The sequence below is a fragment of the Oryctolagus cuniculus genome, chromosome 12 (assembly GCF_964237555.1).
Source record: "Oryctolagus cuniculus chromosome 12, mOryCun1.1, whole genome shotgun sequence".
In the NCBI taxonomy this organism is placed as follows: domain Eukaryota; kingdom Metazoa; phylum Chordata; class Mammalia; order Lagomorpha; family Leporidae; genus Oryctolagus; species Oryctolagus cuniculus.
In genome coordinates, this window is record NC_091443.1 from 36,534,093 (window position 1) to 36,678,271 (window position 144,179).

At 41.1% G+C, this 144,179-nt stretch overlaps 1 protein-coding gene, 1 long non-coding RNA gene and 1 other non-coding gene across 4 annotated transcripts; 1 reads left to right on the forward strand and 2 right to left on the reverse strand.

The window, feature by feature from the left end:
* Positions 1-7,677: 7,677 nt before the first annotated feature.
* Positions 7,678-12,119, reverse strand: LOC108178360 (uncharacterized). Its single transcript, XR_011380746.1, has 4 exons — positions 11,710-12,119; positions 11,054-11,228; positions 9,040-9,229; positions 7,678-7,916 (listed from the first exon to the last, which is right to left on the reverse strand). It is a non-coding gene; the product is annotated as an uncharacterized lncRNA (long non-coding RNA).
* On the forward strand, positions 11,543-77,533 carry SEC23A (SEC23 homolog A, COPII coat complex component). 2 transcript variants are annotated; one of them, XM_008269515.4, is made up of 20 exons: positions 11,543-11,681; positions 18,191-18,432; positions 19,871-19,928; positions 20,139-20,225; positions 21,793-22,029; positions 23,804-23,883; positions 24,936-25,080; positions 27,818-27,976; positions 30,559-30,674; positions 33,719-33,842; positions 35,574-35,654; positions 37,801-37,890; positions 40,687-40,793; positions 54,206-54,359; positions 60,489-60,566; positions 62,617-62,778; positions 65,994-66,080; positions 67,788-67,943; positions 70,822-70,887; positions 76,129-77,533. In XM_008269515.4, exons 2-20 carry the CDS (start codon positions 18,212-18,214, stop codon positions 76,216-76,218), a joined length of 2,298 nt encoding a protein of 765 aa, XP_008267737.1. In that variant the 5' UTR covers positions 11,543-11,681; positions 18,191-18,211; the 3' UTR covers positions 76,219-77,533. The 2 variants fall into 2 exon arrangements, with proteins under 2 accessions (XP_008267737.1, XP_051678140.1); XM_051822180.2 differs by lacking the exon at positions 11,543-11,681 and adding an exon at positions 11,987-12,125.
* Positions 77,534-133,990: 56,457 nt separating this feature from the next.
* LOC127484053 (small nucleolar RNA SNORA26) lies at positions 133,991-134,111 on the reverse strand. The gene has a single exon (XR_007910834.1). It is a non-coding gene; the product is annotated as a small nucleolar RNA SNORA26 (small nucleolar RNA).
* Between the last annotated feature and the right edge of the window lie 10,068 nt (positions 134,112-144,179).

The window sequence follows — 144,179 nt, forward strand, 5'->3', positions numbered from 1 at the left end:
GGAGCTCAGAAACACATTTTAAGAAAGATCCCAAGTGAAAAACATAGTTTAGCCTATTTATCCTTTCACTTTGTATTCTTCAAGATTTACTGCAGTAGAATTTCTGCTGTTTTCTGCTTCTTCTTAGTTCTTTGCTCTTGGCCACAGCCTAAGCTTCACTTGAATTAAGCTATTTTTTTAAAAGATTTATTTATTTATTTGAGACAGAATTACAGAGAGGAGAGACAGAGACTATCTGTTGGTTCACTCCCCAGATGGCCGCAATGGCTGGGGTTGGGCCAGGAGCCAGGAGCTTCATCCGGGTCTCTGATGTGGTTGCAGAGCCCAAGAATTTGGCTATTTTCTGCTGCTTTTCCAGGCCATTAGCAGGGAGCTGGACTGGAAATGGAGCAGCTGCGACTGGAACCAGTACCCATATGGGATGCTGGTGTTCCAGGCAGCAGCTTAACCCACTGTGCCACAACGCCAACCCCACTTGCTTTTGAAATTTTTTTTAAATATTTATTTATTTGAGAGGTAGCGTTATAGACAGTGAGAGGGAGAGACAGAGAGAAAGGTCTGCCTTCAGTTGGTTCACTCCCCAAATGGCTGCAATGGCCAGAGCTGCGCCAATCCGAAACCAGGAGCCAGGTGATTCTTCCTGGTCTCCCATGTAGGTGCAGAGGCCCAAACACTTGGGCCATCTTCTACTGGTTTCCTAGGTCACAGCAGAGAGCTGGATTGGAAGTGGAGCAGCTGGGAAGCAACCGAGACTGCAACCAGTGCCCATATGTGATGCCAGTGCCGCTGGATTGACCTACTGCGCCCTGACTCTGGCCCCAAGATTTGTTTTTGAATTTAGTATCCAGTTAATATCTACCAGTTTGCTACTGTGTGTCAGGCACTATGGTAGGCATTGGGAGTTACATTGGTGAGCTGCTTCTATTATGTTGCTCACAGTCTAGAGGACAGAGAAATATTATAAATGTTCACTAGGATAAGTAAATACTATTAAGGAGAGGTTCAAGGTGGGTGTGGGTGCAAGAACTTTTTAGTGTGAATAAATATAGATCAACAGAATGAGAGGAAGCAAAGCCCACTTAAATCAGAGCTGGCTGTAAGAAGAGAGTCAGCCACCACTACTAACATATTGGCAGAGATCAAAGGGTTAAGCTGGTATGCTATATGGGAGTGCCAGTTGGAGTCCCCGCTGCGCTGGCTCTGATCCATCTTCCTGATTATGTGCCTGAGAAAGCAGCAGAAGATAGCCCAGGTACTTGGTCTCCTGTGGGAGACCCAGATAGAGTTTGGGGCTCTTGGCTTTGACCTGGACTGACCTCGCCATTGTGGCCATTTGCAAGGTGAATCAGAGGATGGAAGATCTCCAGCTCTCTCTCTGTCACTCTTCTTTTCGAATAAACAACATAAATCTTAAAAAAGAAAAAAAGGCAGGGAGACACTATGCTGTTACAGAAGGCTGTTGGCATAGAGAAGCTGAATGCAGCTGCTATGATTTGAATGTGTCTTCCCTAAAGTTCATGTATCAGAAACTTAATGCCCAAATTCCCATGTTAGTGGTATTTGGTGATGGTGCCTTTTGGAGGTAATTAGGGTTAAATAAGGTCATCAGTGTGGGGCATCCATGATGACATTAGGGAGCTTATAAGACCAGGAGGAGACATCTGAGCTAGCACGCTAGCATTATTTTGCCACCTGATTCCCCTCCACCATCTTACAGTGCGGCAGATGCCAAACAGTTGCTAGCACCATGCTCATGGACCTCTCAGCTTCCAGAATCATGAGCCAAATAAACTTGTATTCTTTATAAATTACTCAGATTGATGTTTTACTATAGTAACAGAAAATTGCCTAAGGATACATATTTGGCTTTCTATGGTTGGTCCTAAGTGAGAAGTGGGGACAAAAATCTGGAAAATTTTCAGTTATTAATCGGTTTCTGGGCATTTTGTGACAATCATTACAAAGGCTATTGTTTGGCTTCCTGGACTGTTACTAGCAAAAGCAATCTGCCTTCCAATATAGTATGAGTTAGAGCAGGCTGATTTCTCACACTGGTTACTGTAAGACAATGGGTTGGTTTCCTAGGCTGGTTGCTGTTGATTGTAGGAAACCATATATATGTGATTTGACCATTGTCTCTTTGTATCTTTAATCTCCAGGCAGGTAGAGGAAAGAGTTTGTGCAATGCCTTATTGCTAGAGGAAGTTGGTTATGTTGGAAAACTTGAAGGTCAATATGGCTGATGCACAGAGTTGGGAGTGAGTGGTTCTAGACAGGGTTTTGAGAAATGTAGCTATATACAGTAAATATTTATGGAGCATACTCTTGTTTGCCAGGGGCTGTTAATGCCTTCCAACCAAAGACCACTGCAACATTTCTCTGGTCATATGTTAGAGACCTGGGGATGTCTCAGTAGCAGAGTTGAAGAACTAATATATTTGGAACAGATTTTGGGCTTCTTAAGGTGATTTAGGGAAAGTGGTACTTTGTTGTCAGGAAATGGGATTAAATCTGAGGAGTCTAGCTCCTAGTTAAAAACCTGGGGAGGGAGGGCGCCATGGCTCACTTGGTTAATCCTCTGCCTGCGGCGCCGGCATTCCAAAAGGGCGCTGGTTCTAGTCCTGGTTGCCCCTCTTCCAGTCCAGCTCTCTGCTGTGGCCCGGGAGGGCAGTGGAGGATGGCCCAAGTGCTTGGGTCCCTGCACCTGTGTGGGAGACCAGGAAGAAGCACCTGGATCCTGACTTTGGATCGGTGTAGCTCCAGCCTTAGCGGCCATTTGGGGAGTGAACCAAAGGAAGGAAGACCTGTCTCTCTGTCTATAACTCTACCTCTTAAATTAAAAAAAAAAAAATTTAAGCCGGCGCCGTGGCTCAATAGGCTAATCCTCCACCTTGCGGCGCCGGCACACCGGGTTCTAGTCCCGGTCGGGGCACCGGATTCTGTCCCGGTTGCCCCTCTTCCAGGCCAGCTCTCTGCTATGGCCAGGGAGTGCAGTGGAGGATGGCCCAAGTGCTTGGGCCCTGCACCCCATGGGAGACCAGGAAAAGCACCTGGATCCTGGCTCCTGCCATCGGATCAGCGCGGTGCGCCGGCTGCAGCGGCGGCCATTGGAGAGTGAACCAACGGCAAAGGAAGACCTTTCTCTCTGTCTCTCTCTCACTGTCCACTCTGCCTGTCAAAAAAAAAAAAAAAAAAAATTTAAAAAGAAACCTGTGTGTGATTTTTCAGGCCTGACCCTAAACCATACAAAGGTATTACCTGGCAAGCCTCACAGGAGGAAGCTGCCCTCCCCACACCAGACTTGGTTCATAGTGCACTGTAGTCTCTTACAAGAGTTATAGTCAAGGGCTCAGGCCTTGTCTTAGTCTGTTTTTTCTTGTTAACACAATACCAAAGACTTGGCAAGTTACAGAAACAGAGATTTATTTTAGCTCACAGTTCTAGTCCAAGGTTGAAGGACTGCATCTGGTGATGGTCTTCTTGCTGGCAGAGTCCCAAGTTAGTGTAGAGCAACACAGGGCAAGAGATAGGGAGTGCATACATGTATGTGCTCGGGTCTCTTTCTTTTAAAGTCACCCGTATAAAGGGGTCCTACCATGGTGACATTCTCTAATTACCTCCCAAAGGCCGCATCTCTAAACACTGTAGTCAGAGTAAGTTTTCCGTTAATAAATCACAATGGGGATTAGACTACAACATGAATTTTAGAGGGCACATACCATTTTAAACCAACACAGGCCTCCCAGCCAGCCATGCTGTTATGCATAGCTGCATTTCTTGCCCAGGTGCCTCCATTTGGAGAGCTCCTTGTTTGGAAACTTTCCTATTCTTAGCATGAGTACTTTTCTACTCCTAGACTCCCCCTGCTATTCCATGGGGGCTCCTTTAACAGTGAGATGACCTTCATGTTTGTTTTGACCCACTTGACCCTTGATCAGCCCTTCATTCCATGGAAATCAATGGAAGGGGGTGGTGCTAGCAAGCAAGTTTACACTACAATCACAGAAAATAATTAAGAACTTTCACCATTATTAACATTTTGGCGATGCTTTGATTGGTTACTGCTACACCTGACAGTATAGCTTTCAACTGAGCACATCTGCTCACTTGATATATCATTCGATGTCTTAGTAATTCTTATCTAGAAGGGAGAAGGAAGAAGGCGGACTTATGCTGTAATTAGTAACTGAGCAGTGGTCACCCATCCTAGCCAAGATGCAGTCATTTTGTGGCTTGGACAATCTTGTTTTTGTCTGAGTTGGATATGCTTGCAGAGTGGTATTGATTTCCTCCTGAACCTTCACTGTCATTGACTGTTCTTCTCTGATGTTGATATGCTGTAAATTGGTTCACGTTCAGCAGGAGGACAACATGGCCTGGCTGAGAGAGCCTGGCAGCACTAATCAGCAAATGATAGGCTACTTTGCTGCTTTCAGGACTTAATGTTTCTCTTTCTTAGGGCTAAATATTTTGCATAGGTTATTCTTTGATCCTCACATCACATTATATGTGGTTACCCTGAGTGGTAGTTACTTTTTTTGTTGTTGTTTAAAGATTTATTTATTTCTTTGAAAGGCAGAGTTACAGGAAGGCAGAGGCAGAGGCAGAGAGAGAGAGGTCTTCCATCCTCTGGTTCACTCCCCAAATGGCCGCAAGGGGCAGAGCTGGGCCAATCCGAAGCCAAGAGCCTGGAGCTTCTTCTAGGTTTTCTATGTGCGTTTTCTATGTTGGGCCATCTTCTACTGTTTTTCCAGGCCACAGCAGAGAGCTGGATTGGAAGTGGAGCAGCCAGGACTTGAACTGGCACCCATATGGGATGCCGACAGTGCATGCAAGTGGCTTTACCTGCTATGCCATACCGCTGGCCCCAAATAACTTTTGTTATCTACATTTGCAGCTGAAGAAACTGTAGCTCAAGAGAGGTTATGTGACATGCCCAAGTTACATAACTAGGAAGTGAAAGGGTTGAAATTATATCCTGGGTGGTCAGACTTCCAAACTATTGCTCTAAACCACTGTACAAAATACAGTTCAAAAACTAAAAAACAAATGAAAAACAACCCAAAACAACAAACAAATAAACCTCAGGAGGGGTTCTTGCGAGCCTTTATGACCCCTGGTCTTAGAGAGAAGCAATGAAGATGCAGAGGTCCCATTTTCTTCCTAGTCATAGTACCTGCCTGTGGGCAAGGGCAGTTTCCTTATCTCTGTCTGAGAACACTGTCCTCAGGCTCTGAGTACAGATCCACAAGATGGCTAGGAAGCTGACTTGACGTCAGAAGATCAAGTCAAGGTCTAGTTTAATTATGGAACACAAATCAAAAACCTTACTCCTTATTTATTTAAGAGGCAGAGAGAAAGAGACAGGCAGGCAAACAGAGATGAGCTCTCATCCTCTGGTTCACTTCCCAAAATGCCTTCAACTGCCAGGTTGGGCTACACTGAAGCTGGAAACTGGGAGCCAGGAACTCAGTCCAGGGTAGCAGGTACTGAGGTGCTTGAGCTATCACCTGCTGTTTTCCAAGGGGGCATATTAGCAGGAAGCTGGGATTGGGAGTGGAACTGGGACTCAAACCCAGCACCCTGATATGGAATGGAGGCATACTAATTAGTGTCTTAACCACTGTGCCAAACACCCGCCTGTATTCCATCGTTAAAATAAAAATACAAATCTAATTCCTTCCTTTGAGAGTGGGGTCTCCCTGTTATCAGAACAAAATTAGACCCTCCTGCTGGACACTGGACAGCCAATACACCAGAGATGAGTTGCTGCAAGGAGATAGTACGTTTTATTCAAGTGGCCATCCAAAAGAAGGTGGACCCTTTGATCCAAAAAGGACTCTTTTCAACTAGCAAGTCAGCAGGAGGATTTTTTTAAGGAGAAAGGATAGTTGGACAGGTTAGGAAATATAATGGGTCTACTTGGCTGATTTTTAGGTATGTTTCCAAGGTCGCTTCTGAGAGTCATCCTGACGCCAATTAGTTGGAGGCTGGTTTGGTGTGAGGCTTTCCAGTTTGTAGCTGGTGACTAAATTTCTTCCTTATCTGATATCTGCCATTCTAGCCATTTCCTTGCAGGTTAGCTCCTGGAACTCTTAGTCAAGCATTATTTATCTGTTGAGTTGGAAAGATACTCTAATTAGTCACAGGATCAGCAGTTAGCTTTGGTTAGTCAGCATGTGAAAAAGGAGAGGAAGATATATTCATTACAGTTCCACGTATGACATTTACTTCTCTTGTCCTTAGTCACTTACCATGTATGGGGATTAGACTAAATGATAGCTAAAGTCCATTTCAGTTTAGAATTCTGTAATTTTCAAGTGTGGTTTATTTAATTAGCCTTATTTATTTTATCTAACATTATTATAATCTTTATTTTATTTATTTTTAAGTCAGAATTATGTGGGGGGGGGTGTGAGAGAGAGATCTTCCATCCGCTGGTTCACTCCCCAAATGGCCACAACAGCCGGGGTTGGACCAGGCTAAATCCAGGAGCCTGGAACTCCATCCAGGTCTCCCATGTGTGGCAGAGCCCAAGCACTTGGGCTATCCTCCATTGCTTTCTCAGGCACATTAGCAGAGAGCTGGATTGGAAGTAGAGCAGCAAGGATTGGAACAGGTGGTCATATAGGATGCTGGTGTGGCAGGTGGTAGCTTAATCCACTGTGCTGCAATGTGGGCTCCAATAGTAGTCTTTTTTTTTTTTTTTAATCCAGAGTTACAGAGAGGTCTCTGCTGTTTACTCTCCAAATGGCTGCAACAGCCCAGGCTGCACTGATCTGAAGCCAGGAGTCAGGAGCTTCTTTGGGGTCTCCCACACATAGCAGAGAACTGGTTTGGAAGTGGAAGAACTGGGACTCGAACTGACGCCCATATTGGATGCCGGCAGTGCAGCCGGGGGCTTTACTCTCTAAGCCACAGCACCAGCCCCAGTAGTCCTTTTGAATGTGGGTATTATTCTCAAGTTATAGACGAGGCACACTATTGTTGCTGAAAATTCAAATGTGGCAGAAAACAAATATTGCTTTTTCTAGTGAGTACTCCAAAAATAGTTGGTCAGAGACTTCATCTGTTACCATTTGAACAAATGGAAGAAAATTCATGTTGAAAAAACTTCAAGTATTTCATTCATACTAGAAAGTTAACTAAAAAGAAAAAGTAGAGCTGAAAGCGCCACCTTGTGGTTAAATATAAAATTCCAAAACTACATTATGCTTCACCAGATTATGCAGTACCGGAATCTCCAGTTTTGAAATCTTTGTGGGTTATGAAGTGGTAAGGAACCTACTGGCTGTTACGTATTAACTAATATTTAAAACAATTCAGGGTGGAAGATAAAGGCTTTCATAGGGTGTTTAGAATATTTGTCCCTTATAGTACAGAAAAAAAATCCCAAGGTTAAATATCTTTGAAAAATGTACTTAAATCCTACTCTTGAAGATTCAAAGGGAATATTAGCATTTAAAGTCTCCCACAATACACACACACACACATGCACACACATGAGGCCTAATTTACATAATTTAACTTGGTATGTCCCAATTTGATTTGAACATAGAACCTCTTCTTCTTTCTTTAATCTCTGGCATTTTTAGAAATGCCAGTTTGAGGATGCAATGATATTAAGACTCCTTGCTTTTAAAAAAGACCTTTTCAGGGAAAGAGGCTTGCATTAGATTTTGTATATTTTTAAAGAAATATTTGTTTATTTGAAAGACACAGTTACAGAGGGAAAGGGAAAGACAGAGAGACAAGTTTTCCATTTGCTGGTTTGTTCTCTAGATGGCCACACTGGTTACAGCTGGGCTGGTCTGAAGCCAATAATCAGGAGTTTCTTTCAGGTCTTCTACATGGGTGGCAGGGGCCTGAGGACTTGGGCCATCTTCCACTGCTTTCTCAGGCACATTAGCAGGGAGCTGGATCAGAAGTGAAACAGCCAGGACATGAACCAGTGCCCATAGATGGGATGCTGGAATTGCAGGCAGTGGCTTTACCTGCTATATCACAAAGTTGGCCCTCAGGTTTTATATCTTTAAGTCATTTCATGAGTAATTTATGCAATTTAGAATAAAGAGATATCCAGTAAAGCTGTTATTTAAATAAGTAAATAGTAGAAAACAAATTAGAATTTTTTAAAAGCATTTAAACAGAGCAAATCCCAGTTTTTATTCCCTATTTTCCTGATTTTGAAGATAAAATACTCAAAACAGACAGTGTTCCCTGAATGCCATTAAACTGCTCATTACCCGCCATCTGTGAATCTGAAACAGCAATCCCGGAGACAGTAATTCCAGATTTCAAGTACATCACCACTAAATCCTAACTTGTTACTTCTGGTTCTTCTCACTCACATCATCAAAAATAATGATGATTATTGAAAAAGTTTATTATTTTTACTTATTTGAAGACAAAGTGAGAACGAGAGAGAGCGAGAGCGAGTGAGTGAGCGAGCTTCCACTTTTGGTTCACTCCCCAAATATCTGCAATGGCCCTGGGCTGGGCCAGACCAAAGCTGGGAGCTGGGAGCTGGGAGCTGGGAGCTGGGAGCCAGGAACTAAATCCAGGTCTCCTGTATGGGTGGCAGGTACCCAAATTCTTGAGCTATCCACCTGCTGGCCCCTCCCCTCCAAGATGTGCACTTGCAGGAAGCTGGATCTGAAGCAGAGGCGGGGATCATTCCCAGGCATTCCCATTTGGGATGGGGTGTTCCAAACTGCTGTGCCACAATGCCCACCTCTTGAAGAATTCTTTTAAAACTTTGAAATGTAATACTTGTACATTTTTATGAGATAGAGTATATATCAACACTTATACACAGTGTAAACCAATCAAACCAGGCAACTAGCCTTTCCATTTCTCTATCTTTGTATTTGGAGCCTACTCAGCTCTTCTTCACTGATCTTTTTTCACTCCTTAGCTAATCTCCTTCTATCCTCCCCAAACCCTTCAAAGTTCAGATAGACTTTTTTTTTTTAACTTCCACTTATGAGAGGGAGCATGCAGTTATTTGTCTTTCTGTATCTGGATTATTCTGCTTACCATATGATCTTCAGTTCCATCCATTTTGCTGCAAATGTCAAGATTTCTGCCTTGATTTTTGGCTGAGTAATACTCCATTGCATTCATCTTCCAAATTCTCAAGAATGTTCAATGAAAGCCAAAGGCAAATTATAATAAAAGCTAAAAGCATGATACAAAGGTCCTGAAGGATGCTGCTGTACTTTGGGCACTGCAAAAAGAAAACCAAAGGAAAATGAATAATGATGACTTTTCACTATTGTATCCTCTTAGGCAATTCCACCATCCTTCTATTTAAAGCATGGTTTGGAACAGTTGATGAATAATGATGACATGATTCTATAGATGATGAAATGGGATGTATCACAATATAGAAAAATAATGTCACTAAAATCCCTTGCTATATCCTAGATTTATTTGTTTTCTAATTAGTTTTTATTTATTTGAAAGGCAGAGTTACAGAGAGAGAGAAATGGGATGGGGAATCTTCCATCTGCTGGTTCACTCTTCAAATGGCCACAATGGGCTGGGCCAGGGCTGGGCCAGACTGAAGCCAGGAGCCAGGAGCTTCTTCTGGCTGAGTCTTTGAGCATGTGGGTGCTCAGGGCCCAAGCACTTGGATCATCTTCTGCTGCTTTCTTAGGTGCATTAGTAGGGAGCTAGATTGGAGGTGGAGCAACCAGTACTTGAACCAGTGCCCATACAGGATACCAGGGTTGCAGGCTGTGGCTTTAACTTCTATGCCACAACGCTGGCCCCATTTATAAGAGTCCAGTGGATGCATGTGATAATTGCAAATAGAATTCCAAAAAAAAAAAAAAAGGAAAGAAAGAAAAGGAAGGAAGGAAGGAAGAAAAAGAAAAATAAAGAAGGAAGAAAGGAGGGAAGGGAGGGAGGAAGGAAGGAAGGAAGGAAGGCAGGCAGGCAGAAGAAAGAAAACCGGAAAAACTAAAGTTGGATTCGGTACATCTTCTTGGTATATCTAAGGGTTAAACTCATTAATTGTAAAGTACATAGGATAAATACAGATAAATTTGTTACCCATCCTGACCTCTGCAGTCATGCCTTGCTTAATAACAGGGAAACATTCTAAGAAATGCATTGTTAGGGCAATTTCATCATTGTGTGAACATCATAGGGTGGACTTTTACAACCAGATGGTCCTGCATATCTGGGAAATACAGTGTAGCGCATTGCTCCTAGGTTACCAACGGACCTATACATCTTTTTACCATACTGAATATTGTAGGCAACTGTCACACCACAGATTTGTGTATCTAAATATGGAAAGGTAGAGTAAAAATACTAGGTACTATGAAATTTTTAACCTCCTTTGTAATCTTATGGAACCATCATTGTATATGTGATCTGTCATTGACTAAACCATCATTGTGTGCTGCGTGATGGCATTTCATAGGACTAAAAGGCTTGGCTCAGCTGAGAGGAAAGGAATTATGACTTTTTAGGTTTCTTTGAGCTAGTTGGTAAAGATGCCCTTCTGAGAATCATGAAATGAATGAAATTACCAGAGTGTTATACTTTGATTTATTCCTAACTGAATTCCTATATCCCCATGGATCTTCTCATCCATCTGGTTATGGTCTGAATGTTTGGGTCACCCAAGTTCGTATGTTGGAATTCTGACTCCCAAGGTGATCACGTTAGGAAGCAGTGCCTCTGGGAAGTGGCGCCCATGCTGTGCTTTAGGGTGTTAAGCCGCTACCTGCAATGCCAGCATCCCATATGGGAGTGCCACTTTGAGTCCCGGCTGCTCCACTTCTGACCCAGTTCCCTGCTAATGCGCATGGGAAAGCAGTAGAAGATGGTCCAAGTCTCTGGACCCCTGCATCCACGTGGGAGACCCAGGAGAGGCTCCAGGCTTCCACCTGGCCCAGCCCTGGCCATTGCGGCCATTTGGGGAGTGAACCAAAGGATGGAAGATCTCTCTGTGTCTCTCTTCTCTCTGTAACTCTTTCAAAATAAATAAATCTTAAAAAATTCTTCCAGGTGGGGGATTTTGGCCTGTTTTGCTTACATTGTATCACCAGCATCTCAACTGTGTCCGGTAAAGTAGTAAACGTTTGTTGCACTAAGAACCAACTTCCCACGTTGTCCTTGCAGAGATGTGGTTTACGGTTCTCAGCAACACCCAGACTCTCCAGAAGACGATTCCCAGAGGACGGCTCCATTTCTCTCAGCAGCTGAGGAGTCTGCGTGATAATGGAAGAAATGCTCCAGCCCTTTAGCGATCTGCAGGGATTGGGTCCACCGTGGCTCCGGCGAGAGCCGAAGGGCGGTCGTTCAGCGCCGCCCCACTCCCAGGTCCCTGCTTCACTGCCCGGGTCACTCCGCCCCTCCAGCGCCCCGCCCCTTCTCTCCCCGCCTATCCCGCCTGCAGCGTCCGTCGCCACGCCTTCGCCTCCCCTCACGCCCCGCCCTCTCCTCCCTTAGCACCGCCCCTCCTCCCCTCAGCCCCGCCCCGGCCCCCTCCCCTTGACGTGGCAGAGGCGGCACCAGCCATGTTGGCCGGGCCGAGGTCCTCGCGGAGGCCGGGGGCGGGGCGGTGCCGGCCTTGATTGCGGTGCTACCGGTGCTTCGGCTGCGCGGAGAGGGCTGATTTGGTGTGGCTGAGGCTGGCGTCCGGCGCGGATCTGGTGGAACGAGTAAGTAGTGTGGTAAACGCCGACTTACGGGCCGCCTCCTCTCCGCTCCCCGGGGGCGCACGGTGCTCAGCGGGAATCCGGGCGGGCCGCCGCGGGCGGACTGGGGTCTCGGTGGTCCCCCGACTCTGGCTCTCGGTGCTCGGCTGCGGGAGAAGCGCGCGGGCGTCTGCGGACCAGTGCGGCGGGTGAGCGCTGCGCCCCGAGCCTGTCACCCGGTCGCCCACCACGTACTGCTCCGCCCTCCCGGGGCCTGGGGGCCCTGCCCTCTCCCAGCGTCCCTGCATTAGGTGGGAGTCGGGTGAAAATGGCAGTCCGAGCATCTCGCCCCACACCCACCCACCGTCCTGGGCGCCCCGCCTTCCCACCCCAGCCCGTCGTCGCTCCTGGGCACTGGGGCTTCTTCCATTCCGGCGTGATCCGAGGTGTCCTAGACTTTGAACCGAGGTAACTTCGTCACCAGTAACGCGGCCTTGGGAGTTCAAGGGGTTAAGGAGAAAAGTGCCAGGTGCAGTTAATGCCTTGGGCCTTGGTTACAAGCGGAGTTAGGTTTTCAGACGGGACCCGTCTTACCCCGTTGGGTTTCTAGTTTGCCATAATGTTTTCCCTTAGGAAAAGTCAGAGTAAATATACATGGAATCGCGGATTTTGAGGGGTGTTGAATTCACCTTTTCACCTGATCTTCTCAGCCACGAATCATTTGCTGAAAGTTAACTTACTTTAAACAAGTATTGGATTTAAATGTAAATGCATGTCACATCTTCCTTCTCTCGCTTCTCCAGTAGTGTAATTAACGTTGTTTCAGATGTCGACCCACGTTTGAGTCAGAATTTTAGATTTAGATGGGACCTTGTAGTTGTCTATACCAAATCTCTCACTTACTGATGAGAAAAGTGAAAATCAGGAGTGGTTAAACTGTCCAAGATCCCAAAGCTAGCATTCAGAAGTAATTGAAAACACTTCATTGAGAATTTTACAACTGAGAAGTAGGAGAAATACATTTGACTAGTAAATACCTCTGATTGGAAGGGACTCAAATTGTACTGCAATTTTGTGTTTTCCATTTAAATATGTTTGACAGGGCTAAAATTGTAATTCTGAAAAACTATCACTATAAAAACATTTTATAAAATAAAAATACTAGGGCATATATTTGGTATACCATGTTGAGGTGACATAATGCTCTTGATGGCCTTTTGTGTTTTCTATTTTTTCCTTAAAAAAAAAAAGACTAGTATGTTTAATGTATTCTAATATAATATGTGAATAATAGTTGGTTTATATTTTTATGTGAACATATTAATATTAAAGGAGTGCTTGTCAAATAATGCCATTTTAAGAAAAGCTGCTATGCAAAAGAACTTTTGCAGTCAAATCAGTAATTTAAGGCTTTACAATTCTTATGTTTTAAGATTGAGCAATTCCTGCCTTGGAAAGGTGAGGGAAGTCAGGGAAGTGTTTTTCATGGCCCTGTAATTGGATCAATCAGGAAGAAACAGGTAGTACTGTCTTCAAAATACTGCTGAAAAGAGGGAATCTTAGAAATATGGATGTGATTTAGGAAGTAAATATAATCTTGGAGTGGAGAGAGAGAAAACTCGGAGGAAGAGGAGGAGAAAGATGCTCAAATATCACTCAGATGATATTTAAAATATCTTAATAAAAAGTAACCATCCAGCCTGTTAACCTGTTGTAGAAACTTACACCTGGCCTTTGCCTGTATGTTAATGTCTTCCTGCTAAGACTGTTAGAACCTTTCTCAGTGAGGGTCCCTTGGAGTCCTAAAGCTGATTCTAAGGATCCAGTATGCACTTAAGCATTATTGAGAATCCAGAGGAAAAAAGCTGGCTTTATCGAAGATAGTGTAAGCTTCATATAAACTTCTACAATTTATTGCATTTTGTTGTTTAGTTGAATTGTACGAAGGAAATCTGGTAGATATATGGTTGGAAAAATATTTTAATAGTTTTTTCAGATAATTGTGCATATTCTTTTTTGATACTACACTGAAACTCAGTGATTTTAATGAAGAAATTAATGGTTAATTGCAGTGTTGAATCTGAAAACTCAGAATTAAGCTTTTTTACTCTGTTATTTTTTTTTAAAGATTTATTTATTTATTTGAAAGCAGAGTTACACAGAGAGAGGAGAGGCAGAGAGAGAGGTCCTCTGTCCGATGGCTCACTCCCCAGATGGCCGCAATGGTCGGAGCTGTGCCTATCCGAAGCCAGGAGACAGGAGTTTCTTCCGGGTCTCCCACGTGGGTGCAGGGGCCCAAGGTCTTGGGCCATCTTCTCCTGTTTTCCCAGGCCATAGCAGAGAGCCGGATTGGAAGTGGAGCAGCCAGGACTAGAACTGGCGCCCACATGGGATGCTGGCACTTCAGGCCAGGGCGATAACCCACTGGCCCCTTGTACTTCTGTTATATTAAAACCCATTGGTCCATCCTGAACTTTGATAGGTTCATCTGCTCCTGCAAGTTGCTGTAACACTGTGAATCGACCATTGGGGAGATGTTGCTTCACTAAGTAATATGTATCTTCCAAATGGTGACATATTTCTTGATAACAATATAAGTTTTTAAAATCCTATTAAAAACAACACAGGCTGACACCATAGCTCACTTGGCTAATCCTCCGCCTGTGGTGCCGGCACCCCGGGTTCTAGTCCTGGTTGGGGTGGCGGGTACTAGTCCCAGTTGCTCCTCTTCCAGTCCAGCTCTCTGCTGTGGCCCGGGAGGGCAGTGGAGGATGGCCCAAGTGCTTGGGCCCCTGCACCCACATGGGAGGCTAGGAGGAAGCACCTGGCTCCTGGCTTCGGATCGGTGTAGCCTTAGCGGCCATTAGGGGAGTGAACCAACGGAAGGAAGACCTTTCTCTCTGTCTCTCTCTCTCACTGTCTAACTCTGCCTGTGAAAACAAAACAAAACAAAAAAACACAACACTGATCTCATCAGAAAAATTTTTACGCATTTAGGAGGCTGTCAAACTTTTGTTGGTAAAGTTTTCAGAAAATTTTAATATTTGCATGGAAGTTCAAATTTTGTCATTGGTGAAAGATGTCAGTTGTTTTTCCATGAAGTAAAATGATATATTCATTTTGTCCATTTTTGAGAAAAATATCTGACAAATACATAAATACTCTTTATGTACTGCCATTGGGAGATATGAGAAACTAGTCACTCCACGTATTTTTTGTGTTCTGTGTTTCAGATAAGTTATCATGGTTGTTCTAGTGTGTTTTAGTGAATATTTTAATGTTTTATGAAGATGCATTTTAGATGCATCATAGGCTATAGGTACAATTAAGTAATAAACAGAACATTTTATTTCATATGTTCTGTAGAAGAGAGGAATCTCATGGTCTTACATGCAAATGTGCTAAAAACTGGATTTCTTGACCTGGGGAGGTTGATTGTTCTAATTCCCTTCTGTTCTATATTTCTGAAAAATCATTATCATTCAACGACCATTTTTCATTGAAAGCTCATGCCATCCTTTTCAAAGCTATCTCCTTTATAGTTTTTCAGGATAGCCTTTTCCTAAACAAGTTTAGTCTTAGGATTCCTCTTCACCCTTTAAATGCCTTTGAAAAATTTACTCTTTATTAGCATAAAATTAGCTAATTGTCTGCAAGATTCTGGTATGATAGGAGGAAATGTGTTTAATTTTTCCTTCCTTCCTTCCTTCCTTCCTTCCTTCCTTCCTTCCTTCCTTCCTTCCTTCCTTTTTAAGATTTATTTATTTATTTGAAAGGCAGGTGGGGCCGGCTCTGTGACATAGTTGGTAAAGCTGCCACCTTCGATGCCAGCATCCTGTATGGGCACTGGTTGAGTGCTGGCTCCTCCACTTCCAATCCAGCTTCCTGCTAATGGCCTAGGAAAAGCAGTGGAAGGTGGCCCAAGTGCTTGGGCCCCTGCAACCATTTGGGAGACCCGGAAGATTGGAAGATACTCCTGGCTTCTGTTACCATCTGGGAAATGAACCAGCAGATGGAAAATCCGCCCCCCCCCCCCCCCCAGTCTCTTCCTCTCCCTCTATAACTCTGATTTTCAAAATAAATAAATAAATAAATCTTAAAAAAAAAAAAAAAAAAACAGGGCCGGGGCCGCGGCTCACTAGGCTAATCCTCCGCCTTGCGGCGCCAGCACACCGGGTTCTAGTCCCGGTCGGGGCGCTGGATTCTGTCCCGGTTGCCCCTCTTCCAGGCCAGCTCTCTGCTGTGGCCAGGGAGTGCAGTGGAGGATGGCCCAAGTGCTTGGGCCCTGCACCCATGGGAGACCAGGAGAAGTACCTGGCTCCTGCCATTGGATCAGCGTGGTGCGCCGGCTGAGCATGCCAGCCGCGGCGGCCATTGGAGGGTGAACCAACGGCAAAGGAAGACCTTTCTCTTTGTCTCTCTCTCTCTCACTGTCCACTCTGCCTGTCAAAAAAAATAAATAAATAAAAAATACAAAAAAAAAACAAAAAAAACAAAGAAAGGCAGAGGGAAAGAGATCTTTTATCCTCTGGTTCACTTCTCAAATGTTGCAATGGCCAGGACTAGGCCAGTCTGAAGCCAGGAGCTTCATCCAAATCTCCCATGTGGGTACTAGGGGCCCAAGTACTTGGGTCATTTTCTGTTGCTTTCCCAGGTGCATTTTCAGAGAGCAGGATCAGAAGTGGAACAACTGGGACCTGAAGTGGTGCCCATATGGGATGCCAGCGCTGTAGACAGCTACTTTACCTACTACATCACAGTGCCAGCCCCCTGTGTTTTTCAACTACCTCTCTTTCTCTCACTTATTAGAATTAGTTCTTTGCTCCACCATTGTTCTTAGCAATTTGAACATCCATGCTGGTTCTTCTGGCATTGTAGGTTCATAATTCAGTTCTTTTAACTTGAGGGCCTTCATCTTTGCTACATAGCACTTGAAACTATTTTCCACAGCTCTAAATTCTGCAACTTCCTTTAGTGACTAATCACTGTTGGCATTTGAGAGCATGAGGTAGAACTGTTGCCTAGAGAGGAAAGCTGGCATCCCAGGTTGGCAGTTAGAGAGTAACAAGAGAGAGATGTCTCTTGATATTAGGCCCTCCCCAGAGTGGCATCCTCTTCCCGGTAGTAAATTTAAATTATTTTTTGAAATTATATATTCATTCTAGTCCCGGTTGGGGCACCGGATTCTGTCCTGGTTGCTCTGGCTACAGCTCTCTGCTGTAGCCCGGGAAGGCAGTGGAGGATGGCCCAAGTGCTTGGGCCCTGCACCCGCATGGGAGACCAGGAAGAAGCACCTGGATCCTGGCTTCGGATTGGCGCAGCGCCGGCCATAGCGGCCATTTGGGGGGTGAACCAATGGAAGGAAGACCTTTCTCTTTGTCTCTGTCTCTCTCGTTGTCTAACTCTGCCTGTAAAAAAAAAAAAAAAGAAAGAAAGAAAGAAAGAAAGAAAGAAAATTATATATTCAAATGAAAGTTTGATATGTTCTCATAAGTTGTAATGTTAAAAATATTCCAAGAGTCTGGTGTTATGGTTCATCAGGTTAAGCTGCCACTTGCGACACCAGCATCCTATATTGGAATTCAGTTGGAGTCCTGGTTGCTCCACTTGTGATCCGACTTCCTGCTAATGTGCCTGGGCAAAACAGTGGAAGATGGCTCAAGGACTTAGGCTCCTGGGAGACCAGGATAGAGTTACTGGCTCCTGGTTTCTGCCAAGCCCAGCCCTAGCTATTGGGGCTATTTGTGGGAGTGAACCAGTGATGGAGGCTCATTCTCTGTCCTTCTGTCTCTCTCTTATTATCAGTCTTTCATATAAATAAATAAAGGAAAATCTTAAAAAAATTCTGAATTAAATTTCTGAGATTTAAATGATGTCATTTAAATTATGATTATAAATCATGAGAATGATATTAAATGATATGTAAATGATTTATAAATCATGGGAAAACTGATTTATCAAGAATTTTATTTATTGTGTCACAAATATTTTGTGTTGGTACAATACAAGAATTATTTGCCTCTATGGTTTAATATAATTTGGCTCTCAAATTCATGAAGGGCTTTAAACTCCAAAGTCTTAAGTTTGGTAATAAGAGAGTAGAATTGAGTTCTAATGTGTTAATATTGCTGAATATAGGGAAATATACTTAATTTTTAAAAAAGATTTATTTATTTATTTATTTGAAAGACAGAGTTACAGAGAGACAGAGGCAGAGCGAGAGAGGTCTTCCATCTGCTGGTTCACTCCCCGAATGACAATGGCCAGAGCTGGGCTGATCCCAAGTCAGGGAACCAGGAACTTCTAACCGGTCTCCCACATGGGTGCAGGGATTCAAGCACTTGGGTCATCTTCTGCTGCTTTCCCAGGCCATAGCAGAGAGCTGGATCACAAGTGGAGCAGCCAGGTCTTGAACTGGTGCCCAAATGGGATGCCAGCAGTGCAGGTGGCAGCTTTACCTGCTTCGCCACAGCGCTGGCTCCATCTTCTTAAGAGGTTCCTAGATTTTAAAATGTCTTTTAATTTTGTTACAGAAATAAGAATCAAGCTCCACAATGACAACCTATTTGGAATTTATCCAACAAAATGAAGAACGAGATGGAGTCCGATTTAGTTGGAATGTTTGGCCATCAAGTCGACTGGAAGCTACAAGAATGGTTGTTCCAGTGGCAGCCCTGTTTACACCACTGAAAGAGAGACCTGACTTACCGCCTATTCAATATGAACCTGTTCTTTGTAGTAGGACCACTTGCCGTGCAGTTTTGAATCCTTTATGGTAATTAAAATATATGAGAAAAACTAATGTGGCACTATGATTCAAAAATTTACTTTATTTCTTGCTTGTTTATATAAAAATCTCTTTGTTTTGTAGTTATTTTTGAAATTATGATTGGAAAAGTATCCAAAGAGCTGTAGAATTTTAGAATAATTCTGTTTGTACTGATTTGATAAGATAAGGAGACCAAGTGGAAAAGTGTCACTATAAAAACTATAAAAACTGTTATATCTATCAGTATTTTCTGGATACTCGTGCTGGCTGTGTATCACACAGAAAAGTCATATTATGTCAGAAAAGTCATAATTATTAGGTGGCTTGGATTTGAGAAATGCTATTTCTTGTTGCTTAAGCCAAAAATCCCAAGGGCCATCTTTATTCTTCTTTCCTCTCCGTCCAGTCCACTAGCAAATCTCTTCAGTTCTGCCTTCAGAATGGCATGGATTCTGTGTGTTATCCTTGATCTCTGGTAGTATACCCTGTTTCAAGATACCAGCATTTTTTTCTTGAGCCATTTCAACATCCTTCTAACTGGTGTCCTTGTTTCCATTCTTGTCTTTCTAGCTGTCTGTTCTGTGCCAAGATGCCAGGGTTTTATGAATGAGAGTTAGATTAATAAAATCCTCCAATAGCTCCTTATACTTGGAATGAAAAATCCATTCCTTTTATCAAGTCCTGTAAAACACTACTTGATCTAGTTTCTAAGTATTTCTTCTTTTATCTTGTATCATCCATTTTTCTTATTTAATACTTTAACCCTAGTGCTCTCCTCTGATCCTTTGAGCATACCAAATTTATCTCTACCTTGGAATTTGTGCAGTAGTTATGGATTCTGTCTGGATTGCTCTGCTCCCACATTTTCCTATGACTGTAAGTTCCTTTTCATTCAGATCATACTTCAGTTGTCTATTTCAGAAGAATTTTTCTTTGATGTAGCTCTCCCAAACAGATCCTGCCTTATATTCTTTCATCTATATTCCTAAAATGTATTTTTTGTATTTATGCATCCACTTGTCTTTTGTCTCTTTCTCTTCTACAGTGTAAACTCCGTCAGAGCAGAGATCTTTTCTTTCTTGGTTACTATTCTATCACATCCACCTAAAGTAGTTTTTGTACATGTTAGGCCATCAATGAATACATTTTTGACTTGAACAAATGTTTTCTAGGTGGTCTGAATGTAGTGTTACTAAATCCATTTGAAAAAAAAAATAGGATTGTTTTTATTGTTCATGTGGCACATAATTTATTATATATTGTTTTTAATTATGTGTAGGAAGTATGAATGAGATATTGTCACCAACTAAAACTACATAGCTTTTAAAGATCATTTTGACTATCAATTTGAATGTTACTCTTTTAGAAATAAATTATTTTATTGAAATTATGATTCTTATCAAATTGAACTGAAATGTCTACATCTTTTCTTTTCTTAAAATAGTCAAGTGGATTATCGAGCAAAACTCTGGGCTTGCAACTTTTGTTATCAAAGAAATCAGGTATGAAAACCTCCATTGCAGATGTCAGTGCTACAAAAATAGTCATATGAAAAGTGTGTATTTAAAAAGGACTAAATCATTACTTTTCATATAATTAAAATACCCACTTTTAATAACTAAATTGTAAGCAAATATTTGTAGTTTAAAATTTTATCATTCTGGAAAATAATTTGTTAAAATTTTTGGTTCTTTTTTTTTTTCTGTCTGTAGTTTCCACCTACTTATGCTGGTATATCTGAACTGAATCAGCCTGCTGAACTTTTACCTCAGTTTTCTAGCATTGAATATGTAGTTCTGGTAAGAACATAAGAGCAAATATTTAAGAAGGTTTTAAATATCCAGTAGTTTATTTTATACCAAAGCAATTGTTAAGTTGAGATGACTTAAAGCATCCTCACACATTGAACTGATGGCGTATTTTAAAAGTAGAAACTGTTAAGATCAATTGGAGCAAGATGATTTCTCTTAGTTATTTGATGGGTGACCAGATACTGGTTAGGGTGGTGTTATTTGCTATTCTGGGTGGATCAGTAAGCAATTAAGTATCAGTCTTGGTCTGTAGTTGGAAGGTCGGTTTACAAATACTTAGTATGATGCTGGAATCTATTGCTGTGTCTCTAAGTAATGAAAATTTTTTTTTGTTTTTATTTATTTTTAAAGATTTATTTATTTATTTGAAAGGCAGAGTTACAGAGAGGCTGAGGCAGAGATTGGTCTTCCATCTGCTGGTTCACTCTCCAAATGGCTAGAGAGGGGCCAATCTGAAGCCAAGAGCCATGAGCTTTTACCAGTGTGCTCCCACACTGATGCAGGGGGTCCAAGGACTTGGTCCATCTTCTACTGCTTTCCCAGGCCATAGCAGAGAGCTGGATTGGAAATGAATTAGCCAGGACTTGAACTGGCACCAGCATGGGATGCCTGCTCTGCAGGCTGTGGCTTTACCCGCTATGTCACAGCACCTGCCTCTCTTTTTGTTTCTGAAGATTTATTATTATTTATTTGAGAGGCAGAGTTACAGGCAGAGGGAGAGACAAAGAGAAAGGTCTTCCATCCACTGGTTCACTTACCAAATGGCTCCAATGGCCAGAGGTGGACCAATCCAAAGCCAGAAGCCAGGAGCTTCTTCCAAGTCTCCCACGTGGGTGCAGGGTCCCAAGCACTTGAGCCATCTTTGCTGCTTTTCCAGGGACATTAGCAGGAAGCTGGATCAGAAGTGGAGCAACTGGAGCTCCCACATGGGATGCTGGTGCCACAGGTGGAGGCTTAACCTACTATGCCACAGTGTCGGTCCCTATTGCGTTACTTTTTTTTTAGTAAAATACTTTTTCTTCCTTTTCTGACAAGCGTCACATAGTTGTGTATATATTTAAGTGTGGGAGTAATAATATTGTTTATGAATGTTGTAGGGAAAACAGAATTATCATTCCCTTGAGCCAATCAGTAATTTGTCCAGCTTTGCTAGTTTATGGTTCTCTGAAAATTCAATTCGGGTTTAGAAAATTGTTTTATAAAAGTTGCTTCACTTTGTGATTAACTTCATAGGTGTTACTTTATTTAAAAATAAAAAAAATTCACTGTAAGAAATGAAACCTCACGTACTTAAATGAAATGGAGAGTGAAAACTCTCTCTATGTAACTATAACTGTACATAATGTTTTTAAACTTGATTTTTCACTTAGTTATACTATGTCTTGGATTTCTGTCCTTGACAGTGCATACAGTCAATTTCATTTCTGAAATGACTTTATTAGGATTCCATTGTATTCATTACTTAATTAATTACTTCTGTTGACTGTCATATATTGTGCTGAAGTGTTAGTACCTTTTAAATAACTATTTTTCTTATTTAAAAACATTTTAAAAGCGTGGTCCTCAGATGCCTTTGATATTCCTCTATGTGGTTGATACTTGCATGGAAGATGAAGATTTACAAGCCCTGAAAGAGTCCATGCAGATGTCATTAAGTCTTTTACCACCTACAGCTTTGGTTGGACTAATTACTTTTGGGAGAATGGTGCAGGTTCATGAACTTGGATGTGAAGGCATTTCAAAAAGCTATGTCTTCAGAGGAACGAAAGATCTATCTGCTAAGCAGCTGCAGGTAAACAGCAAGAATGCTCTTTTCAACATGTCTGTGAACATCACAGTAGATATGTGTATAGATTCCTTCTGGATATATGTTAATAGAAAATATTTTTATTATGACTGACTAATATAATTGTATTGCAGCAACGACTTTAAGTTGAGCGTTGCCATCAACTTTACTTATGTGCCTTAAATTCCTGTCATATAGATTGAAGATCCTTTACTTTTAACTGTGTCTTTAAAGTTTAAAATAAAACTGAAGGTGATATTGGAAGGACTCATACAACAGTCATGTTGAAGACTAAGAGGGAACAACCACAGAATGTTAGCTTTTGTTTCTTGGCATCTCATATAGGAACTAAATACTTCTAGTCTAGTGGGTAAGGAGATACTTGGAGATGTAAGAGTTATTAATATGTGAACTATAGGTTTGTGAATTTTTTTCCAATGAATGATCTTATCATTGGGGAAAATTGAAGCTTTTTTTCCCCCTTAGGCAAGGGAGTTTTGTGTAGCATACCAGGAACATCTAGGGATATCTTTCAAACATCTTTTATTCCCCAGAGGTTTTCCTCAGTTGAGGTTTGTTGAAAGTAAAGGAGATTGTGTGGGAATCTGAGAGATAATTGAATTAAAAGATACTTATTTTAGGAAGAGAGACACTTGAGTGTGGTTATACAGAGAAGGGAAAGAAAAGATTAAGTGAAAGCAAGAGTGAGATGAGGAGAGTGAAGTTTCAGAAGACATGCATGGATTCCTTCAAGATCACAGCAAATACCTTATATATATGCTGTGATCCCAAACGAATTCATGTATACAAGGATGCTAAGAAAGTTTGTTAAAAATTAAAAGTTTATTTTGGTGCAAAATATTTTTGAAACCCAGGCATAATGTTTTCATGATATGCATTTTTCTTGAACTTTTTGAAATTGCACAAGATATGAGTATCTTATATCTAATAACCTGTATGTTACTCCGATACCTCTCCTTCATAGGACTTAGTAGAATTCCAGATTTACACTTATTTAGCAGATGATTTGATTTATTTCTTTGCATATCCACATTTTCCATAAGGGTAGGGACCATTTATTTTTTCACCATTATATTCTGGCGTATTGAAGGTTCTTGAGACAGAGTTGCTGAAAGGAATGGATGAATGTAAGTTAAGTATGGATGTTTAAGTGATTCAATAACTTATATTGACCATTAATTACAAACATTTTTTTTTAATCTTGAGAAGAAAGAGTAAGTGAGTGAGGGGTTCCATCTGCTGGTTTACTCCGTAAATGCCTGCAATGGTTGGGGCTGGACCAAGCCAGAAGCTAGCAACCAGGAACTCAATCCAAGTCCCCCATGTGAATAGCAGAACACAATTAACTTGAACCATCAATGCTGCCTCGAAGGGTATACATTAGCAGGAAGCTAGAATCAGTAGCCAGAGCTGTATATCAAGCCAGGTACCCTGATTACCCTGATATGAGGTATAGGTATCTTAACTGACATTGTAACCACAAGGCTAAATGCTCACCTCTAGATATAAGGTATATCTGAGCTAGTATCTTGGCTCACATAACACCTTATACTTTGATTTCTTTTGATGATCATTTCACTGTATTGTTACTATTCTTTTGATAGTCTTCCTAGAAGGACTATTTGCATTTTGAGGAAAGATACTTTGTATTCTTTATTTTTGTGCTCCTGATGTCTAGCACAGCACCTTGTACATGTTTAATTGTTGATAAATCTGTAGAAGTAATTAAGTGAAGATCACACAAATATTCTGTTTACAGGAAATGCTGGGGCTTTCTAAAGTGCCAGTTACTCAAGCAACACGTGGTCCTCAGGTACAGCAGCCACCTCCTTCCAACAGGTAATAATTAAATATGGCAAACAGGATTTTACAATTCATGCAGCTATTTTAAACATTTCATACCTTTAACTTAAACATAGTAACACTACCATATTGTTATATATTTTTAGGAATATAATTATATTACTAAGCTTTTTGAAGAATTGCAACAGAGCCATGTCACTGAAATGGTTTTTCATTATTATGTAAGGAGTTACATTAGTTTTGACATATTGATTTTATATTTTTAATTTCAGAAAAAATGTAATTTTTGTGATTTGAGGGAAGCTATGCAAAAATAGAGTTTCAAAAATCATTTCATTTTTTCTTGGCCTTATAGGTAGTGTTTCTGTCCAAATTTACTTTTTTTTTTTTTTTGAGAGGCAGAAAGAGACCTCCATTGGCTGGTTTCCTCCCAAATACCCTCTGTAACTGGGCTGGACTAGGGCAGGAGCCAGGAGCTGGGAATGCAATCCAGGTCTCCCATATAGGTGGCGGGAACCAAATTTCTTGAACTATCACCTTTGCCTCCCAGAATCTGCATTGTCAGGAAACTGGAGTCTGGAGCTGGAACTGGGAATTGAACCCAGGCAATCCACTGTGGGATGTGGGCACCTTAATCGCTAGGCTAGAAGCCTGCTCCCTTCCCTTAAACTTTCTTATCAGAGGTACTATTACTAAAAGCGAGTTATGTATCTTCTCATCATTATTTCAGTAACCCTAAAACCCATTAGATTAGTAAATGAACCATGAAGTCCCAAAGTAATACTTGATTTGAGTGTTTCTTTTATAGCAGTTGTATTCAAAGTGTGGTTCCTGGATCAGTGGCATTGGTGTCACCTGGTAACTTGTTTGAAATTCAAATTCCCAGACTTTTCAAAGCAAACTCTAGAACTGGGACCCAGCAGTTGTTGTTAAACCCTTCAATTAATTCTGAAGCACATGAAAGTTTGAGAACTCTTGGCCTGCTGTATATTCAAAATATTTTTCTCTATTTTTAGGAAAGTAAGCCATTTGTTTCTTATACCCTCACCCACAAACATGTTGTAAGTGACTTTTTATTTAATTCGCAGATTTCTACAGCCAGTACAGAAAATAGACATGAATCTCACAGATCTTCTGGGAGAACTTCAGCGAGACCCTTGGCCTGTACCACAGGGAAAGAGACCTTTGCGCTCCTCTGGGGTGGCCCTTTCCATAGCTGTAGGACTGCTAGAGGTAGTGATGACTTTTTTTTTTTAAAGATTTATTTTATTTATTTGAAAGGCAGAGTGACAAAGAGAAAGGGAGAGACAGAGCTCTTCTGTCTGCCAGTTCACTCCCCAAATGGTTACCATGGCTGGGGTTAGGTTAAACTGAAGCCAGAAGCCTAGAACTCCATGCACGACTCCCGTGTGGGTGGCAGGGGCCCAAGTAGTTGGGCCATCTTTTACTGATTTCCCAGGTGCATTATCAGGGAACTGGATTGGTAGCAAAGCAGCTGGGACTTGAACCAGCGCTCTGAAATGGAATACTGGCTTCACAGGTGGCGGATTAACCTGCTGTGTCACATCACAGTCCCCGAATAATTTTTCTTTATTTTTAGATATTATAATATTGGTAGGATGATTGTTGTAGATTAATGTTATCTAGTAGTTTCTAATATGTATAGGCAGGTCTTTTATTCCCATACAGTTTTCTTGGGTTACTTAAGAGTTTATTCCATTTTTTTGTTTATTCAGAACTCCAGTTATATAAATTGGATCATTTTTGCTTGCTTTCTATTTCATTACTTTTTACTTCTTCCTTTTATTTTTATTCTCTTGGCTATTTTATTGCTTTTCTTCAGTATTCCTTCCTAAATTTTCATTTGAACTTGGTGGTAGTTCTAGGCTGGCTGGAAGTTTCTTTCTCCTCTCTTGCATATCCTTTTTGCAAATTGAACTAATGCTGTGTGAAGGCTTGCAGTGAGAGTGCAGGGAGATAACTCACTTGGATATAGAAGGTTTTATTCTTTCTTTGTTGTTGTTTTGGACTTTAGGTCATTTTAAGTTTGGATGTTATTTGTGTTCTGATTCTGTGAAGTGTGTGTTTACGTATATTTATTTGGTCTTGTTCTTCCCTGCTGTTTCATCTTTACATGGCTAATAGTAACACAGATAACCAGAATGAAAAGAATATTTTTGTGATTAAACTAGTTTAAGAAAGTTATAGAAGTTATAAGCTTACTTTGTAAAAATAATTCAAATGATATGGAAGGATGTATGAAAATGAAAAGTAAAATGGAGTTTTCTTTATTGTCTCCCAAAATTATTACTTATATTATTTTTTAAAGTTACCATCAGATTTTATATCATTTACATTCTGTTGTAAAGTTATAATGTATCTTAAAAATAAATGCTGTATTTTATCTGATAAATGCTTATAGAATTTTGAAATAAAATAGCATTGTTAATATGATTATAAAATATTAATGGTGAATAAGGCAGAGTATATATGTATAGGAGATGTAATCCTTGGTTATTGCAACTTTCCTTCTTGGTGGATTCTATTTCATGTACAGAATTCAAGAGTACCTTTAAAATTTTTTTTCTGTATTCTCTCATTTCCTTTGGATCATGCTTAGTTACCCTTTTGTTTCTTATATATATTTTTTGGGTTTTGCATATCCAAAAATGTTTTAAAATATTGCCCTTTGCTTCATTAATAGTTTAGGTGGCTGTAGAATTCTAGGTTCAAAATGAGCTTCACTCAAAAATTTGAAGCATTCCTTTACTATTCTAAAAGTTTATTGGTGATATTTGATATAGTTTTCCTTTCTTTTTATTAAGGAAACTTATTTTTCCAACTGGACATTTTTAGAACATTCACTTTAATTTTTAAAAAATATTTATTTTATTTATTTGAAAAACAGAGTTAGAGAGAGGTAGAGACAGAGAGGTCTTCCACCCGCTGGTTCACTCCCGAATTGGCTGCAACAGCCAGAGCTGTGCCTATCTAAAGCCAGGAGCCAGGAGCTTCTTCTGGGTCTCCCACATGGGTGCAGGGGCCCAAGCACTTGGGCCATCTTCTACTGCTTTCCCAGGTCATAGCAGAGAGCTGGATCAGAAGAGGAGCAGCCTGGACTAGAACTGGCGCCCATATGGGATGCTGGCACTTCAGGCCAGGGCTTTACCCCGCTGTACCACAGCACCAGCCCCAAACATTCTCTTCAATTTTAAAGTACTGAAATTTCATTGAGCTGTGTTTAGGTTTACTTCTTGTTTCATTAACTATGTTTGATTTTTATTGGGCCTTTTCATCATGAAGACTTTATCATTCTTTATTTATTTATCTTTTTTATTTTGTATTCAATAGCTTTATATCCTTATTGTTTCCTCTTGTGTTTTCCTTCTTTGCTCCTGTTTCTGCTGCTTTACTCAAATTTATTTTCCACATCATTAACTCGATCTTCTGACATGCTTTTTAGTCCATCCATTAATGTTGTTTTATTTTTGCAATGCTTCTAATTCCAGAAACGTGTTTGTGGTTATCCGTGTTTGCTGTGATATGCATTGTAACGCATGCTCTGTTCTGTGTCCTTAGCCCCCAATATCAGTGCTAAAATCCCTCTCCAGGCAGATGGCCTACTTTGCACAGAGGGCATGTCTCAGGAATTGCTGATGTCAGAATTTGTCATCAGCTGCTGTATCTGGAGGTACAGATAAACAGTATCTTCTTTGGTCCATTGCAGTTTTTGTTTTTGATTCCAAATATGGAGCTTTTCAAGTATTCCCTTGGGAAGATGTGGTTTATTTTTGATATCTGGATATCCTTTTTAAAAATTCTCTTGTCAATCCAATACAATCAAAATCATTTTGGAGAGAATATATGCTTTTTTTAGAAATAATATATCAGTAATCATTATAAGAAATGTATAACCATGTGCTTTCCATTTTCCTTTAAACTCTTTTGATGAGTTACTTTTTTCCCATAGTGTACTTTCCCCAACACTGGTGCTCGCATCATGATGTTCATTGGCGGTCCTGCTACTCAGGGACCTGGAATGGTGGTTGGAGATGAATTGAAGACACCCATAAGATCGTGGCATGACATTGAAAAAGACAACGCAAAATATGTTAAAAAGGGAACTAAGGTAATTTTGATCTTTAAGTCTTACTTTGGTAGAAAACAGGTATTCTTTTTTTTTTTTTTTTTTTTTTTAAACAGGCAGAGTTAGACAATGAGAGAGAGAGAAAGAGAGAAAGGTCTTCCTTTTTCCGTTGGTTCACCCCCCAAGTGGCCACTATGGTCGGCGTGTTGTGGCCAGCGTGTTGCACTGATCCGAAGCTAGGAGCCAGGTGCTTCCTCCTGGTCTCCCATGCGGGTGAAGGGCCCAAGCACTTGGGCCATCCTCTGCTGCCTTCCTGGGCCACAGCAGAGAGCTGGACTGGAAGAGGAGCAACCAGGACAGAATCCAGCGCCCCAACCGGGACTAGAACCCGGTGTGCCAGCGCCGCAGGCAGAGGATTAGCCTAGTGAGCTTTGGCGCCGTCCCAGGTATTCATTTGATGGAAGAGGAAGAATACAGATGTTTTTTAATAGAAACCTGGTATTACAAAGTCTGATACTATTTAAGCTACTATTCATAATGGGAGAAATATCCTCTTTTTTTCTTTCTCTCTCTCTCTTTTTTTTTAAGATTTATTTATTTATTTGAAAGGTAGAGTTACAGAGAGAGAGAGCGAGAGAGAGGTCTTCATCCGCTGGTTCACTCCTCAAATGGCCACAACGGCTGGAGCTGGGCCAGTCTGAAGCCAGGAGGCAATAACTTCTTCTGGGTCTCCCACAGGGGTGCAGGGGCCCAAGCACTTGGGCCGTCCTCCACTGCTTTCCCAGGCCATAGCAGAGAGCTGGATCAGAAGAGGAGCAGCTGGGACATGAACCCATGCCCATATAGGATGCTGGCACTGCACATGGCAGCTTTACCTGCTATGCCACAGCACCAGCCCTCCTCTTTTTTCTTGACAAGTTATACCATTTCTGATTTGAAATATTTAGTCTTAATAGTAAGTACAAATAGGTTGGTTTTTAAATACAACTCCTGGGGCCGACGCCGTGGCTCAATAGGCTATCCTCTGCCTGTGGCGCCTGCACACCGGGTTCTAGTCCCGGTCGGGGCACCGGATTCTATCCTGGTTGCTCCTCTTCCAGGCCAGCTCTCTGCTGTGGCCAGGGAGTGCAGTGGAGGATGGCCCAAGTGCTTGGGCCCTGCACCCCATGGGAGACCAGGAGGAGCATCTGGCTCCTGGCTTTGGATCAGCGCAGTGATCTTTCTCTTCAGGAAAAATTTCTTAGATTTTCAAGTTTTTCATTTCCAAGAGACAGTCCCTAATGTTTCCTCTAGATATGTATGTGTGTATGTATATGTTCATAGTTTGAATAGCCCAAAATTTTCTTGTGACTTGTTTTTTGTTCATCTTCATATTTTTCGGGTTTGTGAAAGTGTATTTCACTAATGTTGGTTCTTGACTATCTTAACAGTGGTTCTGCTTGTTAATATCCCTGTTAATTTTTTCTAAGAAATTCTCTAGAGTTCACAGTTTGAATTGTGTTATATTATTTAATGTTTTGGGTAGTTATTATATTTTTTCTAATGTTTGTTTATTTTTATTTATTTGAAATAGTGACAGGGCCAGCATTGTGGTGCAGTGGTTTTCAGCCACCACCTACACCACTGGCATCCCATTTGAGTGTTGGTTTGAATCCCGGCCCAGCTGCTCCATTTTTAATCTAGCTTCCTGCTAATGCACCTGGGAAGACCGTGGAAGATGGCTGATGTGCCTAGGTCCCTGCCACTCAGCTGGGAAACCCAGATGGAGTTCCTAGATCCTGGCTTCAGTCTAGCCCAGCCCTGGCGATTGGGGAAGTGAACCAGCAGATTCTCAGTATCTTTCTCTCTCTAATTCTGCATTTAAAATAAATAAAATCTTTTTAAAAATTTTAAAAAGATAAAATAAAAAAGTTTACATATGTATTTATTTATTTGAGAGAGAGATTGAATCAGAGAGAGATCTCCCCTCTTCTGGTTCTGTTTCCAAATGCTTGCAATGGCCTGAGACCAGAGCTGGAAACTCCATCCAGGTCGACCATGTGGGTGGCAGAGATTCAGCTATTTGAATAATCACCTGCTGCCTCCCAGGGTGTACATTAGCAGGAAGTTGGAATTGGGAGTGGACTGGGACACAAACTCACGCACTCAAGTATAACAGGATACTGGCATCCAAACTGGCATTTTAACTGTTAGGCAAAATGCCTACCTCTATTTTTGGAAGATTTGAGTGTGAGTTTAGACAGGAAGAAGAGTTTTGTGTTGTTTTGCTACCATGTTTATATACGAAGAAGCAAATGTTCAGTATGTGGTGTTTCTGTAGTGGAATGGGATACTGTTATCTTTTTTGAAAAATTGGATTCATTGTTTATTTATATTAACAGTTACATCTGAAAAGTTTGAAAAAAAAACAAGTTTATGGGCACATTTAATGAAAAGGATGTGGAGATGTAGGAGCAATAGAAGATATTATATCATTTTAGGAGACAGAAAATTCAATAAGAATAAATAATTTTAGATTATGATGGACTATTCTTTTAGTCTACTTTAGATTATTTTGATCCAGGTTTTATAGGATGATTCAGTTTATGTATTACTTTGATTGAATTTTAATACATCTTTTGTAGCATTTTGAAGCATTGGCTAATCGAGCTGCTACAACTGGCCATGTCATTGACATCTATGCATGTGCGTTAGATCAGACAGGGCTCCTGGAAATGAAATGCTGCCCCAACCTTACTGGGTATGTATTTGCATTTTTCCAGTCTTTGCAGCTATAGTCTTAGTAATGACAGTTTACAGATAAATGCCAATAATGGCTATTTACAGAAAAAAGTTTCTGTCCTACCACTTCAGGACAACATCTGCTGCAGTTTGGATATTCCTTAAGTAAAGCTCACTTTTCAGTTTTTTCTAAAATACAGGATTATAGAGGTAGAAATTGGTTTATAAAGTTCGTTTTGATATCTTAAAGTGAATATTATTTTAGCAGCTTTTTTGAGACATACTTCATATGACATAAAATGTGTCCATTTAAAGTGTTCAATTTGATGATCTTTAGAATATTTATAGGTTGCACAACTATCTCTATAATATAATTTTACAGCATATGCATTACTCTAGACATTTGCAGTCACTCCCCATTCTTTACTCTTTCCTCTTTTCCTCACCCTAAGTTACCTGTAGGCAATTGCTAATTATAGCTTATGATGGACATTTCTTGTAAATCACATATACCTTTCTTTGTGACTGACTTTTTTTGATTTAGCATTGTGTTTTCAAGGGTTGTCCATATTGTAGGATGTATCAGTATTTCATTTTATTTATTGGTGAATAAAAAGTAAAAAAAGGATCTAATGTTAATAATGTTTCATTGCATGGATATATTACATTTTATCAACCCATCAATTAATGAATGTCTCCTTGTCACTTTTTGGCTATTATGAATACTGCTTTGAGCATTATGTTTAAATTTTTATGAAGACATCATGTTTTTGTTTCTCTTAGTGGCTAATTTACACCCAGGAGTGGATTGGTGGGTCCCATTGCAATTGGTGCTTAATGTTTTAAAGAACTTTCAAACTGTTTTTCTTTTTCTTTTTTGGTTAATTAATTTATTTATTTGAAAGGTGGAGTTACAGAGGTAGTAGCAGAGAGAGAGAGAGGTCTTCCATTTACTGGTTCACTCCCCAAACGACCACAACAGCCAGAGTGGGGCTGATCCAAAGCCAGGAGCTTCTTCTGTGTCTCCCATGCAGGTGCAGGGGCCCAAGCACTTGAACTATCTTATACTGCTTTCCCGGGCCATAGCAGAGACCTAGATCAGAAGTGGAGCAGCCGGGACTCGAACTGGTGCCCATATGGGATGCTGGCACTGCAGGAGGTGGCTTTACCTGCTACACCACAGCTGTCAAACTGTATTTCAAAGTAACTGGCCCAGTTTACATTTTCACTACCATAGTAGTAGAGGATTCTCATTTCTCCACATCCTTGTGAACTCCTGCTAGTGTTTGGTCAGAGTCAGGAGTTTCCACTTGGCTGGAGTGGGGATATGAGCCGGAACAACTGTTACATATGTCCAAAATGGCCTATGCTCTATTGGCTTGTTACAGGACGCTATTGTAAGGTGATCTGGGAGAGAAAAATGTGCCCTCCTTTTTTTTTTTTTTCCCCTCCTCTAGTTTAGCAAGTACACTATCCCCCACTTGGCTCTGGGTTCCCTCTAGGCTCTTCCTGCAGCTTTATTGCCAGTGGCTTGGGCTGCTGCAGTCTGGTTTCACTTCACTCTCCAACACTGGTGTGTAGGCTCTTGGCTGCTGAAGTCCTGAGTTGTGGGTATCCATGCTTTCTACATAGGTCCATGTTGTCCCTCTAATTTGGGTAGAGTTTCCTCTGCTGTTTTCTCTCTGACTCTTCCTGAGACCGCACTCTCTCCACTTTTTAAAAACTGTCTTCTAGACTAGAGCAGTAAGCTCCTTTCCTACTCTGCCATCTTGGAAGCTCTGCCAATATATATATTTATATTTTTAAAGATTTATTTTATTTATTTGAAAGAGTTACAGAGAGAGGTAGAAGCAGAGAGAGAGGTCTTCCATCCGCTGGTTCACTCCGCATATGGCTTAGCTGATCCAAAGCCAGGAGCCAGGAGCCTCCTCTGGGTCTTACATGTGGGTGCAGGGGCCCAAGGACTTGGCCATTTTCTACTGCCTTCCCAGGCCATAGCAGAGAGCTGGATAGGAAGAGGAGTAGCCGCGACTAGAATTGGTGCCCATATGGGATGCTGGCGCTTCAGGCCAGGGCTTTAACCTGCTGTGCCAGGCAAGCACTGTGGTACAGCAGGTTAAAGCCCTGGCCTGAAGCGCTGACATCCTATATGGGCGCCGGTTCTAGTCACGGCTACTCCTTTTCCAATTCAGCTCTCTGGTATGGCCTGGGAAGGCAGTAGAAGATGGCCCAAGTCCTTGGACCCCCTGCACCCACATGTGAGACCCAGAGGAGGCTCCTGGCTCCTGGCTTTGGATCGGCGCAGCTCCGGCTATTGCAGCCGTCTGGAGAGTGAACCAGCAGATGGAAGACCTCTCTCTCTGACTCTGCCTCTCTCAGTAACTACTCTGTCTTTCAAATAAATAAAATAAATCTTTAAAAAAATTAAGATAAGGCCGGCGCCGCGGCTCACTAGGCTAATCCTCCGCCTAGCGGCGCCGGCACACCGGGTTCGAGTCCCGGTCGGGGCGCCGGAGTCTGTCCCGGTTGCCCCTCTTCCAGGCCAGCCCTCTGCTGTGGCCAGGGAGTGCAGTGGAGGATGGCCCAGGTGCTTGGGCCCTGCACCCCATGGGAGACCAGGAGAAGCACCTGGCTCCTGCCTTAGGATCAGCGCGTTGGGCCGGCCGCAGCGCACCTGCCGCGGCGGCCATTGGAGGGTGAACCAACGGCAAAGGAAGACCTTTCTCTCTGTCTCTCTCTCACTGTCCACTCTGCCTGTCAAAAAATAAAAAATAAAAAATAAAAAAAAAATAAAAAAAATATATTAAAAAAAAAATTAAGATAATTGCTGAGGACAAATGCAAGTGTTACAAACCTTCTGATACTCTCAGAATTGAGATTATTTGTGGGGTGAGAATTTTCTCATATATATTTGAGTTTTAAAAGTTAATGGTAACATAGCATATTTTGGAACTTAATTTTAAAATTTATTGGATGTCTTGAGAGGTCATTTTTTTAAAATGTTTTGAATATGTGAAGTCATTAACTGTGTCATACACCTTGTGTCTTATTCTTTCCATGCAGTGGATACATGGTAATGGGGGACTCTTTCAACACTTCCTTATTCAAACAAACTTTTCAGAGAGTCTTTACCAAAGATATGCACGGACAGTTTAAAATGGGCTTTGGTGGTACACTGGAAATAAAGGTAAGAACCAATACTTGATATGTCTGATATGTTGATCAAGAGAGAAACTTGTATAATTCTTAAATATCACTAATCAAGTTCATTATTATGCTTTAAAAATAGTTGTTTTGTGTTGATATCTCAATTTAGAGATTTTGTCAAATGTACAGTGAGACCTCTTTTGAGCATTTCTAAACAACTGTTACAAAAGTAGAATTATGTAGGTCATGTTTCATTTTGCTCTTTTTTTTTTCTTTTTTAGTATTTATTTTTATCCATTTGAAAGGCAGAGTAAGAGAAAGAGAGAGAATTTTTCATCTGCTGGTTTTCTCCACAACCAGGGCTGGGCCAGGCCCAAGCCACAAGCCTGGAACTCCATCAGTTCTCCCATATAGGTGGCCAGGGCCCAAACACTTGAGCCATCATCTGCTGCTTCCCAGGACATGTTAGCAGGAAGTTGGATTGAAGCAGAGCAGCTGGGACTTGAATCAGCACTCTGATATGGGATGTGGGCCTCTCAAACAATGGCTTAAACTGCCGTGCCACAGCACCTGTATCGTAACTCTTCCTTCTAATATTGGGTTTAACTTTTTAAGTATGTTTAACCATTTTTAGTACTGCATTTATTAATTTTAGTAGTAATTTTTAAAATTGTTTTTAAATTTATTTACTAGAGAGAGAGAGAGAGAGAACTCCCATTTGCTGGTTCACTCCCCTAAAATGCTGTCATTCATGGAACTAGGACTGGGCCATGCCAAAGCTGGAGGGAATCAATCCAATCTCCCATTTGGATGTCAGAAAACCAGTTACTTAAGCCATTACTGCTGTCTCCCAGGGTCTGCATTAGCAGGAAGCTGAAGTCAGGAATCAGCTAAATGTTTGCCCTGGTAGTATTTTTTTTTTTTTTAATGGCAGGAATTATATAGCTTAAATGAGAACTGTTCTGTGTCATTTGGATAATCCAATATTTGTTCTGTGGTAAGTCAGTTTATACTACACAATTTTATCATTCACATCAAATTTGTGTATAAAATCCCAAAGCCTTAGGTGTTTGTTACAAGTTTATTACAAGTACATTGATTTTGAGTTTTCCTTAAATATTTCTTCTTTTTAAAAAAGATTTATTTATTTCAGAGAGTGACCTAGAAAGATGGAAACATACACACATACACACATAGAGAAAGTGAGAGCGAGACAGAGAGACGGTGTTATTTTGTGGGTTGATTGCATGTGTAGGCAGAAGTCATTGTAGGTTAATAAATAGTGTTCTGAATAAGATTTATTGGCCAGTGGTATTCAGGATATGTCAGAAAAAAAAACCTCAAGAAAACAAACAGACTTATTAATTTTTTTGGATGGAAGTTAATATAATAACTTTAATTTTGGTGGCTGTAGAGACTGGAAGAGATACCACTTTTGTGAATGATTTTCATTGGGAGCAAAATTAGAAAGTGATGTCTAAAGTTTTGTATTAGGATATGTGAGTTTTGAGTATGATATGAGTTTGAATCCAGAGTGTGGGTCCCAAATGGAGACCTCTTTTGGGTAATAGAAATAGAAGATTAATAGTAGGTTTAGGGGTGGATTTTACATCAGTATGCAGGTGCTCACTGATATATTATTTTTAATGTTAATAAATTTTCATTGGTTTTGTGTTTAAATATAGAAGAATATCATATTTTCATATAATTCTAAGTGGGTGCTTGGGCTCATCTATGAGGAAACCAAATGTACTGTATTTTTATTTTGCAGACCTCAAGGGAAATAAAGATTTCGGGAGCTATTGGGCCCTGTGTTTCGCTTAATTCTAAAGGACCGTGTGTGTCTGAAAATGTAAGTCTCCTTATTCTAAAAAGGAAATAGTTAATTTTCAGGACAGCACCAACAGAGATTTAGTGGGATAGCAGCCTATAGAATTCCTTTCAAAATTCTGGTTTTATATTTATTTGTTTTCTTTTTTTTTTAAAGTTAACTTTCTTTTTTTTTTAAACTTTTATTTAGTAAATATAAATTTCCAAAGTACAGTTTATGGATTACAATGGCTTTTTCCCCCCATAACTTCCTATATTTATTTGTTTTAAATATTTATTTGTAGAGATGGAGGGGAGAGGAGAAAGAGAGATCTTCCATCTGCTGGTTGACTCCCAAAATATTCTCAACAGGGGGCTGGTGCTGTGGCGTAGTGGGTTAAAGTCCTGGCCTGTGGTACCATTATCCCATATTGGTACCAGTCTGAGTCCTGAATCTGAGTCCACTTCTACATACCAGCTCCCTGCTGGTGTGCTTGGAAAAGCAGTGGAGGATGGCCCAAGTCCATGGGCCCCTGCATCCACATGGCAACTGGAGGAAGCTCCTGCCTTCAGATTGGCTCAACTCTGGCTGTTTTGGTCATTTGAGAAGCGAACCAGTAGATGGAAGATCTCTCCACCCCCTCTTTTTACCTCTTTCTGTAACTGTTTTTCAAATAAATAAAGTAAATCTTAAAAAAAAAAAATCTTTTCAATGGCCAGGGCTGGTCTAGGCTAAAGCCAGGAACCAGGAGCGAGGAGCTTCATCAGACTGTCCCTTACAGGTGACAGAGGCCCAAACACTAGGCCATCCTCTGCTGCTTTTCCCAGGCCATTAGCCAGGAGCGAGATTGGATATGGAACAGTAGAACATGAACCAATACTCATATTTCCATATCCTGGAATCCCAGGCGGGGGCTTTAGCAGCTATTCCTCAGTGCCAGTCCCACCTTTCAAAATTCTTGTATGGGATGGTTTACACATTGCTGTGTCTCTATTTGTGGTGGTTCTTTTCGTATATGCTTTCACATCCACCCCTAACTAAACATTTTAGACTTTGACTAGTTTTCTATTTTTTTGTTTCTAAGTTCTTTCTTTCTTTTTTTTTTTTAACGTTTTATTTATTTATTTGAAAGGCAGAATTATAAAGAAGAGAGAGAGGGAGGGAGGGAGAGAGAGAGATAGAGAGGTCTTTCATCTGCTGGTTACTCCCCCAGTGGTTGCAATGAACGACCTGGGCTGGTCCAGGCCCAAGCCAGGAGCTAGGAGCTTTTTCCAGGTTTCAGGCATGGGTGGCAAGGGCTCAAGGACTTGGGACATCCTCTGTTGCTTTCTCAGGAGCATTAGTAGGGAGCTGGATCAGAAGGGGAGAAGCCAGTACTTGAACTGGTCCCCATATGGGATGCTGGCACTGCAGGCTGTGGCTTAACCCGCTATGCCACAGTGGCAACTCAGTGTAGTTAAACAAAAAACTTCATGATTTTGAATTTTGGAGAGTTATGAAAATTAATATTAATTCCAAATGGACTTTTGGTACCAGAATTTCCAGAAAATAACTTCATTGTCTAGATTTAAGTTTCCATTCCTTTTTCTTTATCACATGTAGTAGGAGTTTAATGCACTTTGTAGTGGTAAAATCATATAGCTGTAGAGAAGATGATGGAGCAAATAATCCCAAGTGGGTCATCAGCTTTAAAGATGACAAATAAAAATTAATTCATGATCACGTTTCAAAGGGAAGATCTATATCTAAGAGGATTTCTTGGAAATCACACTGCTTATAGTTCTGATCCAGAGAGTCTGTATCAGTAAGTACATGTATTGTGTGTGAAATCAGTATCTCTTTACACAGGTCAAGTAGTTGGATAGAAAGATAATGTTAGTTGTAGTGATTTTATTAAACAGCACATGCTTCTGAAGGTAACAAATATAAACAATTTGTATTAATACTTTTATACATTCAAAAATTGATATAATTTTATTGTATAACAGTTGCATAATTTTATTTCATGTTATATTTATGATAGGATCTTAACAAAAAAGCCTAGGTTTTTAATATTCACTGAATTAGTTTGAAACCTGAAAAGAATTTTTCATTGGAAATTTATCTCCTCCTCTTTTCTCCTTAACATATGTTATACTAACAAATTGTGTTCTGTAGCTTGTAAATATACTCTATTATATTTTTACAGGAAATAGGAACAGGTGGCACCTGTCAGTGGAAGATATGTGGACTCAGTCCCACTACAACCTTAGCCATATATTTTGAAGTCGTCAATCAGGTATGATTTTCTGTATTGAATACTGAAAGGTAGACAGGTATTTAAGTTAGGCCACGAGTATTTCATATTTTTTCACTAGTAAACATCCAGAGTTTATCATTTTTTTAAAAAGATTTATTTATTTGAAAGTCAGAGTTACACAGAAGAGAGGCAGAGAGAGAGAGAGAGAGGTCTTCTATCCACTGGTTCACTCCCCAATTGGCTGCAACAGCTGGAGCTGTGCCAATCCAAAGCCAGGAGCCAGGAGCTTCTTCCGGATCTCCCATGTGGGTGCAGGGGCCCAAGGACTTGAGCCATCTTGTACTGCTTTCCCAGGCCACAGCAGAGAGCTGGATCGGAAGTGGAGCAGCCAGGACTCGAACCGGCACCCAAATGGGATGCTGGTGCTTCAGGCCAGGGCGTTAACTCGCTTCGCCACAGCGCCGGCCCCCTCATTTTGTTTTATAATTCTTATTTGTCATTTTCTATTTCTGAAAGATAAACTCCTTGGTGAGAGGACAAATGCAAAACTTGGGCAGTCTACCTTTCAGTTTAAGTTTTCTTTTTCTTTTCTTTCTTTTTTTTTTAAGATTTATTTATTTGAAAGGCAGAGTTACAGAGAGGCAGAGAGAGAGAGAGAGACTGAGAGGTCCTCCATCCGCTAATTCATTCCCCAAATGGCCACAACAGCTGGAGCTGGGTTGATCTGAAGTCAGGAGCCTGGAGCTTCTTCCAGGTCTCCCACACAGGTGCAGGGCCCCAAGGACTTGAGCCATCTTCTGCTGCTTTCCCAGGTCATAGCAGAGAGCAGGATTGTAAGTGGTGCCCATATGGAATGCCAGTACTGGAGGCGGCAGCTTTACTCACTGTGCCGCAGCACAGGTTCCCCACTTTCTTTGTTTTTGTATAAAATTGAAGTGTTAATAAAATTATTTAAATTCCCTTCTAGCTATGCAGTTGTTTTTTTAAAGATTTATTTATTTATTTGGAAGTCAGAATAACACAAAGAGAAGGAGAGGCAGAGAGAGAGGTCTTCCATCTACTGGTTCACTCCCCAACTGGCTGCAATGCTGGAGCTACGCTGATCTGAAGCTAGGAGCCAGGAGCTTCTTTTGGGCCTCCCATACAGGTGCAGGGCCCCAAGGACTTGGGGCCATCTTCTACTGCTTTCCTAAGCTATAGCAGAGAGCTGGATCAGAAATAGAGCAGCCAGGACTTGAACCAATGTCCATATGGGATGCTGGCACTGCAGGCGGTGGCTTTACCTGCTACGCCACAGTGCCAGCCCCTAGCTATGCAATTTTGTAACTAGATGTCTATCTCCTGGTTGGCACAGTTTGGCACAGGTGTGTATTGATAACTCCTATAAGAAAGTCCAGTACATTAATATTGATGAAAAAGTTAAGAAGGAACTTGTATTTGTAAAGTTTTTTTTTTCTGCTATAGGAGGAAATGTTCACATAAATAATGATAAAACTTTCTGACTTCTTTTCCAATACTTTTTTTTATTTATTTATTTTTATTTTTAAAATTTTTTTTTTTTTTTGACAGGCAGAGTGGACAGTGAGAGAGAAAGACAGAGAGAAAGGTCTTCCTTTGCCATTGGTTCACCCCCCAATGGCCACTGTGGCCGGCGTACCGCGCTGATCCGAAGCCAGGAGCCAGGTGCTTCTCCTGGTCTCCCATGGGGGTGCAGGGCCCAAGCACTTGGGCCATCGCCCACTGCACTCCCGGGCCACAGCAGAGAGCTGGCCTGGAATAGGGGCAACCGGGACAGAATCCGGCGCCCCGACCAGGACTAGAACCCGGTGTGCTGGTGCCGCAAGGTGGAGGATTAGCCTATTGAGCCATGGCGCCGGCCACCAATACTTTCTTAAAAAATTTTTTTTAGAAAATTTTTTTTTTGACAGACAGAGTGGACAGTGAGAGAGAGAGAGAGAGACAGAGAGAAAGGTCTTCCTTTTTCCATTGGTTCACCCCCACAATGGCTGCTGCGGCCAGCGCGCTGCGGCCGGTGCACTACGCTGATCCAAAGCCAGGAGCCAGGTGCTTCTCCTGGTCTCCCATGTGGGTGCAGGGCCCAAGGACCTGGGCCATCCTCCACTGCACTCCTGGGCCATAGCAGAGAGCTGGCCTGGAAGAGGGGCAACCGGGACAGAATCCGGTGCCCTGACCGGGACTAGAACCCGGTGTGCCGGCGCCGCAAGGTGGAGGATTAGCCTATTGAGCCGCAGCGCCGGCGTAGAGATTTTATTTACTGGGTCAAGTGCTGTGGCCTAGGGGTGAAGCCAAGAAAGTTTCCCCATTGACTACTTGTTATTTCTTTATGATAATCTTATCATTATGTATCATTGTTAGTCTTTTTTTGTTAATAGTTTTCCACTGGTCCTCTCTTGACCATGTGATCATCTTTCTAGGAGTTCTGCTTTCATTTATTATACCCAGGGGAGGACGGCTTAGCTCAATTTTACTAGATCCAATTATGATTGGGCTTCAATATCCTTATGTAGGCCTTTCCTTGTCAATTTTTTTAAACTCTTCCTTTCACCTTATTTTTTATGTCCCTCCGAATTATATATTACTTAAAAATTGATTCCTCAGTAGGATTCACTCAAGTCCTTTCATCCTTTGTCATTTTTCCTCTCTCCCAAATCCATTATTTCTGTTTTATGTGGTAAATCTTGACTGTTTTGTAAGTACTAGAAACAAGCATCCTTCTAAATCAATTTCAGAATGAATTTTATTGGCGCTAGGATATGTGGTCTATGATTTTTATATGTAGTAGATTTTGCTTAGTTTTTACTCCATTTTTCACAGCATAATGCTCCAATTCCTCAAGGAGGGCGTGGTGCAATCCAGTTTGTGACTCAGTATCAGCATTCAAGCGGGCAGAGACGCATCCGAGTGACCACCATTGCTAGGAAGTAAGTTGTAAGAGTTTTAATTTACCAAAACTGTTAACTTGTAGTAGTTTTAATAGCAAAACTACTTTGGATTGTGCTTCTGAGGTGGGTTATAACTAAAGTCAATGTATAATCTTCAATAAAATCATATGAGGAAGAAAATTGCTATGCAGAGCACTTTTAAGACAATTGGAGACATTTGAATATGGTCTCTGTATAGGATGAAAGCATCACTGTTAATTGTCACAAATTTATTAATTGGGGTTATCTGAAGTATCTTTACAAAGTTCATGGCAAAGCATTTTATGAAAAAAATAGGCCGGCGCCGTGGCTCACTAGGCTAATCCTCTGCCTTGTGGCGTCGGCACACCGGGTTCTAGTCCCGGTCGGGGAGCCGGAGTCTGTCCCGGTTGCTCCTCTTCCAGGCCAGCTCTCTGCTGTGGCTAGGGAGTGCAGTGGAGGATGGCCCAAGTGCTTGGGCCCTGCACCCCATGGGAGACCAGGATAAGTACCTGGCTCTTGCCATCGGATCAGCGCGGTGCGTCAGCTGCAGCGCGCCGGCCACGGCGGCCATTGGAGGGTGAACCAACGGCAAAGGAAGACCTTTCTCTCTGTCTCTCTTTCTCACTGTCCACTCTGCCTGTCAAAAAAAAAAAAAAAAATAATGCATGCATTTCAAACTTTGTAAGATTTATATTTTTATTTTAGTGGCAGAGTTACAGAGAGAGGGAGAGACAGAGAGAAAGTCTTTCCTCTGCAGGTTCACTCACCAAATGGCCACAACAGCTGGGACTGGGCCAAGCTAAAGCCAGGAGCCAGGAGCCAGGAGCTTCTTCCGCAGTCTCCCATGAGGGTACAGGGGCCCAAGCAGTTGGGTCATCCTCCACTGCTTTCCATAGCAGAGAGCTGGATCAGAGGTGAAGCAGCCAGGATTCGAACTGGCGCCCATATGGGATGCCAGTGCCTCAGGTGGAGGCTTAGCCTACTATGCCACAGTGTTGGCCCGGATTTCAGATTTTTTTGTACCAAAAAAAGCTTACTATTTTTAAGTCCTGCCTTTCTATCATTTTTTTTTTTTTATTTGAAAGGCAGAGTTACAGAGTGAAGGAGGGAGAGAGAATGAGATACTGCGTCCGCTGGTTCACTCCTCAAATGGCTGTGATGGCTGGGGTTGGATGAAGCCAAAGCCAGGATCCAGGAGCTCCATGTGTGTCTCCCTTGTGGGTGACAGGAGCCCAAACACCTAGCCCTTTCTCTGCTGCTTTCCCAGTAGCACCAGCAGGGAGCTGGAGTGAATGGAATGGTCAAGAATTGAACTGGTGTCCATATGGGATGCTGTCATTGTGAGTGATGGTTTAACCTGTTATGCCACAGCTCTGACCCTTCTATCCACTTGAAGTACCCTATGTGAATGACTTGTTCCTAGGAGATATACACTGAAGTATTTCAGGGAGAGAGTCATAATATCTCCAGCTTAAACTTGGAAAGCTCTGCAAGAGGAAAAGTATGTATGTGTAAAGGGAGACAGAAAATGATAAAGCAAGCATGTTAAAATGTTAATGATTAAAGGTGATGAGTATATAGTTTATTCTTGTAGCTTTTGTGTTTTAACTTTTTAAAATGAATGGTTTTCAAAATTACATCAATCTTTCAAGGTAAATGAAGGGTTTAGCCTTGTGTCTAGCCTAATGGTTATTGATACCCATGTCTCACATCGGAGTACCTGGGTTCATTTCCTGGATCTGGCTCCTTACTCCAGCTTCTTGCTAAGCAGACCTTTGGAGGCATCCACAATGGTTCAGGTGGTTGGATTCCTGCCACCCATGTGGGAGAAACAGGTTGAACTTTTGGCTTCTGGCTTTGACTTGGCCCAGGCCCAGCTGTTGTGGGCATCTGGGGAGTGAAACAGTGAATGAGAACTCTTTGTCTCGGTCTCTAAAATTAACTAATTAATTAATTTATAAAAGAGAAAGGAAGCTTTCTTGTGAGAAACTTCATGGATTTATATATTTTTCAGTTTATTTACAGAATTTCTGTTCCTATTTGAAGAGGTGTTTTATGTGTTAGGATATCATCTATAGCATGTATCCCACCAAAGTATCCATCTTTTCAAATTATCCTGGCCATTTTCGATAATCAAGGTTTACTGCTTTGTTTATTTGCTAAGAATATGACTGTAGGGGCCTGGGCTGGTGTTTTTGTTAAGTGAATAAGCTGTGTGAAAATAAATGACTCACTCTTTGACAATCAAATTATTCTATCTTCTCTGTAGAAAATAAGTTTGATCTAGAAGATTGCCTTGCAATTTTAAGAATCAAAGTGGGGCTGGTGCTGGTTAATAATGGGTTAACGTTCTGGCCTGAAGCGCTGGTTCGAGACCTGGCTGCTCCACTTCCAAACCAGCTCTCTGCTATGGCCTAGGAAAGCAGTAGAAGATGGCCCAAGTCCTTGGGACCCTGCACCCACATGGGAGACTGGGAAGAAGCTCCTGGCTTCTGGTTCCTGGCTTTGAATCAGCGTAGCTCTGGCTGTTGCGGCCATCTGGAGAGTGAATCAGTGGATGGAAAACCTCTCTCTGTCTCTCTCTGTCTCTCTCTGTCTATCTCTCTCGGATCAGTGCAGCTCTGGCATTGCGGCTATCTGGGGAGTGAATCAGCGGATAGAAAACCTCTCTCTCTCTCTCTCTCAGATCAGCGCAGCTCTGGCCGTTGCGGCCATCTGGGGAGTGAACCAGCGGATAGAAAACCTCTCGCTCTCTCACTCGCTCGCTCTCTGTCTCTCCTTTCTCTGTGTAACTCTGACTTCCAAATAAATCTAAAAAAAAAAAAAAAAATCACAGTGAAAAAGTATTAGAAATGTACAAGAGAGATTTTACTATGTCCAGAGGCCCTTAGCTTTAAGAGGGGTGTGAGTGGTTGGCATAGTGGTTAAGATACCACTTGGCACATCCTTGCCCCATACTGTAGTTGGTTTGAATACCAACTCTATTGTCTAGACCAACTTTTTGCTAATGTGCATACTGGGAGGCAGCAGGTAATGGCTTAAGTGCTTGGACCCCTGCCGCCCGTGTAGGAGACCTGGATTGTGTTCTGGGCTTACGCTTGGCCAAGCCCTGGATGTTGTAGGTCTGTTGGGGATGGTAGCGTGGTGGTGGTGGGGGGTGGTAAACCAGTGGATGAAAGATCTCTAAATGTCTTTATCTCTGTCAGTCTCTCACTCCCTGTCTCAAATAAAATGGAAAATGAACATCTTAGCTTTAAGAGCATGAATTCTAAGAAATTTACTTGTATTTATTGCTAATGTATTTCTATTTATTGAACATCATTATATTTTCAGAAGAAAAAAAAATCACCTGTTTATTTTAGTTTAAAGCAACTAAATATCACAGGCATCCAAATTGAAAAAGTTCGGATTTAAATAATTTGTTTGTCATTCTTTGACTTTTTTTTTTTACAAAGATTTTTTGTTTGTTTGTTTATTTATTTGAAAGGCAGAGTTACAGAGAGGCAGAGGCAGAGAGAGAGAGAGGGAGGTCTTCCATCTATTGGTTCACTCCCTAGATGGCCACAATGACCAGAGCTGTACCAATCTGAAGCCAGGAGCCAGAGCCTCTTCCAGGTCTCCCACGCAGGTGCAGGGACCCAAGGAACTGGGCCATCTCCTACTGCTATCCCAGGCCATAGCAGAGAGCTGGATAGGAAGTGGAGCAGCTGGAACTCAAACCGGCGTCCATATGGGATGCTGGCACTGCAGGCGGTGGCTTTACCCGCTACGGCTTTACCCACAGTGCTGGCCTCTCTTTGATTTTTTTAAGATTAAAAATTAATAATTGCTACCCTGTAAATTAGTAAACTTTTTATGCCACTGGTGGGAGGGGACTCGTCTGTGTGACAATAGACCAGGAAAGGTGACGGGAAAGCTTGAGAAAGATGACAAGGTAGTAGTTCCAAAGCTGCATCTCTGGGGGAATTCATAAATCTTAATTTTCATGATGTGAATCTTAAATCTTTACATTAAAATTTCTTGCACCAAAAAATTAATAATTAAACAGTGTAGCCTTTAAATGTTTAAATTACAAGAAAATACAACTTTCGAAATTATTAGTGTCCTCTTTTACTTATTCTTTTCTGCCTCTTAGTATTTTACTAGATTGAGACTTACACTTGTTAACCTCCTGGAAAACAGAAAAATTACTTGTCTATTGAATGAAATTAAAAATTAAGAAGGAACAGAGAACAGTTTTAAGTAGTACCACCTTAATTCCCTTGAGATCCCACTTGCATCAAAAAGCGTTTTAACATTTATTTTCAGGAAGTCTAGAAATATTCCAGTGTTCCTTAAAGTGAAATACTTTATAATATAAGTAGGATACAAAATTTCATCTGTGAAATATTAAGCTAAAATGCAAAAACTGTTGCTGGGTATACCAGTTTGACTTTATTGAAGTTATAGAATGAATTTAATAAACTAGTATTATTTTTGTACATAATACCAAATTAATCCCTTAGACTAAAATATTTTCTTAACTTTTGATTGATTTGGATCAGTGTGTTAACATGGAGAGAAAAGAATACTAAGTAATTTTTTTGAAAAAAAACTTTTTATTTTAAAATTGTTTTAAATTTATGAAACAAAGTTGTGAAGTTGTACCAAGAATACCCCCCATTTACGCAGCTTTCCCTGTTAAGATATTTTAGTATATTGGTCACAGTTAATGAACTACACTTAGCCTCCCCTAATTTTTTAAATACAAACTCCCTTTATATTTCTATACTTCTATCTCCTAGTCAATCATAATCAGCATTCTATGTTCAGATTAGGTTTTTGATTTTAGCTTCCACATATGAGGGAAAACATGTGCTGTTTGTCCTTCTGTCTGGCCTACTTAATTTAACATGATGTCTTCTTGTTCCCTCCAATTTTGCTTCAAATGATAAGATTTCATACTTTTTATTGGTTGATACAAAGTAATTTTAATTATGTGATTTTTATCATTGGAGATTAAACTAAAAACCAACAAGGAGAAATCTGAGCTTTTATTCACTTTCCAACTTAACAAATGAGAAAACTTTTGTTTTTGTTTTTATAGCTATGCTTTCACATAGTTGGATAACTCAAAAAAAGTTTGATGAACATCTGGCTTTATAAATTTTTTTCCATGTATTTATTTGAAGGATAAGGAATGAGGACGAAGAGAGGGAGAGAAAGAAAGGGGGGGAGAGAGAGAGAGAAAAGAGAGATTGTAATCTCCATCTGCTAGTTCACTCTCCAAATGCCTGCAACAGCTTAGACTAGGCCAAATTGTACCTGGGAGTGAGAAACTCAATTTGGGTCTTCCAAGGTTCACACCAGCAGTATTAGAACTGGGAGTCTAGGTGGGCCATGAACCCAGGCATGCCAATACAAGATGTTAGTGTCCCAAGTAGTGTAACTGTTGTGCCAAATGCCCGACCCCAAATTAAATTTTAAAGTCTGACATAGAGACTTGTGTGTCTAAAGGTGCCAGTCTTACACATGTGTACTGTTATTTCCACTTATATTAATTAGTGTTTTAAGGATTGTGGTTGGGAATCTGCTTTTGTAGTTACTTTGTAGGATTTTTTTCCCCAGAAACCTTTTATTTACAGAATACAAACTTTATGGGTTTCATAAATACAACTTTAGGAATATAGTGATTCTTCCCACCATACCTGCCCTCCCACCCTTTTCCTCCTCTTCTATTCCCATTATTTTTTACCAAGATCTATTTTCAACTAACTTTATACAAATACTAAGTAAACAGTTCAACAAACTGTATGAAAAAAGAAAAACTGTTCCTCAAAGTCAAGACAGGGCTGTTCAAAGTCATTGCATCTCAAAGTGTCAAGTTCACTTCTATAGACTACCTTTCAGGTGCTCTATTAGTTATCACAGATCAGGGTTAACATAAGGTATTTGTCCTTTTGGGACTGGCTTATTTCACTAAGTATGATGTTTTCTGGATTCATCCATTTTGTGGCAAACGACAGGGTTTCTTTTTTGTTTCTTTTTTTCCTTTTTTTTTTTTTTTAATTTCTTTATCTAGTCTTCAGTATATGGGCATTTGGGTTGATTCCATATCATAGCTATTGTGAACTGAGCTTCAATAAACATGGGGGTGCAGATAATGCTTTCATATGCTGATTTCATTTCCCTTGGGTAAATTCCCAGGAGTGGGAGGGCTGGGTCATATGGTAGGTCTATATTCAGATTTCTGAGGTATCTCCATACTGTCTTCTGTAGTGGCTTTACCAGTTTACATTCCCACTGTTGGGAATGTAAACTTTTTCCCCACATCCTCACCAGCATTTGTTGTTTGTTGATTTCTGTATGAGAGCCATTCTCCTGAGTGTGAAGTGAAACCTCATTGTGGTTTTGATTTGCATTTCCCTGATGCCTAGTGATCTTGAGCATTTTTTTCATGCGTCTGTTGGCCATTTGGATTCCCTTTTTTGAAAACTTCCTGTTTAAGTCCCTTGCCCATTTCTTTTTTATTTATTTATTTATTTATTTATTGACAGGCAGAGTGGACAGTGAGAGAGAGAGAGACAGAGAGAAAGGTCTTCCTTTTTGCCATTGGTTCACCCTCCAATGGCTGCCGCGGCCGGTGCGCTGCGGCCAGCGCATCGCGCTGATCCGAAGCCAGGAGCCAGGTGCTTTTCCTGGTCTCCCATGCGGGTGCAGGGCCCAAGGACTTGGGCCATCCTCCACTGCACTCCTGGGCCATAGCAGAGAGCTGGCTTGGAAGAGGGGCAACCGGGACAGAATCTGGCGCCCCGACCGGGACTAGAACCCGGTGTGTGGGCGTCACAAGGCGGAGATTTAGCCTATTGAGCCACAACGCCAGCCTTGCCCATTTCTTAACTGGATTGTTTGTTTTGTTGTTGTTGAGTTTCTTGATCTCTTTATATATTCTTATTATTAATCCTTTATCCGTTGCATAGTTTGCAAATAATTTTTCCCATTCTGTCGGTTTCCTCTTCAGTTGCTGAGTGTTTCTTTTGCAGTACAAAAGCTTCTCAATTTGATGTAATCCCATTTGTAACCCCATTTGTCAATTTTGGCTTTGATTTCTTTTCCAAGAACTTTTGCCTATACCAATGTGTTTTAGGGTTTCCCCTGTGTTCTCTAGTAATTTGATTGTATTGAGTCATAGATTTAGGTATTTGATCCATTTTGAGTAGATTTTTGGGTAAGGTGTAAGATAGGGATCTTTGTCTTTTGCATGTGGTGATCCAGTTTTCCCAGCGTCATTTGTTGAAGAGACTGTATTTTCCTCAGTGACTGATTTTAGCTGCTTTGTAAAAGATAGTTGGTTGTGGTTGTGTGGGTTGATTTGTGGTGTTTCTGTTCTGCTCCATTGGTCTATTCATCTGTTTTTGTACCAATACCAGGATGTTTTGATTATAACTGCCTTGTAGTATGTCTTGAAATCTGGTATTGTGATGCCTTCAGCTTTGTTTTTGTTGTATAAGATTGCTTTATTTGGGGTTTCCTGTGTTTCCATATGAATTTCAGCATCATTTTTTTCTATATCTGAGAAGAATGTCCTTGTTGTTTTGATTGATATCACATTGAATCTATAGATTGCTTTTGGTAGTGTGGACATTTTGATGATATTGATTCTTCCAATCCATGAACATGGAAGATTTTTCCATTTTTTTGTGTCTTCTTCTATTTCTTTCTTTAAGATTTTATAATTCTCATCATAGAGATCTTTGACATCTTGGCTAAATTTATTCCAAGGTATTTGATTTTTATTGTAGCTTTTATGAAAGGGATTATCTTAGAAGTTCTTTCAGCTGTGGCATTTTTTTGTGTATACAAAAGCTATTGATTTTTCCCTGTGGATTTTGTATCCTGCCACTTTACAGTTCCAATACTCTCTTTTTTTTATTTTTAATTTTTTTTTATTTTTTGAGAGGCAGAGTGGACAGTGAGAGAGAGACAGAGAGAAAGGTCTTCCTTTGCCGTTGGTTCACCCTCCAATGGCCGCCGCGGTCGGCGTGCTGCGGTTGGCGCACTGCGCTGATCCGAAGGCAGGAGCCAGGTACTTATCCTGGTCTCCCATGGGGTGCAGGGCCCAAGCACTTGGGCCATCCTCCACTGCCTCCCCTGGCCACAGCAGAGAGCTGGCCTGGAAGAGGGGCAACCGGGACAGAATCCGGCGCCCCAAACGGGACTAGAACCCCGTGTGCTGGCGCCGCAAGGCGGAGGATTAGCCTAGTGAGCCGTGGCGCCGGTTCCAATACTCTCTTAGTGGAGTCTTTTGAATTCCATATATATAGAATCATGTCATCTGCAAATAGGGATAGTTTGACTTCCTCCTTCCCAATTTGTATCCCTTTGATTTCTTTTTCTTGCTTAATAGCTCTGGCTAAAACTTCCAGGACTAAATTGAATAGCAGTGAGAGTGGGCATACTTGTCTGGTTCCATATCTTAGTGGGAATGCTTCCAACTTTTCCCTGTTCAATAGGATGCTGGCTGTGGTTTTGTCATAAATTGCGTTGATTGTGTTGGGGAGTGTTTCTTCTATACCCAAGTTGCTTAAAGTTTTCATCATGAAAGGGTGTTGTATTTTATGAAATGCTTTTTCTTCATCTATTGAGATAATCATGATTTTTGTTCTTTAATTTGTTAATGTGACATATCACATTAATTGATTTGCAAATGTTGAACCATTCCTCATACTAGAGATAAATCCCACTTAGTCTGGGTGAATCATTTTTTTGATGTGTTGTTAGAGTCAATTGGCTAGAATTTTGCTGAGGATTTTTGCATCTATATTCGTCAGGGAAATTGGTCTGGAGTTCTCTTTTTCTGTTGTATCTTTTTCAGGTGTAGGAATTAAGGTGATGCTGGCTTCATAGAAGGAATTTGGGAGGATTCCCTCCCTTTCAATTGTTTTGAATAACTTGAGAAGAATTGTAGTTAGTTCTTCTATAAATGTCTGGTAGAATTCAGCAGTGAGGCCACCCAGTCCTGGGCTTTTCTTTGTTGGGAGGGTCTTTATTACTGATTCAATTTATGTCTTGGTTATGGATCTGTTTAAGTTTTCTATGCCTTCTTCATGGCTCAGTTTAGGTAGGTTGTATATGTCCAGGAATCTATCCATTTCTTCTAGGCTTCCTGGTTTGTTAGTATATAGCTCTTTGTAGTAATTCCTGATGATTCTTTTTTTTTTTAAAGATTTATTTTATTTTATTTGAAAGAGAGTTATAGAGAGAGGTAGAGACAGAGAGAGGTCTTCCATCCACTGGTTCCCTCCCCAGATGGCCACAACGGCTGGAGCTGCACTGATCCAAAGCCAGGAGCCAGGAGATTCCTCCAGGTCTCCCACTCAGGAGACCACTCAGGTGCAGGGGCTTCTTCTACTGCTTTCCCAGTCCATAGCCGAGAGCTAGATTGGAAGAGGGGCAGGCGGGACTAGAACCAGCGCCCATATGGGATGCCGGCGCTTCAGGCCAGGGCGTTAACCCACTGAGCCACAGCGCTGGCCCCGATGATTCTTTTTATTTCTGTGGTGTCTGTTGTTACATTCCCTTTTCATCTCTAATTTTATTGATTTGGGTCTTCTCTCTCCTTCTTTTGGTTAGTTGGGCCAATGGTTTGCCAATTTTGTTTCTTTTTTCAAAAAACTAGCTCTTCATTTTACTAAAATTTAGTACTTTTTTGTTTCAATTTTCTTTATTTCTTCTCTAATTTTAATTATTTCTTTCCCTCTACTAGTTCTGGGTTTGGTTTGCTGTTGTTTTTGTAAGTCTTTGAGATGCATTTATTTGGTTCCCTTCCAATTTCTTGACATAGGCACCAAATACTATGAACTTTCCCTTTAACATTACTTTTGCTGTATTCCCTAAGGTTTGATATGTTGTGTTGTCATCTCATTCATTTCCAGAAATTTTTTGATTTCTCTTTGATTTCTTCTATGACCCACTGTTTATTCAGGATCATGTGGCTCAGTCTCCATTTGTTTACATGTATTCTGGTGATTCTTGAGTTGTTGATTTCCAGTTTCATTGCATTTATGGTCAGAGGTGATGCATAGTATGATTTTGATTTTTTTGTATTTGTGTAGACTTGCTTTATGGCCCAACCTGTAGTCAATCCTAGAAAATGTTCCATACACTGTTGAGAAGAATGTGTATTCTGTGGCTATAGGATGAAAAGTTCTGTAAATATCTTTTAGGTCCATTTGGTCTATAGTGTCAATTAACTCTGTTGTTCCTTTATTGATTTTGTGTCTGGCTGAAAGTAGGGTATTGAAGTCCCCCATTACTGTTGCATTGGAGTCTATGTCTCCCTTTAGTTCCATTAGCATTTCTTTTCAATAGCTGGGTGACCTATAATTAGGTCCCTACACATTTACAATAGTCACATCTTCCTGTTGAATTGATCCCTTAATCATTATATAGTGCCCTTCTTTTTCTCTATTAACAGTTTTTGTGTTAGAGTCTATTTTGTCTGATAGTAGGATGGCTACACCAGCTCTTTTTTGGTTTCTGTTAGCATGAAATATCTTTTTCCATCCTTTCACTTTTAGTCTGCCTGTACCTTTGTTGGTGAGATGTGTGTGTTTTTTTTTTTTGTTGTTGTTGTTTTGTTTTTGTTTTTGTTTTTGGCAGCACATAGATGGGTTTTGTTTTTTTAATCCATTCAGCCAGTTTGTATTTTTTAACTGGAGACTTGAGGTCATTTACATTCAAGGAAACTATTGATAAGTAACCATTGGCCTTGCCATTTTCCCATAAACACTTTTATTTTACTTTGGATTTCTTTTGTCTTTTCCTGGGAGATTTTCTGCCTTCAGTTTCCTTCATAGTGATGACCATTTTTCTGTGTTTCTGTGTGCAGCACATCCTTAAGTATCTTTTGTAAGGCTGGAAGAGTGGTGACAAAGTCTTTCAATTTCTGTTTGTTATGCAAGGTCCTTATTTCACCTTCATTCTCAAATGGGAGCTTTGCAGGTTGCAGTATTCTGTGTTGACAGTTTTTTTTCCTCTTAAGACTTGGAATTTTTCACCATTCTCTCCTAGCCTGTAGGATTTCTGATGAGAAGTCAGCTATGAGTTCAATTACAGATCCTCTGATAGTAATCTGGCGTTTCTCTCATTCACATTTAATATTTTTTCTTTATGTTTTTCTGTGGAGAGTTTGACTACAATGTGTTGTGGTGAAGATCTTTTTTGACCATGTCTATTAGGAGTTCTATATGCTTCCTGTACTTGGACGTCCCTTTCTTTCTCCAAATTAGGGAAGTTTTCTGTAATTATTTCACTAAAAAGGCCTTCTAACCCATTCTCTCTTTCCATGTCTTTAGGAACTCCTAAGACCCATATGTTGGGTTGATTGATAGTATCCCATCAATATCCAACAGTGTTTTTTAATGTTTTAATTTCTGCTTTTTTTTGGTCTGACTGTAAAATTTCCAGAGATTTGTCCTCTAACTTGGATATTCTTTCCTCTCACCTACTGAGTCTGTTGTTAAGGCTTCCCACTGTATTTTTTATTTGATCTGTTGAATTTTTCATTTCCAATATTCTGTTTTGATTTCTTTAATATCTCAATTTAATGATTAAAATTTTTTCATGTCATGTAAGGATTTCTTCAGTTTGTGATTTGCCTCTGATTACTTCTAAGTAATCCTATGATTAATTTTTTCTGACATTTCATCAATCTTTCCATCTTTTTTTTTTTTTTTTTTTTGACAGGCAGAATGGACAGTGTGAGAGAGAGACAGAGAGAAAGGTCTTCCTTTTGCTGTTGGTTCATCCTCCAATGGCCCCCACGGTGCGCTGTAGCTGGTGCGCTGCAACCGGCGCACCGCGCTGATCCGAAGCCAGGAGCCAGGTGCTCCTCCTGGTCTCCCCTGCGGGTGCAGGGCCCTTGGGCCATCCTCCACTGCCTTCCCTAGCCACAGCAGAGAGCTGGCCTGGAAGAAGGGCAACCAGGACAGAATCTGGCGCCCTGACCGGGACTAGAACCCAGTGTGCCAGTGTTGCAGGCGGAGGATTAGCCTATTGAGCTGTGGCGCTGGCCAATCTTTCCATCTTCACATTTTAGTATTGAAGTGTTGTGTTCTTTTGGGGGTGTCATGTTGTCTTCTTTATTCTTGTTTCTTAAATTGCTACATTTATTATTAGACATTTGTGGTGATACTTTTTTTTTCCTCTGCGATGGCATTTAGCTTTGGTGTATGCCTCTGTGGCTTAGTGGATTGTCTGTTCTTTCAGTGAATACCCAGAGGCATGTGCTGGGTGCAGTCAGGGAGCTCTGTTCAGTGCTCCAGGGAGAGGGAGGTGTCCAAGGTGACACCCAGGTTGGGCATGGTAAATCTCTTTATTTTTATTTTTTAATCAGGGGGGGTTTGTTCTGCTCTGTTGGTGTATTCTCATGCTCACCTCCTCCCCTCTAAGGAGACCAATGCCTGGGTGCTAGTTCCAGTGGTTACATTATTCATCCATGTGTCATAAGAACCACACAAAATATCCATGGCAGTCCTAGGTCTGAGCACAGATCCCGCAGCAGTGACCCTCACCAGGGAATCGGGGAACCCGAGCATATGGAGCTGCCACAGTGACTGCCCACAGTCCCAGCTGCCCCCTGCACCCTCCCACATACCCACAGTGTTTTCACCGTCCTAGTACACAGGAGCCCCATAGTTATGAGCACCCAGCCAGACTCAGGCATCTCCTCTCAGCAGATTGTTGGGCGCATGGCCATGAGCTAACACAGTTATTATTGATGTCCAAAATGGCACCTGCCATCTATTGGCTAATTATATGACTCTGGTGCCAGGTGGTCAGGGAGAGAGACATGTACCCTCCTTTTTTTTCCCTCCAGGTTGGCGGGTACACTGTCCCCCACAAGGCTTCAACCCTGACTCATGCCAGGCTCTTCCTGCAGCTTTATTGTCAGTTGTTTGGGCTGCTGCAGTCTCGTGTTACCTCACTCTCCAATGCTGGTGCTGAGGCTCTCAGCTGCTGGGGTCCTGAGCTGTGTGCCTCCACACCCTCCATGTGGGTCTGCTGTGTTCCTCTAATTTGCGCAGAGTTTCCTCTGCTGCTTTCTCCCTAACTCTTCCCTGAGGCTGCACTCTCTCCACTTTTTTTAAACTATCTTCCTCTAGGTTAGACATTGAGCTCCCTCCCTATTCCGCCATCTTGAAAACTCCTCACCTTTATTCTTAGGATTTTTTTTTAAGGTTAGATTATATTTTTCTGAAAAACAGTGAATACTCTTCTGAAACTGCTATTAGTGTTTTAGAAGAATTGCTAATTTGTCTTGGTAGTATTGAAATTTCAAAATATTGAAGTAGCATTTGGTATCATTTTAATTTAAGTCTGTTGTAGCTAACTGTGATGTTGTGAATACAGTAATTGAGCTGCTTTTCTGTACTTCCTATTGTCTGTAGCTGGGCAGATGCTCAAACTCAAATCCAAAACATCGCTGCATCTTTTGACCAGGAGGCAGCTGCTATTCTTATGGCCCGGCTGGCCATATATAGAGCAGAAACGGAAGAAGGGCCAGATGTGCTTAGATGGCTGGATAGACAGCTCATTCGACTGGTAAGATGTAATGCTCTCTGAATCCATTTGTTTTAATTTGTAATAAATTTTCAGCTAACCTTAATAGTACTTAACAGTGTACCTGAACTATGAAGGATTTCTATTGAAATTACTGAGATAGTAGCATAGTAATGAATAGTAGAATTTAGTTATCTCTTCTTATAAACTAGACTGTCCTTTTTCCTTAAAACAAAGGAGTGACAATTAAATAGACCTTTATTTTTTCTATTTTGGGGGTCCTGGTGTGTAATTAGCTCCACATTCTAAATTTTTACAGCTGCTTTTATTACTTTATGTGTATTTCTTCATTGCTGTGGCTTCAGTTTTCTATTTGCATTTGAATAGAAATGCATATTTTAAAAAGTTAATTGATGCATAAATTGTACATATTAAGATATAACATATAGACAGGTCTTGACCATATGGCTCTGGATTGCTAAATGTGTGCTAGTAATGTTAACTGACATTTTTTTTTAAACATGCTAGGAGCTCATTACTTATATTAGGACCTAGTGAATTTCATTAGGCTTAATTCCTGACACTAATTTATAAATTTTTACTTATTTCTTAAATGTTTATGTATTTACTTCCATCTACTTGAAAGGCAGAGCAACAGAGAGGGGGAGAGAGAGAGATTGATTGATCAATCGATTGGTTGATTGATCTTCCATCTGCTGGATTATTCTCCCAGTGTCCACAACAGCCAGGGCTGGGCCAGGCTCAAGTCAGGAGCCCAGAACTCTATGTGGGTCTCTCACGTGGGTGGCAGGGGCTCCCAGGATGTATTAGAAGGATGCTGGATGGGAAGTGGAGTAGCTGGGACTCAAACTGTCATTCCAGTACAGGATGCAGGCATCTCAAGTGGCAGTTTAACCCGATGTGCACACAAACCATCCTGATACTCCGTTTTTGGTGTTTTTTTTTTTTTTTTTTTTTTTTAAACTTTATTTATTTGAAAGGCAGTTACAGAGAAAGAAAGAGTGACAGAGACAAATCTTCTATCTACTGGTTCACTACTGGCTGGGACTGGGACAGGCCGAAGCCAAGAGCCAGGAACTTCTTCTGGATCTCCCATGTGGGTGCAGGGGCCCAAATACTTGGGCCATCCTCTATTGTTTTCTCAGGCACATCATCAGGGATCTGGATTCTAAGTGGAACAGCCAGGACATGAACTGGCATTCATATGGAATGGTAGCACTGTAGGCAGCGACTTTACCTGCTATACCACAGTGCTAGCCCCTGAGTAACCTAGTTAATAAAGCAGATCATTTTTTTTTTAAAGATTTATTTATTTTACTTGAAAGTCAGAGTTACACAGAGAGAAGGAGAGGCAGAGAGAGGGGTCTTCCATCCCTGGTTCACTCCCCAATTGGCTGCAATGGCCGGAACTGTGCCGATCCGAAGCCAGAAGCCAGGAGCTTCTTCCAGATCTCCCACATGGGTGCAGAGTCCCAAAGACTTGGACCATCTTCTGCTGCTTTCCCAGGTCATAGCAGAGAGCTGGATCAGAAGTGGAGCAGCTGGGACTTGAACTGGCGCCCATATGGGATGCCGGCACTGCAGGTGGTGGCTTTTACCCACTATGCCACATCGCGGGCTCCAGCAAACCATTTTTATAGTATCATCCAGAGCTTTTTAGTTTTTGTCTCCAAGAGTTGTTTTACATTAGCATTTTATTTTTGTGAAGAAAGCAGCCTTGTGACAATATTAACATTTTTAACCAGAGAGATTTAAACCTCTCATAGGCTCAGCCACTGATGAGACACCATCAGTTCCTTCAGTATGGACCTTTTGGTTCTAGATTGGAGAATGAAACATTAAAAATATTTTGTCCTTTGCTTGCTTAGGGTGGCAGAGAAGTTTCTCATTGTAAGAGAAAAGTTTTCTTGAATTTCACTATTATTTAGAAACCTGAGATGACATTGGTAAAACCTGCTAACTCATCAACCTGAACAGAGAAACTATTTTTTCCCAGCTTATTATGCAATCCTCTTCAGCATTATATGATGTATCATTAGTACTTTAACTTATTGGACATTTTTTTTTTATTGGACAGGCAGAGTTAGACAGTGAGAGAGACAGAGAGAAAGGTCTTCCTTCCATTGGTTCACCCCTCAAATGGCCGCTACGGCTGGCGCGCGCCAATCCGAAGCCAGGAGCCAGGTGCTTTTTCTGGTCTCCCATGAGGGTGCAGGCGCTCAAGCACTTGGGCCATCCTCCACTGTACTCCCAGGCCACAGCAGAGAGCTGGACTGGAAGAGGAGCAACTGGGACTAGAACCCAGTGCCCATATGGGATGCTGGCACTGCAGGCGGGGGATTAACCAAGTGAGCCACGGCACTGGCCCCTATTGGACTGTTTTAAACTGGAACTTTTTCAATTTCTCAGACTACATCTTGTGTTAGCATTTTACTTACTGTAATTTTACATGTTGACATTGCATTGTTGGGTTCTCACTAACCACTGTCTTGGTAGTAAGTTGCACTCTGAAACACTTGTTTCCCAAGCCTCTTCCTTGAATTTAACTTTGTTTTACAAATACTTTATTGTTGGGGCTGGCACTATGGTATAAAGGTATGAAGGATAAAGCTGCTACCTGCAGTGCCGGCATCCCATATGGATACCGGGTCAAGTCCCTGCAGCTCCGCTTCCGATCAAGCTCTCTGCTATGGCCTGGGAAAGCAGTAGAAGACAGCCCAAGTTCTTGGGAGACCTGAAAGAAACTCCTGGCCTCAGATGGGCCCAGCTCCGGCCGTTGCGGACACTTGCGGAGTCAACCAGAGGATGGAAGACCACCTCTGCCCCTTTTTAACTCTGCCTTTCAAATAAATAATAATAATATAAAAAATTAAAAAGAATGTTATTAAAAATACTTTATTGTTTTGCGATTCTAAAAAGCTCTTTGAAGTAATCAAAACCTTTCCTTGTCAAGTGGCTGTGATTTCCACTAAAGTACTTTTTCCAATTTTGGAGCTGCTGCTCTATTTAATTTGTCACATATGATGCAAAATTGAATAGTTCAACTTGTATTAAAACCGCTGATAAGTACCTTTCATTGTGAAGATGGATCTTTTCTGAGTCCCTTGATGCGTGAGTACAGTGAAATGACAAAGGATTGTAAATCTTCAGAATTCCCAACAAACCTAGGTCTGGAATCTGTCTTTCTAACTCACACCTCAACTTCAGAAATTACCATATTACTTGAAATGTTTGTAAAACACACTCTAATAAAACAGAAGAGCTTAATAAATAGCAGAGAGCTGCAATAAGTAGAAAGTTTACCAAACATCTCACAGGAGAACTTGTACAGGTCTTGTATTTTGCAGTGGTTATAATAGCGGCAGGGCTGTTGGGGCTGTTGGGGCTGTTGGGGCTGGAGAACGGGTCTTTCATGGCACAGATCTGTCACACAAGTTACCTGTCACACCAATAGAACTTATCTGTCACACCAGTAGAACTTCACCATAAGTCAGTTGGTGGCAGCATGTGTGCAGGTATAAGTTGTGCAGATAATTTAGTAGGGAGAGACTGATGTCATTAGACTGCTGTTCTGCTTCTTTGTAAAACAGCAGAAACTAAGTGAGGTTATCCAAGCGAACAGTCATACTGCCTATTGCTGTGTGGGGCTGAAAGATTTCTATGGGAAAAAAATTTTTTTAAGCTTTATTTTATTTATTTGAAAGGCAGAGTGACAGAGAAAGAGTTCTTCCATTGCTGGTTCACTCCTCACAAGGCTGCAATGGCTAGGGTTGGGTTAGGCGAAAGCCAGGATCCAGAAACTACATTTGAATCTCTCAAGTGAGTGGCAGGGGCTCCAAGTAGTTGGACCATCTTCCATTGCTATCCCAGGCTAGCAGGAGCTGGATTGCAAGCAGAGCTGCTAGAACTTGAACCACTGCTCTGATACAGCATGCCGGTTTTGTAGCTGGTGGCTTAAACTACTGTGCCACAAAGCTGGCTTCTCTGTGAAATTACCAGCAGGACACTTGGTCACTATCCATCTGTATGGCTGGCCATGAAGTACACAGAATTCAATTAAAAAAAAGTCACAGCCTGTTACAGAACCCTTTGTGACTGAAAACTCCTATCATATGTAGTAAAAGTGGTGAAGCTGTGGTCTTCATGGTCCTTCCTTTAATTGATTGAATAAAATTAGTGTATATGTGCCATGAAGTCTCAGATGAAGATAAATATTTGTCAAAAAATAGGTTAATATGTATTTAAACCTTTAGATGTGGAAGTGTTTTTTAACATGAAACCAAAGGTAGAAAGCCAATAAAGAAAAATGATAGAAGTCAAATTGATTAAAAATATTATAAGCAGAATTTAATGCCAATGTTTGTAAAATTTTCTTTGAATGTCTGTCTTTGTGTTTCTTTACCTGATTACCTGTTGGTCTTCTTGGTTTTTTTCTTTTATTTTTAGATTTATTTGTGTAAGAGACAAAGTATTGGGGAGAGAGAGCTTACATTCAATGATTTACTCCCTAAATGCCCACAACAGCTAAGGCTGGGTTAGGCTGAAGCCAGGAACCAGGAATTCCATCCTGTTCTCCCATGTGGGAGGCAGGAACTCATGTACTTGACCTGTTCTCCTTTGTTTTTCCAGGGGTGTTAGTAAAAAACAGGATCAGAAATGAAGCAGGGGTCGATGCTGTGGCATAGCGGGTAAAGATGCCTCCTGCAGCGCTGGCATCCCATGTGGGCGCCAGTTCAAGTTCTGGCTGCTCCACTTCCAGTCTAGCTCTCTGCTATGGCCTGGGAAAGAAGTAGAGGATGGCCCAAGTGCTTGTGCCCCTGCCCCTGCGTGGGAGACCCGGAAGAAGCTCCAGGCTCCTGGCTTCAGATCAGCACAGCTCCAGCTATTGTGGCCATTTGAGGAGTGAATCAGCACCTGGAAGACCCCTCTTTCTCTCTGTCTGCCTCTGCAACTCTGCCTTTCAAATAAATAAATAAATCTTAAAAAAGTGAAGCAACTAGAACTCAAACTGGCCCTCCCACATAGGATGCTGGCATCACAAGCAGCAACTTAACCCACTGTGCCAGTGTATCACCCTTCCGTCTGGCTTTCTTTTCTTCAACTTGCCTTTCTTGTATTTCTGGTATACCAGTAACTTACTTTCATAGCTGCTGTGGCATTTTATAGAGCATCTTTCTGTCAGTTGGCTGTCTTCTTTGTTTTTTAAAGATTTATTTAGTTGAAAGAGTTACAGAGAAAAAGAAGGAAAGACAGAGAGGGATCTTCCATCCACTGATTTACTCCCCAAATGGCTGTCATGGCCAGTGCTGGGGCTAGGTATGAGGCCAGAGGCCACAAGTCAGGAGCTTCATCCATGTCTCCCACATCGGTGGCAGAGATCCAAACACCTGGACTGCCTTCTGCTGCTTTTCCTAGGCCACTAGCAGGGAACTGGATTGAAAGTGGAGCAGGGGCCGGCACTGTGGCTCACTTGGTTGATCCTCCGCCTGCGGCGCCGGCATCCCATATGGGTGCTGGGTTCTAGTCCCAGTTGCTCCTCTTCCAGTCCAGCTCTCTGCTGTGGCCCGGGAGTGCAGTGGAGGATGGCCCAAGTGCTTGGGCTCCTGCACCTGCATGGGAGACCAGGAAGAAGCACCTGGCTCCTGGCTTCGGATCAGCGCATCACCGGCTGTAGTGGCCATTTGGGGGATGAACCAATGGAAAAAGGAAGACCTCTCTCTCTGTCTCTGTCTGTCTCACTGTCTAACTTTGTCAAATAAATTAAAAAAAAAAAAAAGTGGAGCAGCTGGGACATGAACTGGCACCATGTGGGATGTCAGCATCACAGATGGTGGCTTTACCTGCTATATTGCCACAATGACAGCCCCAGTTAGCTGTGTTTTTAAGAGTCTTACAGGGCTTATATTACACTTTTTTGGTAGGTACCTAAGAGTTTTTTATTTGCTGTGAGAGATGCTTTGTTAAAGAAAAATTCAGACTTTCTGGGGAGTTTTTACTGCATTGGTGTGAAGTATTGCTTCTGAAGTACAGATGTTTTCTTTTGGTTATAATTAGTCTCTTGGTAAGTCTGTAAGTAATGTTCTAATTTTTTTTCAATATGAGGGCACTTCAGATGGTTTATATCTTGCTAACACATTTTCTTGTATTTAGTGTCAGAAGTTTGGAGAATATCACAAAGATGATCCAAGTTCCTTCAGATTCTCAGAAACATTTTCCCTTTATCCACAGGTAAGTAGGTACAAGATGAATGTTCTTTTCCTGTGTTGCCAGTAGCATTGGATCTTACCTTTCCTGTTATTTGTCTTTTATAGGACCTGTTTTGTTAGGGGAGTTTTGGGGATAGCTAAAAATTTAATATTGTGCTGTTTGTAATCAGTGAATGTATACAGTGTTTTTTTTTTAAAGATTTATTATTTATTTGTTTATTATTTGAAAGAGTGCCGGAGAGAGAGATAGAAAGAGAGGTCTTCCTTCAGCTGGCTCACTTCCCAAATGGCCCCAATGGTCAGAGCTGGATTAGGCTGAAGCCAGAGCCTTGAACTCCATCAGGGTCTCCCACATAGGTGACAGGGTCATAAATATTTGGACCATCATCTGCTGCTTTCCCAGGATTATTAGCAAGGAGCTGGTTTGGAAGTGGTGTAGCCGGGAGTTGAACCGGCATTCTGATAGGGATGCTGGCATTGCAAGTGGTGGCTATGCCCACTGTACCCCAATGCCAGCCCTAGTATATGGTATTTTTATATTGACTTTGCAAATAGTCATTTATTTGGTGCAATTAGATATTTACAGTGGAACCCTACAATTAAGTATAAGGGTAACTGGGTTTCTATTTGATAAAAATGGATCTAATTATAGTGGTACCAAAAGACTTTATCTGAAGTAATTTTACCAGTTAGCTAATCTTCCCAGCATTATATCATCACCTGAGAGCAACTTAATTGGGCTATACCAGGTAAGTAATAAGAAACTAATTTGAATCACCTTATAGAACCTTTTTTACTTGGAGCCATGGAACCTATCCTTCCATGTATCTTTCAATTTAATAGACAGTTTTAAAATCTAGGTTTGCGTAATAAGAAAGTAACAGAGGTAGCATTTATTCAGTTGCGTTCAACAAAGTACCTTGTGCAGAGAACTTTGGTAGGATAAAGATGATGGTATGGATCCCACTTAGAAGGAACTTTCTGGCTCCAGGATGAGATCTGAAATACAATGAACACAGAAGACAAACTGAAAAATGCTATGGAACATAAATAGAATTTAAAGGAAATTAAAGGAATCCTTTCAAATAGATGATTTGATACATATCTTTATTAAGGAGTTTAGCCTGGAAGGATAATTAATATTGAAATATGGAAATTCAGCCTTTTATCCATGGAAACTTTGTCTAAACCTTCAGCTGTCTTTTTTTCTTGGGTTTTCAAATCTTTATAATCTTCTGAAAGGTGGCATAGACAAAAGGGAAGTCTTCATCAGAAAATATTTACCTAAAACTTAACAGACATCTCTGTGGTTAAACGGGAATGAATGAAGTAGTAAGAGCTGAGTGCCTCTTGGTGGGTCTGGACTGATAAAAGCTATGAAAGAGGAATTTCAGGGTGAGTTCCAGCCATGAGCCACAGCAGGCACTTGGACCTGATGGCTGAAGCTTTAAGAGAAGTGACTAAGTTCAGTGGGAGTGCTTGGGGCTGATCCCGTGGATTGTATTAAAGGCCCAGTGTAGCTGTTCTTTATTCAGTCTTTCATCTCCTCTGCCTGTTTTTTATTTTTTTAATTTACTAATTTTTTTGAAAGGCAGAGTTAGAAGAGAGAGCATGAGCGTGTGTATGAGTGCTTTCGTCTGCTAGTTCACTCCCCAAATGGCCACAACAGCTGGGGCTGGGTGAGGCCAAAATTGGGAGGCAGGAGCTTCTTCTGAATCTCCTACATGGGTGGCAGGGCCAAATATGCTTGGGTCATCTCCCACTTATTTTCCTAGACACATTAGCAGGGAGCTGGATCAGAAGTGGAGCAGCCCAAACTCTTAACTGGTGCCCATATGATATGCCGGCATTACAGGCCACGGCTTAAACTGCTGTGCCACAATATCAGCTCCTAGAATTATATTTTTAAGCAGCTAGTAAATATGATTAGATTCCTTTCTGAGGAATACAGTTTAGTATGTTCTTAAAACTTGTTTTATTTTGTTAGTAGTTATAATCAGATTCTTTTGTTAATAGTGTACTATCACAATATTAAAATCAGTAAAAGCTCTCTTGCTTGTCTTATCTTGCAGTTTATGTTTCATTTAAGAAGATCTCCTTTCTTACAAATTTTTAACAATAGTCCTGATGAGAGTTCCTATTATCGTCACCATTTTATGCGTCAAGATCTGACCCAGTCTCTAATCATGATTCAGCCCATTCTGTATGCATATTCTTTTAGTGGGCCACCGGAGGTAAGAGTGCAGGAAAAAATGAAATTGATCTTGTTATTGTGATTTATGGCGTTAAAAAGGTAAAAGCAACTCATTTTTTAAAAATATAGTTATTACATTTAAGAATTTAGTTAAAAGAATACTTATCTCAAGCTATTCATGTTTCACTTTAAATTATTTATGCTATGTATCTTGCTAAGCTGATTATACATTATTTTAGAAGTTATGTTTTTTCCTTTTAAAAATTATTTTAAATGAGGTGGAAGAGCTCTTTAGACCATTTTGTCTAGGTATTTGGTTGATCAGTCCTCTAGAGCTTATGATTATTTTTTATGTATTTAACAATGTCCAGATATGATTATGAGTCTATAGTCTGTCACTTATTCCAGAATTTAGTGTCTGACAGGACCTTCTGTCTATATAGTTTTCTGTATTATAAAATGTCATTTTCTTTTGGTCTTTTAAAAAAGTAAGATACAGTTGTTTTTAAAGATATATAGATAGAGGAGTGTTAAAGTCATCCATTTAAAAAAATTTTTAAAAAGTCATCCATTTAACATTTCTGGCAGACTATCCCAGTTACTTTGGTTTTTAAATTTTTATTTTTTGAGAGACAGAGACAGATAAGACAGAGCATCCACAGGCTTCATACTCCCCAACTGCTCGTAACATCACTGGGTGGGGAGCTGAAACAGAACTGAGAACTCGGTCTAGGTCTCCACGTAGGTGGCAAGGACCTAATTACTTGAGCCATCTCCTGTTGCCTCCCTGGCTGAGCTTTATCAGGAAGCTGGAGTCTGGAGTGGGGCTGGAATCTGAATCCACGCACTCCAGTAGGGGTGTAGGCCTCTTACCGTGAGACCAAATTAATACACGAGCAGTTTTTCCACTTGTAGTTAAAGTGATCTGTTTACCACTCCCATGTATGAAATGACTACATTTGGAAGTAATACTTTAGAAAGGATAAGTATAAAGGAAAAAAATTTGATCATGATCCCTCATGATACTTATTCACTGTTTACTTGTAAACTATTGAGTAAAGTGTTCTATTTTGTTATTACAGGCTTGGATTTTTTGTTGTTCTTAATTTTTGAAATAGTTTCTATTTTTTAAGAAAACATTTTAAAATATAATGTTGGTCTACCTATATATTTTTATCTTGTAGTTCTTTGATCAGTTTTAGAGTTAACGTCTTATTTTAGAGTAATACATGTAAATTGTAGACATCTGAAAAATGTATGATGTTTTGAAGAAAATTTGAGTCCCATCATTCCTAATAGCCTGTTCCTGTCAAATTCCAAATTTGTTTTACTCATGAATATCACTAGTTTCATTTTCCTAAGGCTGTATGTTTGGAGTTATCTTCTTTCTCTCCTAGGTCATAATTTCTGTCCATCTGTGTCATTCTCATTGACATAGAAACTTTAAAGATTTATTTTATTTATTTGAAAGGAATAATTACAGAGAGAGGGAGAGACAGAGAAATCTTCCATCTGCTGGTTCACTCCCCAAATGGCCACAATGGCCAGGGCTGGGCCAGGCTGAAGCCAGGAGCCAAGAGCTCCATCCAGGTCTCCCTCATGAGAGGGGCCCAAGGACTTGGGCCATCTTCCACTACTTTCCCAAACACATTAGCAGGGAGCTGGATTAGAAGTAGAACATCTGGAACTTGAACCAGTGCCCATGGGGGTTTCCAACATTGCAAGTCATGGCTTAACCTGCTATGCCACAATGCCAGCCCTTTACATAGCTGCTTTAGTAGCACTCATACAAATATTAAAAAAGAAAACTTGAGAAACCCTACCTTGACTCCACGTTTTCTCTAATTACTATTCTATATCTTTGCTCCTGGTCACAGTTAAAAAGTTTATTGCCTATCTTGTTTATTGTTTATCTTTTCTTACTTTACATTCTTTTCTCAACCTGTAATAGTCAGACTTTTGTCCCTAACATATACTGAAATGGCTCTGTGGAGACCAGAAATATCTCACAGCTTCCTCAACATGCTCTCAACAGCATTTATTAGTGAATCATTGCTGAGGCTTCTGTGACACGTATAACCCCTACTGGTTTTCCTCTTACTCACTGACTATCCCTTCTCAGTTTCCTGATTCTGACTTCTCTCTTTTAGACCTTGTTGGCATGCTTCAGGGCTTGATCTTTTGGCCTTCCCTGTTTTTCCTCTCTCTACGTAATGCTGCAAATCCCAAATCTTTTTGCATGTGATACCCGAGTTGATTTCATCAGCTCAAACCACTGCATTTCATTTCACATATTCCTGTGTGCTCCATATTTTCTCTAGCCTAAGTGTTTTCTGTTTTACTTAGTTCTGCACTATCGGGCTTAGGAGTCATCCTTGATTTTTTCTTTTCTTTCTTTTTTTTTTTTTGCTTTTTTAAAAATTGAATTTTTTAAAAAAGTTATACAAGTCTCATGTATTTCATATATACAGATTTAGGAACATAGTGACACTTCCCACCCTACCCTTCCTCCCACCCACATTCCAACCTTTATTCCTCCTCCCTCTCCCATTCCCACTCTTAATTTTTACAAAGATCTACTTTCAGTTTACTTAATGATTGTAAAGTTAACCCTTACAGTAAGTAAAAGCGTTCGACAAATAGTATGAAGAAAAAAGATACTGTTCATTAACGGAAGAGACAGGGCTGTAAACAATCATTGAATCTCAAAATGTGCATTTTACTCCAATACATTACATTTTAGGTACTCTATTAATTAATTACCTTGGATCAGGGGAAACATGGTATCTGTCCTTCTGGGACTACCTTATTTCACTAAGTATAATGATTTCCACTTGTGTCCATTTCATTGCAAAAGACAGGATTTCATTTTTTTTACAGCTGAGTAGTACTCCATAGTCTCTCTCTCTCTATATATATACTCACACACACACACACACACACACACACACACACACACCATAATTTCTTTATCCAATCAACAGCTGATGGACATCTGGGTTTTTAGTTGTTTATAATTGTTTGTTGCCTCTGCTTAAGGAAATTACTTAGCAAACTAAATTAAAATATGCTGAGCCACTCTGCCTGTCAAAAAAAAATGCTAAAAAAAAAATGCTGAGAAAATTCCTAAGAACAGGAGCTTTTAAGTAATAAATTATAAATTAAAAATTTGGAAAGTATCCTGGAAAAATCTATTATGTATCTTTAAACAAATAATTTATTTTTCATTTTTTTCTGATATTGTTTTCATGTTAGCCGGTTCTTCTTGATAGCAGCAGCATTCTTGCAGATCGTATTCTTCTCATGGACACATTCTTCCAGATTTTGATTTATCATGGTGAGGTAAGGTTTACAGCTATGCATAATTTTGTATGTTTTTTACCATAAAGAAATATTAGGTGTTTGAGCAGATAGATATATTTACCCAAATTGGGCTTTTGGCTATGTAAACATGTATAGAAACATCACATGGTACCTCTTAAATATGTACAGTTTGTGTGTTAGCTAAAAATAAAAGGAAACAAATAATAAAGCTATGCATGTATAAAGTCTTTTTATTTAGGGAAACTTTTCCCCTTCCATTAGATGGCTAATGTTTCATGTATAATAAGCTCTGAATTCCATTTGTGTAAAATATGTGTAAAATGTAATTCTTACTGCTGCAGATGTTTGGGCTTCAGTTGCAGTTGATCCACCAGTGATAATTTTGTTCTGTCCACATACAGTTGGACAAATGGATTTGCATAAAGCATAGTGTTGTGAAAGTAAGAACATTGACAAATACAATGACATGACATTTCAGCTTAAGCCTAAAGACATTAGGAGAGGGAAAATCAGCTTTTGTCAGTGGCAGGCTTTTGTTTTCATTATTTCCTGTAATCATTATAAGCAGTCATGTTTTGAAAGTGTTCCGCATCATCTTGAAAACTCATGAAAGGCTAAAGCAACTACCATTCACAGCTTCACTTCATTGGAATGGTTAGTGATGGAAAAGAGCGGCGCATCTGAGCAGCTGTTAGACTTGAATCGAGGTAGTTAGCAGAACTCTACTTGCTCCTGCACTGATTCTTTCAGCCAGTATTTCAATGCTTTGCTTTGTGTAGAAAGGAACTATACTCAGGGTGCTTTGGAAGATACAGAGACTCTCTCTTCACACACCTGTACTCAAGCTTACGAATCTAGTATTTTAGTAAATTATACGGATTTATCTTTCCATTTTCGTTAATTGTGAATAATCTGAGATTTTTGCTCTAACAGTAAAAGAATTGCTCAGAATCTCCTTTTAAATAATATTTTCCAGTACTTTTAAGACATTGATTATAACTATTTTTAGTTGATGCCAGTTTCTAATATTTCAGTTCAAGAATAATGCCTGTAGTGCTAACATGCTTGATTTTTTTGCTTTTTAATGGCAATTTAATCTTCAAATAACTTAATGTGCTTAACAGTTCAGAAGTACAGATGATTGTATCTCTACTTTTCTAAAAAAAGATTTTTTTCCTAAGATTTATTTATTTATTTATTTGAAAGGGAGAGTTACAGGGAGGCAGACAGAGAGAGAGATCTTCCATCCACTGGTTCACTCCCCAAATGGCTGCAATGGCAGGAGCTAGGCTGATCTGAAGCCAGGAGCCAGGAGCTTCTTCTGGTTCTCCCATGCAGGGGCAGGGGCCCGAGGACTTGGGCCATTTTCCACAGCTTTCCTAGGCCATAGCAGAGAGCTGGATCAGAAGTGGAGCAGTCGGGACTAAAATCGGTACCCATATGGAATGCTGCCACTGCAGGCAATGGCTTTACCTGCTACGCCACAGCGTCAGCCTCGGGTTTATTTATTTCAATGACGGAGTGATGGAGAGAGAGAAATCTTCCATTTGCTGGTTTACTCCTTAAATGGCTCTAATGGCTTGGGCTGGGCCAGGCCAAAGCCAGGAGCTATGAACGCCATCCTCGAGTAATATTTGCTGAAAATTGTTTCCGTTAGAAAAAATGTTAAGATTTTTGGATAGGCTAGAAATTTAAAACTGATTTCTTTAATTGTTTTAAAATTAGACAATAGCACAATGGCGGAAGTCAGGATACCAGGACATGCCGGAATATGAAAATTTCCGCCACCTTCTGCAAGCCCCAGTAGATGACGCACAGGAGATTCTTCATTCTAGATTTCCAATGCCGAGATACATTGACACTGAGCATGGGGGCAGCCAGGTGAGTAGTGTTGATTTGTTTGTGTGTTTCTTTGTGGATAGTTTTAACAATGAATTATTCCTTACTTTAATTTGAATATCTGGCTTTGCAAGGCCAATGGAAAAGGAAGGAGAAGGGAGAAGGTGTATCCTGATTTGTTTTTGTGTTAGCTTTGAGAGCAAGGCAATCAGAGCTGTCCCAGCACCGGCTTGTGCCCAGGGAAGACAGGAAGCCCCTGCTAGTGTGGGATTCACAGGAACACCAGAAGGAAAGACTTTACACACAGATGGAGCCACCTGTCAGGGGTCCCGGGCAGACGGCCCTGAGCCAGCAAAGGGGGACAGCACAGACTGACTAGTTGCCTGAAGCTGGCAGTTCTCTCCATCTTCTGCCCCCAGCCCAGCTCTCAGTCTCAGAGCTAGGATGGCATTGTGGTAGTATGTCAGCTTTAGTTGATTAAAGAGATGTGAATAACTTGGGAAATAATGTAATGTTCTTTTTTAAAAAATGTTTGTTTAGTGATAAAAATCTATGAAGTCTGAAGCAAGGTTTTTCATGTTTTCTCATTCTGTCACTTCAGCTTTTAAAAATAAATAGTCATGTGAAAGGAAAGCATTGTGATATTGCAATTGTGAGGACTGAAAACAATACATGTGCAAACATACACCCGTCTTGAGCCTTTCAGAAGAATAGGTTAACTCTCTCTAAAATATATATATATTTTTTAAATTTAAAGATTGATTTATTTATTTGAAAGGCAGAGTTACAGAGAAAGAGAGAGAGAGAGAGAAGTCTTCCATCTGCTAGTTAACTCCCCAGATGGCCGCAGCAGCTGGAGCTGGGCCCATCCAAAGCCAAGAGCCTCTTGTGGGTCTCCCATGCAGTGCAGGGGCCCAAGGACTTGTGCCATCTTCCTGCTGCTTTCCCAGGCGCATCAGCAGGGAGCTGGATCAGAAGTGGAGCAGCTGGGACTCGAACTGGCACCCATATGGGATGCCAGTGCCACAGGCAGCAGCTCTACCCTCTACGCCACAGCACTGGCCCCAACATACACTCCTTTTTTTTTTTTTTTAAGATTTATTTATTTATTTGAAAGAGTTACAGAGAGATAGAGGGAGCAGCAGAGAGAGAGAGAGAGAGAGAGGTCCTCCATTCGCTGGTTCACTCCCCAATTGGCCGTAATGGCCAGGGCAGCACCGATCTGAAGCCAGGAGCCAGGAGTTTCTTCCAGGTCTCCCACATGGGTTCAAGGGCCCAGGAACTTGGGCCATCTTCCACTGCTTTCCCAGGCCATAGCAGAGAGCTGGATTGGAGTAGCCAGGACTCAAACTGGTGCCCATATGGGATGCTGGCACTGCAGGCGGTAGCTTTACCCGCTACACCACAGTGCCGGCTCCCAACATACACTCTTAAATACCTCTTATTTGTCCCCGGTAATTCTTATTAGTTTTTTTTTTGTTTGTTTTTTTTTGTTTTTTTTTTTTTTTTTTTTTTGACAGGCAGAGTTAGACAGTGAGAGAGAGAGGCAGAGAAAGAGTTATAGACAGTGAAAGAGAGAGAGACAGAGAGAAAGGTCTTTCTTCCGTTGGTTCACTCCCCTGATGGCCGCTACTCTGCGCTGATCTGGAGCCAGGAACCAGGTGCTTCCTCCTGGTCTCCCATGCAGGTGCAGGGCCCAAGTACTTGGGCCATCCTCCACTGCACTCCTGGGCCACAGCAGAGAGCTGGACTGGAAGAGGAGCAACCGGGACTAGTACCCAGTGCCCCAACCGGGACTAGAACCTGCAGGCGGAGGATTAGCCATCTTACTAGTTTTAGTAATAAAATAGTTAAAAGTTGTTACAAGTTTGTTTCACTTGCTCCTTGAAGGCAGGGACCATGCTTATTGCTATATCCCTAGTGCTTAGTGCAGTATTACAAAATAGATAGCAAGTACTAGTCACTGTTATTTAGAAATGATTACAGTTATTATTAGGGTTTTACTGTACTTACTGTACTTCTCATAACGTATTATACTGTTCTCATGAATTGAGAATTTTCATAGTGCATGCCTTTTCTCATTTGATTCTTATAAGAATTCTGTAACTTCATTTTACAGGTAATAAAACAAATTTAGGTTATATGTGGCCAAGGAGACACAGTAAATGGAGAAATTGGGTTTTGAATTCTGGTGTTCTGACTGCAGAGCCAGTATTTTTCACTGCTGGGTTAATTTGATTAGAGTATAGAGAAAGGTTTGTGTAATCACCAGTCTTCTTCCAATATGATTTGAAAATTTATGACTAATTTTCTCATTGATGTCTCTCAATGTATATTCCGGGTCTCCCATGTAGGTGCAGGGGTCCAAGGATTTGAGCCATCTCCTTTTTTTTATTTTTAGATTTGTTTATTTTACTTGAAATTCAGAGTTACACAGAGAGAGAAGGAGAGGCAGAGAAGGCGGGGGGGGGGGTGTCTTCCATCCCATGGTTGACTCCCTGGTTGGCCGCAATGGTTGGAGCTGCACTGATTGAAAGCTGAGAGCTAGGAGCTTCTTCCGGGTCTCCCACATGGGTGCAGGGGCCCAGGGACTTGGGCCATCTTCCACTGCTTTCCCAGACCACAGTAGAGAGCTAGATCGAAGTGGAGCAGCTGGGCCTTGAACTGGGCCCATTTGGGACACTGGCACTGTGGTAGGTGGCTTTACCCACTATGCCACAGCATCAGCCCCACATTTACTATTTATAATAGTAGTCTATACAATTTAAAATTTACTTAATATTTTTAAAAGTTGCACTTTAAAAAAATATACTAATACCTGTTAAATAAAATTGATTATACATGTTATAATGTATTTATTGAGCTACTGTTAACTAAATATATTTCTAATAGATAATATTATTTCTTCTTTGCTTTTAAGGCCCGTTTTCTGCTTTCAAAAGTCAACCCTTCACAGACCCATAATAATATGTATGCCTGGGGACAGGTAAGTATAAATAGCAGGTCTTAAAAGTTATTTCTCTGTGTATTTGCAGTTCGTCATTTTAGTGAGAGGTATATTTTTCCTCCTATGTATTTAGTAATAAATTTTTCCATTATTGGAAAAGTAATGGAAAAAAATGAGTAGAAAACAGTATTTGACAACATAGGGGAAGAAAAATAATCCTATTGAATGGACAGAATCTTCATATTCCAAGTGTGGCACCACACCCTAGAAACCAAAAGCAATAAAGTATATAATACACAGCACTTGGGCTGTCTTCTGCTTTCCCTGGCCAGAGCAGAGAGCTGGATCTGCAGTGAAGCAGCTGGGACTCGAACTGGCACCATATGGGATGCTGACACTGCAGGCGGCAGCTTTGCCCACTACACTACAATACCAGCCTATTATTAAAGATTTTTAAAAAGGCAAGAAATGAGAAGGGTGAAGCCAAATTTTGAAGTGGAGAGTAAATACCTGTTGGATATTTACCTTTCTTTCAGTAATACATTATTTGCTAAGAGTGAGCAAGGTGAGGTTAAGGACTGGAAAATGAAACGATTAAGGAATATAAGAAATCAATAGAAGATGATTAAGAGGTTTTTATATCAGTATGAGGGCTCATTTTATTTACTAACAATTTTTATAGCATACTTCCAAAAAGTTTCTCAACCATGCTTTATGGTTCAGGCACTGGATCCAAGATGGAAGACTTGGGGATAATTTAGTACTGGGGATGAGAAAGATGAGCATGTTAGAAAGGGAGTAGAATAATTGGGGGCAATGTTGATTGACCAACTATGAGATCCAGGTTGGGTTGAAGATAAATGAAGCAATAACTGGGATTAAGACCTCTTTCTTTGAATATGATTGCATGATTGAATTTGTGCAATGTCCTTGCCTTGTCTTCCTTTTTTATTCTAAACATTTTTTGAGGCACTTATTTCTCCTTTTAGATTATACATTACTAAGAGAAATACCTGTATGATTTTCATTTTTGGTTTCCCACAATACCTTAAACATAGTAAATATTGAGTATAACAGAACAGGACTTGAGAGTGGAGAATAGAGTGTGGAAGAGTGTAGAGTTGGTTAGGAGTTAAGAGATAAGTTGAATGCAAGATCTGAAAGTCCTGAAAGATGAGAGTCTTTATAGCAAGAAAAGGAGCTTAATCATAGAAGTTTGGAAAAGGGTACAGATAAAAGAGAAAAAGCTATGTTCCTATAATACATACACATACACACTCTCAATATAATCCTCTACCCTATTCCACTTGCTGGGGGCAGAAAAAGTCAAGTACAATGCTATCATGTGGAAGATTGGTATACCAAATGTATCATGAACCAGCCTTTTCATTATACTTAGTCTTGGCAATTGAGTATTGGTTTTAGTTCCAAATGCTGCAACTTAAGGGGAACTTATGTATAGTTATGCAAAGAATGAAATCACAATAGGATAGAGAAGTAGCATCAGTCCATGCAGTTTAAGGAAGTAATAGTTGATCAACATGGAAAGGGAAAGTTAAATTAGACTAAAATAGTTATTTGTCAAGGGCCAGACATGGAATGCATGTAGGGTCCAGGTGAGCAACAAATGGGTGAAGCCGTCTGGATTTAAGAAAACCTGGCACTGAGTATCTGGAAGCAGACCCGGGAGTCCGGGGACTGTGGTGAATGAGGGTTTGTGTGGAGAGTTCGCAAATCCTTCTCTAAAGGAGGCAGTTGCTGTTCTCCTGTACCTGATTATTGCCCTTTCCATAATTAAGTTAAAAAAAAAAAAATGAAAACCAACACAACACAGACCAGATAAAACATACTTGTTTGTGTCTAGATTTGCATTTGAGCATGGTTTAGTTTGTAATTATAGTTCATGGAAATAATGACTTGTTTCTCATTTCTCTGGGTTTAAATTACAATGTGGTGATGTAGTTGGTAGACTTACAAAGAACTTATTGAGTTGTTAAACGTGGAAAGGCATCATTCTGGGCTGGTAGTTAAGGATGTAGACTCTGCAAGTTAATTTCTTTGTCTGCAGAGTTTAATAGTAATTTATGCTTGATTTGGACAGTAATACTCAGTAAATTTTAGCTATTAGTTTTCACTGATATCAGTGGATAGAACAGTCTCTTTCTAAAGATATTTAACACAGGAAAGGAAACCTGTGTTACACTTGGAAGTTTAATTATTACTCTCTGAAAGTAGGGGCACAAAAGGTATAAACAAAGGTCTTTATTGACTACAATTTTTAGAAGAAGTTATGTTAGTATTTTTATAGGTAATCATGATAACTAATAGATTAAATCTTTATATTGTTGTTGCTGGTATGCTGATATTTTTATGCACTTTAATTATTTAAAAAACTTGTGTGTGGTAGATGCTATTAACCCTGTTTTCCAGAAGAGGAAATTGAGGCTTCATAAGTAACTTACCTAAGATCACATAGCTAAACTGGAGGATCCAGATATAACCCAGCCTGTCTGACTTCAGACTCTGATATTTTAATCTCTAAGATAACTTGATATTTTTAATTTAGTGAGTTAACTTGGTAGCCAACGCATTTCACTAAAAATTAATGGCATTTCATCTTTTCTTTTTTCTGGTCAGAAATCAAGTACCCAGTGAGAGGTATTACCCATGAGTGGCCTGAAGAGGGCACCACTGTCACACTGCTTTGTAGGCAGGGTGCTGGAGAACTTTGTTGCTGTAGTGCTTCATATAACTAAGTGACTAAGCTGGGACCTTTCTGCCTAATCCTGGATATATTTTGAAGAGAAAAAAATATTGGGACGTTAAAAAAAAATCGAGACAAACAGTTGCTAATTTTTGAAACAAATTTGAGCTAGGCACTAGTATTTATAATTTTAAATAAGATTTCTGTAGTGTATAAGCTAGAAACTTCATATCTATTTTGTGTTAAGTAGGGGAAATAGATTGGGATCGGGTGATTTAAGGTGGGAAACATAAGTAAAATAAAAAAAAAATCAGGAGTAGTTAGAGCAAGAGCCACTGAGTTTTTACTGCTTTAGGTCACATTTTTGAGACCTATAGTTCTCTGACTCTGAATGTAGAATAAATAGAAGTGTATCAGTGTTTAAAATAATAGGTTTTCAAAGGAAGTAATAATGAAAATATCCTAAGCATGTGTGTGCCTACTATGTGAGAAGTATTCTGTTTGCCTTATACAGTGTAAGTCATATTTAATCATTGTAATACATATGAGATAGATCCTGTTCTCTTTATTTTACATTTGAGGAAACTAGGACAGACACAGGTTATGTAACTTCTCCAAATCATGGGGGAGGTGTATAGATGTCGGGGAATAAGTGGCAGAGTCAGGAATTTGTACCCGGGCGGTGTGGCCCCAGACTTAATGCTGTTAATCCTAGTGCTGTTGCCTCCCTCCCTTGTCAGGTTCTTCAAGTTCTTGTGAATGAACTGACATGACATAAAATTGATTTTCCTTTATTCAGGGAAATTTATGGCAGAGAGCCTGATCTCTATGGCTGTACTAGACCAGAACCACAAGAACTGTTAACTCTTATCTCATATTCGCCACTATTTTGCTGATCTCTTCTGAAAATCAATTTTCTTGTTTTAGACTTTTATATGAACATTTTTAAAGGATTTATTTTATTTATTTGAAAGAGTAACAGAGAGGGGAGGGGTTTGATCTTCCATCTGCTGATTCCCTCCCCAAATGGCTGCAATGGCCTGGGACTTGGGCCAGGTCAAAGCCAGGAGCCTGAACTCTATCCAGATCTCCCACGTGGGTGGCAGGGGCCCAAGTACTTGGACCGTCATCTGCTGCCTTCCCAGGTGCATAAGCAGGGGGGCTCAATTAGGAACAGAACAACTGGACTTGAACTGGTGCTCTGTATGTGATGCTGGTATTGCTTAACCTGCTGTGCTACATCACTGGCCCCTATATTTATCAATACAGAAGAACTTGAGGGTGAGAAGAAAAATTTAAAATTTAGGCCAGTGCCGCGGCTCAATAGGCTAATCCTCCGCCTGCAGCACCAGCACACCAGGTTCTAGTCCCAGTTGGGGCGCCAGATTCTGTCCCGGTTGTTCCTCTTCCAGTCCAGCTCTCTGCTGTGGCCAGGGAGTGCAGTGGCCCAAGTGCTTGGGCCCTGCACCCGCATAGGAGACCAAGAGAAGCACCAGGCTCCAGGCTTCGGATCAGCGTGGTGCGCTGGCCGTAGTGGCCATTTGGGGAGTGAACCAGTGGAAGGAAGACCAGTTTCTCTCTCTCTCTCTCTCTCTCTCTCTCTCTGTCTCTCTCTCTCACTGTCCACAACTCTACCTGTCAAATAAATTCAAAAAAATTTTAAATTTAATAAAAAATTACCTAGAAATACATATTCTTGCTACAGTACAATTTCATTTTTTAAGAGATTTATGTATTTATTTATTTGAAAGGCAGAGAGAGACAGACAAAAGAGATCTTCCATCTACTGCTTCTCTTCCCAGATGCCTGCAACAATCTGGGCTGGGCCAGGCTGAAGCCGAGGAGCCTGGAACTCCATATGGGTCTCCCATGTGGGTGCAGGGAACCTATTATTTGAGCCATCTTCTCTGCCTTCCCAGGCACATTATAAGAAGCTGAAGTGGAAGTAGAGCAGCAAGGCTTCCCAAGTGACAGCTTAACTTGCCACGGCACAGTGCCTGCCCTAAAATTGCATTCTTAGTGGATTGGGGTCACGAGGGTTGTTCTGTCAACATAATTTTTGTTAAAATGGTTGTTAGGAATTTTCTCTAACTTTTGTTAATTAATTGGAACTCAAAAGAAATAGATTTAAAATTCCTTGAAAGCTTGGGACGTTTGTTTTAGAAATGACATTATGAATTTGCTTCCTCTCAGCTGACGTTTCTGTTAAAATGCTGGAGAGACAGAGGCAGGAGCTCAGGCTATCTGAAAGCTCCAGCTCCAATCACATCTGGGCTTTCTGGTGCTCTCTTGCCATCCAGAACCTTCTCGTCTCACATCATAAACTCACGTGTGATCTGAGTGCTCAGTGAGTAGCAGTGACATTCCTGTTACTCAGGGAATTCGAAGTATTTCGAGCTTCCCTCAAGAACCAGGATGAGGACCAGTTCAGAGTCTTTTTTTACTCAACAAGGGCATAGACATTTTACTTAAAATGATTTCTTTACGTATTTTAGACATTTGTTTATACATTGCTTATCCGGTCCAAGGTTATCACTGTGTTGTAATCATAGCAAATACTTTTTTTTTCCCTCTAGGAATCTGGAGCACCTATTCTCACAGATGACGTTAGTTTACAAGTATTTATGGATCATCTGAAGAAACTTGCTGTGTCCAGTGCCGCATGAAATGCTAAACATGTTCAAGACACTCAAAATGATGAAATAATATCTCAATTAAAATTGTTTTGCTTTTCAGTTTATCTGTGGAAAACAACAGATATCTTGCTAGACTTTTTTTTCTATTAGTATGGTTTCAGACAACATTTGGAAAAATGTTCACATTTGTAGATGAAGCTTATATAATGAGAGCATTAAGAACAAATTTGTTTTGCTTACCACAGTATTATATCTGGTTTTAAAATTTTGAGGTGTTTATAGTTTAATAATGTTTAGGAATAAAAATAGAGTCTGCCTTTTATGACAAATAGAACTTATTTGTGTATTGCAAGACAAATCCAAAGTGGCACTGAATGTCATTGCTGACCATTTCAAAACTTCCTAGTTTAAGCCAGAAAGAAACAATATGAGTAGTAATGATAAATGTGAACATTTTTGCTTATTCATTGGATATTTTCTGTGATTTTCAGCACTTACATATACACTTTTTTGTACTTATCCTGTTAAGGCAGATTTATTTTTATGATGATTTATTTAGGAATTATCTGGCTTTAATGTTAATTTTCAAAAGAATAATTTAGTGTTTTTGATTATTTGCACAAACAATGTAAAGATGAAAAGTTTTTTTGGGTGTAACAATCTCACAACTGACAATAAATATGAAATTTCTACAAAGTAACCAACAAAGGTGATAAAACTTGGTAAGTTTTTTTACAGGAGATGAATAATAAGCTGTTGTGTCAGGGTGCATTTTAGCAGGCCTTTGCATTAAAATGCTTGGTGTACCTACTAAACCAAATTTGGTTTTCATTGCAAGGTTTTGTTGTTTCCCCTTGTCTTACTGAGATAAATTTTACATTATATCCTTCAGTATTTTTAACACTATTTTGGGAGTTTACACATTTTATTTTTGCTTCCTTTCTGAAATATATTAAGTTGTGATTCTTATTGAAACAGTATTATATAATGTTTGTTTAATTATATTATGTGGTTCTATCTGTTCTATCTTGATATATTCATTAGTATCATTCACTTTTACCTTTTAAAGGTTACTTGTAGCAAACATGTTTACATCACTAAAGCCTGAAATGTTTTGACAATGAAATTTACCTATCAAGTACTGCAGATAAAAGGTGGTGCTATGATATATGCTTAGAAAGACAGTTTGGATGATTGTACTTGCATGAACACAATCATATGATAAAACAAAGTTAAAATGGTTTATATGTTATATTCAGTTAGCTTAAATAAATTGCCTTGTTCCATTTTATTTGAATTGAACTATGCTAGGCCTAAATGCCAATAAAATACACTTTTCTCTGTTGTTTTGGTAATTTTGAAATCTAAGAAAGTCTAAGAAGCCTAAGGTAGATTATAGCATTTAAAATCTATTAGTGGGGGGAGGGGGGTCTGTGTTGTGCTACAGTGGGCTAAGCTGTTGCCCATATGGGTGCAGATTCGAGTCCCTGCTGCTTCACTTCCTATCCAGCTCCCTGCTAATTTTCCTGGGAAAGCGGCCGAAGATGGCGAAGTGCTTGGGCTCTTACTCCCATGTTGGAGACCCTAATGGATTTCCTGGTTCCTGGCTTCCAGGAGTCTCTGCCCCTCCTTCTATGACCATTTGGGGAATGAACCAGTGGACAGAAGATCTCTCTCTCTGTATGTGTGCCTGTGTGTGTGTCTAACTCTGCCTTTCAAATAAATAAATCTTAAAAAAAATCTATTAGTGGATTGAAAAATGATTCATTTTTTAAAATGGCTTTATTATTATTATTGTTATTATTTTGACAGGCAGAGTTAGACAGCGAGAGAGAAAAAGAGAAAGGTCTTCCTTTTTCCATTGGTTCACCCCCCCAAAGGGTGCTGCGGCCGGTGCACTGCACTGATCCAAAGCCAGGAGCCAGGTGCTTCCTCCTGGTCTCCCATGCGGGTGCAGGGCCCAAACACTTGGGCCATCCTCCACTGCCTTCCCAGGCCACAGCAGAGAGCTGGCCTGGAAGAGGAGCAACCGGGACAGAATTCGGTGCCCCGACCGGGACTAGAACTCAGGGTGCCAGTGCCGCAGGCGGAGGACTAGCCAAGTGAGCTGCAGCACCGGCCTAAATAGCTTTATTATTGAAATATAATTCACATACATTGGTAGTTTCATGGAGTTAGGTAACCAGCACAATCAATTTTAAAGCATTTTCATCACCCCAAAAGTAGCATCATTTTTGCTTTAAGGCAGTGTTTGGGAGCTCACATGTTTTGAGTTGAGGAATGACCCTGTGATGATAACATATGCTTAACTTGCCTGTCCCTTTGTAATGTCTTTTAAGGATGCTGTTTCTTGTTTTAAGTGGTAAGATGATACTCCTAAACTGTCCTCTACTTCTAAGTCAATTGCAGTGTAAGGTGCATAAAGTACCTCTGTATTTAAGGGATAAGGATGAACAAATGTAGCATACTTTTTTTTTTTTAATTTAAAGATTTACTTATTTATTTGAAAGGCAGAGTTAGAAAGGGAGAGACAGAGAGATATCTTCCTTCTGCTGGTTCACTCCCCAAATGGCTGCAGTGGCCAGAGTTGGGCTGATTTGAAACCAGGAGCCAGAAATTCCTTCCAGGTCTTCCACATGGGTGCAGGGGCCCAAGCATTTGGGCCGTCTTCCACTGCTTTCCCAGGTGTGTTAGCAGGGAGCTGGGTGGGAAGTAGGGCAACCAGGACTCAAACCGGCACCCATTGGGATGCCGTCACCGCAGGCAATGGCTTTAACTGTTAAGCCACGGTGCTGGCCCCATCACCATACTCTTAGCTTACCATTTTATTTTATTTTATTTTTTTTAAAGATTTATTTATTTATTTGAAAGAGTTACACAGAGAGAGGAGAGGCAGAGAAACAGAGAGAAAGAGAGAGAGAGAGAGAGAGGTCAGCTGGTTCACTCCCCAATTGGCCGCAATGGCTGGAGCTGTGCCGATCCGAAGCCAGGAGCTTCTTCAAGATCTCCCACATGGATGCAGTGGCCCAAGGACTTGGGCCATCTTCCACTGCTTTCCCAGGCCATAACAGAGAGCTGGATTGGAAGTGGATCAGCCGGGTCTCGAACTGGCGCCCATATGGGATGCCAGCACTGCAGGCCAGGGCGTTAACCCGCTGCGCCACAGTGCCGGCCCCAGCTTACCATTTTAAAGAAAACACTGTGGGTCATTTTCTTAGCATAGTTCCGCTACCACTAAATTACTAGCTGTTTAGACAGTTGAAAAATATGTTTAGCTTGTTACCCTTTGTGTTAGTCTGTTTGAGCAGCTATAACATTGCCTTAGACTTGGCAGTTTACAAGCAACAGACATTTATTTCTCACAGTTCTAGTAGCTGGAAAGTATCAGGTCAAGGTGCCAGTATAATCAGTGTCTGGTGGGGGCTCTGCTGCATAGCTGGTGCCTTCTGAGTGTCTTCACAAGGGAGGGGGGTGAACACACTCTGGCCTATAGTGAGGCCACTGCTAAAAGTTCACAGAAAATGGAACTAAAATATGTTTGTTTTGGTGCTCCAAAAAAGTTAAAATCCACAAATGCAAGTATTTAGATACCCAACCCACTCATGAGGGCTGAGCTCTCACCTCCTGGAGGCTCCACTTTTTAATGTGACATGGGATAAAAATTTCAGCATAGGAATTTTGAGAGGATCCAAGCACCTTTTAAGCAACTTGGGGCTAAAGAAATTTACTAAATTGCTGCCAGCAATGAGAGGTGTTTGTGTATGGCCCAGAACTGTTTTGGAATTCATTCTTGACCCTTGCAGCTCTGTTGACCTGCTCTCTTGACATGACCTTAGGCCTTGTCTGTGTACACTTATATTCCGGAGTAATGGGATAAGTTTCTTCTTTTTTTTTTTTTTTTTCCAACTGTCCTGACATTTCTCAATCCAGTTTCCCACTGGATAAACTCCCCTCTCATACTCCCTAGGTGGGAGACAGCATCTAATGAATGTACTTGTCCAGTTCAAGCTGGAGACCAATCATTTTCAGCTTTAACTTTCCTCAGTGTCTTCAGTAACTGAGATCTGCTAACTCTTCTATATCTCTTTGGTATCTCCCTAATCAATTTACTGTCCTGCCTCTTGCTGTTGTTCTACCTTCATCGTGTCTCACCTGGTTGAGTGAATTAGCCCCATAAACAGCCTGCTTTTCCCAGTCTCCTTTTCTCATTCCTCCTTCAATTCACTCCCTTTCCATATTGTGCACAGGAGTGCTAGTTACGAAATACAAACCTTACACAATCGAACCCCAGCACTTTGGCCTGGCAATGATGTATCCTGTGCATCAAATTGGACCCCAGCTTTCCTTAGGAAAATGTACAAGGGATACAGTTGAAAAGTTGGCACTGGAGACAGGTAACTAGTTTTTTATTAGTTGCTACAAATTAAATTCTGTGGCTTATTGCAATTGGTTTTATTTTAAATGAGTATAATATTTTAATTTGTTTTTCCAACAATCCTAACAAGTTGGTATTGTTTGCTCTCTAATGCTTATCTTTACATTTTTTATCTTCATTTTCTGTTTCCTCAAAATACATGCATATATACTTTTTATGCATGTCCTTGATTTATATCCTTCTCACATTTTATCAAAGAACATTACAGATGTTTCTGTTTCTCTTACTGGCTTTTAATAGATTACCTTATGAAATTAAACTATTCTCTCTTTTCTGTTCATTCTTTCTCTCTTTTTTTTTTTTATTTGACAGGCAGAGTTGTAGGCAGTGAGAGAGACAGAGAGGAAGATCTTCCTTCTGTTGGTTCACTCCCCTAATGGCCGCTACGGCTGGCGTTGCGCCCATCTGAAGCCAGGAGCCGGGTGCTTCCTTCCAGTCTCCCATGCGGGTGCAGGGACCAAGCACTTGGGCCATCCTCTGCTGCCCTCCTGGGCCACAGAGAGCTGGACTGGAAGAGGAGCAACCAGGATAGAATCCGGTGCCCCAACCGGGACTAGTACCCGGCGCCCCAATTGGGACTAGAATCCGGGGTGCCGACGCTGCAGGTGGAGGATTAACCAAGTGAGCTACAGCGCTGGCCCATTCTTTCTCTTTTGTTAGACTATTAAAACTACAGGTGGTCTAGGCTTAATGTTGGGATCAGATTATGTAACTGGGATTTCTCTGAATATGTGTTAAGTTACAAAAACATGCATATTAAAACTTGGCTGCAATCTTAGTGATTGTATAGATCTTAAAGCAATAGAAGGTGGTTTTTTTTTTTTTTTTTTTTTTTTTTTAATTTGGAGTATTTTTTTCATTGACATTGTTTTGAATTCCTGGATGGGATGATAAAACTTAAACCTGAAGCAGGTGTTTGGCTTAGCAGGTAAGCCACTAGTTGGGATGCCCACATGCCATATCAGAGTGCCCGGATTTGAGTCACTGCTCCACTCATTCCAGATTCTTGCTAACACAGACCCTGAGAGACAGCAATGTTTAACTCTAAAATTCTATTTTTAGTGAGAACATTGAGCCCACTGATTTACCAAATATATTTTTTCAGCAAAAAATACCCTTTCTACTAAAAAGGCTATCAAGTTGCTGAAATATTAGTGGTAGTACAACATCATGTAACTGAAGAGGATGTTTTCATTGAATTCGGGATTTTGATAATACCCAGAATTAGATTTTATATTGTAATAGGGATATTGAGAAAATAAGATGCTGAGTAATAAATCGCGAAATGGCTTAACTTATAATTGTCTTCAGTTATTTTAAGGGAGATTTCTCCCATTTTTGGTGGAGAGGGAGCATGAAATAGATTGCCAAGGCATGTAATGAAATATTCTGAATTAGGCATGCTTATTAAGTGATTAGATAATCATTACAGAATAGATAAATATGACTCTACTTGGAGTTAGAAAAATAAATTTGACTGCCTCTGGACTGATTTTGGACTGAGGACTCCTGCTTTTTCATTTGTTGGGTGGTGGCTTTTCTCATCATCAAATGTGTTGGGTCTTTTCAATTACATTACTAACTGAGAGCCATATACACTTCTGACATGGCTTATTGTAAATGACTGTAATCCTGAGTTTCCATTTGGAGTCTAGTGTCCAGCATGATTTCAAGGAGGTAGTCTTTTATTATTGTGGGTTGTCTGGAAAGAACATTCCAGTGCACCAGTTGTGCTTACTCAGCCTGTAAGTTAAAAGCCATATCTGCTTCTCCATATGCACTTTTCACTTCTAAGTCAGTACCGTTAGCTTCCTAACTCGAGTATCTGTTGTGTCAGAAACCAACTGAAGAAATCACCTTTCTGTGAGACCTTCCACAAAATAATAACTCTGTGGGAGAATGTGAGGATTTCTTATGATTAAACAGGTTATTGAAGCTGTGATTGTCAAATAGAGATATGTTTAAACATGTCCAGAGCTTACTTTTATTTGTTAAGAAGAATGTAATCATAGAATGTGATTAATAATGTAGCTATGCTATATGTTACATATGGCTCTGTTCCTATAACAGGTAAAATCTCTTAATAAATGAATCCAAAGTTAACCTGTATAAAGTACTCAAATCCTTAACATTGTACAGTTGTCCCTTGGCAATCTCTGCATCGTGCACTCAAGTCTCATCTAAAATGGCATAGCACAGGTTGAGTATCTCATCTAAATGCTTGGGATGCTTGGGATACTTGAGTCACACTTATCTAATAAACTTAGATCACTCTAGCTCATAGACCTGGCCCAGCTGAACAATGGCTAGTCATGTGCTAGGTGGGAAACATGCATTCCTCATCTGTTTCTGAATGGTGGTCTGTCTCGCCACTCACTTGGGATCTGCTCTCTGGGTTATCTTAATACCTTATTCCAAGCCACTTGCTGCTGAGCAGAGTTCCTTTCTGGTTCTTCTCTCTGGGATACTTCATCTTTTTAAGATTTACTTATTTAGTTTGAAAGAGAGAAGGAGCAACATAGAAAGAAATTTTCTACTTGCTAGTTCACTTCCCAGATGGCTGCAATGCCCAGTGCTGCATCAGGCTGAAGCCAGGAACCAGGAGTTTCTTCTGGGTCTCCCACAAGGGTGGCAGGGGCCCAGTCACTTGGCAGTGTTCCACAGGCACGTTAGCAGGGAGCTGAATCAAAAGTGGAGCAGTTGGGACATAAACCAGCACCTGTATGCGATGCCTGCTTTACAGGTGGCAGCTTTACCTGCTATGTCATGATGCTGGCCCCTGAGGATATTTCTTAATCAGTCTATCTTTTTTTTTTTTTTTGACAGGCAGAGTGGACAGTGAGAGAGAGGGACAGAGAGAAAGGTCTTCCTTTGCCGTTGGTTCACCCTCCAATGGCCACCGCGGCCAGCGCGCTGTGGCCGGCGCACCACACTGATCCGATGGCAGGAGCCAGGTGCTTCTCCTGGTCTCCCATGGGGTGCAGGGCCCAAGCACTTGGGCCATCCTCCTCTGCACTCCCTGGCCACAGCAGAGAGCTGGCCTGGACGAGGGGCAACCGGGGCAGAATCCGGCGCCCCGACCGGGACTAGAACCCAGTGTGTCGGCGCCGCAAGGCGGAGGATTAGCCTAGTGAGCCGCAGCGCCGGCAATCAGTCCATCTTGAGAATAGTTCTGTTCTCCTATGTACTCATGGCCCTGGAAATGAAGATTTTCTTTTTAGTTTATCTACCCAATTGTTCCCCCATATTTTCTCTAGGATACGCTGTTCTTATTTTAGATCCTTTTCTAGTCAGAGGATTTGCTTATAAATGTTCAAATCAAATTTTAAGAGTTTTTATCAACTAATTCTTTTTATAATTTTTATTTATTCCTTGAAAAGAAAGTGAAAGGAAGAGCATCCATGCTCCCCTTTGCTGGTTCAGTCTCCAATTGCCTGTAGTGTCTGGGGCTGAGCCCTGTTGCAGCCAGAAACCAAGAACACAATTCAGGTCTCCCTTGTGAGTATTAGAAACTCAGTTACTTGAACCATCACTGCTGCCTCCCAGGGCCTGGCCTGCATCAGCAGGAAGCTGGAGTTAGATATCAAATATTAGTACTCCAGTGAATGCCACAGGTATCTTTTTTTTTTTTTTCAAAGATTTATTTAATTTATTTGAAAGAGAGAGAGAGAGACAGAGAGAGAGGTCTTTCACTTGCTGGTTTACTCCTCAGATGGCTGCAATGGCCAGAGCTGCACCAGGAGCCAGGAGCCTCTCCCAGGTCTCCCATGCGGGTACAGGGGCCCAAGGACTTGGGCCATCTTCCACTGCCCTCCAGGGCCACAGCAGAGAGCTGGATCGGAAGAGGAGCAGCCGGGACGAGAACCAGCACCCATATGGGATGCCGGCGCTTCAGGCCAGGGTGTTAACCTGCTGTGCCACAGCGCCAGCCCCAGGACACAGGTATCTTAAGCAGTAGGCTAAATGCCTGCCCTTATCAACTAATTCTAATGAAAAGCTGTGCTTGCCTCCAAAATACTGGACAAGGTAATTTTTTTTAAATTGCCTATTTTTTTTTAAAGATTTATTTACTAGTTTGAAAGGCAGAGTTACACAGAAGGAGGAAGGAAGAGAGGAAAGGTGGGAGAGAGGGAGGGAGGGAGGGGGAGAGAGAGAGAGAGAATCTCCTCCATCTGCTGGTTCTCTCCTCAAATGGCTGCAAAGTTCAGAGCTTGGCCGATCCGAAGCCAGGAGCCTGGAGTTTCCTCTGGGTCCCTCTACACAGGGGCCACCTTTCCCAGGTCTTCTACTGCGTTCCCAGACCATAGGAGAGAACTGGATGGGAAGTGGAGCAGCTGGACTCGAACCAGCAGCCATATGGGATACTAGCACCGCAGGTGGTGGCTTTACAAGCTACGCCACAGGGCCAGCCCCCTGAAAGATTTTACTTTATTTATTTGAGTTACAGGCAGATAGAAGGAGAGCCAGAGAGAGAAGTCTTTCTTCTGCTGGTTCACTGCTCAAATGGCTGCAATGGCTGGAGGTGGGCTGATTGGAAGCCAGCAGCCAGGAGCTTCTTCTGGGTCTCTCATGAAGGTGCAAGGGCCCAACCACTTGAGCCATCTTCTACTGCTTTCCTAGGCCATAAGCAGAGAGCAGGCTCGGAAGAGGAACAGCTGGGCCATGAACTGACACACATATGGGATTGCCAGCACTGCAGGAGGAGGCTTAGCCAACTACACCATAGCACCAGCCTCCCTGGGCAAGACCATTTGTCCATTCTTCTTGTTAATGAAAATGATGACATGATGCTGCATCATTCTGTAGAATATTGTGTGTTTATGGCTTTTCTGCTGCTGATCTGCAGTGTAGCAGGAGGGATTCTTTGTGGACTGTAGCCATGGGAAAGACGTTTTAATGAAAAGAGTCCCTCCTTGCTTGGAGTTTGAGCCAAAAGTGGACACTCCCTTGCAAAGCTCTCTGACTCCTTGTATAGCATCAGTGATGTTTTTTGGTACTGGTGTCTAAAAAATAGTTCAGGGATATTATTGGTTAACGTTTTCTATGCAATAGTATGTAGGTTAAATAAATGCTGATAGGCTAGAGATAAAAATAATTTATAGAGCAATGCCTTGTGCTAAAAATATCAGCTGCTGATGACTCTAAAATGTTAGGAATGGAACTAGCCTACCAGGTGCATATCGGTAGAAAGAGCGGCATAAAGCATTTAATTGTGTATTCTTGAAAGGAACTTCCCTGCAACAAACCAAAATTTCAGCTCAAATAATCAACGAAAAATCTTCCCCATGTGTTAGATGAGTCATACTTTATAGTGTATGTCCTTTATTTCTGAATCTTATGATTTAACAAAGTCGGTGTTGCAATTTTATTTGTAGCCAAGTCTTCTTTCTATTAAACTTCAGAGAGATCTCGAAACAAAACTTGTGCCCTTTTGTTTTGAGACATGTCTTTACATTTCTCTGCATTATTTTCACTTTCTGTTTACTTGTCTTTGTAGAATTACTGAATTGAGTGAATGCTTTAAGTCACTTTTTTACATTATTAAGCTTTCAGTGAACAAAAGAGAGAATGGCTAAGGAAAGAAAATAAAAATGTACTAAAAATAAAGAAGGAAATAGTTCAGAGTAACAAGTTAGAAAGGATAAATTAAACTGCAATTAAGAAGTGATTATACATCGAAGGCACTAGCATGTTTTCACCGCAGGGAGGCAGTGCCCACTACGTAAGACAGAAAAATCTTTTAATACCTTTCTTCTCCACTTTAAATTCTGAACACTTCCAATCATTTATGTGATTTTTTTTTCTATCAACACCCCTGCTTTAGTCTTTGAATTTTGAAAGCTATCTTTACTCCTGTATGAAGTAATTGGACCCCAAATATAAAAAATAATTTGCTGAAAAGGTATAAAGCTAGGAATTACTTTAGCTCTATATCATGCATGAAAACCTTTAAAGTCCGAGTTCTCAGAAGGAAATGATAAACACATGGAAATTTTTTTATTTGCTCTTTAAGTCAATTCTTTCAAAAGATGTGCTCTAGAGCACAAAACAGGCTGGGTGGATTTTTTATTTTGCTACCTCCTAACTTTTCCAGGACTGACTGCATTTTTGACCTTTAATTTCTAGTAGAACATATAATTTGATCACATCTTCATTTTGTTCATGATCTAAATACACATTTAAAGCATGGTGCTACTCTTTATTCAGCAAAAGCACAGGAACCACACTCAAGGTAATTTATGTCAGAAAGTATATCTGTAGTGGGAGATTCTAAAGTGTTAAATTTGTAAAGTGTTAAAAATTCTCTCAATTCTAGTCAGTTTTCTTTTTTCTCAAAATCTTAAATTTTATTTAAGGGAGGGGGGAGGGAGAGAGAGAGAGCTCCCTTCCATTGGTTCACTCTCCAAATGCCTACAAACAGACATGGCTAGGCCAGGCTAAAGCCAAGAATTCAATCTGGGTGTCCCACATCGGTGACAGCAGCCCAAGAGCTTGAGCCATAACCTTCTGTTTTCTCAGGGTATGCATTGGCAGAAAGTTGGATTGGAAGTGGAGCTGGGACTCGAACCAGGCATTCCTGTATGGGAAGTAGTTACATTAAGTGACACTTTAACCATTGTGCCAGTTTTCATGCTTGAATGAATTACTTATCAAATGAGTGGAGATCTCCTGTGAGGATAAACAGCTTTGGTAAGCCTTAGAAATAGTGTGTGTCACTTTTTTTTTTTTTTTTTTTTTTTTTTTTTTTACAGGCAGAGTGGACAGTGAGAGAGAGGGACAGAGAGAAAGGTCTTCCTTTGCCGTTGGTTCACCCTCCAATGGCCGGCGCACCGCGCTGATCCGATGGCAGGAGCCAGATACTTATCCTGGTTTCCCATGGGGTGCAGGGCCCAAGTACTTAGGCCATCCTCCACTGCACTCCCTGGCCACAGCAGAGAGCTAGACTGGAAGAGGGGCAACCGGGGCAGAATCCGGCGCCCCAACTGGGACTAGAACCCGGTGTGCCGGCACCGCAAAGTGGGGGATTAGCCTAGTGAGCCGCGGCGCCGGCCTGTGTCACCTATTTCTAAGCATAAAGGTCTGAGTATTTCCTATGTCCAGTAGGAGTAATTCAACAGTTCAGGTTCAGAAATTTTTTTTTCAAGTGCATAATCAGATACATTTTCATCTAGTAAGGAAAGCAGATATAGTTCGTGTCTTCTAAAGAAAAAAGCCCACTGAAGTTGACTCTACCCAAGCACAAATGCCAAGAGCAGAAAATTGGCCCTAGGAAGTGGGTAGGAGCTCAGCATCTGGGACACTGCCTCGGTTCAAGGCTCAGCTTCACTGTCCATGACTGAGTTACTCTGGGCACATTTCCTAAACTTCCTGAGCCTGCTTCCCCTGCTACACAATAGAGAAAATGATAGTATCCAGCTCTTAGAAGTGTGAAAATGAACTGATTGTGATTGCTTAGAACACTGCCCACTACTTAATAAATGCCCTGTTAAGAGTTGGCTGTCATCATTGTCACTGGAGGCCTTGCCCTATGACTTTTTTTTAAAGATTTATTATTTATTTATTTGAAAGTCAGAGTTACACAGAGAGAGAGAGAAGAGAGAGAGTGAGAGGTATTCCGTCTGATGGTTCATTCCCTAGATGGCCGTAATGGCCGGAACTGCACCAATCCGAAGCCAGGAGCCAGGAGCTTCTTCCAAGTCTCCCATGTGGGAGCAGGGGCCCAAGGACTTGGGCCATCCCCTGCTTTCCCAGACCATAGCAGAGAGCTGGATTGGAAGAGGAGCAGCTGGGACTAGAACCGGTGCCCATATGGGATGCCGGCGCTTCAGGCCTGGGTGTTAACCCTCTGTGTCACAGCGCTGGCCCCACCCTATGACTTTTTATTATGTAGTAGGTACCCATCATTATTGTCTGCTTTCTACAAACAAGGAAATTGAGGCTTAAAGTCCTTCTTCATGTTCAGAAATCCTTTTTTTCTGCTTGATCTACTCTCTTGTTGTAGTTCTTCACTGAATTCTTTGGCTGCAAGGCTTCTGGTTGGTTCTTATCTGTGATGTCTTTCCCTATGTTGAATGCATTCCTCAAATTATTAATCACTTTAAAAAAAAAGCCTTTAAAGTGTTAACTGATACTATCTCATGGAGCATCCTTAAGACTAATATATTGAATTCCCTTCAGACAATTTCCTCTTCTTCGAAAGGTGCTGTTAAAAAAATTATTGTGTTCACTGATGTCATAAATAACAGTGTCAATTGTTAAATCAACAACAGGAGTCACTGTGCAGTTACTCCCCATGTAGGACCTCTGTCCTTAATGAGTTGTACTGTGAGAATTTATGGTAAAACTTGGCTTCAAACAGTGCTTTATACTTTATGTGTCTGTGTGGGTACAAACTGTTGAAATCTTTACTTAGTATAAAGTTGATCTTCTGTATATAAAGATAATTAAAAATGAATCTTGATGAAGAATGGGATGGGAGAGGGAGTAGGAGTTGGGACGGGAGTGGGGGTGGGAGGGCAGGTATGGGGGGAAGAACTGCTATAATCCAAAAGCTGTACCTATGAAATTTATATTTATTGAATAAAAGCTTTCTAAAAAAAGAAAGGAAAATAAATAAACACCAAAGCATAAAATAAAAAAATTATTGTGCTCGCTTCAAAGTGGCATATTTCCTGTTTTTTTTTTTTTTAACTTTTATTTAATGAATATAAATTTCCAAAGTACGATTTATGGATTACAGTGGCTTCCCCCCCTACCGTCCCTCCCACCCACAACCCTCCCCTTTCCCACTCCCTCTCCCCTTCCATTCACATCAAGATTCATTTTCGATTATCTTAATATACAGAAGATCAGCTTAGTATACATTAAGTAAGGATTTCAACAGTTTGCTCCCACACAGAAACATAAAGTGAAAAATAATAGATGATTTTTTTTAAATGATGATGAAATCAGATCAGACCTATTGTCATGTTTAATCCCAGTGAGAGTCAAGTTGGGAGTTGATAATTTTTTTTTTTTTTTACAGAGGATCAGTTTAGTATACATTAAGTAAAGATTTCAACAGTTTGCACCCCCATAGAAACACAAAGTGAAATATATTGTTTGAGTACTTGTTATAGCATTAAATCTCAATGTACAGCACATTAAGGACAGAGATCCTACATGAGGAGTAAGTGCACAGTGACTCCTGTTGTTGACTTTACCAATTGACACTCCTGTCTATGGCATCAGTAGTCTCCCTATGCTCCAGTCATGAGTTTCCAAGGCTGTGGAAGCCCTCTGAGTTCTCCGATTCTTATCTTGTTTAGACAAGGTCATAGTCAAAGTGGAGGTTCTCTCCTCCCTTCAGAGAAAGGTACCTCCTTCTTTGAAGACCTGTTCTTTCCACTGGGATCTCACTCGCAGAGATCTTTTGCCAGAGTGTCTTGGCTTTCCATGCCTGAAATACTCTCATGGGCTTTTCAGCCAGATCCGAATGCCTTTAGGGCTGATTCTGAGGCCAGAGTGCTATTTAGGACATCTGCCATTCTATGAGTCTGCTGAGTATCTCACTTCCCATGTTGGATCACTCTCCCCTTTATTTATTCCATCGGTTAGTGTTAGCAGGTACTAGACTTGTTTATGTGCTCCCTTTGACTCTTAGTCCTTTCATTATGATCAATTGTGAACTGAAATTGATCACTTGGAATAGTGAGATGGCATTGGTACATGCCACCTTGATGGGATTGAATTGGAATCTCCTGGTATGTTTTTAACTCTATCATTTGGGGCAAGTCAGCTTGAGCATGTCCCAAATTATACATCTCTTCCCTCTCTTATTCCCACTCTTATGTTTAACAGGGATCACATTTCAGTTAATTTTTAACACTTAAGAATAACTGTGTATTAATTACAGAATTAAACCAGTCATATTAAGTAGAACAGACAAAAAAACTACTAAGAGGGATAATGTATTAAGTTGTTCATTAACAGTCAGGGCTATGCTGATCAAGTCACCGTTTCCCATAGTGTCCATTTCACTTCAGGAGGTTTCCTTTTTGGTGTTCAGTCAGTTGTCACCGATCAGGGAGAACATATGGTATTTGTCCCTTTGGGACTGGCTTATTTCACTCAGCATGATGTGTTCCAGATTCCTCCATTTTGTTGCAAATGACTGGATTTCGTTGTTTCTTACTGCGGTATAGTATTCTATAGAGTACATATCCCATAATTTCTTTATCCAGTCTACCGTTGATGGGCATTTAGGTCGGTTCCAGGTCTTAGCTATTGTGAATTGAGCTGCAATAAACATTAGGGTGCAGACAGCTTGTTTGTTTGCCAATTTAAATTCCTTTGGGTAAATTCCAAGGAGTGGGATGGCTGGGTCGAACGGTAGGGTTATCTTCAGGTTTCTGAGGAATCTCCAGACTGCCTTCCATAGTGGCTTGACCAGTTTGCATTCCCACCAACAGTGGGTTAGTGTCCCTTTTCCCCACATCCTCTCCAGCATCTATTGTTGGTAGATTTCTGCATGTGAGCCATTCTCACCGGGGTGAGGTGAAACCTCATTGTGGTTTTGATTTGCATTTCCCTGATTGCCGGTGATCTTGAACATTTTTTCATGTGCCTGTTGGCCATTTGGATTTCCTCTTTTGAAAAATGTCTATTGAGGTCCTTGGCCCATCTCTTAATTGGGTTGTTGGTTTTGTTTTTGTGGAGTTTCTTGATCTCTTTGTAGATTCTGGTTATTAACCCTTTATCTGTTGCATAGTTTGCAAATATTTTTTCCCATTCTGTCGGTTGTCTCTTCACTCTCCTGACTGTTTCTTTTGCAGTACAGAAACTTCTCAATTTGATGCAATCCCAATAGTTAATTTTGGCTTTGACTGCCTGTGCCTCCCGGGTCTTTTCCAGAAACTCTTTGCCTGTGCCAATATCTTGAAGGGTTTCTCCAATGTTCTCTAGTAACTTGATGGTGTCAGGTCGTAGATTTAGGTCTTTAATCCATGTTGAGTGGATTTTTGTGTAAGGTTTAAGGTAGGGGTCTTGCTTCATGATTCTGCACGTGGAAATCCAATTTTCCCAGCACCATTTATTGAATAGACTGTCCTTGCTCCAGGAATTAGTTTTAGATCCTTGATCAAATATAAGTTGGCTGTAGATGTTTGGGTTGATTTCTGGTGTTTCAATTCTGTTCCATTGGTCTATCCATTTGTTTCTGTACCAGTACCATGCTGTTTTGATTACAACTGCCCTGTAGTATGTCCTGAAATCTGGTATTGTGATGCCTCTGGCTTTGTTTTTGTTGTACAAGATTGCTTTAGCTATTCAATGTTTTTAGTGTCTCTATGTTGTTGATACCTACACTGGTGCAACAGTGAACTTTTCCAATTTTACAATTCCTTTTAGGAAAGAATTAGGTGTTATTTTTCTATTGTATGTTAGCTTTGATTGTAGGTGGGCACAGTACACCACTTTCTTTTCTTTCTTTCTTTTTTTTAGGATTTATTTATTTGCTTGAGAGGCATAGTTACAGAGAGGGAGAGAGAGAGAGAGAGAGAGAGAGAGATCTTCTGTCTACTGGTTCGCTCCCCAAATGGCCACAGTGGCTGAAGCTGAAGCTTCCTCCAGGTCTCTCACGAAGTTGCAGGGGCCTAAGCACTTGGGTCATCTTCCACTGCTTTCCCAGGCCATGAGCAGGGAGCTGAATTGGAAGCAGAGCAGCAGGGACTCGACCTGGTGCTCATATGGGATGCTGGCACCGCAGGCAGATGCTTAACCTATTACACCACAGTGCCAGCCCCAGCACTGAACTTTCTGTCTGGTTTCTTCAGACCTTGTCACAATGTCTATGGTAGCCCCAGTAGCTGCGGCTACAAGGCAGAGATGTGGTGCAGTTTTGCTAGGGACAGAACTGCTGCCTGACTGTTGTGCTGGACACAGGTGCCAGTACAAGCTGATGGCCAATGGTTGTGGCATACTCCCCAGTGAGTAGGGCCATGATCTGGCTGGCTGCTGGGCTGAGGCACCTGTGGGTGCTGTGGGCCAGGTGGCTGCACAGCAGGTTCACCAGGTTAGGGCTGCTGCCTAGCTGGCTGGCAGGTTGGGTGCAGGCATATGTGGGTGTGTCAGGTTGCCGCTGTGTGTCAGCTTCCCCTCTGTGAAGTTTACCTGGGATGCCAGCAGTTTAGGCTGGGGCTTCAACCTGCTGTACTACAGAGCTGGCCCCTAGGCCGAGGTTTTGAGCAGCTGGGGTTATGGTGCTGCAGCCACTTGTGTGAGCAGGGTGGAATGAGAGCTCAAAAGTCGAGTTGCATGCTGGCTACTCCTAGCGTGAGATGCATTCCAGCAGAGGGCCCTATCAAGATGGTTTAGAACTGTAGGAGCTGAAGTCATGAGGAATGGGGATTTACGAAATGGGCTCCTCTGTGACACTAGAGCCATGCAAACTCCATGCAACTCTCCAAATGGTAGTCTCTGAGGCAGCCATCTACACGGCAAAGGAGGCCTCCAGCTCACCTTTTCGCCATTAAGAGATGTTTGCCTTTGTTCCAGGACAAACAGGGTGCCTAGCTGTCCTCTCTATGGTGCTGTGTTGAGTTCTTGTGCTCCATAGGAATCTCGCCACTCCCCTGCCACCATCCAGCTTCTGTCCTCAGTCCCTCACTCCATAGCTATCCCTTCTGCAGAGGGGCTGAGCGGCAGGCAGCTCAACTCAGCCACCTTGCTGACGCCACTGTCCTGCAAACATGAGAGGTGCTCGCCAGGAGGGTCCAGGGAGTCCGCAGCCAGAGATAGGGAGCAAGTCCAAGCGCCACCCGAAGACTGTGGTGCGCCAGCCAGAAACCGACCAGGACCCAGGCCGGGAGCCCAGAATGTCCTTGCGCAGACCCGGAGAGCGGAAGCGACGGCGGGGTGCTGCTCCGGGCCTGCGCACACGTGCCTTCCCCGCCGGCCACCACACTGAGTGCCAGCCCAAGTTGAGGCCGCCCTCTCCCGCCAGCGCTGTGCGCCCATTATTATCTTACTGGTTAGTTTATTCCTTGTGCCAATCCTTGACTTTCTTTATTGCTTTCTTCTAAGTGCTCAGTTGTTTTCTTTTGACACATTCTTGCTAGTTATATAAAGTGTTTATGGGGGGCGGAGCCAAGATGGTGGAATAGTGAGGGCGCGCACCAATAGTCCGGGAAAAGATAGTTTAATAAAAGTGGAGTTACGGTAGCCTGAGGAAAAGGATCAGGAAAAAATTGCAGAGGAAACTTCCAGATCTAGTGGCTGTGACTTAGAGGACCTACGGGGAGAGCAAGGTCGCCCATCGTGTGGAAGCCGAGCCGCGGGAGCCGCAGAGTCTGCGAGCCAGTGCTGGAAGGGGAGGAGGAAAACTGAAGAAGCTCAAACTGCCTCAGTAAAACTTGAGCAAACATCATCAATCTCTGGAGTTAAGACTTTGGTGGACCTGCGTGGAGAATGTGGGAGCCCACAGTTTGGGACACCAGTGGCAGACTCAACACACCAGCGCTGGAACGCAAGGTGAGCCGAACCTCAATAGCCCGAGACACCGGCAGGCAAGCAGAAAGGGGAGACTAGAGGGAACGACCCTGTGGGTAAAAGTTCACCAGGCTAACTAGAAGAGAGAGAGAGAGAGAAAAAAAAGTGACCGATATGGACACAAGTTTCTCTCTCTCTGCTCTCCTCTTATAGGTGAGCAAGACAAAGAGCAGGCGCCATTCTGGACATACGTCATAAGCAGGACGACCTCAGGTCTGCACCGGCCCTGAGCCTAGCAGAAAAACCTAACTCTGGGGGCGGGGTGGGGGGGTGAATTAACAGGAGATTAGGACCTAGTGAATGTGTGGTGCTACTGAACTGAGACTGTGAAAAAAGAGACGGTGGGGGAGAGAGCTCACAGAATTCACGTGAGTACTCTCCAGAGACACTACAATTCGGTAACCTTGGCAACCCAGTGGGAGACTGCAGGAGAATTTGAGCCCACACTGAGGGCAAGAAAGATTCCCTGTGTGGTCTTTGGGAAAGAGCTTCCGATCTCTGGCTCCTGTGGGTATAACATTTGCCTGATAACAACCTCCAATTCTGTTCAGCTGTGTGGAATTACTTCCCTTTTGAATCAAAAAAAAAAAAAAAGAGAGAGAGAGAGAGAGAGAGAGATTTACCACGCCTAACCTGGGAGTGTCACCTTTGGCACACCCTTAACCCTGAGGAACCAAACAGAGCTCTCAGGCCACACACATCTCATGCCTCTAAGGCTCCATCAAAAACAGACAGACCACTTAATCTAGAGTCATAAGAGAGGGAAGAGATGTGCAATTCAGGAGATGCTCAGGTTGACTTGTCTCAAACAGTATAGAGTTGAAAACATACCAGGGGATTCCAATTCAATCCCATCAGGGTGGCATGTACCAATGCCATCTCACTGGTCCCAGTGATCAATTTCTGTTCACAATTGACCATAATGATGGGACTAAGAACTAAAGGGATCATATGGACAAGAATAGTGTCTGCAAATACTAGCTGATAGAATAAAAAAGGGAGAGAACGATCCAACATGGGAGGTGAGATGCACAGCAGACCCATAGAATGGCAGATGTCCTAAACAGCACTCTAGCCTCAGAATCAGCCCTTAAGGCATGCGGATCCGGCTGAAAAGCCCATGAGAGTATTTCAGGCATGGAAAGCCAAGACACTCTGGGGAAAAAAAAAAAAAAACCTAAATGAAAGATCTCTGCGAGTGAGATCCCAGTGGAAAGAATGGGTCATCAAGGAAGGAGGTACCTTTCTCTGAAGGGAGGAGAGAACTTCCACTTTGACCATGGCCTTGTCTAAAAATGATAAGAGTCAGTGAACTCAGGGGGCTTCCATAGCCTTGGCAGCTCATGACAAGAGCCTAGGGTGATTACTGATGTCATAAACAAGAGTGTCAATTGGTAAAGTCAACAACAGCAGTCACTGTGCACTTACTCCTCATGAAAGGATCTCTGTCCTTAGTGTGCTGTACATTGAGATTTAATGCTATAACTAGTACTCAAACAGTATTTTTCACTTTATGGTTCTGTGTGGCAGCAAACTGTTGAACTCTTTACTTAATGTATGCTAAACTGATCTTCTGTATATAAAGAGAATGGAAAATGAATCTTGATGTGAATGGGAGGGGAGAGGGAGTGGGAAAGGGGAGGGTTGTGGGTGGGAGGGACATTATGGGGGGGAAGCCATTGTAATCCATAAGCTGTACTTTGGAAATTTATATTCATTAAATAAAAGTTAAAAAAAAAAACACCACAGTGAAGAAACCAAATATCTCCAATATGCCAAACAACAAACGCAAAAACCGAGGTAATAAGAACAAGGAAGACACTATGACGCCCCCAAATGAAAAAGACACCCCAATTCAAGATTATGAAGATGATGAGATAGAAGAAATGCAAGAAGCGGATCTCAAAAAATTGATAAGAACAATAAGAAGTTCTCAAAAACAAATTCTTGAACTACAGAAATCCTTAATGGACAAGATAGAAAATCTCTCTTGCAAAAATGAAATATTAAGGAGGAATCAAAATGAAATGAAACAACTAGTAGAACATGAAACTGTGATAGTGATGAGAAATCATAATGAAATGAAGAATTCAATAGATCAAATGACAAACACATTAGAGAGCCTTAAAAACAGAATGGGTGAAGCAGAAGAGAGAATATCGGACATAGAAGACAGAGAACAGGAAAGGATACAGTCAAGCCAAAGAAAAGAAGAGGAAATTAGAAATCTAAAAAATATTGTTGGGAATCTACAGGATACTATTAAAAAACCCAACATTCGGGTTCTAGGAGTTCCTAAAGGCATGGAGAGGGAGAAAGGATTAGAAGGCCTTTTTAGTGAGATAATAGCAGAAAATTTCCCAGGTTTGGAGAAGGACAGAGACATCCTAGTACAGGAAGCTCATAGAACCCCTAGTAAACATGACCAAAAGAGATCCCCACCATGACACGTTGTAATTAAACTCACCACAGTGAAACATAAAGAAAAGATGATGTGCAAGAGAGAAACGTCAGATTACTCTCAGAGGATCTCCAATCAGATTCACAGCAGACTTCTCATCAGAAACACTACAAGCTAGGAGGGAATGGCGAGACATAGCACAGGTGCTAAGAGAGAAAAATTGCCAGCCCAGAAATAAAGGTGAAATAAAGACCTTTCATAGCAAACAGAAATTGAAAGACTTTGTGGTCATTTTTCCGGCCCTGCAAAAGATACTTAAAGATGTGCTACAGTCAGAAACACAGAAACACGGCCATCAATATGAAAGAAGGTAAAGGAAGAACACCTACCAGTAAAAGAGCATAGGAAGCTCAAAGCATATACTAGAAAATATCTCCAGGAAAGTGGCAGGGCAAAGTGACTATGTATCAATAGTCACATTAAACATTAATGGACTTAACTCTTCAGTTAAAAGACACCGACTGGCTGATTGGCTTAAGGAACAAAAGCCATCTATTTGCTGCTTACAAGAAACACATCTTTCCAACAAAGATGCATACAGACTGAAAATGAAAGGCTGGAAAAAGATATACCATGCCAACAGAAATGAAAAAAGAGCGGGCGTAGCCATCTTAATATCGGACAACATAAACTTTACCACAAAAACTGTTAAGAGAGACAAAGAGAGGTACTATATAATGATTAAGGGTTCAATTCAACAGGAAGATGTTACTATTATAAATGTATATGCACCTAATTACAGGGCACAAGTCTATTTAAAAGATATGTTAAGGGACTTAAAGGGAGACTTAGATTCCAATACAATAGTACTGGGGGACTTCAATACTCCACTCTCAGAAATAGATCAACAGGACAGAAGAACAACAAGGAGACAGTAGATTTAAATGACGCTATAGCCCAAATGGATCTAACAGATATCTACAGAACTTTTCATCCTACACAGAAAGCATTTACATTCTTCTCAGCAGTACATGGAAGCTTCTCTAGGATTGACCACATACTAGGCCATAAAGCAAGTCTCAGCAAATTCAAAAGAATTAGAATCATACCATGCAGCTTCTCAGACCATAAAGGAATGAAGTTGGAAATTAGCAACTCAGAAATCCCTAGAGCATATGCAAACACATGGAGACTGAACAACATGCTCCTGATTGAACAATGGGTCATAGAAGAAATTAAAAGAGAAATCAAAAATTTTCTGGAAGTAAATGAGCATAACAGCAGCACATACCAAAACTTATGGGACGCAGCAAAAGCAGTGTTAAGAGGAAAGTTTATATCAATAGGTGCCTACATCAAGAAATTGGAAAGGCACCAAATAGATGAGCTTTCAATGCATCTCGAGGATCTAGAAAATCTGCAGCAAACCAGACCCAAATCTAATAGGAGAAGAGAAATAATTAAAATCAGAGAAGAAATCAACAGGATTGAATAAAAAAAAACATTACAAAAAATCAGCCAAACGAGGAGCTGGTTTTTTGAAAAAAATAAACAAAATTGACACCCCATGGCCCAACTAACTAAAAAAAGAAGAGAGAAGACCTAAATCAATAAAATCAGAGATGAAAAAGGAAACGTAACAACAGACACCACAGAAATAAAAAGAATCATCAGAAATTACTACAAGGACTTGTATGCCAGCAAACACGGAAACCTATCAGATATGGATAGATTCCTGGACACATGCAACCTACCTAAATTGAACCAGGAAGACAGAGAAAACCTAAGCAGACCCATAACTGAGACAGAAGTTGAAACAGTAATAAAGGCCCTCCCAACAAAGAAAAGCCCAGGACCAGATGGATTCACTGCTGAATTCTACCAGACATTTAAAGAAGAACTAACTCCAATTCTTCTCAAACTATTCAGAACAATCGAAAAAGAGGGAATCCTCCCAAATTCTTTCTATGAAGCCAGCATCACCTTAATTCCTAAGCTGGAAAAAGGTGCAGCATTGAAAGAGAATTACAGACCAATATCCCTGATGAACATAGATGCAAAAATCCTCAATAAAATTCTGGCCAATAGAATGCAACAACACATCAGAAAGATCATCCACCCAGACCAAGTGGGATTTATCCCTGGTATGCAGGGATGGTTTAATGTGCGCAAGACAATCAACGTGGTACACCACATTAACAGACTGCAGAAGAAAAACCATATGATTATCTCAATAGATGCAGAGAAAGCATTTGATAAAATACAACACCCTTTCCTGATGAAAACTCTAAGCAAACTGGGTATGGAAGGAACATTCCTCAATACAATCAAAGCAATTTATAAAAAACCCACAGCCAGCATCCTATTGAATGGGGAAAAGTTGGAAGCATTTCCACTGAGATCTGGGACCAGACAGGGATGTCCACTCTCACCACTGCTATTCAATATAGTTCTGGAAGTTCTAGCCAGAGCTATTAGGCAAGAAAAAGAAATTAAAGGGATACAAATTGGGAAGGAAGAACTCAAACTATCCCTCTTTGCAGATGACATGATTCTTTATTTAGGGGATCCAAAGAACTCTACTAAGAGACTATTGGAACTCATAGAAGATTTTGGAAAAGTAGCAGGATATAAAATCAATGCATAAAAATCAACAGCCTTTGTATACACAGGCAATGCTACGGCTGAGGAAGAATTTCTAAGATCAATCCCATTCACAATTGCTGCAAAAACAATCAAATACCTTGGAATAAACTTAACCAAGGACATTAAGGATCTCTAGGATGAGAATTACAAAATCTTAAAGAAAGAAATAGAAGAGGATACCAACAAATGGAAGAATCTTCCATGCTCATGGATTGGAAGAATCAATATCATCAAAATGTCCATTCTCCCAAAAGCAATTTACAGATTCAATGCAATACCAATCAAAATACCGAAGACATTCTTCTCAGACCTGGAAAAAATGGTGCTGAAATTCATATGGAGACACAGGAGACCTCGAATAGCTAAAGCAATCTTGTACAACAAAAACAAAGCCAGAGGCATCACAATACCAGATTTCAGGACATACTACAGGGCATTTGTAATCAAAACAGCATGGTACTGGTACAGAAACAGATGGATAGACCAATGGAACAGAATTGAAACACCAGAAATCAATCCAAACATCTACAGCCAACTTATATTGATCAAGGACCGAAAACCAATCCCTGGAGTAAGGACAGTCTATTCAACAAATGGTGCTGGGAAAATTGGATTTCCACATGCAGAACCATGAAGCAAGACCGCTACCTTTCACCTTACACAAAAATTCACTCAACATGGATTAAAGACTTAAATCTATGACCAGACACCATCAAATTATTAGAGAGCATTGGAGAATCTCTGCAAGATATAGGTACTGGCAAAGACTTCTTAGCAAACACCCCAGAAGCACAGGCAGTCAAAGCCAAAATCAACTATTGGGATTGCATCAAATTGAGAAGTTTCTGTACTGCAAAAGAAACAGTCAGGAAAGTGAAGAGGCAACCAACAGAATGGGAAAAAATATTCACAAACTATGCAACAGATAAAGGGTTTATAACCAGAATCTACAATGAGATCAAGAAACTTCACAACATCAAAACAAACAACCCACTTAAGAGATGGGCCAAGGACCTCAATAGACATTTTTCAAAAGAGGAAATCCAAATGGCCAACAGGCACATGAAAAAATGTTCAAGATCACCGGCAATCAGGGAAATGCAAATCAAAACCACAATGAGGTTTCACCTCACCCCAGTGAGAATGGCTCACATGCAGAAATCTACCAACAACAGATGCTGGCGAGGATGTGGGGAAAAAGGGACACTAACCCACTGTTGGTGGGAATGCAAACTGGTTAAGCCACTATGGAAGGCAGTCTGGAGATTCCTCAGAAACCTGAATATAACCCTACCATTCAACCCAGCCATACCTCTCCTTGGAATTTACCCAAAGGAAATGAAATTGGCAAACAAACAAGCTGTCTGCATATTAATGTTTATTGCAGCTCAATTCACAATAGCTAAGACCTGGAACCAACCCAAATGCCCATCAACGGTAGACTGGATAAAGACATTATGGGACATGTACTCTATAGAATACTATACAGCAGTCAAAAACAATGAAATCCGGTCATTTGCAACAAGATGGAGGAATCTGGAAAACATTATGTTGAGTGAATTAAGCCAGTCCCAAAGGGACAAATATCATATGTTCTCCCTGATCGGTGACAACTAACTGAGCAGCAAAGGGGAAACCTGTTGAAGTGAAATGGACACTATGAGAAACAGTGACTTGATCAGCTCTTGTCCTGACTGTTGATGTATAATGTAATACTTTATCCATTTTAGTATTTTTGTTTTGTTTTGTTCTAGTACTATTGGTTGAAATCTGTGATTAACACACAATTATTCTTAGGTGTTTAAATTTTAACTGAAAAGTGATCCCTGTTAAATGTAAGAGTGGGAATAAGAGAGGGAAGAGATGTACAATTTGGGACATGCTCAAATGGACTTGCCCCAAATGGTAGAGTTAGAAACATACCAGGGGATCCCAATACAATCCCATCAAGGTGGCATGTACCAATGCCATCTCACTAGTCCAAGTGATCAATTTCAGTTCATAATTGATCACACTGATAGGTCTAAGAGTCAAAGGGATCACACAAACAAGACTAGTGTCTGCTAATACTAACTGATAGAATCAAAAAGGGAAAGAACAATACATCATTGGAAATGGGATACACAGTAAACTCATAGAATGGCAGATGTCCTAAATAGCACTCTGGCTTCAGAATCAGCCCTTAAGTCATTCGGGTATGGCTGAAGAGCCCATGAGAGTATTTTAGGCATGGAAAGCCAAGACACCCCAGAAAAAAAAGGAAGACCTAAATGGAAGATCTCTGCCAGTGAGATCCCAGTGGAAAGAATGGGACCATCAAAGAAGGAGGTACCTTTCTCTGAAGGGAGGCGAGAACTTCCACTTTGACTATGACCCTTTTGGAATAAGATCGAAGTCGGCGAACTCAAAAGGCTTCCACAGCCTTGGCAACTCATGACTAGAGCCTAGGGAGATTACTGACTCCATAAACAAGAATGTCAAATTGTTAAGTCAACAACAGGAGTCACTGTGTACTTATTTCTCTTGTGGGATCTGTCCTTAGTGTGTTGTCCAATGTGAAGTAATGCTATAACTAGTACTGAAACAGTATTTTACACTTTGTGTTTCCGTGTGGGTGCAAACTGATGAAATCTTTACTTAATATATACTGAATTGATCTTCTGTATATAAAGATAATTGAAAATGAATCTTAATGTGAATGGAATGAGAGAGGGAGCGGGAGATGGGAGGGGTGGGAGTGTGAGGGAAATTATGGGGAGGAGGGAAGCCATTGTAATCCATTAACTGAAAATTTATATTTACTAAATAAAAAAATAAAAAAAGAAAAACACACAAGCAAATGTGTTTATGAATATTTTCCTCTGATTACCTCATGAATGATATATTTTTTAAAGAAGGGGAGAGGGATACTTTCAATTTTTTTTAAAGATTTATTTATTTGAAAGGCAGAATTACAGAGAGGGAGAGCCAGAGGCAGAGAGGGAGAGGTCTTCCATCTGCTGGTTCACTCTTCAGTGGCTGCGAGGCCAGTGCCGTGGGAGCCAGGAGCTTCCTCTGAGTCTCCCATGTGGGTTCAGGGGAGAAACACTTGGGCCACCTCTTCTGTTTTCCCAGCTGCATTAGCAGGGAGCTGGGTGGGAAGTGTGGCAGCCAGGACTGGAACCGGTACCCACTTGGATGCTGGCGCTGTGGGCGGTGGCTTAACCTTATATGCCACAGTGGCTGCCCTTAACATTCTTTTATAAGTAGTGCTCTCAGTTTGGTCATTAACTAAATTGATCCCAATGGTAGCTTAGATTTTTTTCCTTTCACTTACAAGGTTTTTAGGAGAATATTTTTGTTTTGTGGGATGCATAATTTTATAATTATATAATATTGATCCTGTTATTTCTTAAAGCATTGTCTTTTTTCCCTGCCTACTTGATTTGTTACAATGAAGACTACATCAGACTCTCCCATTACTGTTGAGTTACTGAGAATGTATCCTTGTATTTTAAAGGAAATATTTCCTATATGTGTTTCAGTATACTAGTTAGCATATAAAAGGACGACTGTAATTGTGGACCAAGGGTCATATCACAATACAAAATGATCCTGTTTGTCTATGTGATGTTGTTGGCCTTAAGTTTGTCTTAATTTGATATTATTATTTTCATTGCTGCTTCTGTTATGTTTCCCTATGTCCTTCATACATTTTCCTTTTCTTTCACTCTTGTCCCATTTATGTCACTTTATATTAGATAGGTCTCTTAAAAACAGCAGTTTTGCACTCAATCTGAAACCCTTTGACTTTAATATATTTGGTCTTTGTTATCTTGTTTCATGTTTTGTTTTCGTGTTTCTTTGCATTTCCATTGTTTTGAAATATGGATCACATTTTCTTTGCTTTTATCTTTCTTTGGAGATAAACACACAGACACACATGCATTTAAATTCTGCTGGTAGCATTCAGTTTTCAAAGCATTATGTAACTTACATTTCTCTGTTAAAAAGTAAAACTCTATCTTTGATGACATGTTTGAGCAGACTGGCCTTGCTCATTTTTTCTCACTTAATTTTTTTTGCAAGTTTTTATTCATGCAATCTGGATTTTAAAATCTAGATTAATGTACAAAATTTAAAAATCCTGTCTATCAAGAATGTTTTGCTATTGCTTTGGTTTAGTATTTATAGTGATTATCACCATATTCAAATGTTTTTGTTTCAGTCGTTTTTGGAGTTCTGGGACAATACCTCTGTGTCATTACTTCTTCATTTTTATCTCCTTCTAGGTTTCTTTTCTTGGTCAACTGAAATTTGCCTACGAACGTTTAAAAAATTATGTGGGAATCGATATATTCCTGAAATAACTAAGTTTGCTTAATTGCTTTACAAATATGAAATAACTTGACTGCTGTTCTGGTCATTAATGTTTTCATCCCCTCAAAATTCATATGTTGAAATCCTCATCTATAAAGTGATGGTGTCAGGGGGTGGAGCCTTTGTGGGAGTGATTAGGTCATGGGGTGAGGCCCTTATGAATGGGATTAGTGGCCCAAGAGAGACACCCTCACCCCTTCTGCCTTATGTGGTTAGAGTAAGAAGACTGTCAGGAAGTGGGCTCTCACCATGCATGAAATCTGCTATTGCTTTCATCTTGGACTTCCCAGTCTAAAGCTGAAATAAATAATTTTTTGTTGTTGATAATCCTTTCCCCCCCAGAAACCTTTTATTTAAGTTACACAGACTTCATGCATTTCATAAATACAAATTTAGGAACATCGTGATTCTTCCCACCCTACTCTCCTTCCCACCCACACTCCAACCCTTCTTCCTCCTTCCTCTCCTATTCCCATTTTTATTTTTTATTAAGGTCTATTTTGAATTAACTTTATACACATAAGATTAACCCTACACTAAGTACAGAGTTTAACAAATACTATGAGAAAAGAAATAAAGCCTGTTCCTCAACAGTCTAGACAAGGGCTGTTCAAGGTCATTGTATCTCAAGGTGTCAATTTCACTTCTATAGATTACCTTTTAGGTACTCTATTAGTTACCACAGCTCGGGAGAACATATAGTATTTGTCTTTTTGGGACTGCCTTATTTCACTAAGTATAATCCTTTTAATCTATGATATTTTGTGAGAGCAGCCCAAATGGAACAAGATAGCTACATTTAAAACTTGTGGATCAAAATATATTTTCCTAAAATCTTTTGTTTTAAGGAGTTATTTATTTATTTAGAAGACGGAGTTACGGAGAGAGGGAGAGAGAGAGATCATCCATCCATTGTTTTACTCCCTTAATGGCTACAGTGAGTGGAGCTGGGCCAGGCTGAAGCCAGGAGCCTGGAACTCCGTCTGGGTCTCCCTCCCACGTAGATGGCAGGAGCCCAGACAATTGGGCCATCTTCTGCTGCTTTCCCAGGCACATTAGAAGGGAACTGGATTGGAAGTGGAGCAGTTGTGATGTCTTTCAGTGCCTATATGGGGTGCTGGCATCACAGGCAGCAGCTTAACCTGCTATGCCACAACGCTAACCCCATTAAAATCTTTTGAAAGGTGTTCTTATTCTCTTTGGCTTGGAATGTTACAATACATTATATTTTAAATACAAAGTAGGAAAGTAGGAGGCAGTGTGATCCTTACTGGTTTGGATGACTGACTTTTGTAGCTCACAGGCAAGGGTACAAGACTTCTGTCTACCACTTATCTGCTTACTACTTATTCATAAGGGCCTGGGAAAGTTAGACATTTATGGTATTTAACCTCACAGAGTTAATTTATATAAAATACTTAGCTTGGTACCTACTGTAGTTTCTGTTTCATTTTGGCTTTTTTTTCCCTGACAATATCAGTTGTCTAAATTTCAGTATCTCCATTCTCTCCTCATGGTTACTATCTCATCTCTCCTTGTTTTTAACTTTATTCTTTTATATTATATAAGAATATACAAGTTTATCATCTTTTTTTCTTTTATCAAGTATGTCTTTTCCATAACCTGGATTTTTATTTGACTAATATGTTTCTAATACTTTTAATTATCATGAAGTATAGAGCACATGAAGAAAAGTATATAATCCTAAATAGAGATCTTGCAAAATTTTGAGGATGTCTGCAGGTTAAGAAACCAAAGTCTCCTACATATGTTGTCCCAAGCACAGACATTTGCCACTCTTAATAGTAGCATTCTCCTGACTTTGTCTGTTATCACTGCCTCACTTTTTGTTTTTATGAAAATGGTTCGGCAACCTAAGTATGGATCCCTAAATATTGTTGTTTAGTTTGTAAACTTTGCATATATAAATTCAACCAATATGGAATTTTTGCCTGGCTTCTTCCATAAGTCACTGTGTGTGTGGTGGTTTTCATTTGAATTACTATAGTTGCTCATTTTCATTTCTTTACAGTGTTCCATCATTTGTGTCTAGCACCATATTATCTGTCAACAGTTGGATGATTGGTTTGTCTATGGTGTTTGGCTAAATAATGCAGCAATGTTCATGAAATTTGTATCCTAATACCCCTGTAAGGTTTCTTAGGGTAAATATTACACCTATGAGGGGCTTTGTAGGTTACAAGGCCATACATAAAATCAGGTTGAATATATATTGACAAACTGTTCATCAGCACAATGCTGTGCACTATAGTTTTAATTTCCTTAAAGTCATTCATCATTTTATTGCCTCATTTTCTTGTCCTGCTTCTCTAACAGAACCCATGTCTTTTTATACTATACTTATTTAGAAGTCCAATCAGAGTTTGAAAATATTCTTCTAGGAAGTTATTCTTCTAGACGTAAAGGGCAGGTCAAAGAACTGAGTCGTCAACACAGTTTTTCATTTCTCAATAGGCATTTTTTCAACAGACACATCATCTATTTTTTTTAATTTTCTTTATTTTTTTTAAAATAGATTTTATTTATTCATTTGAAAGTCAGAGTTACACACAGAGAGAAGGAAAGGCAAAGAGAGAGGTCCTCCATCCACTGGCTCACTCCCCAATTGGCCACAACACCTGGAGCTGTGCTGATCTAAAGCCAAAAGCCAGGAGCTTCCTCCGGGTCTTTCCACATGGGTGCCGGGGCCCAAGGACTTGGGCCATCCTATACTGCCTTCCCAGGTCATAGCAGAGAGCCAGATTGGAGGTGGAGCAGCCGGGACTCAAACCGGCACCCACAAGGGATGTCAGCACCATAGGCAGTGGCTTTACCTGCTGTGACACAGCGCTGGCCTTTGATGTTTTTATGACATCATAAAAACATCAAAGAAAGTACCTAAACATCTATTTATTTTTTAAAGATTTTATTTATTTATTTGAGAGGAAGAATTACAGACAGTGAGAGGGAGAGGCAGAGAGAAAGATCTTCCATCCGTTGGTTCACTCTCCAAATGGCTGCATTGGCCGGAGCTGCGCCGATCCGAAGCCAGGAACCAGGTGCTTCTTCCTGGTCTCCAATATTGGTGCAGGGGCCTTGGACCATCTTCTACTGCTTTCCCAGGCCACAGCAGAGAGCTGGATTGGAAGAGGAGTAGCCAGGACTCGAACTGGCACCCATACGGGATGCTGGCACCACAGGTGGAAGATTAACCTACTGCGTCATGGCGCCAGCCCCAGCACCTATTTCTTTTCTCTTCTTTTTTTTCTTTTTGCCAGGCAGAGTTAGACAGTGAGAGAGAGACACACAGAGAGAGTAATAGACAAAGAGAGAGAGAGAGACAGAGAGAAAGGTCTTCCTTCCGTTGGTTCACCCCCAAAATGGACGCTATGGGTGTAGGGACCCAAGCACTTGGGCCATCCTCCACTGCCCTCCTGGGCCACAGCAGAGAGCAGGCCTGGAAGAGGAGCAACTGGGACTAGTACTCGGCGCCCCAACCTGGACTAGAACCCGGAGTGCTGGCGCCGTAGGCAGAGGATTAGCAAGTGAGCCATGGCGCTGGCCCCAGCATCTATTTCTAATGCTTGATTTCTGTAATAAGTGAGTCACCATAATGTATAAACAGCCATTACCATCAGCATTCATTGTTCCATGGCAGAAGCCACAAGTTCTTCCTTGCATGTCTCTCACCTCTGTACACATTCTTATTGCCACACAGTTTTGTCAAATTTACAGTCTCTCCCTAGGTGCAATGATTTGGAAGAGTGGGATCAGGAAGGAGGGTTTTTTGTGATATTGTGTTTGGCATATAGAGAAGCACTCAAGAGAGCACAGTGGGCCATTGCTTTATTCTTTGGTTGCTACATTTTTAGGACTCTGAGAAGGGGACTGAAAGTGGGAAAACAGAAATATCTATTCGGTTTGTGCATTGTTTTTATTTTTCCCCCAAGTAGCTGCTTTTTCATGATGCAAATCGGGGTATTTGATATGCTCAACAAAAAACAGGTTTTTCCCAGTGCAACGTCAAGTGCCTTGGGCTTTGTGTTGATTACCATGGAGTTTCTGGCATGAGGTTATTGATTACCTACCTACACATGTGGATTTTGTCTCACATTTTCATGGATACTTCAATGCAGAGAAATAGAGTGATGGGAGTATGTTAGCCAGATTCCACTTTATCTGAAAGTAATAATATATTGCATTTAATTCACAAGGTAGAGAAATATGACACCAGGAAATACATTGAAATCACCAGACTCGTAACAACAGGATATGTTCTGAAAAAGGCATCATTAGGTAATTTTGTTATAAAAACATCAAAGAAAGTACCTAAACAAAACTCAGTGGTACCGCTTACTACACACCTTGGTTACATAGTATATATGTGGTCCATGGTTGACCAAAACATTATTATGCATCATGACTTTATATCAACTGGAAATACTATAGTAAGGATGCATTAGTGTCTGTTCAAGGAACCAAACCTAAATCTACTTTGTCATTTTATGAGGTAATGCCATAAGTTTTAGGATGAGTACTGTGATTTTCAAAACTCAACTTTGAGATACTAAACTGTTTTTTTTTATAAGTCAGCATTAAGGAGGGGCCGGCGCTGTGGCACAGCAGGTTAACGCCCTGGCCTGAAGTTCTGGCATCCCATATGGGCACCGGTTTGAGTCCCAGCTGTTACACTTCCTATCCAGCTCTCTGCTGTGGCCTGGGAAAGCAATTGAAGATGGCCCAAGTCCTTGGACCCCTGCACTCATGTGGGAGAACCGGAAGAAGCTCCTGGCTCCTGGCTTGGGATTGGTGCAGCTCTGGCTGTTGAGGCCAATTGAGGAGTGAACCATTGAATGGAAGACCTCTATCTCTCTGCCTCTCCTCTCTCTGTGTAACTCTGACTTTCAACTAAATAAATAAATTTTTTTTAAACTTTTATTTAATGAATATAAATTTCCAAAGTACGGCTTATGGATTACAATGGCTTCCCCCCCATAACGTCCCTCCCACCCACAACCCTCCCCTTTCCCACTCCCTCTCCCCTTCCATTCACATCAAGATTCATTTTCGATTCTCTTAATATACAGAGGATCAGTTTAGTATACATTAAGTAAAGATTTCAACAGTTTGCTCCCACACAGAAACATAAAGTGAAAAATAATAGATGATTTTTTAAATGATGATGAAATCAGATCAGACCTATTGTCATGTTTAATCCCAGTGAGAGTCAAGTTGGGAATTGATAATTTCTTTTTTCTTTCTTTCTTTCTTTCTTTTTTTTTTTTTTTTTTACAGAAGATCAGTTTAGTATACATTAAGTAAAGATTTCAACAGTTTGCACCCCCATAGAAACACAAAGTGAAATATATTGTTTGAGTACTCGTAATAGCATTAAATCTCAATGTACAGCACATTAAGGACAGAGATCCTACATGAGGAGTAAGTGCACAGTGACTCCTATTGTTGACTTTACAAATTGACACTCCTGTCTATGGCATCAGTAATCTCCCTATGCACCAGTCATGAGTTTCCAAGGCTATGGAAGCCTTTTGAGTTCTTCGACTCTTATCTTGTTTAGACAAGGTCATAGTCAAAGTGGAGGTTCTCTCCTCCCTTCAGAGAAAGGTACCTCCTTCTTTGAAGACCTGTTCTTTCCACTGGGATCTCACTCACAGAGATCTTTCATTTAGGTGGTTTTGTTTTGTTTTTTTTTTTTTTTTTTTTTTTTTTTTTGCCAGAGTGTTTTGGCTTTCCATGCCTGAAATACTCTCATGGGCTTTTCAGCCAGATCCGAATGCCTTTAGGGCTGATTCTGAGGCCAGAGTGCTGTTTAGGACATCTGCCATTCTATGAGTCTGCTGAGTATCTCGCTTCCCATGTTGGATCACTCTCCCCTTTATTTATTCTATCGGTTAGTATTAGCAGGTACTACACTTGTTTATGTGCTCCCTTTGACTCTTAGTCTTTTCATTATGATCAATTGTGAACTGAAATTGATCACTTGGACTAGTGAGATAGCATTGGTACATGCCACCTTGATGGGATTGAATTGGAATCTCCTGGTATGTTTCTAACTCTACCATTTGGGGCAAGTCAGCTTGAGCATGTCCCAAATTGTACATCTCTTCCCTCTCTTATTCCCACTCTTACTCTTATTTTTTTTTTATCTTTTATTTAATGAATATAAATTTCCAAAGTACGACTCATGGGTTACAATGGCTTTCCCCCCCCATACCGTCCCTCCCACCCACAACCCTCCCCTTTCCCACTCCCTCTCCCCTTCCATTCACACCAAGATTCATTTTCGATTATCTTAATATACAGAAGATCAGCTTAGTATACCTTAAGTAAGGATTTCAACAGTTTGTTCCCACACAGAAACATAAAGTGAAAAATAATAGATGATTTTTTTTAAATGATGATGAAATCAGATCAGACCTATTGTCATGTTTAATCCCAGTGAGAGTCAAGTTGGGAATTGATAATTTCTTTCTTTTTTTTTTTTTTTTTACAGAAGATCAGTTTAGTGTACATTAAGTAAAGATTTCAATCGTTTGCACCCCCATAGAAACACAAAGTGAAATATACTGTTTGAGTACTCGTTATAGCATTAAGCCTCAGTGTACAGCACATTAAGGACAGAGATCCTACATGAGGAGTAAGTGCACAGTGACTCCTGTTGTTGACTTTACAAATTGACACTCCTGTTTATGGCATCAATAATCTCCCTATGCACCAGTCATGAGTTTCCAAGGCAATGGAAGCCCCTTGAGTTCTCCAACTCTTATCTTGTTTAGACAAGGTCATAGTCAAAGTGGAGGTTCTCTCCTCCCTTCAGAGAAAGGCACCTCCCTCTTTGAAGACCTGTTCTTTCCACTGGGATCTCACTCACAGAGATCTTTTTGCCAGAGTGTCTTGGCTTTCCATGCCTGAAATACTCTCATGGGCTTTTCAGCCAGATCCGAGTGCCTTTAGGGCTGATTCTGAGGCCAGAGTGCTATTTAGGACATCCGCCATTCTATGAGTCTGCTGAGTATCTCACTTCCCATGTTGGATCACTCTCCCCTTTATTTATTCTATCGGTTAGTGTTAGCAGATACTAGACTTGTTTATGTGCTCCCTTTGACTCTTAGTCCTTTCATTATGATCAATTGTGAACTGAAATTGATCACTTGGAATAGTGAGATGGCATTGGCACATGCCACCTTGATGGGATTGAATTGGAATCTCCTGGTATGTTTCTAACTCTACCAATTGGGGCAAGTCAGCCCGAGCATGCCCCAAATTATACATCTCTTCCCTCTCTTATTCCCACTTTTATGTTTAACAGGGATCACATTTCAGTTAATTTTCAACACTTAAGAATAACTGTGTGATAATTACAGAATTAAACCAGTCGTATTAAGTAGAACAGACAAAAAGAAATACTATGAGGGATAATGTATTAAGTTGTCCATTAGCAGTCAGGGCTATGCTGATCAAGTCACCATTTCTCATAATGTCCATTTCACTTCAGGAGGTTTCCTTTTTGGTGTTCAGTCAGTTGTCACCGATCAGGGAGAACATATGGTATTTGTCTCTTTGGGACTGGCTTACTTCACTCAGCATGATGTGTTCCAGATTCCTCCATTTTGTTGCAAATGACTGGATTTTGTTGTTTCTTACTGCGGTATAGTATTCTAAAGAATACATATCCCATAATTTCTTTATCCAGTCTACCATTGATGGGCATTTAGGTTGGTTCCAGGTCTTGGCTATTGTGAATTGTGCTGCAATAAACATTAGGGTGCAGACAGCTTGTTTGTTTGCCAATTTAAATTCCTTTGGGTAAATTCCAAGGAGTGGGATGGCTGGGTCGAACGGTAGGGTTATATTCAGGTTTCTGAGGAATCTCCAGACTGATTTCCATGTTTAATAAATATTTTTTTTTAAAAAAGTCAGCATTAAGGAATATAGTTAATGACATCTAGTGAAATGAAGATGTCAAGATAGTCAGTCCACATAATTCAAAATGTATCATCGTGCATATACTATCAGTATGACATGTGCTCTGAGGAGTAAAGATAACAGTTTTCCTGAATTAGTTGTGCTTTTAAACAGAGCAGAATAGTGGTTTTCAAACCTGGCTATGCATTGGAATCAACTGAGGCTCTTGTCAAAATACATATTTATTTTCTATCATTTCAAGCTTACTGATCTAGAATATTCATGGATATGCCAAGCTGTAGATACACATATTAAAGAGGGGCCATTGAGCAGAGATGCATCCCTTCTCCTTTTGCTTTTCTAAGTTTCTGGGGTACTACTGGCATAGGTACATCTGGGTGAGGGGGGGTCACTGAATCTAGTCTCAGGTCTGGTCTCCTGGTCTCAAAGACTTCTTGTGCCAGACTATCCTGAATGGGTAAGTGTGATTCACAAGAGTTTCTGGAATTCTGTACCCATTCTGGGAGTTGGGATGAGTAGTATCATGCATAAGGAACTGAAACCTGAGAGTATGGTTGGCTACCAGTGTCTGTGAGGGCAGTAAAATGGCATGGAAGCAACATGGACATTGTAAGTACAAAGATTCGTATTAGAATCCAAGTTTTTACATATTCTTACTGTTTCATCTTGACCAACTTAATTTGCTTTCTACAGGTTCAGTTTGCTCATTAGTAAAACCATAAGAAAAATCATATCAGCTTTAATGGGCTGTTGTTGAGAAATTTAGATATGAATGAGAAAATGCCTATATATAGTGTATTGGGCATGGAAGGTTCTCAATAAATGCTATTTCCTCTTTTTGCATTCCTTTTCCTCAATCAACTCTGTATGAGTTTTTAATGTCATGTTTGTTGGTATGGTAATTTTGTGGCAAAAGCAATGAAAAATCAAGAATTCCATTTATTCATTCATTCAGTCAGTGAAAATTTTCCAGGTACCTGTTTCAGTTATCCATTGTTGCATAAAAAAACCTATAACTTGGTGGCTTAGAGCAGTCAAACTTATTTTCTTATGGTTCTGCCGAGAGGGGCTCAGCTGGATAGTTCTTCTGACTTTACTGAAAATTACTTCTAGGGCTCATTTGCTTGTGGGTCAGTTGGAAGCTGCACTAAATTGGGACACTGAAATGGTAGGGCCTCATTCGCTCCAGCGGAGTTTAGCTCAGAATTCCTAAGTGCTCAAGATCAGGAATTACATGGCGAACCCCAGTTAAACAGGAGAGTATACAAGTATGTGGATTCTGCCAATTGGGCCACTGACGTAATGGACTCTCACACTGCTGCTGTGATAGATATTGACAAAGAATCAGGGATAGAAGGAAATGAAACTGATGTCAAAAGGTTATATTCTGTGGCTAGTGTTGTGGGGCAGAGGGTTAAGCAGCTGATTGTGCTGTGCTGGTATCCCACATCAGGACATTGGTTCAAGTCCTGGTTGCTCTGTTTTCTAATCCAGCTCCCTGCTAATATAGGGGAAAGCAGCAGGTGGGGGTCCAAGTGGTTAGGTCCTTATCACCTGTGTTGGTTAGACTGTTACCATCTGTGATGTAGTTCTGGGCTCCTGGTATTGGCTTAGCCCAGCCTTGATTGTTGCTGGAATTTAGGGAGTGTACCAGTGATGGAAGATCTCTCTGTCTCTGCCTCTGTTTATCTGTCACTTGGCCTTTCAAATAAATAAATATTTTAAAAAAGTTATATTCTGATTGGAAATATTGTGAATATGCAGGTACTGTTAACACTAGGTTAAGGCTATCAGGCTTATTAAAGTGAAACTCTGTGCTAAGAGAGTGCTATATTGGGATGAAATGCTCAAACAAGGTGCATGGTTAGTGAATGAGGTGGGTTCTTTTTTTTAAAATTAAAAATAATAATTTATGGGCTACACTGTGACATTTCAATACATGTATGCAATGTGTACTGATCAAAACAAGGTAATCAGCATTTCCCCTTCTTTGACATTACTTTATGACTGGAGGCTTGGAGCTTCTACTTCTGTTTGTTCATATAACATCTACTAGGTTATTGTGAACTGTAGTCTTTCCACTATGCTGTGTAACACTAGGGACTTGTTCCTTTGATCTAACTCTGATTTGGTACCCATTATCCAAACTCTCTGAACCCTCGCTACTACTCCCAGTCTCTAGTAATCACCATTCTGTGTTCAGATTAAGTTTTTCTTTTATTGTCCACATATCAGTGAGAATGTGCTGCATTTGTCTCTCTGTTTCTGGCTTAGTTCACTTAATATGAGGTCCTCTAGTTCCATTTTGCTGCAAATGATAGAATTTCATTCTATTATATGGCTGATAAAATTGATTATGTATTTTTGTCATTCATGTTTAAACTAAAGGTTAACAAAGAAAAGTTCTGAGATTTTATTCATTTTCCAGTTTATTAAATAAGAAAACCTTTATTTTGGTATGTTTGTAGATATGATTTCACATAGTTGAAGAAATAAAAAATTAAGCTTTGGATAATATCTGGCTTTAAATTATTTATTTATTTGTTTATTTGACAGAGTTAGACAGTGAGAGAGAGAGACAGAGAGAAAGGTCTTCCTTCCATTGGTTCACCCCCCAAATGGCCACCATGGCCGGAGCTATGCCGATCCGAAGTCAGGAGCCAGGAGCTTCTTCCTGGTCTCTGATGCAGGTGCAGGTGCCCAAGCACTTGGGCCATCCTCCACTGCCTTCCTGGGCAACAGCAGAGTTGGACTGGAAGAAGAGCAACTGGGACTAGAACCCGGTGCCCATATGGGATGCCAGCAGTGCAGGCGGAGGATTAACCAAGTGAGCCTTGGTGCTGGCCCCTCTGGCTTTAAATTTTATTTATTTATTTGAAAGGAGTTGGGGAGAGAGGTATCTCTCATATGCTAGTTCACTCCCCGAATGCCTGCATCAGCCTGGACTTGGCCAGGTTGAACCTGGGAGCTGGGAACTCAATGTGGAGTTATTTATTTATTTATTTATTTATTTATTTATTTTGACAGGAAGAGTGGACAGTGAGAGAGAGAGACAGAGAGAAAGGTCTTCCTTTTGCTGTTGGTTCACCCTCCAATGGCTGCCGCGGCCGGCGTGCTGCAGCCGGCGCACCGCACTGATCCGAAGGCAGGAGCCAGGTGCTTCTCCTGGTCTCCCATGGGGTGCAGGGCCCAAGGGCTTGGGCCATCCTCCACTACACTCCCAGGCCATAGCAGAGAGCTGGCCTGGAAGAGGGGCAACTGGGACAGAATCCGGCACCCCGACCGGGACTAGAACCTGGTGTGCAGGCGCCGCAAGGTGGAGGATTAGCCTATTGAGCCACAGCGCCAGCCTCAATGTGGGTTTTTTAGGGTGTACACTAGAAGGAACCTGGAATCAGGAGCATAGTTGGGACCCCTTTACTTTTTTTAAAAAAAGCTTTTATTTAATAAATACAAATTTTATAGGTTCAGCTTTAGGAATATAGTAGTACTTCCCCCCATACCTGTCCTCCCACCCCCACTTCTGTCTCACTTCCAGCTCCCTTTCCCACCCCGTTCTTTAAGATTCATCTTTTTTTTGACAGGCAGAGTTAGACAGTGAGAGAGAGAGAGACAGAGAGAAAGGTCTTCCTTCTGTTGGTTCACCCCCCAAATGGCTGCTACGGCCAGCGCGCTGCACTGATCCAAAGCCAGGAGCCAGGTGCTTCCTCCTGGTCTCCCATGCAGGTGCAGGGCCCAAGGACATGGGCCATCCTCCACTGCCTTCCCAGGCCACAGCAGAGAGCTGGACTGGAAGTGGAGCAACCGGGACAGAATCTGGTACCCCAACCGGGACTAGAACCTGGGGTGCCAGTGCCGCAGGCAGAGGATTAGCCTAGTGAGCCACGGTGCCAGCCAAGATTAATTTTTAATTAACTTTATATACAGAAGACCAACTCTATACTAAGTAAAGATTTCAACAGTTTTCACCCACATAGACACACAAATTATAAAGTACTGTTTGAAGACAAGTTTTACCATTAATTCTCATAGTACAACTCATTAAGGACAGAGGTCCTACACGGGGAGTAACTGCACAATGACTCCTATTGTTGATTTAACAATTGACACTGTTGTTTATGATGTCAGTGATCACCTGAGCCTCTTGTCATGAGCTGCCAAGGCTATGGAAGCCTTTTGAGTCCACACACTCCATCGATATTTAGACAGGGCCATAAGCAAAGTGGAAGTTCTCTCCTCCATTCAGAGAAAAGTACCTCTTTCTTTGATGGCCCCTTCTTTCCACTGGGATCTCACAGAGATCCTTTGTGTAGATCATCTTTTGCCACAGTGTCTTGGCTTTCCATGCCTGCATTGCTCTCATGGGCTTTTCAGCCATATTTGAATGCCTTAAGGGCTGATTCTGAGGTCAGAGTGTTACTTGAAGCGATTGTCATTCTATGAGTCTGTTGTGTGGTCTGCTTCCTATGTTGGACATACCCTCCTTTATAATTCTGTCTATTGTTATTACCAGGCACTTGATGCTATTTATGTGGTCTGTTTAAAGCTTAATCCAATCTGTATGTTTACTTTAACACTTGATATGATCAATTTAACAATTACGATGTCATTTTACAGCTTTACAGTTACAAACTTCCTCTTCCCTCTCTTATACCCCGTCTTATTTTTTACTGAGATTTTTTAAAAAGATTTATTTATTTATTTAAAGTCAGATTTACACAGAGGAAGAAGGAGAGGCAGAGAGAGAGAGAAAGAGAGAGAGAGAGAGAAGGAGAGAGAGAGAGAGAGAGAGAGAGAAAGAGAGGTCTTCATCTGCTGGTTCACTCCCAAACTAGCTGCAATGGATGGAGCTGTGCCCATCTGAAGCCAGGAGCCAAGAGCCCCCTCCAGCCACCCACGAGGTTGCTGGGGCCCAAGGACTCGGGCCATCCTCCACTGCTTTCCCAGGCCATAATAGAGGTCTGGATTGGAAGTGGAGCAGCTAGAACTTGAACTGGTGCCCACATGGATGCCAGTGTTTCAGGCCAGGGCGTTAACCTGCTGCACCACAGCACCAGCCCTGCTTCACATTTCTAATAGATTCTTTTTAATGATTTCTATTTCTTTGTTCAATTTCTCATTCATTTCATGCATTGTTTTCTCAATTTCTTTGAATTATCTATCTGTATTCTGTTCTCTTGCAGCTCACTGAGTTCCCTTAGGTTCTTTATTTTGCGTTGTTTTTGAGGTATTTTATAGATTTCCTTCAAATCAGCATCTATTTGTGAAGAACTATTGTACTCTTCACGGGAGATGTTGTCATGCTTCTTTTATTCATGTTTCCCATGTCTCTGCATTGATGTTTTCCCATCTGGTGTAATGGCTTCTTTTTTATGGAGTAGATTTTGTTGGAAAACACTTTTTTTTTAGATGTAATATAGGCTGTCAGTCACTTTACCTCTGGTTCTAGATAAGCCCAGAAGTATAACTGCTGAGTAATTTCTTCAGCTGTAATCAGTGTCAACACTGTCTATGAGTGCCCAGTTGTCTAATCTATAGCAGATCAGCAGTGACTTTGAAGTGGATTTGGGCTTCTCTAGGTGTGTATCTTCTGGTCTCAGGAAGTTGGGTTTCTATCACACTAGTATTTGTGGTGCATTAGTGTCATTCTTGGTGACGTGGGACACAGAAACAACTGTCCCATTGTCCCACCAACCTAATCTGAGTGATTCTGGGGCTTGTGGCACCAATAGTTATGACTCAGGAACTGTGCAATGTGAATGGGGCTTTCCTAGGTCCTGCTTGGAGGGCATGGGTGATTCTGGGGCTTATAGCACCAAAAGCCCCATTTCCAGCATTGAAGCATGTGAAGAGGACATTGTGCAAGTCCCATGGCATGAATACAGGTTATAAAGGCATTGTGTAGTGGCCAGGTATGGGCCTCAAGCAGTAGAATGGAGGTAGGATCTTCCCTATGTCCCACATGGTGGGTTCAGGTGACTCTGAGGAATATAGTACTAATAGTCACAGTCCTAGAACTGCAGGGCAGGAAGGATAACGTCCCAGGTCCTGTGGGGAAAATGTAGGTTATGCTAGATATTATTCACTGGAAATCATGGGCATGCATAGTAGAATGATTGCTATTTCTCAGGTCCTACAGGGCATATGATCATGCTCTGAGGATTTGTAGAGCCAGCAGTCATAATCCCAGAGCTGCAGGAAACAGTGAAGACCTTACATACATCTCACATTTCATATGCAGGTTATGCTGGGGATTGTGTACTGCTAGGCACAGATCTGGAGCAGAGGAATGCAGATAGCATCCTCCCATGAGGGGAACTCAAGGTGACTCTAGGGAATATGGCTCCATCAGTCCCAGTCCTAGCATTTTGGACTTGGAGGTACCTTACCCATGTACCACAGGTTGGTCATGCATTATTCTGGGGATTGTGCACTAGCGGATGCAAGTCTGGATCAATGGGATACAGATAGGGCTTCCCCAAGATCCCATAGGCCAGCACAGGTGTTCCTGAGACTTACAGAATAAACACTCACAGACTTGGAGATTCAAGATATAATGGGGTCCCTACCCAGGTCACTAAGTGTGAACTAAGGTGACTCTGTGAATATAGCTCCAGCAGTCCCAGTCCCAGAGCTGTAGCACTCAAAGAGCAACTTGACTCAGCTCCACACAGTTATTTCAGGTTTTACTGAGGATTATGCAGTAGCAGGTGTAGTCCTGAAGAAGAGGAATGGCGATAGGGTCCTTTCCATGCCCCACAGGGGAGTGCAGGTGTCCCTGAGACTTACAGAATCAAGTCACAGTTTCAGAGTTGCAAGATGGAGTGGGGTCCTTACCGGGGATTATAAGGTGAGGGCAGGTTGTATTGGAGACTGTGGACTCCCAGCAATGAGTCTGAAGCAGAGGAATGCACATAGGGCTCTCCAGGTCCCACCAGTAAGACTAAGTCATTACAGGGATTGGAGCACCAAGAATCGCAGTCCCTGAGTTGACGGCCACAGAAGGGTCAGTTTCCAGTTCCCACAGGCTATGCAAGGATGATGCTGGGACCTATTTCCTGGCCACCCAGCACCCTGTGCCTTAGATGCAGAAGGGGACTTCCTCAGTTCTGGTCCTCTGGGCATGTGTTTGCTGTTGACACTGAGCCCCAAGAAGCAGAGACTGCATGTTGTAAGCAAGTGTGGGTCCAGGGATAGTACCCCAAATTTGTTTTAAAAGAATTTTTATTTGAGAGGTAGAGTTATAGACAGAGAGAGGGAGAGGGAGAGGAATTTGCTGATTCATTTCCCCAAATGGCCACAATGGCTGGAGCTGGGGTGATCGGAAACCAGGAGCCAGGAGCTTCTTCTGGATCTCCTATGCAGGTGCAGGGGCCCAAGCACTTGGACCATCTTCCACTGATTCTCCAGGCCATAAGCAGAGAGCTGGATCAGAAGAGGAGCAGCCAGGAGACAAACTAGAGCCCATATGGGATTCTGGCACTGCAGGCGGAGGCTTAGCCTACTAAGCCAGAGTGCTGGCTACCACTGCCCAATATTTCTGCAGAAGCAGGATGAAGAGGGGCCTAATCTGTTAAGTGTTCTGCCTCTGTCTCTAGGGGCTTTTGATGGCAATGGGCTGCTTGTTGTTACCTGATACAGAATGAAGTTTTGTAGTGGCTATGCTGCAGCAGCCTGGGTTTAGGGCTTTGGGAGATAGGGTATCTAATGTGGGTTTCTTACTTGGATCAAAGCAGTCACTCAGACCCCAGTCAGCTTTCTAGACTGGATTTAAAGCCACTGAGAACTATGGGATTTTCTTGTCATTAAGAACTAGGAAGGGTCACAGAGTGTTCTGCTTACCTTTTCCTGGTAGTATTGAGTACCCCTGGCTAGGGAGGAGGGCAGTGGCTGTGGTATGCTTTGTGCTTCTCTCTACTGGCCTTCCTAGTCTCTGTGCTGTGTGGAGTTCCCATCACTTTACTCAATCTCCTGGAAACATGGTCCTTCCTTTGTTGTCCTGGTTCTTCTTTGTGGCAGAGGCAAGGGCAAGGCCGCTATTCAGCCGTCTTGGAACGCCTGAGGTTGAGTCTTGAAAGATAAGTCGGTTTCTCCAGGAGGAAGGAGCTAGTTGTGTATTTACAGAGTCATTAAGCTCTCAACCCACCTATGGGATGGTTGATGTCCCTTCTGAACAACTATGTCTTAGAGGCTTTCTAGTCCACCATATTCTGCAAATGGCTCTTAGTTTGTTGGGCAGGTGTTAGACCAGGGGGAAAGAAATGTGGGCACACGTGTGGCAAGAGCAGAGGATAAAGCTTGGCCAGGTAGAGGCAAAGATGAGACCGTCTGTTATTTTAAGATTGGTCTATCTTTATAAGGAAATGTATTTGTATCTTTTGCAGGAATGATGCCCGTGTTTCCACTGTTGGGTTTTACAAATGCACAATAAATTGGGACTTCTTTTGTTCTTGAATTTTTTTTACCTCACAAGACACAATTTTCAATTTAAATTTCTGTGCTTGTAGAGAATGATAACCTCACTATTCTGTATTTGTCTTTAAGTGTGGATTTTAAAATTTCACATATGCTATAGGTAATTGATATTTGTTCACAAAGGGCCTGACTTTACACACAAAATCTCTATCTTTGAACATAAGCAAGTGTTATGAAAAAAAAAAAACATTTAGAGCCAAAAGACTTAGATTTACGATCTGATCCTTGAAGTCCCTTACCTTCCCTGGCTTTCTATTTCCTTGCAACAATGTAGATTTACATAATAATGTAAACTTTCTCAGTGGATTCACCAAGTTAGAAGTGGAATTAAATAACATCATTACACAATAATTCTCAAAACAATTTGACAGTTTTATTTGTAAAAATTTGTTTTATTTGATAGGAAGAGAGCAAGGAAGAGAGAGAGAGAGACTGGCTCCCATCTGTTGATGCAGTCCCTAAATGGTGCAATAACTGATGTTGGGCCAAGCAAAGCCAGGAGCCAGGAACTCAATGCAGTCTCCCACATGAGTGGCAGGGACCCAAGTATGTGATCCATCACCTGCTGCTTTCTAGGAGTAAGCTGTGGTTGGGAGAGCAGTGGGAACCTAAACACAGGCACTCTGGTATGGGATGCAGTGTCCCATGTGATGTCTTTACTGCTGTGACAACCACTGGCCCTTATTTAACAATTTTAAAACATCATGTATATGTCATTTAGCTCCTTCAATTCCTTTGTGGAATAAAGCAAAATGTTACTTATTGTCAGCCAATGTCTAGAACATAGGAAGCCTTTAATTAATGTTGATTGAATCTATACATTAATTTAGAAAAAGTCTGCCCCCCCAATTAATGAGATATGTTGTTCAATTTGGGCCTTAAAAATAAAAAAAAGTTAGCTGGACTATTCATATATTCACTGATACCCCAATATCTTTTTTTTTTAACTTTTATTTAATGACTATAAATTTCCAAAGTACGACTTATGGATTACAATGGCTTCCCCCCATACCATCCCTCCCACCCACAACCCTCCCCTTTCCCACTCCCTCTCCCCTTCCATTCACATCAAGATTCATTTTCGATTCTCTTAATATACAGAAGATCAGCTTAGTATACATTAAGTATGGATTTCAACAGTTTGCTCCCACATAGAAACATAAAGTGAAAAATAATAGATGATTTTTTTTAAATGATGATGAAATCAGAGCAGACCTATTGTCATGTTTAATCCCAGTGAGAGTCAAGTTGGGAATTGATAATTTCTTTTTTTTTTTTTTTTGCTTACAGAGGATCAGTTTAGTGTGCATTAAGTAAAGATTTCAACAGTTTGCACCCCCATAGAAACACAAAGTGAAATATATTGTTTGAGTACTCGTTATAGCATTAAATCTCAATGCACAGCACATTAAGGACAGAGATCCTACATGAGGAGTAAGTGCACAGTGACTCCTGTTGTTGACTTTACCAATTGACACTCCTGTCTGTGGCATCAGTAATCTCCCTATGCTCCAGTCATGAGTTTCCAAGGCTATGGAAGCCCTCTGAGTTCTCCGACTCTTATCTTGTTTAGACAATGATACCCCAATATCTAATATATTAGTGATACAATTTAAATCTGCAAAAGATTTTTTCTCCATCTCAAGCCTCTATGGCATCAATTCTAGAAAAGCACAGTGAACATGGTTAATTGGTTTTTGTAGGCCCACAGACAGAGGTCATCTTATCTTTAACACTGAAGAATCATGCCTGTTGATACTTCAACTGACTATCACCTTGAAAAAGTGAAAGCATTCAACTTTCCAGATTTAGTTTTTGCTTCCATCTTATTCCAGTAAAGTCATAGATGGTCCTTATAGAAAAAAAAATGAAATACACTAGACAGGAGTTGGCAAACTAAAGCCCATTATCCAATTCTGGCTCCCTGCCTATTTCAGTGTAGCCTACAAGTTAAGAATGTATTTCTCAGTTTGAAATGGTTGAAAGAAAATCAAAGGGGGTAATATTTTATGACATGTGAAAATTATGTGAAATTTAAATTTCAGCATCCATAAATAAAGCTTTATTGGAATTCAGCCATGCCCACTCTTTTATGCAGTGTCTGAAGCTATTTTTGCACTAAAGGAGCTAAGCTGAATAGCTGCAACAGAGACCATATGGCCCACAAAGCCTAGAATATGTCTTATCTGATCCTTGACAGGAAAAGTTCACTGATTCCTGCTCCAGGTGCTTCAAAAAGGAAGCAGAGCATCTTAAAATTTCCCTGAAGCATAATGAAAGTCCAATGTTTGGGATTTCCAGATAGGAAATCTTCAGAGGCTGGGGTCTATCAGCACTGAAAATAGAGTGTTTTGGCCCTTACTGTTTGTGGAGGTGTCCTTCCTTGTAGACACTGAACTTTATATTTGATTTCTCATGGTTTTGGCAAGAGAAATTTTCTTATTTAGTGACTATTTTATATATATATATATATATGTAACAGATCAAGCTTATGATGGATCTTAAAAAATTTGTGGAAAATGCATATTATGAAAAAAACCATTTGAAGGGTAGAGTGACAGAGAGGGGGAGAGAGAGAGAGAGAGAGAGAGAGAGAGAGAGAGAAAGAAAGAGAGGTTTTCCATCTACTGGTTCAATCCCCAAATGGCTGCAACACTCACTCCTGTGCCAGGCTCAAGCGAGGAACCTAGGAACTCCATCTGAGTCTCCCACGTGGTGGCAGGGCCCCAAGTACTTGGTTTATCGTGAGCTGCTTTCCCTGGCACACTAGCAGGAAGCTGGGTCTGAAGCAGAGCAGCCCAGACTCTAACCAGCACTCTGATGTGGGATTCTAGCATTACAAATGGCAGCTTAATCCACTGCTCCAAAATGCCAGTCCCAGGAGGACAATTTTTCTTGTTGTCTCTTTGCATGTGTCTGTCCAGCATTGTTGCTTTTGTTGTCAGAATCTCTGCTTCCTTTTGGGGGTACATGTCTTTTTCCTTTGAGAAATTGGAATTTGGGTGGAGCTGATCTCTACTGCTATTATGGAGCGAGTTAGTAATTCAGGGCTGAGCATCTACCATTGGTCCTGGGACCCCTGCCATAACTTTGGGAAAGGAGGTTCTCTTTGTGAGGGTCTTCAATTGCTAGGATTATATAAGACACCTTGTGGGAAGAGCTTGCTTGAAAAAACCTGTGCAGACAGAAAGCAGGGGCAAGAGATGAACAGATGGGGGAGGTTCCTTTTTTTTTTTTAAAAAAGATTTATTTATTTATTTATTTATTTATTTTAAAAGCAGGGTTACAGAGAGGCAGAGGCAGAGAGAGAGAGGGAGAGGGAAAGTCTTCTATCTTTTGGTTCACTCCCCAAATGACTACAATGGCTGGAGCTGGGCTGATCTGAAGCCAGGAGCTAGGAGCTTCTTCTGGGTCTCCCACGCGGGTGCAGGGGCCCAAGGACTTGGGCCATCTTCCACTGCTTTCCCAGGCCATAACAGAGAGTTGGATCAGAAGTAGAGCAGCCTGGACTTGAACTGTTGCCCATATGGGATGCTGGCACTGTAGGCGATGGCTTTACCTGATACATCACGAGGTTTTGATGACACGAGGGGAGGTTTTGATGACACTGATTGAAACTCAGGGACAGCTGTGCCTTAACTCCTTTTATTTTCTGTCCTTTCATTAGATTTCTTACCAATGAAAGATAAGACAAAGGGGACTTAAGTGCAAAGGTGTATGGTGTAAATAGAAATATGCAGGAAATCAGAGAGGGTGCTGATGCCACAGAGGAGGTCACTGTTGAAGAGGTGGATTCACTTAGCTGGGCTCCAGAGTATGGGGACATCAGCTGGGGATGAGGGAGGAGGGAAGCAGAACGTAGGGCAGAGGGAAATGTATAAGAAGAAAAATCTTTTGTGTTATTGAAATGTAACACTAATAAACTTTGAGGAAAGATGAGTATGTTAAAGCAATCTCAAACAAAGCAAATCTTGCAAAAGTTGTTAACTAGACTTTTGCTTATCTCAAATCTTTAAGCCTTCATATAATTCTGTTACTTAGTAAATGCAGACTAAATTTCTCTTAGAATAATATTTGGACAGAAAAATAAGATGGAAAAGGTGAAAGATTGTAGTTATTAATTAATTGATCCAAACTTCATAATGGATTATAACATAAAGAAAAAAAAAAGCCTTGCATCCATTGAGGTGAACAAAGCACCTCTTCTTGTTTCTGTCATCACAGACACAGTAACATCAGATCTGGTCTTGTGCATTCACAAGGCGAATTTGACCTTTACATTTTAAAGGAAATGAGAAACAAAGGGATTACATAATTAAAAAATCTGTTTCTGTCTCATAAAAGCAATTCAATTTAGGTCAGGAGCCGACAGTCTCCCTTTCCCTCTAATTGTTTTACTTTGGCTCCTGGTTCCCTGTTCTTGTTTCTCTTGTGAATGGCTCATTAGTGTTGGGCAGATGTCCCCACTGGGTGCACCCTTGTTAATGGAAAAACAATAGAGGCAGAAGTGTGACTCAAGAGAAGTTAATATTGAATCCAAAATAGAATAATAATGAGAACACGTGCCTCCTACATGACTGTTAGCAATGAATCCTCAACTGTGGTTTATTTTCTGAGTATCTGACCTTTGTTAACTTCCCAGAGGGTTTACTCATTTGGCTGCTCATGTCCTGAGACTTCTTTTCTACTCAGGTCTTCATACCTTTAACATTTGAAAGGAAGCCAAAAAGACAAGTAAAAAAATGTAAAAGATGCATGTGAATATTTGACTATTAATATGAAATCATATTTCATATTTGACTATTAATACGAAATCAAAACTAAATCACTAAACCAATCACATAGGAACAATCGTGGGGTAACATGATTAAAAGTAAGTTTGTGAGAAGTACAAAAATTAATGTTTTGTTCTATCCAAGGCAATACATTCATGAATTTCAAACATCAAAACACATGAAGAGGTTTATCTTCATCCCATTCAGCTTAGTTTCCATTCCCCACAGATGCTGGCTATTATACATTTCATTTTAACCCTTCCAGATGATTTTTATGTACATATGCTAATAATTTCTATTTTCTCTCTTTTGTAAGCAATCAGTTGCAATACTTTATATATTTTCTGTATTTTCTTCTTGCTTTTTCAGCTAATAATGCATGCTGGAGATGCAAAATGTGATAATTTTAGCGTGCACTAGATATGGACTCTAGATATTAGTATTTAATTCTCTCTCTCTTTTTTTTTTTGACAGAGTTAGACAGTGAGAGAGAGAGACAGAGAGAAAGGTCTTTCTTCCGTTGGTTTATCCCCCAAATGGCCGCTACGGTCAACGTGCTGCAGCCGGCGCACCACGCCGATCCAAAGCCAGGAGCCAGGTGCTTCCTTCTGGTCTCCCATGCAGTTTCAGGGCTTAAGCACTTGGGCCATCCTCCACTGCCTTCCCGGGCCACAGCAGAGAGCTGGACTGGAAGAGGAGCAACTGGGACAGAATCCGGTGCCCCAACCGGGACTAGAACCCGGGGTGCCCGCGTCGCAGGCAGAGGATTAGCTTAGTGAGCCGTGGTGCCGGCCAGTATTTAATTCTCATCACTATGTCTATGATATGGTATTGGCTTCCTTTAAAAGCCAACATAGGGGACCGGCACTGTGGCATATCGGTAAAGCCGCTGCCTGCAGTGCCAGCATCCCATATGGGCACCAGTTCGAGTCCCAGCTGCTCAACTTCTGATCCAGCTCTCTGCTATGGCTGGGAAAGCAGTAGAAGATGGCCCAAGTCCTTGGGTCCATGTACCCATGTGGGAGACCCAGAAGCAGCTCCTTGCTCCTGGCTTCAGATGGGCTCAGCTCTGGCTGTTGTGGCCAATTGGGGAGTGAACCATAGGATGGACGACCCCCCCCACCCCGCCTCTCCTTCTCTCTTTGTGTTACTCTGACTTTCAAATAAATAAATAAATCTTAAAAAAAAAAACAATATTGGGACATGACTTTGACCTAGCAGTTCAGTCTAAGCCACTGGTTAGGATTCCTGTGCCCCATGTTGGAGTCCCTGGGTTCAGTTCCTGGCTCCAGGTCTTGATTCTGCTTTCCTTTTAGTGCAGATCCTCAGAGGGGGCAGTGATGACTTAGTAGTTGGGTTCCTGCCCACTTGTATGGGGAGACTTGGATTATGTTCCTGTCTGCTGACTTCAGCCCTGACCCTGGCTGCTATGGGCATTTGGGTAATAAATCAGTGGATGAGAGCTCTCTCTCACTGTCTGAAAAGCAAACAAAATGAAACAAAAAACAGCACCTGCACTTGGGAAGTACTATCCAAGTGTGGATCTTATTTAAAAAAGTTAATAGAAGATGACATAGAATAAATAGTAATTGTTGAGTAAATACTTGGCTGATAATTTTCAACCACAGTTACCCAGTTTTCTTTTTGACAGCCTTCTTTACATACCATATTCCTTGTAGAAAACAGAAATAAGCAAAAAGAAAGAAAAATGATTCATATTTTTCCCTTCTGAAGATATCCATTTACATCTTGATATTTCTTTCCTCTTCTCTTTCTCCTTGTTTCTTTCTTGCCCTCTCTCTGGGTACATATATACACAAGTATAGGCACACATATTTTAAAACTGAGATCACATTGTGAATATAATTCTGTAACCTGCTTTTTTTCACTTAGGATTTTTCCAGCTCAATGAATATAGGTCTATATCATAACTTTAAATCATAGCAAAATTTTCCATTGTGTAGTCCATAAATTATTTAGCTAGTCCACTGTGGTTGCTTCAGCAGCTTCAAATATTTTTAGCTGAAACAGCTCACACTCTACAGCATTCTTAAGTGTTCAGTGTCTTATTTATTTATTTATTTATTTTTATTTGAGAGACAGAGGGAGAGAGAGAGAAAGCTGGAGGGAGTGGGGAGGTGGTGTTGGGAGAGAACTTCTATCTGCTTGTTCAATGCCAAATGCCAACAATGGCTGGGGCTGGGCTGGGCTGGGCCAAGGATGGGAGTCAGGAACTTCATTCTCTCGGCTGAGGAGATTGGCAGGAAACCAATCACCTGGGCCATCACCCGTGACTCCTAGGGTCTGCATCAGCAGGAACCTGGAATCAGGACAAGAGCTAGAACTCAAACCCAAACGTTTTGATATGGGATGTACATGTCTTAACCAGCATCTTAACTTTTAGGGTGAAATGCCCACCCTTTAATGTCTTACTGATAGCAAATTTCAGATACATTTATTTCCCCTTGATACTCTCATTTCTTCCCTCCTTTACGCCCTTCCTTCTTTCTTTTCTCTCTCCACTCTTACCTCTCTCATTTTTGGAAACACTTCTGTGGGTCAAGTATTTAGTTCTGTCCTCCTAAGATGAAAGAGTTGAATTATGGTGAGTAGCTGGCAAAGAGGCTAACAGGAGGCTTTAACAGCTGGCTGGTAGCTGTGAGTAGAGGTTTTTGCTCACCTGTGTACTGTGCATGGCCATATGGGCAGAATACCACTATGTCTTCTCAAGCTGATGTATGGATGTCATTCTTCCCTGATGACTCCTTTTTTCTCTTTCAGGATTTGTCTTGAAATAATAGTTTTTTTTAATGAGAATTCCTCAGAATAAAAATGCAGCTATATGGACTAAATATTTAGCTTCATAAGGTGATTATTTAGAAAGAGAAGACTTAATTGGATGCAGAAGTTCTGACATGTTTGTTTATGGTTAAGTTAGGCATTGACTACGGCTGGATCTCCAGGCTACACGAGGTGGGAGGCAGAGTAGGATGTTGGAAATTAAATAAAATAAGGGGCACTTACCTGCGCCTGTTGGGGAAGAAGAACACATTTGAGAAGGATGAGAACAGCCATAATTGTATTGTGCTTTAATTCTCATTTCATGCTCCAGGCAGGTCATGCATGGTAGCAGAAACAATCAGCATTTCATAATGCAGTATTACTGTGTTCTAGAAAAACAAGTCAGATCTGGAAACCAAAGTAATTCCCCGAATGATGGTGCTGAACTCATATAGGTACCATGTTTGGTTCAGCTGGTGCATGTTTTGTATGTTCTTTTTCTTGAAGGTTTATTTATTTATTTGAAAGTCAGAATTACAGAGAGAGATGGAGAGACAGAGAGAGATGGAGATATCTTCTGTCCATTGGTTCACTCCCCAAATGCCTGCAACAACCAGCTGTGGGCCAGGCTGAAGCCAGGAGACAGTAGCCAGTGGCAAGGGGCTCAAACGCTTGGATCATCCCCTGCTGCTTTTCTCAAGCCATTAACAGGGAGCTGGATCGGAAGTGGAGCAGCTGGGCATGAACCAGTGCACATTTGAGATGTTGGGTTTGCAAGAAGAGGCTGCACCCCAACACCTGCCCTGAATATTTTGTATGTTCTTATGCATGGGGCACAGATGCAATTTTGGAACTCGGGCTTCCCACCTGTTTTAATGACTAAACCGGACCCTTTATCAAACTCTCCTCAAATGACTGAATATGAATGTACTGACTTGTTTCAGTGCGATGCTAACTGATCATTTTCTTTATGAGATTCTGATACTGAAATTTTGGGGTAGAGCCTTAGAATCTGTATGCCAACAAGAACCTCAAAGGGACTCAATATCAGGAGGTTGCTGGAGACATTAGGAGTATAGGTAGGGAGTTAAACTGACATGGATTCTGGGATTGACTTTCAGTTTCCCACTGGGGAAGGTATGGTGTATTACTTAACCTCTTCAAACTTCATTTTCCTCATCTATAAAAGCTTACCACTTCAGCCTGATTTTGTGGCTCTTGCTTGTTCTGAATTTACCTCCTGCCCTCTTACCCCTGACCCTCAAAGGTGGCAAACTCCCTTTCTTCTTTCTTTCTTTTTTTTTTTAAAGATTTATTTTATTTATTTGAAAGGCAGAGTTTAGACTGGAAAATTTGTTCCCGCCAGTGGCCTGTGCCACGCTCCCTGCCACGCGTCAGGACCGGGGTTGGGGCGGACAGCCCTTCCTCCTGGGCGCTGCTGGAAAGGGCACCGCACATTCGTGGGGGGAACCTGGCGCTAGCAGAGCAGCTCCCTCGCTGCGATCTATTGAAAGTTAGCCCTTGACACAAGGGTTTGGAAAAAATAAAAAAGGAGTTGCAGACAGTGAGAGGGAAAAGACAGAGAGAGGTCTTCCATCTGCTGGTTCACTGCCCAGATGGCTGCAACGACCAGAGCTGTGCAGATCCGAAGCCAGGAGCCAGGTGTTCTTTCTGGTCTCCCACATGAGTGCGGGGGCCCAAGGACTTGGGCCATCTTCCACTGCTTTCCCAGGCCGTAACAGAGAGCTGGATCAGAAGTGGAGCAGCTGGGTCTTGAACAAGCACCCAAATGAGAGGCTGGCACTGTAGGCGGTGGCTTTACCTGCTACGCCACAGTACTAGCCCCTCCCTCCTTCCCTCCCTCCCTCTCTCCTTTCCTCTCCCTCCTTTCCTCTCTCCCTCCCTCCCTCTCTCTCTCCCTCCCTCTCTCCCTCTCTCCCTCCCTCTCTCCCTCCTTCCTTCCCTCCTCCCCTCCTTCCTCCCTCCTTTCATCTCTCCCTCCTTCCTTCCCTCCTTCCTCCCTCTCTCTCTCTTTCCTTCCCTCTCTCCATCCTTTCCTCTCTCCCTCCTTCCTTTCCTCTCTCCCTCCCTCCCTCTCCCACGTGGGTGCAGGGCCCAAGGACTTGGCCCATCTTCTACTGCTTTCCCAGCCCATAGCAGAGAACTGGATGGGAAGTGGAGAAGCCAGGACTCAAACCAGTGCTCATATGGGATGCCAGCACTTCAGGCAGCAGCTTTATCCACTACATCATAGCACCGGCCTCATCAAAACATCCTTCAAAACAGATCTTAGACATGCTAACTGCTGCTAGCCAAGTTTAATGCAGAGTACATACCTTACAGACCAGGCAAGCATATCAGGAAACAACTGAGAGCCCAGTCTACATCTGGACTGGGTTTTTAATGGATTTGGGTCTGGGCCCTCCATTTCTCTTCCCTTCTCTCTGTCTGGGATATTGTTGGGTAGAGGGCTTGCTGGGCAAGCAGAACTTCATACTGGATCTATTAGCCCCCTTGGTGCAGTGTGGTGAAGATCCCCCTAAAATGCTCCAGGAGAGGGATGGGACCCACCTAGCAAGTTTATCAAATGAAATCAATATTTAGATAAAGTTGTTGCAGATTAGGCTTACTTCTACGTTTTTCCTCATTCCACTGCACAGAAGAAATTCCCATTTTCTTTGGCACCTCATATACACACAGGCTAATGTCTACCTAACTACTTTAACATTCCCTCCTCAAGAGAAGTAACCTATAAATTTTTTAAAGATTTATTTATCTGAGAGGCAGAGTTACAGACACAGAGAGGGAGAGACAGAGAGAGAAGTCTTTCATCTGTTGGTTCACTCCACAAATGCTGCATTGGCTGGAGCTGAGCTGATCTGAAGCCAGGAGCAGGAGCCAGGAGATTCTTCGGGGTCTCCCATACAGGTACAGGGGCTCAAGCACTTGGGCCATCTTTCACTGCTTTCCCAGGCCATAAGCAGAGAACTGTATTGGAAGAGGAACAGCTGGAACACGAACTGGAATCTATATGGGATGCCTGCACCACGGGCAGAAGCTTAGCCTACTATACCTTGGCACCAGCCCTAAATAAAATCTTAAGAAGGAAGCATGTGTGAAGGTTTGTCTTCTGTGTTTTCTTTGAGCTGGAATACGGGCATAGAGCTTGTTACGGATATTAGTCTTGCTGTTCTTTCTATGGTTTCAAAGGTGGCCTGGGGAAGGACTGTCCTGCACTATCCAGAAGGCTGGTCACATCATCTGATGAGGTAGGCTGGAAGTCATGGCTTATGATCCTCTGGAGCTGGACAGTTTCTATTACAGACACAACAAATAAATACATTAAAGATACATGGTATAAAGAGAAGCAGTACGATTGTAGGAACTATAGGATCGAGGAGGGACAATAACCAGGATTTCCACCAATCAGTCCTGGGTCAGAAATTCCATCTCTGTTCATTCTGGTCCTGGAGTTGTCTGGCCTCATCCAAGAAATGGCTAATACGGTTTTGTACCCTACCAGTTTTACCCGAAAGCAACATTCTTTATGATGCATGGCACAGACACCCCTTAGAGCAGCAGTTAGCATGTCTAAGATCTGTTTTGAAGGATGTTTTGATGAGGCCGGTGCTATGATGTAGTGGATAAAGCTGCTGCCTGAAGTGCTGGCATCCCATATGAGAACTGGTTTGAGTCCTGGCTTTTCCACTTCCGATCCAGTTCTCTGCTATGGGCTGGGAAAGCAGTAGAAGATGGGCCAAGTCCTTGGGCCCCTGCACCCACGTGGGAGACCCAGAGGAAGCTCCTGGCTCCTGGTTTCAGACTGGCTCAGCTCCAGCCATTGTGGCCATTTGGGGAGTAAACCAGGGGATGAGTCTTCTCTCTCTCTCTGCCTCCACCTCTCTGTAACTCTTTCAAATAAATAAATAAATCTTAAAAAAAAAAGGAAACAACTAAGATGGTTTGGCAACCTTGGCATGTAGGTCCTAGTCATGTAGCCTTTCACTGGGTGAGTGCTGCATTCTGTTTTTTTTTTTTTTCCCCAAAGGAGTGGGCCCTTTTTTGCTTGCTCTTGAGAGCCTGATATAGGAGCTTTGATATTTCCCCATAACTAGGGATCTATAACCTGCAGTATTTTGTTGGTCTAAGAAATTCTCAGAGCTACCTTAAAATTGTGGCATATAAGAATATGCTAAATGGCTTGTATCCTCTCTGGGGTAAGTCTCTGTTAAATAGTTAAATTCCTGAAAGAGCAGTTGTATTTATTTTGTCTTGGATAGCAGGTCGCCACATTCTGTTAGGAAGTTAAGGGTGCTAGTCAGATGCCTAAAACTGAAGTCCTGGGTTGGGGAACAGACTAACAAATCATCTATATTTTAGACTATCTTTTCCATCTCTCAAGAGATCATTCCTTTAGGGTCTCTACAAGGCCTACCCAAATAGGTTTAGGCCGTCTATAAACCTTTTTTGCAACACTGTCCAGGTTGGCTATTGCTTTGTAGCCTTTTTCTAATCCATTTAAAGGCAAGTAGGAACTGACAGGAAGGGGTTTTAGGCTTAATAATAATTGGGTAGGCTTTCAAGGATGGCTAGGTATGTGTGAGGCCTAGGCCTATGGGTTTGCATGGGTACTGAAAGAGATATTACAGGGAGGTGTGAACCTCCTTATGGAAGGCACCCGTTGACTCCCATTACCTGGCTGGACTAACTTGAATAGGAGACTAGCAGAGTAGGTGGCTACTATATCTAAAAGAAAATTCATGTCCCTTATTCTATGTCAACATTGACTGTAAACTGTGTCCCCTCAGTAGTGACGGCTGACTTGGGTGCCAGGAGGAGTGAAGGGATTTTTCAGCTTAGGGTCAACAGATTTTGTGATTCTGATATGGGACTCCTTTGACCCTGGAGAGAGTCTTGCTTCTAGTAGCTAGGTTCTTGGCAGAGTAGGCAGGGCTTCTTTGGAACCCAGCTGCTGCTGCTGCTGCTGCTGCTGCTGCTGCTGCTGCTTCTTCTTCTTCTTCTTCTTCTTCTTCTTCTTCTTCTTCTTCTTCTTCTTCTTCCTCTTCCTCTTCCTCTTCCTCCTCCTCCTCTTCCTCTTCTTCCTCCTCTTCCTCTTCTTCCTCCTCTTCCTCCTCTTCCTCTTTCTCCCCCCTCCTCCTCTTCCTCCTCCTTCCTCCTCCTCCTTCCTCCTCCTTCTCCCCCTCCCCCCTTCTTCTTCTTCTTTTGACAGGCAGAGTTAGACAGTAAGAGAGAGACAGAGAGAAAGGTCTTCCTTCCGTTGATTTACCCCCCAAATGACCGCTATGGCCGGCGCACTACGCTGATCCGAAGCCAGGAGCCAGGTGCTTCCTCCTGGTCTCCCATGCGGGTGAGGGCCCAAGCACTTGGGCCATCCTCCACCTCCTTCCTGGGCCACAGCAGATAGCTGGACTGGAAGAGGAGCAACTGGGACAGAATCCGGTGCCCCAACCGGGACTAGAACCCCGGGGTGCTGGCACTGCAGGTGGAGGATTAGCCTAGTGAGCCGTGGCGCTGGCCTGGAACCCAGCTTCTGTCATGACAACTATTTGCCAATGTCCTGGATTTCCATATCAGTAACAGGTGCCATTTAGGGGTGACTGACCTTCTTGGGTTTCCATGACAGCAGATCACTGTATAAGGCAGCTATGTATTGGGCCCGCTTTCTGTTCTTATTTTGCTGCTTCTACATAGCTCACTCTTCTTCCTCCTGTTTTCTGTTAAAATAGAATGTAGAGGCCACCTTTAGGATGTCAGCCAAGGGGGTATTCAGTCTCATCCCTAATTTTTGAAGATTTTCTCTAATATCAGGGGTTGCCTGAGCTAGAAATCCATAGTCATGAGCATGTTTTGACACTATTCATCTTTCCCTGTGAATTAAGGTTGCATGGATTTTTATTTCTGTCTACAAATCTCTCTTCTAGTTTCCTCCAACTCATTTATAGGCTTTAACTCAAACATCACTTAGTTAGAAGGCCTTCCCTGATTTTTACAACCTAGATAATGTCTTTCACCCCATCAGAATTATTGTCTTACATAATTTCTTATTGTCTTTTCTCTCCACTTTTGAAAACATGAACTCTTTGTAGCTTAGAGGGCTGAGGGCCAGGATGACGAGAGGATCTTTTTCGTTTAGCCATTGTCAGAGCCAAGAGGTGTTTAGGGGAGAGTTTTATACCTCATGTTACCTCCTTTAGCGCTTATCCCAGGCCACTTCAGGAAAACCTTTCAGTTTAAATAAAAACAGTGCTCTCTTTTTGTGCAAACGTGGCTTCAAGAGAAACCTCCTACATTGCAATGTTTCCCCCGCACCTTTTAAATAGCATTCCAGACCTTCTATTGTTGCTCCTGTACACCCTGCACCAAACAGGAGTCAGAGCAGACATTGGAAAATACTGATACATAAATTATACTTATACATATACAGTTCTTTTGTTCAGCTGTGACTCCAGACAGGATCCAAAGAAGAGGTCACACTCTCTTCTCTGGGTTTTGTGGAGACTTAGTTTCCCCTTCTGTGTTAGCCTCTTAAAGCACTGTGTTAGCTGTAAAAGGGCACAGGAAAGGGTGGCTTACACATATCATTCTAAACCTACCACTCCTTTGAGCACCATTTCTGAATTTCCAGTTGTTTTTTAATTAACTCATTAATATCTAGTAGTTGTTATTTCCCTAATTGTTTTTTTGTGGGCTTTTGAATTGCTGTCATTCCAAAAATAACTGTACTTTGTGTTATTTTGAATTTAGTTAAGCTACTCCAATCTTTTTTTAAAAAAGCTTTGTTTATTCATTTGAAAGGCAGAGTGACAGAAAGGGAGGAAGAAGAGAAGGGGGCGGGAGAGAGAGAAAGAATATTTTCCATTTGCTGGTTCACTCCCCAGACGCCAGCAACAGCCAGGGCTGGGCCAGCCAAGGTCAGAGCAAGGAAGTCCATCTGGGTCTCGTTCCCCTGAAGGTTCAGGGGTTGAAGTACTTGAGCCATCATGTGCTGCCTCCCAGATGCATTAGCAGGAAGGTAGATCAGGAAAACAGCGGCCAGGACTTGAACCAGACACTCTGATATGGGATGTGGGCATCTCAAACACTGTCTTAACCTGCTGTGCTGTGCCCCTCAATCTGTAAAAAAAAGAAAACAGATGATAAATTCCAAATAAACACGTCCTAATTGAATTTATTCATTGCATCTTCACTATTAGCTCTAACTGAACGTGTTTAAAACAAACTCATCTCGCTCCCTCCAACCAAATCCCTTCCTGATTTCCTGGGGATTCATTTTGTCAGTTGCATTACTGTTCTCTCAGTGAAGTGAGTGGGTATTTTGGAGGTCTCTTAGTTCCACCTCCTACCCCGTATTCCTTCTTACCATTGATTATCATGAGTCCATTACCGTCTTACCTCTGGCCCTCATTCCTTCCTACTTTCTCTTTGGATCATATCCTGCTAGTTTCCCTAAATTCTGTCTCTCTTCCCTCTTAAGCTCTCTGTAGCTTCTTTCCATTATAAGGAAGAAAAGTGCATCCAAAATTGCTTTTGGTGGAGTTTTATTTTCTACAGTATTCCAGCTCCTTGAACTGGTTTCCCAGACCTTCTTTAGGTCGGCCTCTACCCACAATTCCAGACTCTTTTTTTTTTTTTTTTTTACCATTTTCTCACAGGCATCTTTTTCTCAGTCAGATTTATCTATTCAGTGTTTCAAGATGCCACATTTACTTTCAGTGAAAATAACTCACTGAATTCTTTAAAATCTTCTCTTCTCTCAAGGGTGTGTGGAAGAGCTCCCTTTGTGGACAACCTTGTCCTAAACCTAAGGAAGATTTACAGAATGAAGCAGACATGTGCCCTGACCTTGAGGAGCTGTGGGAAAATGAGAAGAAACGGACAGAGTTGATTTCTTTGCTTTAGTTGTCTTCATGATCCATATCTGTCTTCACCTAATCGATTTTATGGAGTCTAGAATTGGTAGTTAAAAAGACTAGATGGAGTACTGCAACCATGTTAACATATGTTCATTCTTACTTTCCATTTTGACTGTTCCAAAGGCCATACATTATGTAAGGTACCAGCCCTGGGGTCAAATATAGACAGGCCACCCTTGAAATGGGCTATTCTTCTTCATAAAAGAGTTTTATTTTTCAATAGAGAGTAAACACTGTGCTTTCATTATGACTTGAGAGAAAAGGAGTCAGGAACCCCAGCCCAGGGATGAGGGTTATAACTCTGGGATGTGGTTTCATAAGCTTTCACATCATTTATTTTTGTCACCCGCCAGTTATTAACATTAAACATGTTCAAGTAGACAAAAAAAGCCTTCCTGTATTTAACTTTGGGAACCAGTGGTTAGTAGGTCCTAAAGTAGAGCTTTCCATCTTTCCTTCCCATGATACTAGGTGAGGTTCCCATTGTTTATAACACTGCAGTTTCTCAGTTCTTGTCTGTCTCTTTCATACAAATTCCATAGGGGCAGAACACACCTGCCTTGTTCCCTACCAAATCTCCTGGGCCTAAATCAGAGGCTGCAAAGGCACTCAGGAAGTTCCATTATTTTCCATTTGTTTTCAGAAAACTGCAGAGGGAAGAGCTGAAGTCGCACATATATATATATATATATATATATATTTATTTCTATTCAAAATAAGATTACAGTTTTAATTTTTCCACAAGGATATTCATAATCTTATTTGATACTATCTTCATGGGTTACTATATTTTTCTTTAAAATTTATTCTTAAGGAATGAATTTGAGGTAATTTTGTGTTTGATTTTTTTTAGTTTTAATATTAAATATTGTGCTTATAATATTATTTTGTGTAATAATACAAAAGATTTTTAAATTTTTAAAATTTAAAATTTTAAAATTTTAAAAGTGAGACTCAGTTAATTTTCTTATGATACCACACTTATGATAATACATTAATTATATGTATAGATATGTATTATGTCTTGAGATGTACTAGCTGGGATTATTGCTGAAGTAAAACCCTCAGGTACATATTGTATATTTAAAAAATATAATTAAGAGCAGGTGTTTGGCATATCAGTTAACAGGATGTTTATGATGTCCATATCACACATTAGAGTACCTGGGTTCAATGCCTAGCTCCAGCTACTGACTCTAGTTTCCTGCTAGTATAGAAACCTGGGAGGTAGCAGTGTTGGCTCAAGTAATTTGGTTCCTGCTACCCACGTGGTGACCTGGGTTGACTTCCTAGCTCTTGGCTTTTGCCTTGCCATTGTGGGCGTTTGAACAATGACCTAGCTGAGGAGAGCTCTTTCTCTCAATTAAATAAATAAAATAAATAATAATAAATTAAATAAATAAAAACTACAAAAAATGTATTTTCCAATTTAAACAAGTGTAGCCTTAAGTTATATTTTTCATTTTAAGATGAATTAATTCAATAAAGATTTAAGCAATTATGATACATGAAAAGTAGATTTTTGTTTTGTTACCTAGGACCAAAAGTTACAATTCATTTATTTAAGCATTTTGGTCAGAAGACATTTGAGGCTCTGAAGAAAATTCTTTTTACAGATCACATTGATACCACCATTCTCACCTGTTATCTGATTTTTGACTTATTATTTACACTATTAACCCCACTGATACATTTATGGAATAATGCATTTCCTGTATGAAAACCTGGTACTGTCACACTGATAATCACTTATATAGTCACTACTATGTGATTATTACATTTTTTCTTAAAATTAGCCTAGTGGGTTAATTTTCAAAGATTAGAAATAATTTGGAGTGAATTACAAGCTGCTACTAAAATAATAAGTGCTTTGGGCTGGGCATTGTGGTGCAGCAGGTAGAGCTGCTGCTTGGAACGCCTGTGTTCTATGTCAGAGTGCTTGCTTTGAGTCCTGGCTACTCTGTGTCCTATCCCGTTTCCTGCTACTGTGCATCCTGGGAAGCTGCAGATGGTGGCTTAAGTACTTGAATCCCTGCCACCCATGTGGGAGACCCAGATGGTGTTCCAGATTCCTGGCATCTGCCTGGTAAGCATCAGTGATTGCAGGGCAGGCATTTGGTGAGTGAACCAGTGGCTGCACAATTTCTCTGTCTCTATTTCTATCTCTCTAACTTTCAAATAAATAAAAATAAATTAAAAAACCGAAATGAATAAGTACTTACATGCAATCTATTTTCTTCCTTGATACAGTGGGTCAAGATTAGTAGAGATAAGCTCACCAAAGACGCCAGACAGGTCAGAGCTGTTGAGTGGTTAGAAAATGGAGCAGCCAAAGACATCTTGCTTGGAATGAGGAAAATAAGGCAGGTGGCATTCCTCTGTCTGGGACATCCATCTCCTTCTTCTTTGTATAGTTCTTTCCTGCGATTCTACATTGCTTGACATCTAGCATGCATTCAAATACTTGTTCACTGAATAAGTACATTCAATAATTAGTGAGACGGGGAGTCTGTGAGTTAGCCTTAGGACACTAACAACAACAATGACAAATCCAGATTGGTGTGTGTCCAATTAATATTGCACAACAACTATATTCAGGTAGGATAAAGTTGCCTGAAGGTCCAAGGGAGCTGGTACTGACTACTTTGTCCCTGCTAAGGGGAAATAGTGACTAGTAATTACCAGGGACATAATGGGGAAAATATCTAACAAAAGAGTCAAAGATATACTGTGAAAATGTCAAATACACGTCTCCTTTACCTCCCCTTCTTCCTCAGCTTATTGGTGCTGATCACTGCTTTTGGTAATGGTCCTGACACAGGACCTTGACTATGTTATGTGGATGCTCTCTTATAGCCCAGTGGGTGGGGCTTGCTGTTACTGATTTTGTAAATCTGCTTAATCAGATAACATTTATTTCATGGTGTATTTACATGGGCTGTTGCTTAGAAATACTAAATTATTTATGTTTTCTTTAGAAATAGTCAGGACCTAGCTTTCTATTTGTAATATGAATGAACTTGGGTTACATATTGTGGAAATTACAAAGCTTGTATCAAGTACATTGCTCAAATAGTTGCTGAAAGGATCTTGGTTGTTTTTATTATTTGTGAATGCTGAGATTTAAATTATATTTGAGCTATACAACTGCAGCTTCAAAAATAATATGGTTAATATTTGGAGATTTTAAAAGTATTTATATTTCTTTTTTTGTTTAAGGCAAGGAGATAAAAATAAGCTTCAAAACTTTATTTATTTTCCCTTTCCCATGTTGCCCTTTGATTACATTGGAGACTTTAGAGATATTTGTTAAATTACTACTTGAGTAGCACCAGTGGGCTGTCACAGGCTAGGAGGAAGGTGGAGGGATATGATGTATCATTAAACTATAATATCTCTTGACCTTGGGTTGAAAACAATGGTTTACTCTCACTTCACTTGGTCACTGCTGTCATTAGATGCATATAATATAGTTTGAGTAAAAAGACAGTGATAGTCATCTCAATGTATATTGATTTGTCCCAAAGAGGATGTCTTTTGTTATACATATTGAGCAGATAGGATAAACCCATAGAAATAGTAGCAGAATTTAAAATAAATTTTCTTAAGTTCACTTATGTCAGTTCGTCATTTTATTTGAGATGATAAGAGAATGCCTTATGTAAGAATGCAGACTCAGACTAATGTTTAATCTGAAGGCAGCATGGGAGAAGGGAATTTGAAACTTATATCATTTTATTCTTGTCAACAGCAGTCACTCATATGACAGGAGCATCTAATAGATACCTCCTTCAATAAATTGATTAGCTAATCTGAAATAATCTTTATAAAATCCCACGATCCATCAATGCCTGGATACTATGCCAGGCAGTCAATGAGAGACCACATGGTTTTATCATTATTAGAAAAGAGACTTTGAGCCTGGTGTACTATATACAATAATAAAAAGCCTCAATCAGGCCGGCGCCGCGGCTCACTAGGCTAATCCTCCTCCTTGCGGCGCCGGCACACCGGGTTCTAGTCCCAGTTGGGGCACTGAATTCTGTCCCGGTTGCCCCTCTTCCAGGCCAGCTCTCTGCTGTGGCCAGGGAGTGCAGTGGAGGATGGCCCAAGTCCTTGGGCCCTGCACCCCATGGGAGACCAGGATAAGTACCTGGCTCCTGCCATCGGATCGGCGCAGTGCTCTGGCTGCAGCGTGCCAGCCGTGGCGGCCATTGGAGGGTGAACCAACGGCAGAGGAAGACCTTTCTCTTTGTCTCTCTCTCTCTCCCTGTCCACTCTGCCTGTAAAAAAAAAAAAGCCTCAATCAACTCTGCTATGATTAAAACTCCAAATTATACAAAGAAAGAACAAAAACTCTTTATTAGAATCTCCTTCATGGTGAAGCATGATTGAGTGGCTCTGACCTGAAACCATCACATGCAACACTGATTAGACAAAAAACAAATGTGAACAGATAAAGGCTGTGGCTGGGAAGAGTAGGACAGCATCCACTCTGTGCAAAGGGAAGCAGGACTCTAGAGTAAATTATGAGGCAGGCAAAGTGAGGGACTCAGTTTCCTTGTCTCTCAAAGACAGCTTTTGGATTTAGGTGATCTGTTGAGTACCTTTTAGGTTTAAAATTTGAGGAAATAATGATTCTAAAATTTGGGGTCTCTCCATTTTCTAGACCCTGTGCTATCTTTGGAGCACTTTCATAGCCTGTGAGAGGTCTCCTTGTTGTCCCCATCTTCTACCTCGCATAGGGTACTCACCCAGCTCTGGCTCACCCTCAACTCTAGCTGTTAATCTGTGCATCCTCTTCTTGTGAACACTTCTTGTTCAAGGCTTTCCTGACCAGCAACCTAATTTGTTCAAATGACATTTTATCTCTTTCACAATATATTTACATTTCCAGAAGGATATTTTGAAACATTTATCTCTGCATCTTCCCCCTTCTTGTTTACTGTGAAACTTTCAGCGCTGAAGCTAAACAATGACCTTCAATTTTTTTTTTCTTTTTCTTCTTTGTGATTTGTTACCATGTAATGAACTCTCTTCTATGTGTCTTCAAGCCCCCAGGACATAGCCATCCTCCACCTCCAATCTTCTACTCCACTCTTCTGCTGAAGAATTTGATCTTCATAATGGCTACTGCTTTGGGAACTACTTTTGGCTACTTTGGGAACTTTGCCTTCCCCTGTACTTTGTGCTAGCCCAGCTGTATTACAGCGATGATGGGAGCAGCTCCTATCTTGTTTTTGAGAGCATTTACCTATTCACTAGCTAAATATCTACAATTTATCAAGGTTGACAAGTCACTTTGTACCAACTTTCCCAAAGTACCCCGGGTGATCCTTGCCCAATTTGATTCTATGATGATGCACACATGGAGGGCCGTGTGAAAGTGACCAGAGCACTGGGAAGTTGAAAGAAGACCCAGGTTTCAGGGAGGAGGGTTTAGAATGCACTGCCTTTGAGACTGGCATACAGTTGAAGCAGGAAGTGAGCACATATGGATGAGACAGCAACGCATGATGTCCTGTTGCCAGCTGGGATGTGACAGATTTACAGATGCCCCTCTCCAGCTGTCAAGATTTCATATAATCCCCTTGAAAAATTGTCTTTGGAGGAAAAGGAATGTGAGCAGAGTGGGAGTATCTTGAACTGATGGAATATTTATCTGATGAGACATTTGTAAATCAGAAGTTAACGCCAGGAGGCAAGACTGAGGTATTCAAAACATTTAATGTTGAAATTAAATATTAAAAATGTTTAAACTAAAATGCATGGACAATATATGTACTCGTACAGTTTAACAAAGAATCAAGCTTAAGAAAGAGGACTTGTCAACACTTCAGAATCTTCCTGTATGGTCATTTGTGATGATAACATCTCCTTCCCTCCTTCCTAATGGTAACCACTATCTTATTTAAACTTTTAAAAATATTTATTTGTATTTCTTTGAGAGAGAGAGAGAGAGAGAGAGAGAGAGAGAGAGATTAAGAGATCTCCCATTTACTGGTTTACTCTGCAAATGCTCACAACAGCCAAGGCTGGGCTGGATTGAAGCTGGGAGCCAAAGACTCAATCAGATGTGTTATGTGGACCCAAGTACTTGAGCCATCACCTGTTGCCTCCCAGGATGTGCATTAGCAGGTGGTTGGAATTGGGAGTGGAGCTAGGACATGAACCCAAGTACTCTGATATGGAATGTGGGTGTTCTGAGAGAGGGCCTAACACTGTGTCAAATACTGCCCCTAAAAATATATTTTATCAACTTCAGGATGCAATGACTTTGAACAGCCCTTGTCTTGACTATTGAGGAATAGTTTTTTTGTGTGTGTGCATATTTTGAACTTTTTACTTCGTGTAGAGTTGGTCTTCTGTGTATAAAGTTAATAAAAAATGGATCTTAGTGGAGAATGGGGCAGGGAATGGGAAAGGGAGGGAGGAGAAGGGATGGGAGTACGGGTGGGAGGGCGGGAATTGTGGGACAAATCACTGTATTCCTAATGTTGTATTTATGAAACGCATGAAGTTTGTATTCATTAAATAAAAGGTTTCTTTGGGGAAAATATTTTTTATCAACTACCATAAGCACAATCATGCCATAGTCATTCCTGTATAGTTATCATGAACACACACACACACACACACACACACTTCTCTGGATAAAAACCTAGCAGTGATATTGTTGGGTCATTGAATATGTATGTCCTTGCCTTTACTGAATGCAGCTAGTTTTCAAGTAGTCCCACCATTTTAAGGCCCAACAGTTGTTATGAGAATTTCTGTTGTTCTGCATCCTTGACAACTTGTTTTTTTGTCAGACAATAAGCCAGTAACACTTGTAGTATTTTGCAGTGCTTGCCGTCAGCTACGGACTTACATTTTCATTTCTCAGAGTAGATAGACCAGAAGAGACATGACAGAATTCCCACCACTGCTTCCACGTGCCTACCTGCACCTGCACGCTGCTCTACTCTTCATTCTGTCCTATTTTTGTGGAGGAATTGTGTGTGCTTTGCTGAGGCCAATCATCCCACTTGTGTCCTAGATTCCTTCCTTTAATATCTACACGAGGACACTGTTCCACTAATGTTCTCCTTTTTCTTCTGCATCGTCATTTCCTCTCTCCCAACTGGGTCATTCCCATTAGCATACAAGCCTGCAGTTATTTCTCCCAGCTTAAGACATAACTAATGGTAGTTAACAGCACTGCCGGAAACAGCTCCATTTTCCTGTTTTCCTTTATTACAGCAAAGCTTTCAGAGTTGTCTTCTCACTGTGTCGAGTTCCTCACCTTCCATTCTATTCTTAAACACAATATAATTAGATATTCTTCCTTTTTATTTCACTAGAATTGCTCTTGTCAGTGTCAATTTGTTAAGTCAACAACAGGAGTCACTGTGCACTTACTCCTCATGTAGGATCTCTGTTCTTAATGTACATTTGTACATTGTGATTTAATGCTGTAACTAGTACTCAAACAGTATTTTACACTTGGTGTTTCTGTGTGGGTGCAAACTGTTGAAATCTTTACTTAATATATGCTAAATTGATCTTCTTTATATAAAGATAATTGAAAATGAATCTTGATGTGAATGGAAGGGGAGAGGGAGTGGGAGAAGGGAGGGTAGCGGGTGGGAGGGAAGTTATGAGGAGGAAAAAGCCATTGTAATCCATAAGCTGTACTTTGGAAATTTATATTCTTTAAATAAAAGTTGAAAAAAAAAACTGAATTGCTCTTGTCAAAGTCACCAATGACTGTCATATTGTTATTCCCGGTGTAGTTTCTCAGTCCTTTTCCTATTTGATCTGTCAGGAACATTTGGCTTTATTTCTTCTTTATTCAATTTCCAGGGTATCTCCTGAGTTTTCTCCTACTTCATTGGTTACATTTTCTTATTCTCCTTTGCTGGTTTCTGTACATCACTTTGATCTCTTTTGGACACTCAGCATTTGAATCTTTCCTTTACTTGTTCCCGCTCAATTGATGAACTCATCCAGGCTCCTGCTTTTCATAGTATAATTAAGCTGGTAACTCACAAATTATGTTTTCTCTTTGGACCTGTTCAGGGACCTCCAGATTTGTTTATCCAAGTGTTTACTTAGATGTCTAATAAATCCCTTAACAAGCCTGAAACCAAACCCCTGATTTTTTCTTAGAGTTGCTATAGCATTTGCTTTTGTGTAAACAAGAAAAAAGGCTTATCTTCCTCTAGGCAGATGGTGCCTGTTTGGGGAGTACAGCTTTGTCTGGACACATGCACACAGCCATTTTCAGCTTCCCTTATCTTCTCCTTCAAATAGCAACCCCTATAGGTTTCCATTTTGGTTAGTTGCAGCTCCATGCATCCGATGTTTCACTCAAATATTTTGGAAACATCCTTGAGTTTCTTTTTTGTTTCCAATCATGTCCAGTTAATCAGTAAGCCTTGATGGATACATCAGGTTGGGTAAGAAGGAAAGGAATTGTAGGTAATGGAATAACACAAAGGTAGGCCCACCAGAGAGCACATATCATGTTCGAGGAGGCAGGGTAACTCTTCTTCAGCTTTGCCAGTTTTTTTTTTTTTAATGCTATTCCTTTTTTGCTTGGAAATTTCTTCCTTTCTACTTTCCACAGTGCAGTTTGTCTTTTATAGTTCAGCTCAAATAACAACTACTTTGTTGACATTTCTTTAACCTTAGCACCAAACTATTCTGTTTTTTTACTATTTATCTGT

Bases quoted from the DNA above. Each gene is read 5' to 3' on its own strand.
- SEC23A (XM_008269515.4), top strand. From the start codon at position 18,212: ATGACAACCTATTTGGAATTTATCCAACAAAATGAAGAACGAGATGGA. The intron at 35,655-37,800 runs GTAAGTCTCCTT...ATATTTTTACAG, and splicing joins GACCGTGTGTGTCTGAAAAT to GAAATAGGAACAGGTGGCAC. The intron at 70,888-76,128 runs GTAAGTATAAAT...TTTTCCCTCTAG, and splicing joins ATATGTATGCCTGGGGACAG to GAATCTGGAGCACCTATTCT.